Raw genomic sequence first — 144,179 nt, 5'->3', positions numbered from 1 at the left:
TAGGATTGTTGCACACTAATAGGATCCAGTGAGTTGCATTCTTTTAGAAACTTTTATTCAGGTTCATGGAGTATCCAGACATGAAAAATGGCATACTATTGTCCATCATGTGCAGAGGAAATTTGGGATAACTTTGAGTCGACTGAATGCATGGACAAATGGGATATATGGATTTTGGACCCAATTGACACCTACATCCCCCATAAGTAGTAGAAATGGTACAGATGAATTCGTCTATTGACTTTGACCGCTTGTTTGATCTAGTGTAACTTAGTAATATATATCTATATACATACATACACACACACACACACACACACACACATATATATACATACACATATACATATATATACACATATACATATAATATACATATGTATATATATATATGTATATATATATGTATATGTATATGTATATATATACATACAATATATATATACATACATATATATATATATGTATATATGTATATATATGTACATATATATACATGTATATATATATATACATATACATATATATATACATATATATATATATATATATACATATATATATATATACATATATATATATATACACACATATATATATATACATATATATATATACATATATATATATATATATATATATATATATATATATATATATATATATATATATCTTTGTAATTTCAATATGTAACTTTATAACTTTTACCTAAGTATTTTTTGAATTAATGACTGCATTTTGTACATTTTTCAGTGTAGGCCATGTTTTCTTTTTTGGACCTGAAGACAATGAAGAAGGGATAGATTATTATTTGAGTCGTTGTGTCCAAGACAAACAAAAATTGGATCACTTGGTTATAGATGGTGAAGGTTTAGAGTACCGTGTTGGTGCGGTGGTTGTAACCAACACATGGCTTAGGTGATATTCTATGAAGAACCCTAACTTGTGGTAATTCGAGGATTGGAAAACATAGAGGAAGATTCTTCATTATTCAAACCTTGTTGTAACATCAAATGTCCACTTGATAAAATATGGTGGAAAACCACATAATAAGATTCTTTGGAAAGTTAACAAGTTAGACCACAAGGTAATACTTGAGACATTAAAATGTAGAGTAGATCCAATTGGCTCATTAGATTGAATAGGGAGAGAGGGAGAGAGAGAAATGGTGATTAGTTGGATCCAAATACAATGTTGCAACCTCCCCCCTCAGACTATCCACATGACAAGGTGGATCGTATTGTTATGATGTGTAAGTGATGAGACAAGTTTAAATCATAGATTTTATGTTTTGATTTGTTTAGAATCTAGATACATTATTTGAATTTATATTAGATTCTTTAATAGGACCCATTTTTAGATTAGTCATTTGAATAAGTGAAAGTTTATAATTTTTTGTTTAGATCAAAATGTAATGAAAGAACACGAAAATTTTTAGAATGTGAATGCTTCTTGATGTAAAGTCATGGTTGTGTGCATGTAACTAGAAACTTCAATCTAGCAAAAGCAAGGATACAATGGGAGAAGTTTCCAAGACTCATCAAGCCATGTTCACTAAGCCACTTGATCATTGCTAGAAGCTCAAACAAATAATTATTTGAATTTGGAGCATTGTTACCGATAATGATATTATGATTAACATGCTTTTATCTTTTAATAAAAATCAAGAGGAATCTAGTGGTTCAAATGCTAAAAGTGAGTCTGCTAAGAGAGGGACATTTAGGGATAGAAGATCCAATGGCAGAGGAAGGTCTAGTGGAAGGGGGACTAGTGTGTTCACTGGTAAGTGCTTTACTTGTAACCAAGTAGGACATCAGTCCTTTTGATGCCTTAAAAAGAACAAAAAAGGATATTACATTTATTTGGTTCTATTCCTTCTTAAAATATTTATTGCCTTATGTGTTTTGGGTTCAAATTTGAAAACAAGACACTCTCATGTGTCCTTTCTTAAATTATTGATGCAGTGTTGCAGAAAATGATTCTTTTCAAATTAGTTTCTTTCTAGAGTTGGTCAATATGAAATATAGTTAGTATATTCTAAAACAAGTAAGAGAACCTAGAAATGATGCCTCTTTTTCTCTAAGTTATCTTCATTCCTCTAACTCAGATCTCAATGTTAGCACTAAAGATAATGCATAGTACAAATCTACTCATGCCAACTATTATTATTTCTAAGAAAGAGATGGAAAAATAAAATTAATCCAACATGAAGTAAAATAAAAATAGTTGAAACAATCAAGGGAAGTTATTCGTATGGGACCTTTATATACTTCACCACAACATTATAAATATATATATTACTATCTGATAAGTACCCTCTTTTAAGCACCTCTTCACCTTCTATGTGACCGTAGTTTGATCCTTTACTTCTATCACACTCCAAACGTGTGCTCTTTTAACACCCTTGCATTAATTAAATAATTCATTTTTATTATTATTAGGTACTTAATGTTTCTTTAAATTGCCCATGATCACTTACAAAAAGAGTAAACACATCTATAAATGGAAGTGGAAGAAAATCTAAGGGAGCTAAGGAAGTAAAAACTATAACATATTAGGAACAAATAGGGATATCATTAGATACAAATGGATCAACATTAATCCATAAACTTGACACCTAGCAAATTGATTCAACACCCAAAAAATGGTGGATCTTCACAAATTAAGACTCTAAGCATGTAAAGTGGGTTCCATATATCAACAAAACCAAAAAAACAAGTCCATACAACAACTTGAACATGAGTTCCATAGTTCTGTCCAAATAATGCAGCAGTTAGCATTAATCCATGCAACTTCAAACTTGACTCAATGCTCCAAAAATGGTGGATTCTTACAAACAAAGTTGAACAGCATAATAAGGGATTCAATATGTTAGCAAGACCCAAGAATCTATTAGATTGTGGTGACTAATCGAGAAAGTACTGTACATACTTCATAAATTCTTTGGGGTTTAGGGCATCACCCTAAAAAAAATTTTGGGCCCTATTTTATTAGAATTTTTGGCCGACATGTAATTATTAATTATAACCCTAAAGTGGTTAAAATACTTGTATAAAAGGGCTTAGGGTTAGGGATTGTTTCATAAGGGTGTGATGTAAAATTGGTTCTTGTGGCAATATTAAGCTGTAAGGGATTATGGATTGTAATCAGGTTGTAATCACTGGATCATAAAAATATTGGACTTGCTGTTTGGTGGATATAGCACAGGGATTGGGTTAACCACATTAAAACTTGGTACCTTGTGTTATTTTCTATGTGATCTATTATTTTTCTATTATTGGTTATATTTGCATGTAATTCATTATTTTTGTCTGTGGTTTAATCCTAACAAGTGGTATCAGAGCTAGGTTGTTTTTCAGTTATCCTCTATAGGAAAGTTTCATTGTTGAGTGGGAGCAATGGTAGATGATGGTTGATAGGTTTAATGGGTAGAACTTCCAATTATGGAAGATGCAAATGGAAGACTATCAGTATCAGAAGAATTTATGGAAGTTGTTGGAAGGCAAAGCCAAGAATCAAAGATCTACGTCAAATGATGAATGAGATCTTTTGGATAGAAAGGCACATGGAAGCATTTGATTATACTTGGCACCATCAATGGAATTTAATATTAAAAAAGAAAAGACAACAGAAGAATTGATGAAAACCCTAGTGACATTGTATGAAAAGCCCTTCGCTTCAAATAAGGTATTTCTCATGAAGCATTTATTTAATATGAAAATGGAAGAAGGTGGATCTGTTACAGATCATTTAAATGAGTTTAATACTATTACTAGTCAATTATCTTCTGTGGGTATCAATTTTGAAGAAGAAATTAGGGCTCTCTTGATTTTTTGTTATTTGCTTGAAAGTTGGAATGGCTTGGTAATGGCTGTGAGTAATTCTGTTCCTAGGTCTAGTACCCTAAAATATGATGATGTGATCGATGTTATTTTGAGTGATAAAAATCATAGGAAAACCTCAGGTGGATCTACATTAGGAAGTGCTTGAATGCACAAAGAAAGGGTAGAATGACTAAGAGAAGAAGTAATTCTAGAAATCATGGGAAGTCAAGAGAAAGTCAAAGGGGAGGAGGTCTCAATCAAGAGGACCAAGTGATTGTTGGTACTGTGGGAAACCAGGGAAAAAAGAAAGATTGTTGGAATTAAAAGAAAAATGAAGGAGATAAATTAGATAGAGACAAGAAGGAAAATGTGGTAAGTAACGAAACCGAAGAGGATGCTTTGCTTTTGTCTTTAGAAAGTGTTGATGATTCATGGGTTTTAGATTTTGGTGCTTCATTTCATGCTACACCTCATAGAGTTTATTTCATTGATTATGTCCAAGGGGATTTTGGGCTTGTTTATTTGGGGGACAATGAACCCTATCAAACTATTGGAAAGGGAAAAATTAAGATTAAGTTGCAAAATGGAAATCATTGGCTACTACATGAGGTAAGACATGTTCCAAGGCTGACTAGGAATTTAATTTCAGTAGGGCAACTCAGTGATGAGGGTTGTGTAGTTACTTTTAATGATAAAAATTGGAAGGTTTCAAAAGGTTCCTTGTCATAGAAAAAGGTGTGAAAGTAGGCACCTTATATCTTTGTACAAGTCATTTTGTTCCTTCTACTTTAATTGTTTCAGAGAAAAATGAATGTTTAGGAATAATTGCTACAGTTGAGTAGGGAGAACAAATAGCTGCTATAGATTCTAATATAGTATTATGGCACAATAGACTTGGGCACATGAGTGAGAAAGGTATGAAAGTACTTCATTCAAAAAAAGTTTTACTAGGTCTGAAATGTGTTAATATAGATTTCTGTAAAAGTTGTGTGTATGGAAAACAAAAGAGAGTGAGTTTTGCAAAGACTAGGAAGGAAAATAAAAGGGAGAAATTAGAGCTTGTGCATACTGATGTATGGGGACTAGCTCAAGTATCTTCCTTTGGTGGATCTCATTAATATGTTACATTTATTGATGATGCAACTAGAAAAGTATAGATTTATTTCCTTAGATAGAAATCTAATGTATTTCAAACTTTTAAGAAATGGAAATGCTTGGTTGAAAATGAGACTAGTAAAAAATTAAAATGTCTCATATCTGATAATGGTGGTGAGTATTGTAGTCATGAATTTGAATATTATTGCTCCAATAATGGTATTCATAGACAAAAAATTGTTCCAAGGACTCCACAGGAAAATGGAGTGGCTGAACGCATGAACAAGACTATAATGGAATGCGCAAAGAGCATGAGGTTGCATGTTGGGTTGCCCTTACACATGTGGGCAGAGGCTATCAATACTGCTATATATTTGATTAATAGAGGTCCCTATACTCCTTTGGGTTGTGGTATTCCAGAGGAGGCATGGACTTGTAAGAAGGTGAGCTATTCTTTTTTCAGAACCTTCAGTTGTGGAGCATTTTCTCACATAGATTTTGAAAATAGAACAAGCTAGAAGCTAAGTCAAAGAAATGTGTATTTTTTGGATATGGCATTAATGAATTTGGTTATAGGATTTGGGATTTTGAAAATCATAAAATTTTAAGAATCAGGGATGTCATATTCAATGAGAAAGTGTTGTACAAAGATCTGTTGTGGAAACATGAGAAGAAAGAAGATGATTATGTAGTTCTGGATGATACTCCAAAAGCTGATGTTCTAGCCATTCCTCATGATGTGAAAAAATTGCAACAAAAAATACCACACACCAGTGAATGTTAGATGGTCAACAATGCAAATTAGACCTCCACAAAGATTTTCTCCATCTTTGTATTCTATTTTACTTACTAATACTGGTGAACCTGAAAGTTATGATAATGCTATGTGGGTGGATACTAAGATTCAGTGGGAGTCTGCAATGAAAGATGTTATGGACTCTTTGTTGAAGAATAAGACATGAGATTTGTGCAAGTTGCCTGTTGGTAAAAAGGCTTTACAGAATAAGTGGGTTTATAGGTTAAAAGAAGAGGATGGAGGTAAGAAAAGATTTAAAGCCAGGTTAGTTGTAAAAGGATTTGCATAGAAAAAGGGAATTGATTTTGATGAGAGATTTTATCCTGTTGTTGAAATGACTTCTATTTGTACTATTTTAAGTCTAGTGGCTATTGAAGATTTGCATTTAGAGTAGCTAGACATTAAAATAGCATTCCTTCATAATGATTTGGATGAAGAGATATATATGGCTCAGCCACAAGGATTTGCAGTCAAAGGTAAGGAGAATCTAGTGTACAAATTGAAGAAAAGTTTATATGGCTTGAAGCAAGCACCTCGGCAATGGTATCTGGAATTTGATAGTTTTATGCATGAGTAGGATTATAGTTGGTGTCATTTAGATCATTGTGTCTACTTTAAGAGGTTGGATGATGATAGCTACATTATTTTATGTTTATATGTTGATGATATGCTTGTATCTAGGTCTAACATGGATCACATTAAGAGGCTAAAAAGCCAATTAGCACATGCATTTTCTATGAAGGATTTAGGGGTAGCAAAACAAATCCTTGGTATGAAGATTTGCAAAGATAGGAAAAATAGAACATTGACACTATATCAAGCTGATTATGTTGAGAAGGCGTTGCAACGTTTCTCTATGGAGAATGCTAAAGCTGTCAGCACACCTTTACCTGGTCATTTGAAGTTGACTAAGGAGATGTGTCCTAAGACACAAGAAGAGGAGGATAAGATGTCCATGGTACCCTATGCTTCAACTATAGGAAGCTTGATGTATGTTATGGTATGTACTAGGCCAGATATTGCACATGCAGTGGGAGTCGTTAGCAGGTATATGAGTCATCTAGGAATTGAGCATTGGAATGTAGTTAAATGGATTCTTAGATATTTGAGAGGAACATCCAATAAGTGCTTACACTTTGAGGACTCTACTACTAATTTACAGGGCTATGTTGACTCAGATTTGGTAAGGGATATTGATACCAAGCAGAGTACTATAGGTTACATCTTTACTGTTGGTGGGGTAGTCATGAGCTATGTTTCTAGGTTACAAAAGGTTAATGCTTTATCCACTATAGAGGCAAAGTATGTAGCTACTATAGAGGTAGCTAAGGAGATGATATGGCTTCAGTTCTTCTTGCAAGAATTGGGACATCCTTAGAAGGATGATTATTTGTTCACAGATAGTTAGAGTGCCATTCATCTTACAAATAATTCAGCTCTGCATTCAAAGACCAAACACATACAGTTGTGGTACTATTTTATTCAGTCCATTTTGTAGGATGGACAGTTAAAGTTGGAGAAGCTACATACCAATGACAATACAACAGATATGTTGACAAAGGTAGTCACAAGGGAGAAGCTGAACTCCTCTTCAGCTTCGGTTGGTCTTCTGGACTTTATATGAATAAAAGAATAGGAGAGTCCAGGTGGTTTGATCTAGTGGGAGTCCCATGTGGTAGCAATATTGCTACAAGATTAATCTCCAAGTGGGACATTTTTGTTTAGTGTAGAGCCTGATTAGTCCCCAAGTGGGAGATTGTTAGATTGTGGTGACTAATCAAGAAAGTACTTTACATACTTCATAAATTCTTTGGGGTTTCCTAAAAAAAAATTTTGGGTCCTATTTTATCAAGATTTTGGGCTGACATGTAATTATTAATTATAACCCTAAAGTAGTTAAAATACTTGTATAAAAGGGCTTAGGGTTAGGGATTGTTTCATAAGGGTGTGATGCAAAATTAGTTCTTGTGGTGGTATTGAGTTGTAAGGGATTATGGATTGTAATCACGTTGTAATCACTGGATCATAAAAATATTGGACTTGCTATTTGGTGGACATAGCCCAGGGATTGTGTGAACAATGTTAAATCTTGGTGCCTTGTGTTTTTTTCTGTGTGATCTATTATATTTTTTTTATTGGTTATATTTGCATGTAATTTTTATTTCTATCCATGGTTTAATCCTAACAGAATCAAGACAAAACAACATGTTCAACATAGGTTTCATGGCACTGTTTGAGAATGGAGCAATTAAGACTACTAGCCCATCCAAGACAAAATGTGCAATAATTATAAAAAAATCCGAAGGACCTCCCTAACTAGTTGGCATTCTAGATACCCTTTATGGAGTTTTTTAAACCTTCAAAAGGAAAAGTGCTGGAACCAAATATAAGTCCTCCAAAACTGAACTGTCATATGGGCCTTCCAAACTCCAATCAACACCTAAACTTGCTTTCAACCTCCAAATAGTGGTGTAGAACACCTAATAAAAATCTTTTTTTTGTTCAATGTAATAAGGCCTTAGGATTGATTAAGAAAATCTCCTCAAGGCCATCCACCCATGTAATGGATACAAGACCCCAAGGTGTTAATATGAACCTAGGCATCATTTGGTCCAAAAGGTGGAATTTTGGTTTATTTTATGTTTTTTAGGATAGTTTAGGTGTTTTGAGTCTTAGAATAAAATTTAGGAATGGTTAGAATTGAATTAGGAAGAAGGTTTGTCAATAATTTGACAACTTTTTCAAAAAACCACTCCCAATGGTTAAAATTGCCATGGGTTGGTTCTAGCCATTTGTAATGGCCTATAAAGGCTCTAGACACTTGAGGGGAGACATAACATGAAAAAATATATGTACTTGCTCTTTAGAATCAATAAAATTTGTTGTTTCTAGACTATTTAGACTAGTTTTTTCATACAAAAAGACCTGCAGTGATTGGGAAGTCAAAACTTTCATACTGATTTGATAGCCCTACTTATTTATGATGTTTTGGTTCTGATTTCAAGTGTTCACTAGTCAAAATAATCAAGTTATTGGCTTTTCTTAGTCACTACCCTGTGAAACCCTCAAAACAAGGGTTTGGCCAAAGAAATGGCGCTAACTTGAAACTCCACCATTGCAAATTGTTCCAAATTTGTATGGAGCAAGTTAGGGCAATGCATTATCATATTTTAAAGGTTTTGAGATAGGAGGATGTAATAGAGATTTATGGGAGCAAGCCCTGGGTCTAATTTTACCCATGTATTAGACCTTGTTTGTGAAATTTGGTTGAGTAATGTGAAGAAATGGAGTTGAGGACTTGGTGAATTAGCAAAACACTTTTATTTGGGCTAGGAGATCATTCTGCATGGTTGGGGTTAAGGCATGCTCGAGTGGAGTGAAGTTTTCAAACTTTGTAGTCTTTTAATCCTTGGAAAAGGGTATCTAAAACTATACTTTTTTGGCCAGGTCCTTTGGAAGCTTTGTGAGTTATTGCTGAAAAACTAAAGTAGGAGGCCTAATTACCTAGTAGGTCAAATGCTACATTCTATTTTGTGGGTTGTTTGCAATAGGTCTAATTAGTGATTTGCCTTATTTTGGTAATGTTAAGGTTGCCTCAAGCCATCATTGGTGTTAGAAATCTTGGGAACACCATAAACCCACTTTTTCCAAGTTGAGGGGTAGTAGGCCATTGTTGATCCAAGTAGTAAGAAGTTGGATTCTTGTCTTCTTTGGAGAGTTGGGCTTGTAAACCTATTGGAAAGTTGTAATATCAGAGTAGTATCCATTTGGAAGTGAGTCATAGCCTTTGCTTTACCCTTGTGGAGTTTGGAGGTTTGGGGGGTGGAAGGTTGATTGTTTGGTGCTTCCTTGTGCTTACTCTACATCAAACAACAACTAGGGCTTCTTCCAAGGTTAATGAATGATCTAGTGGACCTCTAACATAGGTAGAATCTACCTTTAAGTAGACTCCACTTCACAAGTCCAACCCTCAAACCTATGGTACTCAAACAACTTGGACCAACCACAACACTTAGGGACTCCCTATCACCAGTAGGCTTAAAATGAAAAATAATTCTTAAATGGTTCTAGCACTCAACTTTTCTAATTGAAATGGTTTTTTATAGACTCAAACCAATAAGAAAACCCCAACTTTGAAGCTTCTCACACTTAACAATCAAATTGCAAAAATTGTTACCAACACTTCTTATTAGGACAATTCCTAGTTTCAATGGTCAAACTCCCAAACCATACAAAGGACCATCCAATGTTTTTACATCACTAAACACCCTTCAACCAATTCTATGAGATTCCAAAAGATCAATCAATCAATCACAAACTCTACTCCAACATCAAGTTATGCCCACTTTGTGTCACACTCCTAAATGGCCAGTTTAGGCTGGGTTACAAGGAAAACATAAAAAAATGGGTTCATAGACTTGGTCCAACCCCTTGGATCTCTTCTAAACCTTTAATTTTTCCTTTTTCACCCTTTACTTGGGTCAAATCAATCAACTTGGGAGTCTGATCCTTCTTTTTCCTTCAAAACTAGACTAGACATAAGACTATGTTCAGTCTAGGGCTTGCTAGTAAAAATAGGTGCCCTAATCCTAAAACCTTGAAACTCTACCATCTTAAAGAACCCTCTCCTAAATTTCATTCCACAAAGTGGCATTGAAATTCCATAATGGGTTTGCAAGTTAGGAGGCCATCTTGCTGAAACCCTCAGTTTAGGTTAAATCTAGGTAACCTTCACAAAATCTATTATAACTTTTGTTCTAGATAAGATAAACACTTAAAAAAAAATGCAATAGAATCCTGACTCAACCCTCTATCCAACCATATGTGAATTGTGGCACTCCCAATCCGTATAAGCTATACAAAATTGAAAAAATAGTAAAAAAGGCAGAAATTTTGAGTTTTATTCACCAAATGTTGTCCACCTATCTATACAATGACCTTCCCCACATTTGGAGACCTTAAATAAGTGCCTTAAAATGGTTAAAACTTCCATTTGGGTGGTTGGAAGACTGTACAACTTCCTTTTTTAAGTTTGACAAAAAAAAATGCAAAAATTGCTCTTTAGCAACTTTTTGCATTTTGCAACTTTGTTGCACTTTTGCACTTTTTTACAAAATTTTAATCCAAAGGTTTCTTAATGACTCAAATACACCTAAAAAATCCTAAAAACCTCAAAATACTCAAAATCACACCTATTATGATTCCTTGGTTATAAATGGTCACTTGGCTTATAACTACACCAATGTGTCATTGTACCTTACAATTGAGTCTTTTATTACAAGTATGGATCAAACTTCTTTCCTAATGATTATAACCTACTAAACACCTTGAATTCATGCCTAATAGCCTTAGGTTCCCTACATCACTAGGGTTCTCAACTAACTTAGATCAGTCACAATTTCTTAGGGACTCCCCTTCTCCAATAGGCCTAAAAAGGAAAACTCTCCCTAGATGGGTTTAGAACTCAACTTTCCTGAAAGAAAAGGTTTCTATGGACCTAATCTCTCAAAAATACCCAACTTTAAAGTTCTCTAGCCCCCAAGAACTAATTTTCATAATTGATACCAACATTTCTAATAGGGCTAATCCTAGCTTTCTTGGTCGAACTCATGAAAAAAATTAGCTTATTGGTCAAGTCGATCACATATAAGTATTAATATCTAGTATGGTTGGATAGATTTGTGAATCTTCTTTCTATTGCACATGGAATGAGGTTTTAATTCACTCTACAACTCAAGATATTCCCATTTTAGTAACTATTATCTCCATTTTGTGCCATTACCTAGGGTTTCATCTATTTTCCCTCATATCTTGAGATTCCACCATGGGAAATTAACAAAACTTGGTGGAATTTGAGTTAGTAAAATGTGTTTTATGTTCCTTTTGGTTTTAGGTCAAAAGCATGAGGTTGGAGAGAAAAAATTGATGCCCTAGACATGCAAGATCCATGTGCATGCTAGAAATTTGTAGCAACATCTTCCATAACTCACTACAGAAAAGGTTTCAAGGCTTGAAAATTGATATGTGATAATTTGAAATGATTACCCTCATGTTCCAATTTCTAGATTGAAGTTTTTCTCAAGAGGTAGGGTATTTCCTTTGTTAATGGATGCCTAATTGCCTACATTCCTAAGTGAGCCTTAAAAAACTCAATTGCTGCATACTTCTCTTGATATCCCAAAGCTTTAGTATGTTGTATAAAACTGAAAAGGGTAGCAAAATTAGTGATTCTTTTCTTTGGGTTGTGAGGAGATGTTTGTGATTTTCCATGTTCAAGGCTACAAGCCTAGTCTTGAGTTTGTGAAGCAACTAGCCAATAAAAGTTGCATAGTTTGAATCTAATGTTGGATTAATGTTAGTTTGGACCTAAATAGAGACTTTCCATGCTTGGAAGTCACCCCTAGTTGTAATTTGTAATTGTGGGGTTTTCTATCAAATAAACCTTGTGATGACCTTAAGAGCAACTAGTGATTAGTTGTCTTTATGATAGATTTTCCTTGTGATTGGGGATTCCTAGGAGTTTTTGGGTTTCTTAGAAGGTTATAAAGGTCCTTAGGGTCATTAGGTTAGGTTTTAGGCATCTAGGAGTTAAGATGTCAAAAATTGCAAAAAATTGCAAAAGTTGTCGAAGAAAAATTGCAAAAATGTTGACAACTTTGTAGGATTTTGGGAATTGGTGAAGGGATGAGCATTTTGAAATAAGTTATTTTACTATTTCTGAAATTTTTCCAAGTCATAGAATTGGAATGAGGTGAAAAATGTAAAAATTGCACTTTTTGTGCAAAGTTGCATTGTTGAAAGTTGTAAAAGTTGCTAAAATTTGCAACTTATTGGAAAAAGGGTCATGGGATCGAACTGTCTATTCGATTAGCTCTGGGTGGCTGGGTAAACCCTATCCCTAGCCTCATACTATCTTATTGAGCACTTGAACATTCTTGGGCATGCTAAACCAAAATGTCCCTAAGGGTCACTAATTGCCTAGGGCTATGATCTTTGACAGGGTATACCTCTAAGCTCGTGTGAGGTATGGATGTGATTCTAGTTCTTATATGATAATGTTTTGGAGACCTAAAATAACCTCTCTCACTTTTTGGAGATCATACTCTGTTTTGATTTTGCACTTCCATCTCAGGTGATGCTAAAACTTGTAGTGTTGGCCAATACAAAGTTGCCAACTGTCAAATCTCTCTCACCATTCATCATGGGATCAAACTATCTACTCTATTAGCTTAGGATGGCTGGGTGAACCCTATTCCCAACCTCATCTCATCCTGTTCAGTGCTCAAACATTCTCGAGCATGCCAAACTAGAATGTCCCTAAGTGTCACTAAATGCCATAGAGCTATGATCTTTGATGGGGCATATCTCGGAGCTCATGTGAGGTATGAATGCGATTCTAGTTCCTATAGGACCATGTTGTAGAGACCTAAAATAACCTCTCTCACTTTTTAGATTTCATAATCCATTTTGATTTTGTGATGCCATCTCGAGTGATGCTAAAACTTGTAGTGTTGGCCAATACAAAGTTGCCAACTGCCAAATTTCTCTCACTTTTCATCATGGGATCAAACTGTCTACTCTGTTAGCTCTGGGTGGCCAAGTAAACCCTATTCCCAAATTTGTCCCATTTTGTTGAATGATTTAACATTCTTGGGAATGCTGAATTGAAACATCCCTAAGGGTCACTAAATACCATAGGGTTGTGATCTTTGATGGGGTATATCTTGGAGCTCATACGAGATGTGGATGCAATTATAGTTCCTATAGGACTGTGTTGTAGAGACCTACAATAACCTCTCTCATTTTTTGGAGATCATACTTTATTTTGATTTTGTGACGCCATCTCGGGTGATGTTGAAACTTGTAGTGTTGGCTAATACAAAGTTGCCAACTTCCAAATCTCTCTCACCTTTCATCATGGGATCAAACTATCTACTCCATTATCTTTGGATGGCTAGATAAACTCTATCCCCAACTTTGTCTCATCCCATTTAGTGCTCAAACATTCTCGAGCACACCGAACCAAAACGTCCCTAAGGGTCACTAAATGCCATAGAGCTATGATCTTTGATAGGGCATATCTTGGAGCTTGTGCAAGGTATGGATGCAATTCTAGTTCCTATAGGACCATGTTGTAGAGACCTACAATAACCTCTCTCACTTTTTAGAGATCATACTCTATTTTGATTTTGTGACACCATCTCGGGTGATGCTGAAACTTATAGTGTTGGCTAGTACAAAGTTGCCAATTGCCAAATCTCTCTCACCTTTCATCGTGGGATCAAACTATCTACTCTGTTAGCTTTGAGTGGCTAGGTAAACCCTATCCCCAACCTCATCCTATCCCTTTGAGTCCTCAAACATTCTTTAGCATGCTAAACTAGAATGTCCCTAAGGGTCACTAAATGCCATAGGGTTGCGATCTTTGATGAGGCATATCTCAGAGCTCGTGTGAGGTATGGATGCAATTCCAATTCCTATAGGACTGCATTGTGGAGACCTACGATAACCTCTCTCACTTTTTAGAGATCATACTCCATTTTGATTTTGCGACACCATCTCAAGTGATGTTGAAACTTGTAGTGTTGGCCAATACAAAGTTTCCAACTACCAAATCTCTCTCACCTTTTTTCGTGGGATTGAACTGTATATTCTGTTAGCTCCAAGTGGCTGGGTAAACCATTTGCCCAACCTTGTATCATCCCATTTAGTGCTTGAACAATTCTCAAGCATGCCAAACTGAAGTATCCCTAAGGGTCACTAAATGCAATAGAGTTTTGATCTTTGATGGGGCATATCGCGGAGATTGTTTGAGGTATGGATGTGATTCTAGTTCCTATAGGACTATGTTATAGAGACCTACACTAACCTCTCTCACTTTCTGGAGATCATAATCTATTTTGATTTTTCAATGCCATCTTGGGTGATGCTGAAACTTGTAGTGTTGGCCAATACAAAGCTGCCAACTACCAAATCTCTCTCACCTTTCGTTGTGGGATCAAACTATCTACTCTGTTACCTTTGAGTGGCCAAGTAAACCTTATCAAAATGAATAGTTTTAAGGTCAATGATTAGAAAAATACAAATAGTGTACAACATTCATGGATATATGAGCTTGGATATGTGTTGCAAGATGAGTATAGACCTTATGTCTACAATTGCAATACTTTATGTAATGATTTGAGTAAGTTATAGATGTTTTAGTAAAGACTAGTTGTAGGCTAGTGATAGAGAAATATGTTAGGTATTGTTACTATATTTTGGTTATAACTTGTTGGTGACCTAGAATTAAGGTTTAGGAGCATAAAACATGGTTGAAGACTTGGAATAGTGCATGATTTGGGATTTGCAATTCATTTGGTTTGTGTTGTGATGATCACTAGCATGTGGCATACAAATTACTGCTTCTAGAAGCTGAGGGGATGGTGTAGTGTATTGTTTGGATTGACAAGTGTTAATTGATAAGTAGGAATCCAATGAGTCCTAAGTGTTCTATTCATTCTCATGAGAGATGGGCTCATGAAAACCACTACTCATGCAACATGGGTCAATGAATTTGACTCAGAAACAACATAATTGAATCTTGATAGAAATATCACAATTTGACATGTTGTGGAATATATATGTTACTTATCAATTAACAAGCTTAAAGGGATTACTAATGAATGGTTCATAAGGCACAACACTTCATCAAGCTTTTACAAATGGAGTTGCACAAAGAGTGGTTTTAACCATGGGGGAAACTTTTTAGTTAAGTGCACTTGAGTTGGAGTAGTACTAGGATGGGTGACCTCCTAAGAAGTATTTGTACTTCACCTCTCTAAGCATAAATTAGATTCAATGAGTGCTAATTTTTCTATTCATTATCATGAGAGATCAGTTCATGTAAACCACTACTCATGAAATATGGGTCAATGAATTTGTCTCAAATACTACACAGTTGAATTTTGATAGCAATATCACAATTTGACTTATTGTAGAAATTTCTCGTACTTATCAATAAATGAGCTTAAGGGGAATTCTAATGAATGGTTCATAAGGTGCAACGCTTGGTGAAGGTTTTGAAAATTGTGTTGCATGAAGGGTCGGTTTAACCATGGAGGAAACTTTATAGTTAAGTGTGCTCAAGTGAGAGTAGTACTAGGGTGGGTGACATCTTAGAAAGTCCATGTACGCCAACTCTATGAGAATCACCTAGATCCAACGAGTGCTAAGTTTTCTATTTCTAATATATATATATATATATGTAGAGTGGCACAGTGGAATGATACAATTCCTTTACCCTTTAGGCAACTAGGTTTAAATCACCAACAATCTCCATAAGGATGAAGGATACAAGGTCCCTACTAGGACCCAAGCAGGTGACATATGCATACAAAGGAGGAATGAAGACCTAATAAGGATCCATGAAGGAATTTAGTGTTTTATCATGGCCTTTTAGCCATTGAAATGTACTTGGAATACTAAAAAGTACAAATAATGTAATAAATTGCCATAAAGAGGCCTAAATGGCTAAAAAGTTAAAATATGGGATAAGGAAGTCATTTCATGTAATGCAATAGTCCATGAGGTGTATTTGGGTCCTAAGAAGTTTTTATGAGGTCATTAAGTCATAAGTTGCATAGTGCATGCAAGAAAGTCATTGTAATTGCCAAAATATGTGAAGTTGTCATAATTTTACTAATAAGCCAAACATGACAATCTAGTGGAGTCTAAGAGGTTAAGTTGAGGTCTATAATTATTTGAGACATTATTAAGTCAATTAGTGGTGATATTAAAGGTATTAAAAATCCTAATTCATAAAAGGTCAAAATGAGAAACAAATTAGTAAAGCTTTGTTAATAAAAAGTTATTAAAATTGTCTAAAATTGTCACTGAATAGTTAGATTGTTTTAGTCGATCCAAGGGAAGTTGTAGTAGTTTTGGGGAAGAGAAAAGTTGATAAAAGGAAGATATTTTGATTGTTTTGGGAGGTGGTCAAATATATCAAGAGAATTTTGAAGAATCAATAACATTTCATATGCTTTTTTTGTCATTTCTGACTGTCACATAACAGTGACTATTGCATTTTTTGTGGTTTTAAAGTTTAAACAAGTTACTTTACCTCTTAAGATTTTTTATTGAAATATTAATGATTTAAAAGGTCTTTTTTATGTTCTAATAAGATCTCTTTTTCATTATAGACAAGTCATCTTGTAGAGTTCTTTGTAATAGTGCAGAATACATCACTGTCTATCTCTGTCACATGACAGTCCTTCACTGTTTTGAGGCTAGATTAATGGATTTACCCCTCCCACTATATATGATGTAGATGTAACTTGTGGGAGAGGGTGTTATAATTTTAATGAATTTATATATGATAATTTTGTGTGTAGGGTAAGAGTTTTGATAGAGAGAAAGAATCAAAGACTGGCTGGGCAATGAAGAGCATGAGCATGGGTGACTGCCCCAAGTAGAGAAGTAAGAGTTTTCTCCAAAGAAGGATAATTTTTATGTTTGATATCATCTATTGAGATTATTTTAAGTATGTTTGATCCATTTACAAGATCTAGAAAGATTGGAAGATGAGTTTTCAGGAAAGCCCTAGGGTAAAGGGCCTAGAAGTGAGGGTTTGATGAAAGGGGATGCAGAAATGCTAGAGTGACCAATTTTTTTTTGAAATCCTTTCATTTGAGTCACATCACAAGAATATTTGAGGTTGTGAAGGTTCCAAAAAATAAGGGTATATGAGTTGCTTTGTAAATGGCCACTAATTAGGCCTAGTTGTGTAACTGAGATACTGAGATTTGAGAGATACTTTCCAAAAAAACTATAGTTAAAATTTTGTTATGTTTTATAAGGGGATAAAGGTTATTTGTAACAATAAAGGGTTTGGTAAGGTCAATGGAAAAGTTTGGGGAAAAATGAGAATTACTGTCTGGCAAGGGCTAGTTGAGTCAAGCCTAGAATAGGCAAAATTGGGAAAGTGTAAGAGATGAGTTGCTGAGAGATTGCAAGGAGTAGGAAAATGTTAGATGGGATGTGTTGAGATGAGCCAAGGTTTTGGGGTCATGGTGTGAAGCCTAGGATTGGTTTTGGTATGTTGGAGGCACTAGGGTACATTAGGTGCATGGGTTGCAATGTGGGTGTTTTGAAGACAAATTGAAGAACTAAGTTATAACCTCTTAGATATGGTTGTGGAAATGTATTACCAAGTTAGAGAACTCCTTTTGAACCCTAGTAGAGTTATATTCCTTGGGTAGATTCCAAGAGCACAAAGGAATCCCAGAGTTGAGTTGTGATTCCTAGGGGAATAATGGGAGGCTCTGCATTAGATGCAAGGCTTATGATCTCTTCTAGGGAAAATTTAAACACAAAATCCACCTTTACTTAGTTTATTTCATTTTCCTACAACTCTAACAACTCAAATTCCTACAACTTAGGACCAAATACATGCAAATATTTGACCTAGGGCTTGCAAGTAAAACCTTCCCTTGGTTTTTCAACTCCAACTTTTTGAATCTATAAGAATACTCCTAGGGATTTAATTTCCATTGGGTTTTGTGCCATTTGAACAGTATAGTTTAAGGCTATGGCTCCATTTGCACAAAACCCTCCTGAACCTAGGGTTTTTGGACTGATTTTAGAAAAAATGCTCTAACTTTTCTTAGAAATCACCAATAAACCTCAAATCAAGTGCATAGGATAGAGGAATCAATAAATTTTCTGCTTTGACCATTCAACCTCCTATCCAAATCTGTACAACATGTGTGGAAGTGAGAATGTAGCAATTTTGAACTAAAAACCAATAAATTTTATTAAAACTTGCAAAAATCCATACATTAGACCAACCTATTCTTTTGGGAAAGTTGGGTGTTACATTTATATTCTTGCTTGATTTATTAACTTGCATAGAAATAGTTGGAATTGGTTCAAACTTCTTCCTCCCTATTTAGCAACTTTTGACAAAAAATTGCTTAGCAACTTTTGTTGCATTTTTGTAATTTTCAAACCAAGAAGTCCTAAGACTTTCAAACCTACCTAAGACTTTACTAAACCTATTCTAATGTCTTCTCAACCTTTTTTGGAGTATATTACTTATTCTAAACCTATTTTTTCCCTTGTAGGTCTCTAAGGATTCATGGTTTATATGAACACCAAATGAACTTTGAGCCTTTACAAATGGGCTTGTTATGAAATGATCTTATTCCTAATACCTAAAAACCTTATCAACTTGTTGAAGAGACACCTAGAAAGGTGGTATGATTTAGAGTCCTTGAAAATGCTTCATGAAGACTTTGAGTGCCTTGAGTACCCTGCACCACACACACAGACACACACACAAGTTATTTAAAAAGTAAAATAGAATAGTAGTAAATTTAACTTGCTTGTAAGTTTTGTGGCCTATCTACACCTAAAGAATCAAAGGAATCACAATTCTCAATTTCAATAACCACAATATTACAAGAAATCCATCCAGTAATCTATGAAATCTAGAGAGTAATTCTTCCTTATATCCACCTGACAGGGAACCTAAGAGATCACATAACTAATAAGGGTAAAAGTGGAGTGAGTTTTATTCTATTTTTTACACAAAATTGAAGCACATACATTTCATTTTCAATTCTTCTAACATTAAATATTTTGACATATTTCATTGATTAAATATATGAATATTCTATATTGACTCAACAACCAAGTTCTTATAGGTTCTCAAAAATCACTACTAGAAACACATACATAAGTTTCCATAAGTAAAAACCATCATAAATATATGAACAAGATTTGATTATAAATAATTGAATCCATTATTACAATTAGATAGCATAAAAATCACATAAGCATACCAAGGACAATCATCTTGACATACCCATTCTTCTTTATTGCAACTAAGCATGTGTACATATGCATATTACAAGGAGCAAGTAATCATTATATATCATGTTTTCATATACTTCTAACATTTTTCTTCTCCAACATGATCTCTATACAAAATGGATACATAAGTATTATATCATAGTCATAATACAAAAATATGATGTTGCAACATCTAGTCACACAAAAAAAGATGCAAAATTGGAATGTGTGAAGAAAGATCATCCAAGGCTCTTGAGAAACTCTGGAAAAATACTCAATCATGTATAAAAGAATTTCTACCCAACCATGGAACCTTATTGCCCCACTCCCCTAAGCTAGGAGATAACACAAGGCCCCACACCAAGTTCAAACATAAGCAAGGGGATAAAATAGCTATTTTAACATTGATAAAGTTTATTACTGATCAATATTGTATCAAAAATTTAAACTTATTAAGTATTGAATTAAACTTGATAAACAAATGACAGAGAAGGAAAACTTTAAACATGAACAAGATCATAAATCATATGAAGATGACATATTGGAAATGATAAACTTATGCTTAGATAGTGATAAAGTTTATTGTTAATCACTATTCTATCAAAGTTTTGAATTGATTAGGTATTGAATTTGATGTCATACATGAACATATCTAATTTAATGTCATACACAAATATATCTAATTTAATTTCATACATGAACAAACATATAATATAAAATGATAACCAATATGCCATGTACATTAACAAACACATAATATATTATGATAACCAATAATGTCGTACATGGACAAACATATCATATATTAACTAATAATGTCATGCATCAAATAAATGTCATACATCAAATATAAAATGTCATATACACATCAAATGTATATTGAATATGTCCACTGACATAAAATTCAACATATATGTCCACTAATGCCTATACATGTACATGTTTATCAACTATATCTTCTCCTTCCCATGAGGGGAAGGAAAAAAATCTCTAGAGGCCTTCATTCATTGTGTGGAGGGAGATGATGGTGATGATGGGGTCCTCCTCACACACTTGCTTGTCCTCTTGTTGAGGCTATTCTCTAACTCAAGCTAATACAAAAAAGTAGAAATGAATGAATAATTATTACACATTGAAATCAAATATATGTACACACAAAATTAATTATTTTCTTACCGCTATCATATAGGCACTCTGCAAGTCCAGCTCGAATGCTCGTGGATGATCAGGTGTGACAAGACCCTAGAACAATTGAATCAATATAATCACTTATAAATAACATTAAAATTTTTGATACTAACTATTATAAACAACAATTAAAACCAAGAAAATTATTTCATACCTCAATCAATGGCTATAAACTAGCCATAGCTGCAACCACTCCATGATTAACAGATTGTCGGAGATGAGGAGTGTCCAATGTCATGAGCTACATGTCATACAATAAATGTTACATGTAACATGAAAGATGAAACAAATATAATCAAATGAATTAAATTAACATGAAACAAATGCACCTCTACGAAGCTTGTATGATGTTTATGCTCCGAGTTTGTAGTAAATGTCGAAGATCCTATAGAGAACTAATGCACATGCATAATTTTTTTTTTCAATTCTTAATATGATTACTTAATAAATATATGTAGTAATTTAAATGATTAAATTGATACATGCCTTTGGACTTGTGGATGAGGAAAAAAATGGGGCCAGGGGATCGCTACTAGGCTCGCCAACACTCTGACCTCGAATTTTGAACAATGTCAATAGATGCTAATTAATTAATCATTCACTATACATATGAAATGTGATCAAATTAGTAAATTATAATTGTAATTTACCTATGTGTCAATGCCAAATGTGTCATTTAGGAACTGATCAATGATGAGCCCATCATCTACACCATCTCCAATATGAGTGCCAAATGTACATAAGGATCAGGATGATGTGAACATGTGACCATGGTGCACTAAAGGATCCCCCTCAACTAATGGACTCGTGTAATGGATGAGGGTCTATGTCAAAGTATTAATGATCCCTAGAGCATTGGCCTCTACATGTTCCTTCACAACTAAAGGAATAGTCACATGCTCACCCTATTGCTTGACCATAGGTGTGCTAATTACATTAGGGTCACGGCATGCCCCTGACCTCTAAAATGATGTCCCCCCACCTCTACCTTGGGATTATAATATACCAAAATAATTGGGGATCTCCCCAAGGACAAACTCACAATACAATTTCTTTAAAAAATACATGTGGACCTCGTGATTGTTACAAGGAGGGGCATAAAAAACCATCCACCATCTATCCCAAAAGCTATTTCTAATAGCATCGTGTATGTACCAATGGATGAGGAACCGTTTAGTACCCTCTCTAATACTATTTTGTTCACCAAGTTTTCTAAATAATGCACATATTCTACCTTTTGGTATGTATATATATATATATATATTTTAACATCTTGATATGACAATTTATTTGCATAAAATCTTTTTTGTTGATCCCTCCTAACTTACCAAACATCTAACTGACCGCTAACTGAAGCTATCTGGTTCTTAATGGATTTGAGTGACGATGCCAATTGAGACCTCATTAGATTGATTTTTCCATATTCTTTCAACTGACCAATGAGTCCTTCTAATTCTATTTTTCCTCTTTCTATTTCATTTATTATATTTTCTTGTGTTCCAAGCAAAGGTCTTGCAATTGCTTCAGTTGATTATTGACATTTCTTGATAAAAAATCAATTGAAATCTAAATAAATAAACAAATCTAAAGAAAAATTGTAAAAACCCTACAAAAAAATATAAAAGACCTATGAAACAATATAAAAAACATATCAAACAATGCAAAATGAAATTTAGATCACATATGGCATGCTCATGATCACGTATTTTTCTGCCAAGGAAGCATATTGGCAAGATGGGTGGTGAAAACTTTGATTTTCTCCAATTTGCATATGTGTTGTTGAGAGGAGAGGGTAAAAAAATAGAGTTAAAATGAATGCGTTGCGGTTATGTAGCCCATTTATAACATTTTTCTCTTTTAAAAGCATGTATGCACAATAGTGTGTACACAAAAAAAAAAAAAAACCACAACTTAGTGCACATATCCTGCTTGGAAACAATTTTTTTTTTAGCCAAACCCACTCTAGGGCGCGACTGATCCCAAGTTGATGAAGTAATTTATGAGTTTGAAGATGTTAGGAGGATGTTGCATTGGTTCCAATTATTACAATGATTCACTACACACAATATCATTACAAAACCAATAGAGATCTTAAAAGAATGTTGAAGCACTATTGATACTTTTCAAGTGCAGAGACATGAATGGCTCAATCCAGTTCATCCATAGGCATCTAGCATGCTTTAGATGATAATTGGGTCTATTCAATAAGTGAGAAAAGTGTGCTTTCCCAAAAAGCTTACATGCTATTCTATATACGAGGTAAGGAAACTAGCATTCAAATAGCAGGTGGGTTGGAATCTTAGTATAATGGCTCTAAACTAAAGAAGATGGTGCCATTGAACATTGGATATCCCAGGTGTTAACAAGAGACCCCAATAGGTAAAAAATCTATTAAACATCAATTTTGTTTTAGAAATTCTAGAAAAGAACACAAGTTCTGGCCAATCATGCAGTAAATCTAGATCATCAGCAAATCATGATGCTACATTATAGACAGTTCCTCCAAGAACCAATGGTATTCAAACAAATGATGTCTTTTCAAGTCATATCATAAGTAATGGACACACATCAAATGGTTTTAGTAATAATGTTAAGAAACAATAATCTGAAATGAAGGGAGTTGATTCTGTGGGTAATTTTAATGATATGGTTGTAAGATATTCTCAAAACTGTCATGTGAGCAATGACAATGGGAACTATATTGGTAGAAATTCTGAAGTTTATTAAAAAATTAATGGTAATATTCATGAAAATGTCAAAAATTCTACAAATGGTTTGATAGGTAATATTATTTAGCATCATGCTACTAAACTTCCAAAAAAAAAATAATAAAATACAAGAGGCAAAGAGGCAACCTACACAGTCAAAGGGTTGACATTTGCAATAGTGAGAGGAGTAGGCCATCAAGTTCCCACCTTTCAGCTTGCTAGAGCATTGAGAATGTTCATGTTTTATTTGCAAGGGAATTGTTTGATGGAGCCCATGTTTTGAAGTAAATATGGCTCACGAGGGCATGAAATGGAGCAGCCACATCTCCAACAATTAGCACACCTAGCGATGGAAAGAGCCAACATTAAAGGGGGGATGACTTTAGCAAGAAAAGCTCACTCTATAAAAGGAAGCACATAAAACCAAGTAGCATGAAGGGGTCCACACATAAATGGAATCGGTGCTAGTCAAAGAGAGCCCACGTCAAAAGGAAGAGCTCCACATACGACAGGGGAAGGCATATGTAGTATACACAAGAATGGAAGGTACCTGTAGCCCCACTCCATAATTCTACTAAACCAGTTCCAAACCAATCATGGGCATACAATTCATCTACTTCTAAAGATATATATACTATGAAAAAGGCATTCCAACTACGATCACTTCGAGCTATGGTGGCAATGATGTTGCTATTGAAGGATCATGGGATAATTGGACCTCAAGAAAGGCTTTGCATAGAGCAAGAAAAGACTTCACTATGATGTTAGTTCTGTTAGAATTCTTTAGAATAACTGGGGGGGGGGGGGGGTTGAATCAGTTATTCAAGGTCCAAATGCCCTATTGATACCTTTTTACTACTTTTAATGAATCCATACACTTTTCATCCATCCAGACTTAAATCAATCATATAAGAAAGTTATAGTAAATCAATATGCAAAGATAAAACATCCAAGATCAACACATGACACAATGATTTACGTGGAAACCCAATTTGGGAAAAACCACCAGTAACATGTTACTTGATTCTCACTCTTCTGAAGTGATGCCCTATTAAAAGCCTGCCTTGTTAAAGGCTTACAACACACTGTTAAATGTGACCCTATTAGAGGATTTCACCAAACTGTTAGGAATGGGCCTGGTTAAAGGTCTTTAGAACATTCACTTGGAATGTCACCCTGTTAAAGGATTTATCTTATGGCTATTAAATCAACCTAAGTCCATAGGATTTAAACTTACTGTTACAATTGCTAGAAAGTAACGATAATGGTCTTTTGATCTGATATAACTTACAACATACTTTGCAGATTTTAGATCACACTTTCAGTTCAATCCTTATATTTGGCTTCAATCACTCCAGCTCTGACTGCTTGTCTTCCTCTCAAGCTTTGTCTCCTTGAGTCTTCTTACTCATTCTGCCAATGCAATCATCCTTGTGGTCGTCTATCCAAATAGAGTTCCTGTGCTTTCTTCTCCTTAGCACCTTCTTCAGTACTTCATGCTTTTTATGCTTGACCACCTCTCTCTTCTTTTTTTTTTTTATTAACTTCTGTCTTCTTAAATAAAAATCTAATTTTCCTTTGCCGCTCAATTCTCCCTCTCCAATTTTAGGGTTTCAAAATAGATTAGGTAGGATACAATGTATCTACCCCATATCTTGCTCTCTTCTAGAAACTTTGCCAGTTGTATCCTTAAAAATGTTCTACATGGTGTTCTGTGCCACCAACTCATCATTCTTATCTTCCTAGATAACAACCTTGTCGGCTTAGATCTGGTGAATCTTTGATTTCCAAAATAATGCAACAACTCGGCATTATTGAGTTACTAGTGCTCGGCACCTCTATGTTACTCGGCACCTATACCTACTCGACACTTGGTTCATCTCGACACTTGATAAACTCTGTGTCACTCGACATCTGAACTTGCTCGGCATCTGAAGTTTACTCGGCATCTGAAGTTTACTCGGCATTAACTAGGAATTTGCTTAGCTCTTACTGTAGACACCTAAAAAACCTTTGGAAAATAAAGTATTTTTATTTTCTAAAAAATTCTTGATGACATCATCATTAATTAATTAATTAATTTTTATGCCGTTAAATCCCTTTATCTTAATTAAAAATATTTAATTAATAAATCCCTCCCAAAAATGTTTAAATCTTATTTAAACATTATTTCCTTATTTATTAATTATTTAATTAATAAATTGACCAAAAATCCCAAAATAAATAATTTATTTTTTTTTTCCCCAAAACTTGGCCAATTTCCTTAAGACCACTAACCTCTTCCAAAATCTTCTAATCCTTCTTTAATTTTGATTAAAGGCTAATCCCATCATTTCCTACCCCTAATCCCAACTCAAAATATTTAATTAAGATTAAATATTAATCCTCATGTTTATTAAAAAAGTTTTAATAAATATCTCCTCAACCCAAACCCTTGAAATAAATAAAATTTTATTTATTTCCTAAAAATCTAATTTATCCTCATCCTAAGAAGTTCTAGACTCTTCTAGAAAGTCTTCATCCTCATCCTAGGAAATTCAATGACAAAACAATGATTGAGGACATTCTTTACCAGTTCCATATATTATTCCAACAACTTTTCTTATGATCATTTTAATCATTTCCAACAAGTTCTCCCATCAAGAGTATACCAATACAAATTTATAATTGATGGGTGCTGGTAGATATGTTTGAGAAGAGGCACCCAATAGCAAGGCAGAGGCATCAGCTAGCAATAGCAGAGGAGGAGGCACTCAAGTTTCTTGCGGAGAATTGTAGCATTGCAACATAGTGGCTGGAGGATGTGGTGGAACATATGGATAAGAATTGTATTGGGAGGATGAATTATTTACTACATTTGAAGAGAAGCTTGGAGAATTTGAGGGCTTTTTAGGGGGATTAGCATGAGAGAGCTAAGGTCAATAGTGGCGTTGGATAAGCTAAAGGGTGAATTTAAGCTACTGCTTGTCATGCATATAGTTTTATTGAAGGCTAGGGATATTTCACCCTTTGATAGACCTTGCATTATATCTTTTCCGTTGCCCACAATGGTGGTTAATATGTTGTAGGGGATTCTTGAGAGATTGATTGTGAATAATTGGCTAGAGCAATGTATTGATATTTATGTTGATATAAGAGGCTGGCAAAGATACTATATTCCCAATGAATGCAATTACTTTCCATTGAATATATGGAACTTCTACAACTAGAGGATGTGATGGTTATGTAAATAAATGGGATGGAAACAACAAGAAGTGATTATACTAGTACTCAAAATATCCATCAAGCAGAGCAGAGACTCAGGAAAAGGGATAAGATGCGAGGTAATTTCCCACATTGGCTATGGGTGATGTTTTTTAAATGTTTAAATAGAACAACACATAACATGAGTGTTTTCTTTAAGACAAGCACTCTTGAAGCACAAGCCTTGCTATGGGACCTGTTCGGCTAGACTAGTGGTATGCGAAGTCAACAAATTTTGACTCTTAAGAGAAGAAAGAAAAAATGAAGGCTCTATAGGGTTATGACCACCGTATGGCCAGGAGGAAGATTTCAACGATTTATGCTCTTAAGGGGAGGTCCAAAGCATATGGACATAAACAAAATTTTAAAGACCTTCGATGTTACATTTCAAAGGCTAGCATATGAGTGTAAATGGTGATGAAAAGGGGTCCTGACCCTATGGGAATATGAGAGATATGAGAAATATGGGAAATATTAATAAAATATTAATATTCTCATAGCAAGGCATATAAGCGTAAAGAAAAAATTGAACACCTTTGGTGCTATGGGAGATGGAGGTGAAGGAATTAAGAAAATTAATTAATATTAAAATATTAATTAATTAAAAATATCTCAAATGTTGCACAACCAATCAGATTCTGACAAGTGGCAAGGGGAGTATTAAAAATGAAAAATAAAATGAAATCAAAGTCCAAATATTCAATGATAAGTCATTAAAATGAAGGATTTGAATAAATTAAATTTTTTTATATAGTTTTGACTATATAATTTTTTAAAATTTTGAATTTTAACACTCTAATTCAGTTCAGGAGCTTGAATCTCAAATGACCATAACAGGGGCATTTTTTAATACAAAATAGGCACTTCAATATACCCTTAGAATTGGGAGAAGATGAATTTTCCAAATATGGGGTCACATTGTGAGCATGTCTTCACCAGTTTGAGTTATAAGCAGTTTTGTGTTTTTCGAGGCATTCTTAGTGGAATAGGAAAAATTCATCATGGAGCATTAGAATCAGTTGGGGAACAAATATCAATGTTTGTTGACGCTTAAAATGAATTCTGAAAATGTTTTCACCCTTATTGAGTTCATTTTGTTCCAAATCAAGCATCAAATTAGTTACTTGTTCAATCATATATTTTTAGATATTTTATGCTTTTGGAGGCAAAACTAATTGAAGATTTGATATGCAAGTTAAGGGAAAAGATTAGAAATATGTTTTTGACTTGTTGAGAAGGTTTTTGAAGTCAACACATGTCATAGGTAGATCAGATTTGGGAATTCACTCTTCTCCTATATCTTTCTTTCTCTCATCTTTTGTAAGGGTTGGGTTCTAGTTTTCACTGAGAAACCAGTTGGTTCCAAATTTTTAGAGAAAAACCACTCACTGCTGTGATACCAAGTTTTGGTTCTAGTCTTAATGTGTTCCCATTACTGAGACACCATTCTTTCAACATAATTCTCTTGTATGAACTGTAGTAGGAAATATAATACAGCTAGTTCTGATATGTTAGGTGTTTTCATGTTTTGATTTCATGCATTTGATTGTATTGTTTCTAGGAAATGAATACAAATGAGCAAGAATTTTGTTAGTTTCATTTTGATTCTCGTCTCCCATCTCAGTGAGTTTTCAATGTTTTATGATCTTTGAACAAAGAGCCTAGGTCATAGTTGCAGTCCCTTAAGGCTATATGTTGTTTTATTGTTGCTTGTAACTCAAGGGGTTATGTAAATGCTTCAGAGAAATCACCAGGGTTGCAAGTTTATTGAGAAGGATATCATGTAAGAACGAGATTTAGATTGAACATGGATGTCTATTTACAAGGTGAATGGATAGATTATATATCTAAAGATATGAATATGTCTCAGGTATCCATATGTATGTGTTTGATTCATGGAATTTCCTAATAGATAAGGCACTGATCAGTTATAGGATCACTTGTTCATGCTACTGCATGTTAGGGTTTTATTGAATTCAACATTATTAATCAAATTTTTTTCCCCCATTCATGTTGAAGAGCTGAAAAGTCTAACCCTCACTCAGCTTATGAAGTTCATGGATTTTCATTTAGCTACTATATATTTGTGTTATTGAATGAGTTATTAGGAGAATAGGGGTTTTCATTTGCAGTAAATAGGTTCATATTTATGTTTAAATTGTACTAGTACCATACATTAGAACCTCAAGGTTAACTTACCTAGGTCTTACAGAGCCTAAATTGAAGAAGGGTCATGCCTTATAGTTGGCTTGGTGTCTGAAATGATGTGTTAAAGATGGGAGTTAGCTGCCCCTAGACATGTCATATTCTCATTAGGGTAATTAGAAACCAATAACATTTTCAAACACCAACATGATACACTAGTATTGAGGAAGGAGAATCATCTAAAAGTGGTGAACAAAGAAGAAACAAAGCTAAGAACCACAAACCCACTTGAGATAATTGTGGAAAGGTAGGTCATATAGAAAATGTTTGCAAGAGAGCAAAAATGAAAATTAGAACCCTAAGAAGAAATTCATGGGTAACTATCATAAGTGTAACAAGCAAAGACATCAAGAATGTGAATTCAAGACCAAGACTACAAGCACACAAAGATTTAAAGGGTACTGCTATAACTATAAGAAGTATGGACATAGAGCATATGAGTGTAGATCTAAGCCTAACTAGTAATCAAACAAGAAAGAAAAGGTAAACCATACTAACAACTCTTATATTTGGGATTACAATACAAGGTATAGTTTTCACTATTGTCAAGAGTATGGACATGTTGCTAAGAATTGCATTATAACACATTTCCTTCATTTGGAAAAGTTGCTTGGAAGACTAAGAAGTCTATTGTAGTTCAAACTGGAGAATTCATAGAGCAACTTGTGGACAAATTTGAGTCAGTCATGACAAGTTACTTTGAAGACTTTAAGAAGTCTATGAAATAGAGACTAAGGATACCAGTATCACTAGTAGAGAAATATTATGATGATGTTTGTTTTCTAGTTGATGCTGATCATACTTATGTTCAAGCAATTGTTCATATGGTTAGATGACCTAGTCCATTTCCCTATGAAATTAATGTGGACGAGGCATCAACAACCATCAAGATGTTAGAAATAGGAATTATTCAGAGGGGGAGTGAATTAGTAATTAAAAAACTTTAGTCGTCAACTAGATATTATTTGTTACTTTAAAACATACATAACAAAGTAATAAATTAATGCTAAACAATAATAGTAACCATGAACAAATATAACTCATAAAACCATATTTTTTTAACTACGAAAACCCTGGCCAAGGGAAAACCCTGGTGGGGATGATACCCACTAGATAATATACGGATATATAAGTTCCTTGTAAGAAGATGGACCCTTTTAGGAGTCAATGAGAAAAATTAGTATAGAGAGTCCCTGTTGGGAGACTTTGAATCCCTGTTAGGAGATTCCAACCCTTTTAGGAGTTGTACCAACCCTGTTAGGAGTTGTAGTACACTAGATGCAAGATGAGCCCACTGCCCAAACATGTACTTCCAATTACAAGAAGAGCTCACTACCCAAACAAGTAATCAAACTTCTTCCTCGATTTATCTCTAATCTTCATCTCAATCTTAGCTCAAAAAATATCTTTTACAAAAATTTTCATATATTTCTTTCAAAAAAGTTCACATACAATTGCTCAACACAATAATTACATAATTGCTTCATAATTACACTTCTAATTGCAAGATGTCCTTTGCATAGATACCATGCCTTTACAAAAAAAAATTCTAGGTCAGCTAAGACCATAATAATCTTTTCTAACTTAGAGAAAACATCTAGGATGTTGGCCCTAATTGGACAAGTAATTATTTTGTAAACAAAAGAATTCCTTTCCTTTAATTCTGCTGTCCTATTTCACTAGTAAAACATTAATATCTCTTTTTTATACAGTCTGTACTAACTTCTAAGTTTATACACATCATCATCAACATGTATACAATATACATCTACCTTTGTTAGTCATAATATGATGTCAATAACAAGCTATAAATAAAACAATACACTGTTGTATACCAAATTCCATACTTAGACAATTTCTGAATACCAAAAGCTAAGTATCTTTATTTTTGAGGTTTCCTATAAGCATGTACATCATGTGTTTCCATAAATGAAAACAATTACATATCTTCATTAGCTAGTTGTCAACAATCTCCCCCTTTGGCATCAATGGTAATTAAATAGGGAAAATTGGCTAAGTATCAAAAACTTAAAATAAATAACACATTCACATTACATCTATTGTAATTTGTCCATCTTACATATACTCCCCCTTAAAATATACTTTACAATATTATTTTCTCTTCTTTACCTAATTTACAATTTTCTTATGTACTTCTCCCCCTTTAACATCAATGACAAAGTTTAAGATGTCAAAAATTGTCCAAAAATCGTCCAACTACTATCAAAATATCTGTAAAACATCTACCTTAAGCTGATAGTATCTTCATGCAATCATCAAAATTTACCTTAAGACTACTCATACCATTAGTCCATGTATCTTTGGCTAATCTAGCAGAGGTGAGAATTGCACATAGGGCATATGATGCAATCTCAACTGCAATTAGGTCAGAGTATAGAAAGTTAGAATAAGTGTCCTTGGCCTTGACACATTCCTCCAACTATTTCTCAATTATAGATATTTTTAGAGCAATAGACTCTTTAAAATCTGATACTCTCTTTGAAAAAAAATTCCTTAATTTCCAATTTTTTGATATCATTATGAATACTGGGGACTTGTCCTTCAAAATGATCAATCTTACTAGCAAGATACTATAAGTGGCTAGATATAGCTTCAAGATCACTCATTTTTTGTTCAATCTGATTGTCAATGTCCTTAGGAAACTTATAAGATAAGGTACACTTAATATACAATATCTTTCCATCCTGTTAACACTTATGAAGTTCCTTGATACAAGTATCAAGACTTATCAAATCATTCTTAATATTTTGACAAATGGTGCTAAAAAAGTTAGCATCATGTGAGATTTGTGCCTTTGTTTCTACAACATTCAAAAAATTTGTGAATTCTTCATCAAAAGACTTTAGCACTACTTGTGCCCTCTATTCTAGATCCACTTTTGTGTGTTGCACTGCCAGAGTACTATGTAGTCTATCAGTAACCTCCATCAATGTTCTTTGTAGGATCTTTACTATCTTGTTCTTCTAAATAAGCTTTGATAAAGATGAGATCAAGTCATTTTGATCATCATCATCAGTTTTTGGGATAGCAAGTGAAAGTAGAGTAGATGAACTAGAAGGTTTAATGTCATCCTCCCTTTGCTTCTTTTCAGTTGCCTCTTTGACTCTTCTTTCGTCTTCCTCTTTCTTTTGTCTTTCCTTCCTATCTTTTTCTCTCTTCTCTTCCTCTTCTAGTCTTTTCTTCTTATCTCCCTTTTTTTTCCTTCTTATTTCTTCTTCATCTACTCTTTTCTTTTCTTACTCTTTTTTTCTTTTCATTTCATCTTCAAGCAATTTCTACTTGGCCTCTTCTATTTTCCCCATAGTAGCCTTTTATCCTTTTCAATTTGTCTCAATTTTTATCTTCAATATCCTTGATATGAGGTTCATTCTATTTGGAAATCTCAAATGGGTTTGTATCATTGATGTTAATGGTATCATTGGTTTGATCTATCTGCCTTGTATCTCTACTCGCTGACACTTTTGAGGTTATGGGTGCTAGTGAAGATGTTGCTTTGGACTCTATTATCATCTGGCTTATGGCTACTGCAGTTTCACTTTTAATCTTGTTCTTCTCACCCATCATAAATGAAAATGGTCTTACTTTGTTTCTCATGTAAGGTGCAATATTGTTCAATAATCTCTTAATTTCTTTGTTGTCATTAGTCTTGCATATTGTTCTTAACATAGACTTCCAAAGTTCTATGTTTTCTTCTCTAGCTGGTGCCTTCTTTTCTATGAGTCTATGATAGACCTTTTGGTTTACTGTGCCTTCAAGATCCTTTAGTTTTAGATTGTTAGCTATAATGTATCTCATAGTAGAGATATCAATTTGATCTTTCTCAAAGTTATTATACAAATCATAGAATTTTTTCATCTGAACAAAGTTTCCTTCATTTACAATATCTATATTTATCTTCTCTATCTTTAGCTTACAGGGTTTCCAAGATTTTCCTACTGACTGCTCATAAGTTGTTACTTTCTTTATTTATTTGACTTCTTGTACTTGTTCTTGTTCTTCTTGTTGGAAATATTCAAGACTAGCTAGGTTATTAAGAGGGGAGGGGTGAATCAATAACCTCAAAAACTTTTTAACAAATTTAGAACTTTATAGCATAATCCAATTACCATTAATAGATCTAATCTATTGTATGCATGAGAAACTGAAAGCATAAAATACTTTAAACACAATATTTGGTGACCCATAAACCTTCCAAATAGAAAGTAAAAATGGGGTGGGGACGATACCCACAAAACTTCAATACTACAGCATAAAGTTGGCATGTTAAGGCTTACAATGATCACTTCTAATGGTTTTCCCTCTTAGGAGAAATTAGGACTGCTAGGACCACCTTGTTAGAGGTTTTACAAACATACAATTAAGTATGCACTCAGTAAAGAGATTTAAAGAAAGGACTATTAAGTCTGCTTTGTTAAACGATTTGAAGCTAATTCACCTATTAGGATGAAATAGTAGATTTGATTCACAGCTAAATTGATTGAGATCCTTGAAGTACTGATCACTTCTATGTGATAGATGTAACTCTACTACTCTTGATATGGCCTTACAATACACTTTGTTCTGTTGCTAATTCACATTTACATGCTTGCATTTCATTCCCATTATCTCATATCAAACCATTACACACTTGGATATGATACAATGCATAACATATATATCAATCCAATTCACATAATTACAAGGTCGACCATTACACAAGTTAACACAAATATTACAAAGTCAACCCAAATGTAGATACTTGGGTTCTAAAAAATGACTTGGTGAATTTCTAATACATGACATCCACTATCATTACTTGACATTGTTATGCACTCGGTATAAGTAGAGGTTTAGTTCATACTAATCACTTCAACATAGTTTCAAACTTGGTATACACTGGTGACTTGATAGATACAATGTCACTCGGTAGAAACTAAATTCCACATTTACCATACCTACACTTGGTAAACACTAATCATCTCATCACTTAGTTAACACTAACTTTTCTTCATAGGAACTAATGACTCAGTAGACACTACATAGCTTCATAAGAACTAAACTACTTGGTAAGAAATTTTGGTCTTCATACTCCCTGAATTCACTTGGTAACCACTGGAATGCTCGATAGGAACTGTGAAGCTTGGTAACCATTGAATTACATGGAAAACACTGGAGACTAATCAGAGAGGTCAGTAACCATATAGAATGTAAATAAGTGTTGTCATTAATAACAAACTTGACTTAATGCGAACAATCTCCCTCTTTGGAATTAGTGACAAAAACACTTATCAGCCAAAACTTACATCTAGTGGGATACTGGCTCAATACTTGAAATACTATTTTTTTTTGGTGATTTTTCAAAATTGGTCTTTGTAACTCTGTTATATATACTTTTTACATATATCTCCCCCATACAATATACATATCATGTTATACTAAGTGTATCTCCTAGAATGGTATCTTTTTCTCATGATATTTGCATATATCTCTCCTGCTTAATTATCTTTCCTCATTAATTATGAGCATGTCTCTCCCCCTTTTTGACAATAATGCAAAAGATTTATACAAAATATACTTATATGGAGACACCAAAATGTGAGATAAATTCTAAATGTACCTTAACAATAAGAGTTAAGGTCTTGTCCCAGTTATCTTGCAAAACTTTGCAGGTTTGAAGAGTAACTTGTACATCTATAGAGAGCTTGATCATGTGATTTGCAATTGAGAAATTATTGTCATGGATCAATGTTTTGGAATAGGAAATATGCTTTTGAATTGTATGCATGATGGGAAGGATCATATTCTGAATGTCTATGAGTGTAGACCAGATCCTTACTTCCTGTCTCAATAATTTTGCCTGCATATCTAATAAGAATTCTGATCTTCATATGATGTGCAGAGCTTGAACTCGGGTCAAGTTGCAACTGCTTTGCACTAGCCATCATATCTTCATCAATTTTATTCAATTTTCTCTTTATTTCCTTAGTATATTTGGTAGTATCACATAACTTTTCAAAAAGAGATGTTACATTTGTGTAAGAAGTTTCAAGATTTTTCAAAATTGAAGAAAGCTCTACTTGCTGGGTAGCTATTTGCTGAGCAATGTGCTCAAGCACTTTGTTATCAAAATTATTTTTTTCTTTCTCAATTAACTTAACTCGACCTTTGGAATCTTCATTGGATTTTTTTATTGCCTCTTCTAATTGTAACAAAATGTGTTGAGAAGAATCCACTTCAACATCTATAGCTTTAGTCAAAATATTCTTTGCATCCTCAATAATCCTGTATTGTCTATCTCTCTCTTCTCTTATTTTCTTTTATATTGCTTTCTTATGGAGTAGTTGACTGGCTAGTTGCATTTGATTTGTAATGGCTTTATCAAGTGCCACTTGGGAATTTCAATTTTCTTATCCAAATCTATATCTTCATCTATTTCCTTTCCACTAATCAAAAGTCTTGGTTCAGTCTTTGGCTCAACTATCTTTGAAGATAATGCTTTAGGATTCAAAATAGAAGCATTAGTGGAAATAGTAGGACTAGTGGTGAAAACTTGTACAGTGCCTACTAGTGGAATATTGACTGGAATACTTACAAAATCCAAAATTGATGTATTTATCACACTTCCCAGGACTTAAATATTAACAAGTGAAGTACTGACAGAAGTATTTGTAATTGAAGTACTTATAGGAATATGCACAACTAAAGTTTCCAAAATTGAAGAATCTAAAATTGTACTTACTGCCAAGGAGTTTAAAATTGTGGAACATTCTATGTCCATTACTAAGGTTGGCTCAATAACTGAAGGATGCTACAACTCAGTGGATGAAGTGGTAGACACTTCTATCATTGATGTGCTAAGCTGTGAGGTAGCAGGGAGTGATTGGACATTTGACATATCAATGATTGTCATAATAATTCTGTTGAAGCCATCTCCAAGCTTGATGATGTAGCAAGTTTTGTTGGAGAATGAGGAAGTGAAGCTATGACAACCATAGCTATCTTGACTAGATCAATATCTTCTTCTTCTTTCCTAGCTTCCTCTTCAACTTCTTCCTCTTTTTCTTCTTCATCATCCTTCATTAATTCCTAATATTCTTTAGCATCAATTGTAACACATGGAGTGGAGTCTTCTTCATTTTCTTCATCCTTGTTATTGTCATCATCCTTGACTTCTACTGGAAAGTCACTTTGTTTATGCAAGTGATAAATATTCTTCCACATACCTATTACATCCTTGACTACATGCTCTACGTCATTTAACAAAATTAAACAAGCATGAAATCTAATAGTAATCTTATCTTCATTTTTCTTGATAGATTCTTTTACCTCAGCATTGGTAATGCTCGGTAACAACTGCCTCAAATTTTGTTCATAGATGTCTTTTGCTATCTGCATGGCTAAGTCCCATCTTGGCTTCAATCTTTCTAATAGATCATTAGATATTTGAAATGATATCTGATCAGGGGAATACATCCATTAGCCTATCTTGGTTAGTACCAAATCTTCAATATGCTTCTTCTTAGCCTCTATCCTGGTCTCATACTTTGATAATTTGAATTTGGTTATACTTGCACCTTCTTCCATTTGTTTTAGTCTTTCTTGGAAGGTGAGAGGAGGCTTACTAAACACAACTTCACTACCATACTTTCCTACTTTCTTCTTGGATCTCCTTGTAAATATTGTCATGGATGGCTTTGGTGACTTGGTGATGATCACCTTGCCTTTCTTCCTTGCTAGTTCTTCTTCCTTTTTTGATTCCTCTTCATTTTTAGATTCTTCCACATCTTCTCCTTTTTCTTTGGTAATAATAAGAGGGGTGATTTTTGTTTTCAACTTTGATATCCTCCTCTTTCCTTTTTTTACAAACTGTGGAAGCTTGATCTCAAGTTCAATTCTTGCTTTAGCCTCATGATAGGTTCCAAAGAGAGGTGCCTTTGGATCTACAGGCTCATTTTCCAAGGCTTCACTGATTTCCTTTGCCTCATCAATGTTAATTTCATATGGAAGAGGTTTTACCCACACAACTCTAGGCCTTACTGCCTAGATGTATACTCCATCACTATCTACCATAAAGAAAACATCATCCTTATAATCTTCAACCAACTTCTTTGGTATCCTAAATCTATTATTCATCTTTTCTTTGAAATTTTCAAAATAATTTTCCATGATACTATCAAAGTTTTCACCCATTTCAGCTATATACTCATCGATCTAATATTAAAGTGGTGTATCTTTTCTCCATACAATTGTTCCTTTAGAGGGGAAAAACTTTTGAACATAGAAAAAAAAACATGTCAACAATGAGCCAAATTTGCATGGTTTATTCTTTGATGTTCTAATGCTTTCCATATTTTTGTTCAATTACTTCAACAAAAAATCTACTAGGTCATATGAAAAATTCTTCTTTACAACCTTATATGCTAAGTCAACTACTTCACATGACACACTATTGAGTCAACTTGAACTATAGATCTTGTGCGCTATCATATGGATGCCAAAATTTGGTTCTACATCAGTTACATTGCTGATTTTCATTCCTTTTCCATCCCACTTAGCTAGGGTTTTCTTTTGTAGCTCATCCCAACCTAGGGTTTTAGTGATTTTAGCTTTGGAAAGCATGGGGAGACTAGTAATGCAATGTATCATTTTCTTGGTAATTAAAATTGGTTTCTCTAACCACAGTTGACCATTATGAACTTGACTTAGGATATACCTAATCCATTTGATTTGAAAGTTTCAAGGCAGGTGAGGAATATGGCTAAACCTTTCTCTTCCAAATGCTTATGCTTAGGTTTGAGAATTCCATTCACACATAGATCACTTAGGGCATTATCAATCTCAAGAGTTCTTATCTCCTGAATTGCACATTTAAAATGAGTTTGAATGTCATTTATGAGAAGTACCTTAGGTGGTATCTATGACTAAGCTCCATTTGGGTCAAGGGTTTTAGCAATCACTAGGATCAGTTTGAAGTTAGGAGCTTTCCATTCAACACCTCACACCAACATTTCAGATCCTTTCTTTGCCTTATTGCTGCTACTAGATGCCATGATAACTCGATAAGTTGAGAAAATTCTTCAAAAAAAAATTGTTGCAAATTCTACTTAAGGTCACTAAGATGCTCTACAAGTCACTCTATTCTCAATATATTGAATTCACAGTGAAAATAAAGTTGATTTCTTGCCTTTTTGATAAAAACTTCCCATTAATGCTTAGTATGATGAGAGCCATAATGACATTGTGCATGACAACCTATCATCCACTATTTGTAAGGATTTCTTGGTGAAAGCTTGTAACTTGGCAACCAAACATAACCAAGTTACTCTTGACTTTGCTCGGTAGAGTCCATGACCCAACCTTGCTCAGTAGAGAAGTTAATTTGGTTATAACTATTACTAATCTTACTGATGATTCTTCGGTATCTTGAATACCAATATGAATCTTTACTTCCTTTCAATTTGGAACTATTTAAGATGTGACCTTGTAAACACAGTTCTAGTTCTTCCTTAAGAACTTAATTGGAAATGGTGGAGTCATCTACTTCTTAAATGATATGACTATCATCGCTTGAACTAGCTTGCTTTGTAGATTTAGGAATCCACTATTGTCTCATCTGCTTCCTGATGCTATCTACTTTTTCTTTCTTTTCATCTTCAACTCTACCTATATTCATACAATTCTTAGCTATATCACCAAGTTCAATACATGTGTAACATCTTATGGTGGTATCCTTTCTTCTCATGTGATGTCTAACACAATTCATATCAATGTGTTCATATTCTCCATAGTAATGAAATTTACACCAAGTGTTTTAGTCCCAACTGAATATTGGCTTTACAAATTGTTTAGCTAGATTGAATAACTTAGATATGCATTTAGATGCCTTGTGACCTTTTTTCTTGCATTTGTAATACTTGCCCTCAAACTTTGGTTTCTCATTGCATTCATTTGCTTTATGACCATGCTAATTGCAATTGTAGCATTTTCCATTGAATTTTGCCTTTCCATTACTCCAATATTTATTTAATGTATGACCTATCTTACCACATTAATTACAAGTAGGTCTTTGATTCCTTTGAGCACCTTGTTTGGAGGATTCACCTTCCTCTTTGTATCTAAGTCCTACCTTACCTTTTTGCCTATAAAGGTTCTGCTCACTTTCTTGATTCAATTGATCCATGTCTACTTGGGATTTCATTATTCTTTCATTGAGTTGCTTTTCAGAATTTAGATCAACTTTCATCCTTTCATTGATTTTCCTTTCAGAGTTTAAGTCATTCCTTAACCTTTAATTTTTAGATCTCAGACTCATGATTTCTTCATTTGCATTGGAGAGCTGATTAATAAGATTTTCTTGCTGAAGGGATTGATTTTTAATTTCATTGTTCCTTGCCTCCAAGTCTTCATTTTCCTTATTTATCTATTCTAAGATTCCACACAATCTTATTGACTAAATTTCTTGTTCTCTTTTTAATTTTCTTCTTCTTGCAGGGAGCCATTCTTTTCTAGGAGTTCTTTGATTGCATCATTTTCTTCATTTGAATTGCTTGAGGGGAAATAATCTTCAATCTTTTCTTCAACATATTAGTGGTCATTCATCTGATTTGCAAGTTCCTTCCTTCTTTTTAGAGATTGGGAAAGATGCTCTTTTTCTTTTGTGAGTTGAGCTATGTCCATCTCTAGATCTAACTTTTCATTATCAATAGCATTGTAAAGTCTCAATATCTCCATTGTCCTTAATCTTTGCTCAAGCTATGAAAATTTATCCTGAAAACCATAGAGCTCTAATACCAATTGTTGGAAATATTCAAGACTAGCTAGGTTACTAAGAGGGTAGGAGTGAATCCATAACCTCAATTTTTTCTTAACAAATTCATAACTTTATAGCATAATCCAATTACCATTAATAGATCTAATCTATTGCATTCATGAGAAATTGAAAGCATAAAACACTTTGAACACAATATTTGGTGACCCAAAGACCTTCCAAATAGAAAGTAAAATTGGGGTGGGGATGATACCTACAAAACTTCAATACTACAACATAAAGTTGGCCTATTAAGGCTTACAATGATTACTTTTTATGATATTCCGTATTAGGAGCAATTAGGACTACTGGGTCCACCTTGTTAGAGGTTTTACAAACATAAAATGAAGTATGCATTCAGTAAAGAAATTTAAAGAAAGAACTATTAAGTTTAACTTGTTAAAGGATTTGAAGTTGATTCACCTATTAGGATGAAGTAGTAGATTTGATTCACAACTAAATTGATTGAGATCCTTGAAGTACTAATCACCTCTATGTGATAGATGTAACTTTGCTGCTCCTAATATGGCCTTATAATACACTTTGTTCTGCTACCAATTCACATTCACATGCTTGCATTTCATTCACATTGTCTCATATCAAATTGTTACACACTTGGATATGATAAAATACATAACATATATATCAATCTAATTCACATAATTACAAGGTCGACCATTACACAAGTTAACACCAATATTAAAAAGTTGGCCTAAATGTAGATGCTCGGGATCTAAAAACTAACTTGGTGAATTTCTAATAGATGACATCCACTTTCATTACTTGGAATCATCATACACTCAGTAGAAGTAGAGGCTCAATTCATACTAATCACTTCAACATAGTTTCAAACTTGGTATATACTGGTGACTTGGTAGATACAATGTCACTCAGTAGAAACTGAATTCCACATTTATCATACCTACACTTGGTTAATACTAATCATCTCATCACTCGATTAACACTAACTTTGCTTCATAGGAACTAATGAATTGGTAGACACTATGAAGCTTGGTAAGCACTGAATTGCTTGATAATAACTACTAGTCTTCACACTACTTGAATTTACTTGGTAACCATTGGAATGCTCAGCAGGAATTGTAAACCTTGGTAACCACTAAATTACATGGAAAACACTAGAGACTGATCAAAGAGCTCAGTAACCATACAAAATCTGAATAATTGTTGTCACTAATAAAAAACTTGACTTAATGCCAACACTTCTTCACTAGACTCAACAATTGTCAACAATATATTTTGTCTCTTTCCTAGTCTGGTGGCTTGTTGCTTGACTCTTTTAGTCTTTGTGATCATAGCTTCCACTAATCTCTTAGATTTTCTCTTCAATTCACTTGGCTAAACATCTAACATTGTTGCATAAGGAATTCTCTGTTCTGAAGATGTCTTTGCAATAGACATAGAAAAAGGTTGTACATTTAGTATACCTTGCTTCATAGTTTGCCTGACTACTTGTGACTCACTCTTAGTCATACTGGCCTCTGATAAAGCTTTCTTCATTATAGTCTCAATCTTCTTGTGAGATGCCTTCTCCAAGGATACCTGATGAGCTGATTGGGTAATCTCATCATAAGTTCCAAATTTGTATTCAACTTGGTCCTTCTCTAATTTAAACAGTAAATCAAAGTATCCAACTACTATTTCATCACTCAATTCATAACCTAAGGGATCAAGAAATGTTTCTAGAGGTTCTTTTCCTTGAATGTAAGTATAATCTGTATCAACCATGACATAAATTTGTTTCTTAAATCTCTCTACAGTTTCAAGTGCAATTCTAAATCTCTGTCTCATTTCATTCTGAAATGTCTTCATTATCAAGTTCCCACTATCCAATATCTTATCTACTAGATGTCTTCTACACAATTCTATGATCTTCTTCATTATACACCTATCACTACTCATAATCTCTATGAGTGAAAAATATGGAAATATTTTAAGCACATGGAAAAATAAATGATTGATTAGTGATTGAAATCTAAACATACCATTCTTAGTCCTCTTGATCTTTTCTAGGTTTTCAAGAAGTTTCATTCTTAGAATTTCACTAAGATTAACTTATTCCTTCTCAATATATATCTTGTAGGCTACATAAATGAATTTGACTGACAATTCATCAATATTTGAACTTGCACATAAAGAGTAGGCAATGGTTCTACTCAAGAATCTCACATCATCTTTATTAATGTTTCTTATCACCATGGCCTTTCCTTTATACACTACTTTGGTACATTTCTCAACCTTCTTCTTAACCAATTTCTCACCTATAGGTATATTGCCTTGTTTGCTAAGACCAGTTGCCTCATGAATAAGGTTAACTAAAATATCAACTACACTATCTTGCATCCATAGTTTTCCATCATGTAGTCTACTTAGTATGATCTATGTCCAATTTGTAGTAGAAATGATATTTGAATAGGTCTAGTTCCTTCAAGTGTTCAAATTTAGGTTTCAGAGTCATATCATTATTGAAGACTAATTCCATATCCTTGTTCATATATTCACTTCCAATAGATTCAAACTTACTAGTAAGATAACTTCTTATATCTCCCAAATATACTACATTATTTAGAGTAATGGATAATGTTGAGTTAGGGTTTCCTTTTATGGGTTTGATGGAAACAACCTTCAATTTTGGTCTCTCGTTATTCTCAACATTCTGAACTACTAACATATCCATGATTCTCTCAAATATGAACTTTTATTGAATAAATTCTATGATAATAAAATAAAATACCTTTTTCAAAAATAGGGTTTGCTTCAAAATTTCCTTGATAAGTCACTTCTGAGTGCTCTCTACTTTAGATGTGATTATAATGAAGTGAAAATCAAGTCTGTACTCTATTTATTCCATCAACTTGAACGTTCATTAATTGTGTACTTTTCAAACATGAAAAAACTATCAATTGCATTTTGAAATCAAATAACTACTCAAGATCTTCTATCCAATCTTTAGATGCTACCTAAGTTTTCCATAGCTTCCTTTCATCATGACAAAGATCCACAAAACTTTTCTCCATGAAAATCTTAGCAAAAACATAGTTTTCATTTTTTGCTATAGATTTAACTTTCTCAGTGATAACAATAACTCTTAATTCCTTTGTAACTAGTTTAGATAAGCTCCAAATTACAAGCATGCTTAGATACAGTCTAAAATTATCTCTATACATCTTTTCTCAACTTTGCTACCCATACCTTGATCTTTGAGTTGAGTTACAAATTTTGGTACTACAAACAAGCTTAATTCAACTTAGTTGAATTAACCTTGATAACTGACTTTGATCTTCCCATCTCATCATCTTCTAGCTTTTCTTTAGAGATGTATAATCCTTTTACAAATGTCCCATTGAGTTCTTCTTGAAGTTCAATTACTACATTTCTTTGTTCCTCATTGTCTTTCTTAGTTCTAAAGTTCCTTTCATGGTTTCTGCTATCATTTCTAATGTTTCTTCCATCATTCCTTCTATTTTTGAAGTTTCTTCTATTTTTCCTTCTATCTCTGAAGTTTCTATCCATTCTACAACACTTTGCTATATGTTTGAAGTTGTTGCATAATTGACATACTAGTGTTCTACTTATAGGATTTTTTTGATCATCAAGTGCATAAAAATTCTGAGCAATGTGTCCAAAGTTTTTACACTTATAATACATGATCTATCTTCTATCTTCATAAGGTTTCCCTTCTCTCAATGTCCTTTCATTAGATCTTCTTCTATCTATAGGGTTAGTATTTCTAGACATTCTACTATTCCTTCTATCATTATCATATTTAGGTTTCCTACAATCAATTTCCTTATGACCCATACCATGACAATTATGAAAATAAAAGTTATTAACATGATTAAATGACTTATTTGTACAATCTCTTTTCATATGACCTATCTCATTACATGAAAAATAGTTACCTCTAAATTCATACATGGTTTCCTTAGGAGATTCCACTTGCTTTGGTTCACCCAATATCTCAACTTCCTTTTCTTTTCCAACTTCTTTAGGTTTATTAGAACATTGATTAGATTCAATCTTATCATCAGATTTGTCTTTTGGATCTAATCTAATACCAAGTTTCTTTGTAGACATGTTAAATAGATAACCAAGACCAATCTTATCATAAGTAGGTCTCTATATTGACATTGACTCATCAATTTTTTCTCTTCCAATATAAATCTTCTTAAGTTGTTTCTTGCACTAAGTTAATTCACCTTCCATAATAATATTGTACTTATGAAATTCTTCATGATCTTTTTTCAATGTTTTAAATTCAGATGTCTTCTTTGCTAAACTTGCTCTAAGATTTACATTCTTAGTCTTCAAATAAGTTTCAATTTTGCTAGGATTATTCCTCAAAGTTAACTTCAAATTTGTAATCTTCAATTCATGCTTCAAGATCTTGTACTCTGTCTTTAGCTTTTAATAATTATCATCACTAGTTTTAGATTCAATAGATTTAGGCTTGGATTTGAGATTTTCAATCTTTTCTTTCAATTGTCCAATGTATACTTTGGAGTCTTCATATATGTCCTTCATCTTATCTATTTCTTTATTAAGGAGATCAATCTGTTCAAGTGTCTCTTCAAGGTTCTTCATCAGTTGTTCCATATCTATAGGGATATTACTCAAATTGTTAAGCCTTTGCTGAGTAACTAGGCTCTAATACTAATTTTTAAAAATAGGAATTACTGAGAGGGGGGCTGAATTAGTAATTTACAAACTTTAGTCACCAACTGGATATTATTTGTTACTTTAAACAATACATAAAAAAGTAATAAAGTAATGCTAAATAGCAACAGTAACCATGAACAAAGATAACTGATAACACAATATTTTTTAAACTAAGGAAACCCTGACCAATGGAAAACCCTAGTGGGGATGATACCCACTAGATAATATACTGATATATAAGTTCCTTGTTAGAGGATGGACCCTATTTGGAGTCAATGAGCAAATTTAGTATAGACAGTCGTCGATAGGAGACTTTGAATCCCTATTATGAGATTCCAACCCTATTAGGAGTTGTGCAAACCCTATTAGGAGTTGTGCCAACCCTATTTTTGGAGTTCATTCTAGTAAGGAACATATCAAGTGGGTTTAAGCCTAATACCAGGAAACAAAAAGATAGGGACACGCCTAAAGATGAGCTAAATTCTATGTTTAGTAAGGCTAAATCTTAGTTCTGGGCCAAAATTAATAGAGTCATCAGGACCCACTTCACTTTAGGCTCTGCAAGAACAAGACAAGAAAACCTAAGGGATTAATCTTGTTAACTTGATACTCTTTTCTTCAAAGATTGTTCCCTACAACAAAAGTGGTCCAAATTCTTCTATGATTTGCTGATAAATTTTCTGAGCATAGTAGCTAACTACAACCAAAAAGTAGATGCAAATAACTAATGACCAACACTTTTAGTTCTTAATACATGAAATGGTAAATTGATTTGTTGTTATGAATATTCTACAATTAGGTGAATCATTAGTATATCCTTGAACTTTTAAATGGACCAGTGTTGTATCCAATGGGATATAGAGTCAAAGATTTGTAGATTTGGACCTTTTTAATCGACTTGTGATTAAAATTCTTAATATTAAACTGTAAGTTCCATTCTCATCATATCTCTTTCACAAACCCTAAACCTTATCCATTACAGAAAGAAATTACCTAATTCTTTAGATTAGTAGTAGTCAATAAGAGATATATAATTTGTGTAAATTGCATTAAACTAAATGAAGCTTGTTCATATTAGTCCCAAGATTATGAATACATGAGAAAGGAGACAAAACTCAAAGACAATGATAATTAAGAAAAATTCCTTCTTATTAAGATCTTTATAATGCTAATAGAAACTCATTATATAACTCAAAAACAAGCCATGGGTACCAAATGTTCACGTTTTGTATTCAAGTATGCAATAATTGAACTCGTTCACATAATCAAAGAACAAATGGACATACTACAAAATAATGTATGATCATGAGAAAATTCTACAGATAACTAACCCTTACTCTTCATCTTGGAAATCCATATATAGGATTGCAACAAGCTACAAATGAGAGGAGGATACATGTCAAAATAGGAATGGACACAACACCTTGGAAGATGGGAACAAAAAGGTAAGTAGAAAATTCTTCCAAAATATCGATCAGAAAAAGAAAAGTAGTTGCAATAATAAGTGAACATTTATATCATGCTTTTGATTTTTCTCTTCTTTTTCCTTCACTTTCCTTCATGAGAAATATCTCAACTACTTCCTACTAGTAGAGTTTTAATCTCTCCTACTGCCTCCCAAACATAAATTTCCCTTTTTTTGGGCCACTCTATAGTTTTGAGCTCTTGTATATCCTGAGTGGCCTTGGTCCACTTGGCATCCATAACAACTTTTCATTCAACAATAAATTTATTCAGATCTATTTATGCCTTTAAAAGGGAATCAGTTAATTTATTGTATGGGATATCAGAAGTATCTTCAAAAATTGATACTATAGCCTTTTGAGTCAAAATGGAATCAAAGGAATTAGACCATTCTTTCCAATCTATTACTATACTAGAAACATCCAAAATTGATGGTATATAGGGAAAAACCTTTAACTTTCCTTGTATAATTTGTAACTTTCCAGTAAAGAAACCAATTAATTCTTTGACTATATCCAAGCCTTCCTTCACTGTGATTATTTTTAAAGGAAAATTTAGCTTTTTAGCCATTAGTACAATTAACCTATCTAAGAATTGAGTATATGGTCCCCAAAAATTAAATGTGGGTGATAGCCATGAAAGTGCCTCATTGCAAAATTGCTCAGCACTTTGTAAAGTAATGAAAAAACTATGAGCCTATTGTGACATATTCTTCAAAATTTCAATTCTATGGCTCATCATATGATTAAGGACAACTGCCCTTATCTCACCTCCCTATTGAGTAGATTGAGCATCAATGCTCATCCTTCTAAGTTTTGATGATTCCTCTTCTCTCAAATCCTTTGTTTGTGTTAGGGCCTTAGCTATGTGCGTAGCTAGCTGCTATTGATCTTCATGTTCTTCTTCCTATTTTTTAGCAACCACCTATTGGGCTTGTACGAGTTGCTCCCTAAGTGGTGCAACTTCATTTTCTAGTGCTTGGACCTTGGTCTCAAGCTCCACAATCTTCTCCTTGTACGCATGGATACTTATGACCTCATCTTCATAAAAGCTTTCTCACATCTATGTAATCATGTATGGATTTTGAAAGTCTAGTCTCCATCTCCTCTACTTTGGCTTCATTCATAAATGAAAAGTTCTTCATGGATTTAGAAATATTCGTGCTAGAGGTGCCTTGTAGAGTCCACACAATCATGTTACCCTACTTAGTTATCTATGCATCCATTAATTTTGGCTTGTTGGATGAAGGAGCCATACTCCAAATTGCCAAAGATTTGTTATCAATGTTAAAACCAATTCCTCTCTACAATCCATCTGCACCAAATGCCTTATATGAAATGGAATTTTCTTGCCTTCTTATTTGATCAAGCATGAAGGCTTGTTCCAAATCCTATCCAGGCACCAATAACATACCACTCCTTTATACAAGATCTCTGGGCTCCTCTAGAGTCATAACTTTTCTCTTAGGATCATAGGCCTACAACTTTTCCACCAGTTCTAGCTTTTTTTCATCTGATTCTCCTAGTTTCATCTTTAGTACCAACTCACTCTATTTTATCTTATATAAAAAGCTCTTGAATTCAACAGATTTGATGAATTCATCATCTTCCAAAAACTATTAGGCTTGGATGATCCTATCATCCAGCCTTTCTACTACTAATTCCATGTTAGTGAGTGTGTTCTTAGCTACATTTATTCTATCTTGGAGGTAATTTTGTCTTAAGTTAGAAAAATACTAACTATTCCCACGTAAGATCTACAACGTCCTCTGTTTCACCTTTGGAGGGATATGGAAAATCTTCTATCTCTTATTTCCCTTTCTAACCCATGATGCTTTAGGGACATCATTTTCTTATATTTCCAAGGTCACATTAGGTTTAGGGTTGTAAGGGAAAACTCTATGTTCCTCCCTCATCGAGCCTTTTTGCATCTTAGCCATAATATCAACATGGTCAGTGACCATCTTCCTAATCCTCTGAAGATAGGGAATATCTGTATAGAATCCAATAAATTGGGAATCTATTCTCTTGAATTCTCTCTCTACCCTTAAAACATCTTCTAGCTTTGCTAGCCTATTAGCTGCCTCACCCTCTACAACTATATTTGGAATAGTATCCTCATGGGGCAATTCCTTGGTGCTAGTTTGTACATAATTTCTTATCTCCTTAAGAGTAATCTTCATCCAATTGCTAGGGTCATACATTGTATAAGGACCAGTTGACAAATTATAATGATGGAGAAAATTATGGATCTGATCTAGGGCTTCTTTTCTAATTATAAAATCCCAATCCTAAAACATCTACATAAGAAAGTGCCCTTATGCACTTTGGATTCTAGATACTCCCTATTGATGGTAAATAATTGCCAAATGAATTCAATTATACCCAATCTAGGAAGGATAAACTTTGGTAATATATGGGGTGGCTGAGGGCAACCATAAACTCTCATTTAAAGGAAAAGTTTGGAATAAAAAGATGTCCCCCTAGTTATGGTCAAGTCTTTTTCCTTCATGAAGTAGGGCTTGTCTCAAGAGACCCTTTAAAATATTAGGTGCCCTAAAGTAACATGGATCTAACATTCTCATTATTACATCACTAAAATTATTAAAGAATGAAACAAAATTATAAAAATGATAATTGTTGTCCCATACCTATGTCCATAGCTGAACTAGTAGGTCTCCATTTGCATCAAAAGTATGGTCAATGAAATCATAGCTTACATATCCTACATTCTTGTAGAGGATTAGGTGCATCAGCAATGAATAATGATGGAACATGAAATCCTTTAGTTCCCCACTCTGAGCCCTAGCAATATTTTCTTTCATCACCTCCAGAATGTAATTCACATAATCATACTCCCCACTATGGTAAGAGTCCTACACATGTCTAGCAATTATGAATTCAGCTCCATATACCACATCAGTTCCATCCTTTCCAACCACCTTATGGAAACCATACCATCTTTACAAAATAAATTTTAAATTTGTCTAGTGGCATCATTCTTTCTATGTTTTTAGGGTAATCACCCACATTCTTCAAATCCATGGGAATATGCTATAGTATAGATTTCCCAATATAAGCCTTGGTATTCACCTCAAATTTCCTCTACAAATCATTTAAATCTACAAGCTAGCCCATAGCTCCATCTAGTCCAAAATCCTCAATGAAATATTCACAATCAAGTGTGTAGAGAATGGTTCCATCTTTCTTATAAAAGAATTTAGTGGCCAGATTGTAGCAATAAAACAAGGCCTTCATCAAGTCTACATCTACAAAAACTTCCAAAAATATCAACTTGGCCATATTCTTCTTCCATGGGTTACTCATACAAATCTTCTTCTCCCTATTATAATAGAAGTACTTAAAAAGTTTAGAACCAATAACACCAAGGCACACAACATCTCTGCAAAGAGCATATGGATTGATAAAAGCATGATCATCTACAATGTTGGCATTAGAAGAACTAGGGAAAAGCTTTATCCATTCTTCTACAAACCTATTTGGTTTCTTCTGTCTTATTTTCCCACCCTTAGAAGTTGAAGTTTCTATAACTCCCATATTTGATGCTTGAATTTATTCCACCTCTTTATCAGACATCTTAACAATATGCTAGCAAAAAGGGTATGGAATCTACTCTCAAAGCTCTAAAACAACTATCTCTATACACCGAAAGCTCTGAAACTACTCAAATTCTTTTTCTTTTCAAATGGAAAACTATAATTGTCAAGTAGGAAAATCCTTACAAATTAATGTATACAAATCAACATTCACTTTGCATTGATTTTCAACATTCTTGAAACATAATGTCAACTTATTTCATCAACTTAGGGGAGCATCGACTTTACTATCCAACAATGCACTTTTTGTACTATACTCAAATCTTATTGGTTGAGAAGTTCATTATCATTTCTAGCATAGAAAAGTGACTAGCACATTTCATGTCAAAATAGGGCCTATGATCTTATGATTATTACTAATGAAAAGACTCCTCGTATCATCTTACAACTAGAGAAATAGTTTCCTAATGTTATGAAACCCTTTGAAAAACCCTTGTCGAATAGTCAAAAACCATGGCAAAACCCTTTTACAATCTTATGACTCCTTATTTGTCATGGCATCAGCACTAACTTTTTCTTTCTCTATGATCTTATGGAAAATAGCTTTGTTGAAATGGCATAGCATCTTATCTTAACCTCTTTCACCATACGATCTTACAATCATGATCATTTTTGTTACTTTGTAATATCTCTGGTTATATTTGAAACTTCTACAATACTACGATAAACTGTTAACCTTCTCTTCCATAGCATTGTGGGCTTTGCCTTTTCCATTTGTGATTTTATGATCGCAACTTATTCATAAGATCAAATCATATTATATATTACCCTGAGATATTAGGATGAGCTATATATCGTAAGATCAAAGATCTTAAATGCCATTCAAACTGAATATATAAAAATCATTTCTGGTCCCACTAATCTAGCTAAGCATATGTCTAATATTTGTATCACAATCTGACCAATCAAAATAGGGTACCTATCTAATAGTGTAGCATCATGTTTTCTTGTCTTCAATCTCCTTACAATCTTATGATGATAAAAATCTTGCAACATCGTAGCAACCAAACATTTCCTTTATGATCTTAAGATGCTTGCTACTTTGTAATATTGTAACATCTTATTTCATTGTCCCTAATACCACAATGACCTTCTTTGTTGTAACTTCATGGAGGGAAAAAAGAAAACCATTTAAACTATCATATGATCATACAATACATAGGAAATTGTAAGATCGAGAATACTAACTTTCTCATCCATGATACTATGATACAACACTTATCTTAAGATCAAGACAATGAAAATACCACATCACAATCATCTTCTAACCATTTAGTCATAACATCATGGAAGATGATGCAAAAGAAAAAATGAAAACCCGCTGAACTATAAAACCTAGGATTAGGACGTAAACTCTAATTTTATGAAGATTTTTACGATGTAGGATAAAATTAAAACCCTAGGGCACTAAATTTCACCCTTGGGACAACAATGAAAAATAACTATATTAGGGAAAAAGATTCTAGGGTTTCATCTATAGATGACAACAAAAATATACAACCCTTACAATCACAACACCAATTCAGTATTTTCACCTTAAATTTGTAAAATAAAGCTTAGTAAAATAGGAGCTATCACCTATTAGGAGTTGTAGTACAATAGATGCAAGATGAGCCTGTTAGCTCCTGATTTAATAGTTTTGAAAATGACCAAGAAACTAGATGAATGCATCTAAGGCTAGCCAATTCCTATGATAAATGCACCTAACTATAGTCCTGGGCCAACTTTAAGGCATAAATCCCTTCTTCTACTTCAGGCTCTACAAGACCTAGGTGGGTAGACCTCAAATTCAATTGATATCATACTAGTGCAAAACATATCCTTGAATCTATTTACTGTAGATGAAAACCCCTTATATCTCCTAATAACTCATGAAATGACATAGATCTATAGTAGCTAAATGCAAATTTATGAATCTCATAAGCTGAGTGAGGGTTAAACTATTCTAGCTCTTCAACATAAAATTGTAAAGATGATTTGAATTTGATTTGATTTTATGTGGGTGGGGAAAGTGGATGAAAACTAGGTATGAACAACAAACTTATGACCCTATAATAGATCAGTGCCTCATCCATTGGGCAATTCATGAATCTTCCTCATGCATTTTGGATATCTAGAACACAATTCCTATGCCAAGACTCTAGATCTATCCATTTACCTTCTAAATTGGATATCAATGTTCAATTTAAAACTCATTCTTACCTGATATCCTCCTCAATAAACCTACAACCCTTTTGAATCTCTGAAGCATTTACATAATTCCTTGAATTACAAGCAATAATGAAGCAACATACAACCTTAAGGGACTGCACTTATGATCTAGGCTCTTTGTTCAAAGATAATAAAACATCACAACTCAACTAAGAAAGGAGACAAGATTTAGACTGAAACTAAACACTTGTTGTTCCTTGTATTTATTTCCTTGAAATAATACATAAAAATGCATGAAATTAACTCACACATCACCTAATAAACCAAACTATACAATAACATATGTTATCATACAAGAGAGAAAATGGCTGGAATGAGAAACTGATGGGATGGGAAGGGGGTATCACAGATAAAGAAAAGCTTCATGGTCTAGAACCAACACATCCCAGATATTCCATTCAAACTTCATCAGTTCTAGGGCCAGTTTTACTAAATGCCTTCATTCCAGAGAAAACTTTCCTAATTTTCCAACCCTTACAATGAATGAAAAAAAGAAAGATATAGCAAGAAGTGAATTCCCAGATCTGATCTTTTCCTAACATGTGTCCACTTAGAATTCCTTTGTAACTGATTTATAAATATCTATTTCTGAATGATGAAAATGTCTTGCTTGCCAAAATATCTGATTTACCTTAAGAATGCTGATAAAACCTTGATTCAACTAACTTGAAAGTAATCAAATTTTCCCCAAACTACATTATCATGGTCTTTTACCTATATTTAGGTCATTACCTTACCAGAAATTAGTTTTGAATTTTGATACCTGAATTTGGTTACAAGTTAGGAATCTTGGAGAAAAACTTGTATAGCTCGAACAAACTACTTCCTATGCAGAAACTAACTACATAATCAAAAAATTCAGATTCTCCCAATTTTGGCAATATATAATACTACTATGTTCACCTCTCAGAAACCTCCTAAATCTCAGTTTGAAAATGTCCCTCTTTGATATTAAGTTCAGGTTTGCATCCTTGATTTTAAATTTTCAAAAATTTAAAATTGCCTAAAATTGAAACTTTTAAAAAATGAACCTTTTAAATTTAAAAAATATTTGATGTGCATACCCACTTTTGAAAAAACAAGTTTAAAATAACATTTTAAAACTATTTGTTTTTTCCTCATCCCCTTCAAATTTGGGGCCAAACTGGGTTTGACCAAGCACCACGTGGCACTTTGTGATTGGCTCATCTTTGCATATGTGCCACTGAACTGCCACATCACCATGCTTGGACCTATGGACACCTATCAACCACCCGCAAGCTTGCACTTTTTAACTAGCATGCATCTTTGTCAAGTGGGATAGTGCCATTTGTCAAATCGTGACACGTGTCACAATCCCGTGTGTCATCTCAAACTGCTCTTGTGGTGCCATCTCATTGCATGTGAGACCCACTGCCACGTGTTGAAATCTTGCATTCCCACAATATTTATCTCCCGAGCATCTTTGTCTTGCAAGCTTGCACCTGCTGCTCATTTTTCCATGTGGCACAATCTTATGCACCAGCTTGCAAACACACCACATCATCCTCTTTGCCTTTTTGTTTAAAATTTGGATGTCATCACCCAGTTGGCTTCCATGTCTAATGTACAGGGTCCACCTTGTTGCATGTGCCCTTGCTTTTTGAAAAAGGCTCTATGTTTAGACATTGACCATTGGGTAAGGATTTGTATTTAAAATATTGAAATCTACTTCCCCTAACCCATGTGGGATATTACCTTTACACTATTATATCTCTTATGACTACAGTTTTTTATTGTGGGAGGCTTATTTCAACCAGTGTGAGTTTTGCTCTTTCTAAAGTGCAGGTTCTCCTTAACTGGTTGTAGCTACTTGGTCCTTGGCATTAGCTATGTCTTCATTGATCTTTGTTGGCCCTTCAAGTGGGCTACCCTACTATGAGAAAGGCATTCTCTATTTGTTGAGGGGCCTGAGCTTTTATGCATATGTAGGTTTCCTTTGTGTTTTTATACCATAGGTTTCCCATTATCTTTGACAAGCGTTGGGTGCTCCATGCTAGCTAGCAATTTTATCTATTGCGTGGGCCTTTCAAGTCTTTGTTTTAATCTACTAAATGCTCCCCTTATCAAAGCATGAGACTCCTCTTAATTCAAAAAAGCCATAAGCTTCATTTGAAACTGTCCCCTGTGGCTTGCATATGGATCACTGCTAGTTTTATTAGCCAACCTCCTTCTCTGTGGCTATTCTTATCATATATGCATGGGCTGCTACTGCTAACATGTTGTGATTTGCTATGGGTTTATTCTCCATTTAAACATAATGGCATGAGATTTTATACATTGAAGCTCCCTTTGATTGGCTATCCTCAAAACACTTAAACTTACCCTCTTTATTTTTATTGCATGGTCTGCACCAAATAATGGTCTTTTTCTTAGTTGGTGGCTTCCCCTATCTTAATCTCCCTGCCTGCATTTTTTTTATTGTTTGGCATGGAGCTGCTCATTTTAACTACCGTAGGTTCACCTTTTCTTGAAGCTCCCTTGTTTTTGATTGCATGGGGCCTTTTTTTTAACCATGCTAGCTTTAGTGTTGATTGCTCTTTCTTCCTTTATGTGCTGCATTATGTTGGATGCTCTCTACCTTCTTGGCATTAGTTTATTGAGGCTCCTTGTCTTATGCCATGGACGGCTTAGCCTATTGTGTCCTTTTAAATGCTGTGTGTTGGAAGGATTTGTGTAATCATTGCATGAGGTAGCTTTTTCAGAGGTGTGAGCTTTCCTCACTGCTAGATGACTCTTCTTTACTGTGTTATGGCTCTTTTGAAACCGTTGCATCTAATGTGGGCTTCCTCAATGCTTTTGGCATCTCAACCTTTAAAAGAGCTTCCTTAAAATTGCATGGGTGCTTGTCTTTATGCCCCTCAAGTTCTTTTACCTACTGCGACTTCTTTAAACAATGGGCATGGCCTTCCCAATTTGGCGTGAAGTGTCTCATGTTGTTTTTATCCTATGGGACTCCCTCTATGCTCTACCCATTTATTTGGCATCCCCTACTCTTAATTAGCTAGCTTCCATTTAAGTTTGGCTTCTTCTCTTTGCATTGCATGGGCGTTCTTTCAAACTTCCCTTAATGTGCCTGCATGAGCTTCTATTAATAAAATTCAAGTTCTTTGCCCATTCCACAGAGAGACAACACCCTTGCCGACCAAATTCTCTTTGGTCAAGCCCTTAGATAGCAATATCTTCATCACTCTATTCTGGTGGCTGAGAAATCCACTTTGCATCAACTTGAACCATCCGAATGAGTTATGATAGTCTTGATCATCCAAGTGGGATCCAATAGCATTTTTGAAGTGTATCCACATTTCTCTTCATTCTTTTACTTTTGACATGGTATAGCTTAATGTATGAAAGTGATAGTTGACAATTGTAACATTTATTGGATCATTCAATGGTCTATCAACTTGATGCAAAGTTTTCAAACACTTGAACCATAAAATTGATCCATTAGTCACCTCATACTAAATCAAAACACATTCAACCTTCTGAACAATCATTAAAAACTAATTTTACCATTATTTTACAAACTGTGAATTTCATGTCAGGAGGTTCGTTGACTGGCCTTAAAAACTTATCCAAACACTTGACCAGGCTCCGAAACCTGACCCATTGATTCTTTTCTTTTCAATCTTGAACCTTGTTGAATCTCATCTCATGATGATTTCAGGGTCAAATGATATTGACCATCAAAATTGCCTCCTCAAAATTGCTTTCAAGAAAACATGTCAAAAAGCAATAAACTAGGTTCAGATTTGGCTTTGAAAATTGGGTAAACTAACACTTGGGGAAATGAAACTTGGGGTATTGATTCTCTATCATGAGGACAATATGAATCTGCAATTTGGGCTGATGAAAAATAACAAGACACAAATGGTGAGTATTCAAAGTAGGCTACTTGGATTTTGCAGATTGAAACAAATAATAGAAAAGTGGTTTTGGCAAACATAATTGACCTAGAAAATTGTGCCTATGGATTCTTCAAGAGCTAAGAACTGACACACTTGGAGTGTTTTTAGTGGACAACATGGTGGTACAATCCATTTGATCTCACCAGTCATGGATCTCAAGATATAACATCATGAATAGGGGTACCAATCAATCTGCAAATGTTGACACTAGTAAAACTTTAGAAATTCCATTTGGTATGACATTTAAAAATTGATCAAATGGACTTGTCATGAACTAAAACTTGAAACATAACAAGTCTCTAACATTTGTAATATAATGAAAAAGGAATTTCAACATTTTGGTCAACTGGACCAAAATTACAACTCATCAAATAGGGCTTCCCAAAATTTTGAATTAATTGAAAAAGCATGAAAATAGTAAATGACCAACTTTGAGGGATTCAAAACCTAGTCAAACAGATTCAAAATGACTCAAAATATGAAACATAGGCTCTTTTGTATGGACATAAGATATTCCCAAAGTGGAGGGTCATGACACATTACTAGGTGCAAGATATTCAATCACAAACACAATCTCCTGTTGTTGTTTGACACTTAGGGTAAAATGCAGATTTGAAATTTTCTCAAAATGAGACCTCACAAAATGGCTCAGAGTCTCATTTTAACTTCATGGAACACTTAGACATGCTAAATGAAAAGTGTTAGAAGTATTAAACACTTCACAAGGCTCAAAATTATAGTTGGGTACATATGCATTTATAGGCATTCATAGGGCTTGATTTGACTCAAAATTTGAAAAAGATGATCAAAATGGGAACACAATTTTAAGCGCCAAAAGAGCCCACTACCCAAACATGCACATCCAATTACAAGAAGAGATCACTACCCAAACAAGTAATCATATTTCTTCCTTGATTGATCTCTCATCTTCAGCTTGATCTAAGATCACAAAATAGATTTTACAAAACTTCACACATATCACTTTCATAAAAGTTCACATATAATTTCTCAACACAACAATTACAAAATTGCTTCACGATTGCACTTCTCATCGCAAGATGTCCTTTACATAAATACCATTCCTTTACACAAACTTCTGCTAGCTTGGCTAAGACCATAATACACTTTTCCAACTTGGAGTAAACATCTAGGATGTCGACCCTGATTAGACAAGTAATTATTTTGTAAACAAAATAATTCCTTTCCTTTAATTATGTTATCCTGATTCATTGGTAAAACATGAATATCTATTTTCCATGTTTTCTATACTAACTTCTAAGATTATATATGTCATCATCAACATGTATACAGTCTCCATCTAACTTCACTAGTCATAATATGATGTCAATAATAAGTTACAAACAAAACAATAGACTGTTGTGTACCAAATTCCATACTTAGACAATTTATGAGTACCAAAAGCTAAGTATCTTTATTTTTGGGGTTTCCTATAAGCATGTACATTATGTGTTGCCATAAATGAAAATAATTCAATATCTTCATTAGCCAATTGTCAACAATAGAACTATTAGCAAAGGAAGTTGACAAAAGTGTAACCTCATTTGGAAATTATGAGGAAGCCAAATCAAGAATTATAATAGATTTGAAGACAACTTCTATAGTGAGAAAGAAAAAAATAATTGTAAAGAAGCTAAAGGAAAGATTTTGTGAAGGGGGAGAAGAGGAAGAAGAAGAAGATGATGAGGATGATGATGAAGATGAGAAACCTTCGCAAGCCCCTCTTTCATTAACACAAGGTCAAGGAGAGGACCAAGAAGAAGAAGAAGTGGAACATGGTGAAAGTGTCAAGGGAGAAGAAGCTAGTGAAGCACCTAAGACTATAGAGAAGAAGAAAAGAAAAGGCAAGGAGCCTATAGTGAGGAAATCAAAGAAGGTTGTGAAGCCAAAACAATAGAAGCTGGTAGTACCTATTACTTGGGAAAGCACAAGGGCTACTCCAAAGAAGACATAAGAAGATGACAAACTCTAAGATGAGGGGAGGACTGAGTCAAATGAAAACAATCAATTTCAAGTGGCAAGCCACTATCCCTCTTCTAATTTAGACAACTTGTGTAATAATATGAAGAATAATGTAGATTTGTTAGGGTTCACACATGTTGAGTTTGAAAAAATTGGAAAGGTATAAATGAATAAGGCTGAGGAATCTATATATAAGATGATGGCCATATTTAAGACCACACCTGTTGAGCTTGTCAACTCATTACCCAAAACTCTATATGAAAGAGTTGAGAAAAGGTGGCAATACAATTTAACTATTGAAAGGATTATAAGGGAGACTACTCTAGCAACAATAATGCCTGACTTGGTAAAGTCATCTATGATGAAGGCCATTAAAAAATACAATGGGAAATTCACTCCCAAATATAGAGCCTTTAACATTCTATGAAACAATATTGAGGAGGTTGTCAAATAGAGCACTTTGATATGGAAGGTTATCTATGGGTTGACAAAGGAAAAGACAATTGAGAAAGCACCTGAGGAGGTACGCGAGGACAAAGATGAACAAGAAGTAATGGAGATTATCAAGGATGGATATGTCCAAGATGCAAGTGAGGGAGGCATAAAGAAGGAAGAAAATACATAGGCTACAACTAAAGAAGAGCAACAACAAGATCATAATGTACCTAAGGTACATAAGCCTAGTATTAGTCCCCCTTACATGGACCAAGAAAGTGAACAAGAAACTATCAAGATAAAGGATGTTTCTAATAACACTATGTAGAACACCAATCCTTTGACAAAGGATGATTTGAAAAGGATACTAGAGGATTCTAATTGAGATGCTAAACTATGCACTAATCCTATCCTAATCAATATAGATGAAATTGACAGGGTATTAGTAGGGGAGAAACAAAATACTACCACATCTAGTGTACCCCTTTCATCTATAGAGACAAGAGGTCCAAAAGCACTACTAGATGTCATCACTGATACTCATGTTTCAATTCCAATTGTGGTATACCAAAGAAAGGACATAGTGGCATCAAAAGTCAGTAAATTAGTGCCAAATGCTTCAATACAAGTAGTTTTAACAATTGAATAGGATGAGACACAAGTCCTTATAGGTCAGGAAGGAAGTCCCACACCTAACTCACAAATATAAGGTGAAGAAGAAAAAATAGAGAAGGAGAAGGATAGGACTGAAGAGTCAGTTTTGACTATGAAACTAGAGGAACAAATAAAAATTTAGACATTGGTTACCCCACCAATCTCTGTATCTTCTATTCCTAGTCAAACTCTTCATAGGTCAAGTGCAGATGCTACACTAATACAATCATCAAGGTCTAGTCCTAATACATCTAAGGTTGGAGAAGCCACATCTTATGGAGATGTCAACTAAGATGAGGTGATTGAAATTTTAAAGTTTGATCTAGCAACAATCACCATAGAATAGATGAGAATATTGCAAGAAGCTCTAGCAAGGAAGAAGAATCAAGAGTTAATTAGAAGGTATTGGTGTAAAGAAGTAGTTACTTATTACACTTACTGAAAGTAGGTTAATGCATTATTTAATTATTTTTGCATTATTTTATTATTTATTTAGGTGAGACACTTAGGAGTTTGTGTACTCTCATTGAGTTACGCAACTATAATTATGCACATGGTGTCTACAACATAGGAGTTTGCATCATTCACTAAGTTGTCATGTTGACAACACAATTATCTACACTCCTCATTTAGAACATGTTGTCTACACCACTGATTTGTATGCTACACCATTGTAGGCTTATCCTCACATCATCACACTTAATCTTGTGCTTAATGGAGGATAATCCATATCTGGTGGACATGTGCCTAGTTATATTTATCATGTTGCTGACTTCTATGCATTCTAGAAGCTCTCTTGAGGCCTTTATATATAGGCACTCCTAGTGTACTCTTAAGATGGCATATTGAATGAATATCATCATTCTGATCATACTCTATCTATTTTGGTCTATTGTGTGTTTGCATTGAGTATTTTAGTTCTTGGGTGAATTCTGGCCTAAGCCAAATTCTTACATGGTATTAGAGCTCTAAGGGAGATTCTCTACATAGCCATTCAAGATTGTTCATGCTTCAACACCTTGACACAAATCTAGAGGATCCATAGAAATTAGGAGTGTTTAGAGCTAGATCTAACCTCATCATTGCATCTGGAGCATCAATTCAGTGAAGATTGACTATAAATTTTCCTATAGTGGGTAATTTTTTTTTGCAAATCAAAACTTGAAGGCCCTGATTTGCAATTCTGGTATGATCATTGTATTGATATGATTATTTGTATTTTAGATCTACAATTAATTTATTCTCTGCAAATTATTTTTCCATTTGGGTATTTTTAGAAAAAAAAATTTCCAGTCAGTTAGGCAGAGAAATTTTTTTAGCAGAACTGGGCAGTAACATGTCGGCTTAGCTCTGTAATTTTAGAGGATATTATTTATTATTACAGGGTTCATTTATTAATTTATGGGCTACATATACCCATGGCGCATACATCTCAGAAATTTGGCCTCAACAGGGCTATACTACACAATTTCGGCCACTGGCACATAGAGAAATTCTAGCCTTAGACAACATCTCCTGGCACCAGGCTCGACCCTGCATGTCAATATCAAGTGAGCATTTGTTGTAAGTGTTATGCACTAAGTGTTTTAAACACTGCATTCTTCCAAGACACAAATGAATGTGGGACTATTAGTCCCATCACTAGATTTTAAAACCCAACCTCACTACTACATCCTCCGTGCCATGAAAGTGGAATCCAGCCATTGCAGCAAAACATGGCAATGGAAAAATCCAATTTCAGCATCTGTAAATCATGACATCACTAAATAGGATATTCTAGTGTCTACTATTTTTGGCATTCAAAATAGTATTCGGTGAATATTTTGGCACGACTGGGAATCTTCTATCCACTACTACAAGTCTCCCCACAACCACATGTTGAGAATATAGGGGACATGCAACAAGATTTCATTAGCTTGGCTACTTATAGCAAGTTTAAGCCATGTGCCATCTTTTAATTCGCTCTGTGCCACGATCATGACACAGTTAGCACCAGCACATTGCTAGGTCAACATCCATGCTAGCATTCATACAGTGACATAGGAAGACATGTGTTCAGACCATATGCCCTATCAGCATCTCACATCTACATTTTCTATACAATTTTGTACAATAATGAAATTCCACGTCAGCTACCACGTCATCATGGGGATCTAATTTTGCTGACATCATCCTATCAACAAGCTCAAAATTGATGGCCATCTAAGTGTCAAAATAGTGAAAATTACAATTGCTACAATAGTCATATGATTTTCAAATTTAACCCCATCCTTTACTGATGCAACCCCTCTCCAGATTGATTTTGGTTTTTGTAGTCCAACTTCGGGAGGCCATAACTCAGACATTCAGACTCCAAATTAGGTGCAATTTTTTTTGAAATTGGGTAGAATTTTCTAAATTTTTTAGTGGTGTAGCTCTTTTCTAGTTTTGGTGCACAAATTATTTAGAATTTGCATTTTTTGGTGACTGTACCTGCATAATCCTCCATTTTGCAACTTCAAATGCTCCATACAAGAACATCTAGAGTAAAAAATAGGTTCTATGTTTTTTGAAAGTGCATTATTTTTTCTCTTCTTTCCAGATCTAGTATCAGATTGTAGGGTTGTGTAGACAAAAGTGTCACTTTCATCAATAGGGCCTTTGTTTGCTTTGTAATGCTTTAGAATTGTAGCACATTGTAAAGTTTTAGATTTATACTCCATTAAGAGGTTAAAGCAAGCAAAATCAGAAGTCCACAAAGGCCAAATTTGGCAAGTGGCCCATTGTAATCACACTATTGATAAAGTGCCCAAAGCATCTATTTGGGGGGGGGGGGGGGGGGGATCTTGATTTAGTGAAAAGGGAGGGGCGGGTGTTCTTAGTGTTGCGTTCTCTCTTTTTTGCACTTTTCTTTCATTTTTTGCATTATGGGCAACTTTAAGTTTCCTAAATTAACTCCTCATAACTATGTTGCATGGTTAATCAAAATGTGGTATCACTTAATGCATAATGGAGTTTCACAATTTGTAGATGGTACTCTTCCTAAACTAGTAGCTAATAATGTATCAACAAGTGCTATTTCAGCTTGGGTAGCAATGGATAGGAAAGCCCTAGGTGATATATGTTTGGGGGTTGATGATAATATCATGTATCAAATCAATAAGTGTTCTACATCTAAGGAAGCTTGGGATACCCTTGAAAACCTTTATGATAAAGTGTCTGAAGAGGATGTGTTCAAAATTGAAGATGAGCTTGTCTCCTTAGATCCTAAGTTATATGACTTCATATAGGATTTCATCATCAAGGTTAATGAACTAGGGACAAAACTTACTGATTATGGGAGTTCTATCAAAGATGACAAACTGATCTATCTTATACATAACAATCTACCATCAGAGTATTCCATATTTGTATCTTCTTTTAACACCTCAAAGACTACCTTAGGGTCTACCTACAAGAAAGTTACTTTTGATGAATATGCTAAACTATTGGATGATGAAGAAAAGAAGTTGAATTCAATGGAGATTCTCAAATCACCTCAGTCTAAAGAAATGGTGGCAAACAATGAGGGTTCTCAAAATTCAGCTAGATAGTCTTCAATTAAAGGAAAGTGTAGGAAGAAATGGAAGAGAAAATTTGAGGATGCAGAAAAGACAACACCACAATCCAATCAACAAGGCAAGTCCTTGAATTTGAACAAGAAGGGGGACAACAATAAGGAGAAGAAGAAGTGTGCTTATTGCAAGAAATTAGGTCATGAAGAGCATGAGTGTTATCTTAAGAAGATTTATGAGTTGACCAGCATCATGAAGAAACATAATGTTCCATTGCCTAATGCTTATAAGGATAAAGGGTCATCTTTAGATTCAAAGGGAAAAGGGCAAGCACTCATGGCAAATTTGAACTCGTCAAAGGAATGGATATTTGAATCAGGTGCCTCTTATCATATGGGTTCTTCAAAAGAGGTTTTTTCTTCAATGAATCAATCAAAAGTACCACACATCTTTATGGTAAATGATAGAAAAATGCAAGTTGAAGGAAAAAAAAAACATGGAGAGTTTCAGGAAGTTCTCTATGTTCGAAACCTAAGTTCAAATCTCCTATCAATCTACCAAATCACTCACCTTGGAGATGGACATAGAGTTCAATTCCTTCCAGACTCAGTAAAGGTGCATAGTCTTAGAGACAATTCCTTGGTTGCAGTGGAGAAAGTGAATCATTACAAAAGATTGTACTCTTTCTCTCATTTTGTACCCAAGTCTCCTTTAAAGGCCTTGTTATTACAATCAAATTCAAACATGCAATTATGGCATGAGTGGTATGGTCATCTTGACTACTGCTATCTTTAGCAACTTTGTACATATAGAATGGTCAAAGGTCTACCTCAAATCAACTTTTCTAAGGGTGAATGTCCAATAGATTCAGTGGATATGCATCCAGAAGGGAAGTATTCAAGAGTAATAGGTGTTCTACAAATGGTTCACATGGTATTAGTAGGTCTTTTTGCATTTAGCCAGGGTTGCTATATACTTACCTTTGTTGATGACTTTTCCAGGTTCACTTAAGTCTATTTTCTTCATAGTGAGAGTCAAGTTTTTGATACATTTCTAGACTTCAAGACTTATGTAGAATGGAAATCTAGGAAAGCCATCAAAGTAATCTGAATGGACAATGGAAGCATGCATGTGAATATAAGACTTATGGACTTTTGTAGACATGAGGGCATAGATCTTCAGACTCCACCAACGTTTAGTCCACATAAGATAGATGTTGTAGCTTTGAGGATCCAAACTCTTAAGTCTATGGTAAGTTGCATGATAAAAGCCAAGTCTCTAGATCCATCATTAGAAGTCAAAACAATATCTTGTGCCACTTAATCATTCTCCTCATCTAGCCTTATATGAGAAAACTCCTTTTGAGGCATAGTGCAGTAGAAAACCTATTGTGACACACTTCAGAGTCTTCTGTTGTCCTAAATGGGAAAATAGATCTTCCAAGGGTTGCAAGGCACAATCACCTTAGCCTTGTAGTTTCATTCATTATGAAGATTGTGTGAAGTCATATAGACTTCTAGATCTAGAGACACATCAGATATATATGGAGAAGGATGTATACTTTGAGGAAAGTTTTCCCAGCTTGTCCTCTACTCCTCATCACACATCATATAGTGTGGAAATTGATAATGACACCAGCGATAGTGCTTCAATAGATTCAAACATGTGGGGTTTGATAAATAGTTACAATGAGAGGTCACTTCATTTGTTCATTCCACATGCATACATAGGCATAGTAATAGGTTTAGCACAACAGGGTACATTCAGTCTTCTAGGTATAGGATCAATGACAGATTTGGGAGATAGTATTGATGATCTACCTCTTCTTCTTGATGCAGAAGTACCTTCTTTAGTTATCACAAGGGCTCCATCCAACTCTCTTATTCATTCTCTAAATGATCAATTATCACATGTTGAAGTGATTATGGATACTTATGATCAACAATTGCAACAGGGTTCTTCATCAGTTGTAGAGACAAACAACTCTTTAAAACAAGTTCTTTAGCCAGTTGAGTAGATTTTAGAGACATCACTTATCCATGGGATTATTCCACACATAGTGGAAGCCTCTCATTTTTACCCTTGGCATTATTTCTTCCTAAGTGGAGGAATACCATTCTGCAGTCTTGGATCAGCTTCTTCATCGGAGCAATCATTGTTTGACATTCTTCTTTTAGTGGGGGAGCCTATCTTCTCTCTCTTCCTTTTCTCATCATTTTATTATGTATATACTAAATGTATGTTGTAATGGGGGGGAGGGGGTCTTGATTAATCCATCTATCCATGCATCATTTCATCTCTCTTTTTGGGGGAGGGTTTTTCCCATGAGGTTTTCCCTCTTTCTCCACTTTATGAGAGATTGCATATCATTGTGTACATGGGTACCTAACATGGCCTAGTAGCTGGGATCCATCTTGCATATCATCCTAGTTTTTGTAAGCTTAAGGGCATTCCCCTAAGTTGCACTTAAGGGGGGGTGTTGGTGTAAATAAGTAGTTACTTATTACACTTACTTAAGTTTACTTAGGTTAATGCATTATTTAATTATTTATTTAAGTGAGAAACTTAGGAGTTTGTGTACTCTCATTGAGTTACACAACTCTAATTATACATATGGTGTCTACAACACAAGATTTCACATCATTCAATGAGTTGTCATGTTGACAACATAGTTATTTGCACTCCTCATTTAGCACATGTTGTCTACACCACTGATTTGCATGCTACACCATTTTTGGCTTATCCTCACATCATCGCACTCAATCTCATGCTTAATGGAGGATAACCCATATCTAGTGGACATGTGCCTGGTTGTATGACTTATCATGTTGTTAACTTCTATGCATTCTAAAAGCTCTCCTGGGGCCTTTATATACATGCACTCCTAGTGTAATCTCAAGCTGGCATATTGAATGAATATCATCATTCTGGTCATACTCTGTCTATTTTGGTCTATTGTGTTCTTGTGTTGAGTTCTTTAGTTCTTGGGTGAATTTTGGCCTAAGAAAAATTCTTACAGAAGGGAGCACAAGCAAAGAAAAGTGTTATATGACATCAAAGAAATATTTCTTGATGCATTTAAATTTTGAACACCTAATGAAGAAAAACCTATTATTGAGCAACTAGTGAACATAGTTGATAAGATCACTAATGCAGACCTAGATACAAACACCAAAATTTTAGAATGGTCTGAGAAGATATTTCTAACAAAGGTTGATGAAAAGATTTCTAGTGTCATTACACCAAGATAGGTTGACTTAGCAACCAAGATGGAAGATGTAAAGAAGCTGTTAGTGAATATATTCTCTCCATACACAAATCTTTGTGATGTGAATTTGTTCACACAAGAAGCACAAAGGGCTATTGACTAGCTATAGGGAGATTTAAAGACAACAGGTAATATTCTTAAGTTGTTTCCTAGTCATAGTCAGACACATTTTCAAATATTGTTATCTACTCAATGTGATTTAGCTACATTACATGCACAAGATGCAAATACTAGGGCTACCTTGATAAATATTCAAGCCATGTTGAACCCATACATTGAGGTGTTTCACAAGGAACTAGCCTTTGCAAAATAAATGATGAAGAAAGATCCTCATATTTCTACTCATGAAGGCCTAGTAGACCTTGCTACCAAGCTAGATGTTCAAATTCAATCTCTAGAGGTGGCATACAACAATTGGGTTGCAACACTTAAGATTATACTAGATGTCAATCAAGCATTTTTGGACAAACAGACTATTCATTTACTATCCATGACATAAGTGTCAAAAAAGGGGGATAGTGAAGAACACGGGGATATTGAAGAAAAGGGGATTTGAGATAGAGGGTAGTAAATGTAGAAACAAAGAAAGCCAATAGTTGAAGAAAATTTACTCAGCAGGATTATTAGATTAAGATACAACATAGAACAATCAACTTGGGGGGGTTATGAAGTGTTGAGGTATGACTGATAAGTCATAAGTTTTGAAAAACTTTGAAATTTTGTATGGCAGCCAAGTAAAGATTATAGATTATTTGAGTTATGCTCATAAGTTAAGGTTATATATGCCTAAAAAAGTGTTTTTACCACTCACACAAAGGGGGAGGTTGTTAATCTTAGATTGGTTTTGACATATGAGTGACTACACACTTAGTCATATTCATAAAGTGCATGCTGATAAAGTAGTGTATGCTAAGCATAAAATGTTAGGTAATGCATATAGAGAAATATGTATAATATGTGCTAAGCAGATAGTTAGTGCTGAGTCACTCTAGTGACAAGCAAGTTAATAGATGCCAAGTGAATAGTGGATGTCAATTCATTCAGAGGCTAAGTTACAACATTGAAGATACAGTGGATGCCGAGCATCAATGGTTTCAAGTGTTGAGTAAAAAATTTGGACATATTTCTTTGTAATGGCACAAACTCCAATGTAAATCATTTTTGATCCAACTTAAGTATTATTTTGCAATTATAGATGATAAGAAAAAAATATATATTGAGAATCCCTATGTAGTACATGAAACCAATAAAATTAAGAGATGTTCTAAGTGGAAAAATGGGTGAATCACAATCATTGATTCCTACCTAACCCTAAGTCACCTAGGTCTTCTTAAGGAAGGAAAACCCTAAAACATTATATGAATGATGAGAGAAGTTTGCATGCATAGACATAGCATTCATGGTGACTAAGGGGTTGTGATTGAGATATGAATTGTAGAAATAGTTAGAGAGAATAGAGTAAAGTAGAGGTAGGACATAAGTGATACATCTAATAAGAGAGGATTAAGTATGTTGGCTCCCAGTTTAACAGAATTTGAACAACCAAGTATGCAAGGCAAGAATGTGTCTATGGGCAGCTATCTCCAATAATAGACACAATTTACCAAGAGCCCAGGCCAACTATAAGGCTACAATCCTTCTTCACTTCAGGCTCTAAAAAACCTAGGCAGGTGAGCCTCTTAGGATCCAATTATGTGACCAGTGAAATGAGCATAATCAGAATCCAGAATAACAGATGAAACCCCTAAATCTTCTATACTTAACAAAGAAATCACAAGCATGAAACAACTAATAACATGACTCATGAAAATGGCAAGCTAAGTGTGGGTTAAACATTGAATAACTTTCAACATAAAAGGGAAAATTGATTTAATATGTTGGTAACAATAAGACCCAAGTATGAGCAACAAAACCTAATGATCCTATCTCTGATCAGTGCCTTATCTACTGGGAAATTAAATGAATTACAACCATACATCTTCTAGAAATCTGCGACATATTTCTACATCAAGCTCCCTGATCTATCTTTCACCTTGTGAATAGACATCTGCATCAATATGAGTCCCATATTAAGACCATCCTTTCATGAAATCTGAAAACCTTATGATAAACATCAAGAAATTACATGGCTCTTTGATCCACAAGCAAGACATCTTAACCACATGAAATTCTAAACGAAATGCAACCTAGTTTATGCTCTTTGTTCACAAACTAGAAGAAATTACAGATCCACAAACATGAGACATGATTCAAAGTGAACTAAAATCCCTTTTCTATTTTTTATTTTTTTTCCTTAAAACCAAATACCTGAAAGATGTACAAAAATGACTTAGAAATCACCTGACAAATATGAACTATCTACATAAAACTTAAATGCTGCTCAATAAAAGAGAAATGTTGGGTGTGTAGTTTTCACAGCCTGAGCAAAGCTCCTAGAACTGAAAATTGAAAACCAACCACCAACCTATTTTAGAGGAAAATAAAGAATATATATGAAGGGAGAAATTCCCAGATTGAATTTGCAATTGACATCTATCCACATGAAATTCTCTCTCTATGCCATGAAAAGACTCTCTCTAATCTCTCTCCTCAACTACCAGAATCAAATCCTCAATATTTGATTTCAAAAAGCAAGAAATATCTGAGACATCCGATTCAACATCATAACTAATTTTGGTGCCAAATTTTAATCAAATTGAAGCCAAAACATCATAGAATCACAATATATTACATACAAGACCTTCTGAACATGTTTTGTCATTGAATTCTAGAACTAGATAATCAAAACACCCCTTAGAACACACAAATCAACCTTTGAGAGAAAACATTTTGTAACATGAACCAATGGCATTTTGTACAAAAACCAACTCCATATCTAGATAGTTCATCTCTTCTTGGTTCCGATGATATATAACATCACACATTTTGCCTCTCAGAAACCCCTAGAATATCAGTTTGAAAAATATACCTGCTTTGCATGGCTTCTGGTCTGCAACTTTTAATTTCAAAAATTTAAAATATTCTAATGTTTATACTTTAGAAAATGACCACTTTTTCAATTTAAAAGATTGAGCATGCAATTCATTTTGAGAAAATAATTAAAAGTTATTTTTCATATTCTTCAAATTTTCCCCATCCTTTGAATTTGGTGTCAAACCTCTGTTCACCAGATGCCATGTGTCACTATTTAATTGGCTACTCGAACATGCATCTACCACATCAATGCCACTGGATCCCATCATGACATGGCACACACTCACAATCTTGCAATCCTTAAATCCTAAGCACTAAAATCTTACGGGGATGTGCACGTCGTTCAAACTGCATTTGAACTGTATGTCTTTGCCATGTCACTACCAACTGGGACCCACCACCACATGTCACTTAGGCACATTCCTGCATTATTTAACTCATGAGCATCTTCACCTTGTGGGTATGCACCATTCATCCAATCTAGACACATGTCTGAATCTTGTGCAATCTCAATTTCCACATCATCTCGCATGATCTTCGCGTAAAATTATTGCATTGCCATCCAGCTGATGTCATCCATGGGATCCCTGCACAAGCTTGGCTTCCAAAAGCCTTCTTTGTTTGAGACATAATACATTGGTGTAAGATAGTATTTAAAGACTTTAAAATCTCGTTCCCTTGCCAATGTGGGATAAAGGCAGTAGGCATGTTTCGCTCTCTCACTACGAATTCCTCCTTTAAGCTTGGCATGGATTTCATTTTAACTCTACTTGTGGCTTTTCCTTTCCATTTCATTGCTTGTATTATCATAATGGGGCCTTGGCTTCATCTTAGTGACGGTGGTCTTTCCTTGTGACTTGCATAGGTTACATGTAGTCAAAAGATGTCTCTTTTCCTGACTCTCTCCTTGCTCTTCCTTATGGATTTAGATTAGCTTTTTGTTTATACGTGGGGCTTCTGCTTTTATCTGCAAGTTTGCATTGAACTTGTTCATAGATGTTTCTTGAACTCATGTTTCCCCTGCTTATAGATGGCTTGTTGTCATTGAATTCAAATTTAACCACTAGTGATGTGAATCATTTTGGCGCATTGGGCCTTCCAGTGTGCTCTCCAAACTTCTTAGAGAGAACATCCATTTTTTCTTAGTCTTTGAGTTGGCACATACCATCACTCCTTGGAACAACTTCCTCTTTTAACCTTCTAGTGTTTTTTTTGCAAGCAGTGGCTCTGCTATTTCTTTTTATTGCAGGCCATGGTCTCTCTTTTTCAATATGTCACCTCCTCTATTTGCTCTTGCGGCTTCCTTGTTTAATACTATGCCTTCCTTTGTATGTAGTGACCCTTTGCAAATGCCCTTCATGTCTCTACAACAAAACCATGGTCCCACTACTTGTAAGACATGTGGACCTCTTAGCTAGCTTCCATTTTTTTTTATTCTTACATGAGCTTCTCTGCTACCATTTTTCCTTTGCTCAGCAACTATGGTGCTTGGTGCATCTTAAGGCAGCATGTGTCTTTTAACAGGCTCCCCTGTTCACCCTTATTCTTATGGCTTCTTGGCATGGACTACTGCCTTTCTTATTAAAATTTTCCATGTTTTGACTATGACTTTGACCATCTAGATGCTACTATCTAATCTTGGTGAGGAATATCTAAGCCACCATGCCGAGCTTGTGTATCTCCATAATCTGCCCATATATTGACTACTTTGTTCATAGGTGAAACAATATCATTATCTAAAACACCCTGTAGTATAGACATAATGTCTCCATGTTGATTGACTTGAGATATGTTATGAGAAATATCTAATGTCATAAAAGTGTATTGAGGTAGTGGTTTTCCAATATCATTGATAGTCTTACTGTTAGCCACCAAAGACGATAAATCTCTTGGCGACCAGGCATAAGGAAAGAGGTTTGGGAGAGACCTTTTTAAAAAAAATGTTTGAGAAAGAAGAGGAACATTTGCATTTGAAAAACTATTTGACCCTACCATTGTAAGAGGATACACACATGTGGTCCTGGGTGATTGTGTGTGACCAACAAGCTCAACTGTTAATTTCTGCAATCGATGAAATGCTTAATCCTATCATCTTTTCCAAGAGACCACAGACACTTAAAATATGCTAATCTGACTCGGGGTGGGATAGATAGCATAGACCTTTTAGGATTTAATTCTAATCTTCTCAAATGTGGCTATTAGTTTCTAGAATATCACCTCCATAATATACCTTATCAATCTATTATCATTTAGTCTACCCCAATGTAGGTCTGACTAATTTTTTCTTCTTCTTTTTTGAACAATTGAAATGCCAAAGTGATCCATTAACCTTTTAATATTCATTGGAATTGATTTCAAGCATTAATTGATCATTAGAATCTCACTTTATCATTTTTTGCAAACTATCAAATTGGTGCCAGGAGGTCCTTTGACTAGCTTTGAAAACTGACCAAAACACCTAACCAGGCTCTGAAATCAAACACATTGATTCTCTGTTCTACATAATTTTATCTCGTCAAATCTCATCTCATGAAAAATTCTTAGTCAAGATACTGGCTATCAAAATTTCCCTTTTAGAACTACCTGCAAGAAAACATGTCAGAAAACACTAAATTGCATTCGGATTTGGCTTTGAAAAATGGCCAAACTGACACTTGGGAAAATGAAACTTGGGATGTTGGTTCTCTGTCATGAGGAAATTATGGATCTACAATTTGGGCTCATGATGAATAACTGGGTGCATTTGGCAAACAGTCAAAGTAGGCTACTTGGAAATGCTGATTGGAAGCAATGACATAAAAGCAATTTTCACAAATGGAATTGACTAGGAAAAGTATGCAAATAGATTCATCATAACTTGAATCTTGAAACATAACAAGTCTCTGATGTCTACAATGCAACGCAAAAGGAATTTCAACATTTTGGTCAACTAGGTCCAAATTATAGTATGTCAAACAGGGCTTTTCAAAAATGTGAATAACTTCACAAATGCACAGAACAATAAATGACCAACTTTGAGGGACTTGAAACCTAGTCAAAAAAATTTGAAATGAATCAAAATCTGAAACATAGGCTCTCAAGTATAGACACTAGATACTCTCAAAGTGGTGATTCATAAAACATTTTTGGATTAAAGATATTCAAATGCAAATATAGCCTCCTGTCGCTATTTGACACTAAGGTGAAAATGCAGATTTGGAATTTGCTCAAAAAGAGACTTCACATAATGGCTCAAAATCTCAATTTATCATCATGGAACAAGTGGACAGGCTGAATGGAAGGTGTTAGAAATATTAAACACCTTAGGGGCCTCAAAGTTATAGCCAGATACAATCACATCAAAAGCATTTATAGGGCTCAATTTCTTCAATAGTGCTCAAAATTTGGGTTATAATTTTGAGTGCCAATAGTGGCTCTGTCTGGGGATGTGGGCATGGCAAGATTTTATATCTCTAGGAGAAGCAGACCATTCCCAAAACTTCAAAACTTTCTCTCGAATAGCTTTATTGAAAGCATGGAAAAAACTACTCCTACTATTTACAAACGATGACCCCAGGCCACCAAACTTCAACAAAAGCCTTTACCTCTATCAAAAACCTGATTCTCATCTAAACTTGTATGAGGTAAAGTGGAAATATTTCTTCTATCAATTTCACCAATTAGATTAGCATCATGAATCAACTCTCTTGGTAAAATTGAATCTACAACTTCACTTTCATAATGCATATAACAATTACCTTTAGTTTCTACAACTTGCTCATGATGAAAGTTCTGATCAACATGCTCAAACATATCAGACTGAAACTAAAAACTCTATTTAATGAATCATGCATGCTATCAATCTCAAATATGAATGCATCATATTCAACATGGGGAAAAGGATCACTCATACCTTCAAATTATGTATCCTTATGCATAACCGGATGATATTCAAATGAGCAATCAGATTTATACTCACACATGTCATCAATGTTAGAATCTAAAACTAATCTGGGATCTTCAAATGATTCTCTGAAATCAGCAAGTGGGTTAGTCATCACATTAGAATATTCATCATAAAAGTCATTACAAGGTGCATGTTGATTTTCAATAACACCTTCATCAAACACCTTGTCATCCATCTGATAAGATGCAACATCATAATTATTTTCACTATCATACTTAGAGGAAGAAAAATCTGACCTCTTACAATAATAAGACAAAGTATCAGCATTAAACTCATTCTCAACTAAATCTAAAAATTCCATGTGCTCTTAAAATAGTGGATTGATAACTCCATGTAGTGATCCGTTTTGAACATTTTGACAAAAATTGGGTTGATCATTATCACAATCTTCCTCATATAAAGAATTAGTGTATATTTTAAAACCATTACCCATTTCATCTTCATGGAGACTTTCAGCATGTGAAGAAAAAATAGAATCATCACCTGAAGACAAACCATTGACTTCATCAAAAAAGCATGTAAAATATGAATCAATATTACTTACATTGTCTCCATTAATGTGATTCAAATTTCTTGCAAACAAATCATCATTTATCTTACCAATAGGTGTAGATGCATTAGCCTTAGAACCATCTGTCTACTGACTATCACTGCACTCATCCTCAAGACACTCTTCTACATAATTAGGTAATCCGTCCTTATGGATAATCTCTTTGTCTTCATATTGTGTAGAAAAATCTTCTTCATAACTTTCAATGTCAAATTGATTTGCACAATTCTGAACTGAAAATTCACTTTCAGATTTAAGAAAAGAACTCATACTTCTACTAGTACAAGAGTTACAACTTCTGTCATTGCTTTCTTCCTCCCAATTTGCATTTGATTCACATGAAGATGAATATGCACTAACATTTTCCTCTTATTGAATCAAGCAAAAACCCTTTCCATTGTCTTCACATGATGCTTCTTCACAATACATTGGATCAAAAAATTCACTATTGTCACTTGACACATCAGTTCTAGCTTCTTCATCCTCATACTGAGATGAATACTTTTCCTCTTCCTAATTCATTATGTTTTCAACATAAAGAAAAGCACCAATGGGAGAATGAATGACTAAATTTAAATCTAGCATATATAACTCATCAAGTGAACTAACTTTGTCTTCTACTATTGTAATATTACCAACATATGCACTATTTTCAACAATAAAAGGATTGAATTCTCTTTGCAATAGAGAGTCTTCATCTGTACATGTCCTTACTTCTAAACTTTCAACAAGATTACTTACAATAGCAGGGGTACTTATTTGCTGATCTGGAATCAAACACTCCTTATGACATTGAATTGTGCTTTGTACCTCATCTTGTCAGCAAACATTCCTAGAGATGTGACTCCTAGTTAAGCCATATTTCATATTGTTTTCAATCTCTATTGTTGTCATGAATGCCTAATGCAAAGTCTTTGGTTCCTTATCTCTTAAGAGGTAACGGATCTTTTTATCAAATGCATCAAGATAAACAACTAGACACACTTGATCACCCAACTTATAACTTTCAGGAATCTCATTCAAAACTTTTGCAAATATGATATTAAATTCAGGAACTAACTCACCATTCTTGATTTGAATTTTCAAAAATCTATCAAAATAATCAGAGATGCTTACTCTTTCCTTGAATTTCTTCATGAAGGCTGAAAGTAATTCATCCCAAGATGAAATTGAGTGTCTTAGCAGAAAGGAAAACCAATCCCTAGCATCACCTTCTAAAGTTTGAACAAACAACTTCATATGAACATCTTCATGAGAAATTTCATAATCACCAACCAAGTCACTAAACAATTGAACATGATGACTGGCTGAATTTTCATAGTTCTCATTAAAATTTGGTAAATACTTTCTAAGGTCATAGGGCATAGTATTTGGGAAACCATGAATGCCATTGAAATTTAACAGCATGTATCTCTTGGTAGAAACATATCCATAATTCTTATCCATGGATTGCATACTAGGTGAAGAAACATTTTCCATTCTTAACAAATTTAAAACTCAATCACCAAGATTACTTTCAGAATTCATTAATTGCAACAAATCTAGGATTCTTTCTACCAATTCAAAACTTCAAAATGTCAAAACACTTTTACTGAATCTACTTTCCACAAATTATGTTGAAATGTACCAAACCAAACTCCTATTTAGTGTTGGAATTACCACTTGACGGAGAAACTTTGTAAAGCTTTCATGGAAACAAAATCACATGAAAGTATAAAACACCTTTCAATACAGATGTCTACAACTACTTCAATGCTTCAAATAACAATAGATTTAGATCTTATCTGGATTTAGTAACACTTGCACTATATCTCATCTAATTCTTTCATCCACTATCAAGAACTTGAAATGAATTCTTCAAATCTACTTTCCCACTATTTTTTCCTTCAAAATACCTTCACATTCATGAAGCACTAGTATAGAGATTTAAATTTGAGTCATCACTCACTTAGTGAGAAAATATTTACCAACTTGTAAGACATAACAAGTTGGTTTAGAAATTACAACAGGTATTTGAAAACTTTATTCAACAACATTTAGGAATTTCATACTCTTGACAACGTGAAAAAACCTTGACAAAAACTCTGAATTCTGATAGCAACATATCAAAACTTCAAGTAACTTTGATATTAAAAATTATTCAATTCAATCAAACTTCTACTATTAATGAATAAGAATACTTGGGGACATGAAACTTTAGCAAGGAAATAAGAAACACCTCTTGCTATAGATTTTCTATATCCAATATATTTCATGCCAGAGATATTGGTTCTTTCTGTATGCACATTCCCAACAGAGTCACCATTTTGTTGGCTCCCAATTTAATAGAATTTGAACAAACAAGTATGCAAGGAAAGAATGCATCTATGGGTAGCTATCTCCAATAATGGACACAATTTACCAAGAACCCAAGCCAACTATAAGGCTACACTCCTTCTTCACTTCAAGCTCTACAAAACCTAGGCGGGTGAACCTCTTAGGATTCAATTATGTGACCAGTGCAATGAGCATAATCAGAATCTAGAATAAAAGATGAAACCCCTAAATCTTCTATACTTAAAAAAGAAATCACAAGCATGAAACAACTAATAACATGACTCATGAAAATGGAAAGCTAAGTGTGGGTTAAACATTGAATAACTTTCAACATAAAAGGGAAAATTGATTTAATATGTTGATAACAACAAGACCCAGGTATGAACAACAAAATGTAATGATCCTATCTCTGATTAGTGCCTGATCTATTGGGAAATTAAATTAATTACAAACATGCATCTTCAAGAAATCTGTGACATATTTCTACATCAAGATCCCTGATCTATCTTTCACCTTGTGAATAGACATCTGCATCAATATGAATCCCATACTTAGACTATCCTTTCATGAAATTTGAAAACCCTATGATAAACATCAAGCAATTACATGACTCTTTGATCCACAAGAAAGACATTTTAACCACATGCAATTCTAAACAAAATGCAACCTAGTTTATGCTCTTTTTCACAAAATAGAAGAAATTACAAATCCACGAATAAGAGACATGATTCAAACTAAAATTAAATCCCTTTGCTGTTCTTTATTTGTTTTCCTTGAAACCAAATACATGAAAGATGTACAGAAATGACTTAGAAATCACCTAAAAAATCTAAACTATCTGCATAAAACTTAAATGTTGCTCAATAGAAGAGAAATGTTGGGTGTGTAGTTTTCACAGCTTGAGTAGAGCTCCTAGAACTGAAAATTCAAAACCAACTAACAACCTGTTTAGAGGAAAAGAAAGAATATATACGAGGAGGGAAATTCCTGGATTGAATTTGCAATTGACATCTATCCACATGAAATTTCCTCTCTTTTCCATGAAAAAACTCTCTCTTATCTCTCTCCTCAATTGCCAGAATCAAATCCTCAATATTTGATTTAAAAAAGTAATAAATATCTGAGACATCTTATTCAAAATCATAACTGATTTTGGTGCCAAATTTTAATCAAATTGAAGCCGAAACAACACAAAATTACAATACTACATATAAGACCTTCTAAACATGTTTTGTCATTGAATTCTATAACTAGATAAATAAAACACCCCTCAGAACACACAAATCAATCTCTGAGAGAAAACCTTCTATAACATGAACCAATGGCATTCTTTGCAAAAAAAAAATCCATATCTGTATAGTTCGTCTCTTCTCAGTTTCGGCGATATATAACATTGCACATTTTTCCTCTTAGAAACCCCTAGAATATCAGTTTGAAAAATATACCCCCTCTGCATGGCCTTTGGTCTGCAACTTTAAATTTTAAAAGTTTAAAATATTCTAATGTTTATACTTTAGAAAATGACCACTTTTTCAATTTAAAAGATTGAACGTGCAATTCATTTTGAGAAAATAATTTAAAATTATTTTTTATATTCTTCAAATTTTCCCTAATCCTTTGAATCTAGGGTCAAACCTCTATTGACCAGATGCCACGTGTCACTATCTGATTGGCTACTCAAACATGCATCCACCACGTCAATTCCATCGGGGCTCATTTCCATGTGGCACATGCTTGCAATCCCACATTCCTTAAATCTTGAGCACTTCAATCTTGTGGGGATGTGCACATTGTTCGATCTGCTACGTGGCAGCATCCTGTCCATTGCATTTGAACTACACGTCTTTACCATGTCACTGCCAACTAGGACCCACCACCACATGTCAGTTAGGGGCATTCTTGCATTATTTAACTCATGAGAATCTTCTTCTTGTAGGTATGTGCCAATCGTCTAATTTGGACATGTGTCTGAATCTCATGCAATATCCATTTTGTGCACCACATCATCTCGCATAGATCTTCACATAAAATTATTGAATTGCTATCCTACTCACATCATCCATGGGACCCCTATAGAAGCTTGGCTTCCAAAAGCCTTCTTTATTTGAGACACAATAAATTGGTGTAAGATAGTATTTAAAGACTTTAAAATCCTGTTCCCCCGCCAATATGGGATAAAGGTAGTAGGCATCTTTTCCTCTCTCACTGCAAATTCCTCCTTTGAGCTTGGTGTTGCTTTCATTTTAACTCTGTTGTAGCTTTTCCTTTCCATGCCACTACTTATCTTATCATAATGGGGCCTTGGCTTCATCTTAGCAATGGTGGTCTTTCCTTGTGACTTGCGTAGGTTACATGCAGTCAAAAGATGCCTCTTTTTTAGAATCTCTCCTTACTCTTCCTTATGGATTTGGATTAGATTTTTGTTTATATGTAGGGCTTTTGCTTCTATTTGCAAGTTTGCATCAAAATTGTTCATGGATATTTCTTGAACTCACACTGCCCCTACTCATACATGGTTTGTTGTCATTGAATTCAATTTTAACCATTAGTGATATGAATCATTGTTTTGTGTTTGGCCTTCTAGTGTGCTCTCCAAACTTCTTAGAGAGAACATCCATTTTTACTAAGTCTTTGAGTTGGCACATACCATCACTCCTTGGAATGGATTTCTCTTTCAACCTTCCAATGTTATGTTTGCAATCAGTGGCTCTACTATTTCTTTTTATTCCTTTCCATGGTCCCTCTTTTTCAATATGTCACCTCCTTTATTTTCTCTTGCGGCTTCCTTGTTTAATACTACACCTTCCTTTGTATGCAACAACCCTTTGCAGATGCCCTTCACATCTCTACAATAAAATTGTGGTCCCATTGCTTGTAAGACACATGGTCCTGCTAGCCAATTTCCACATTTGTTGATTCTTACGTGAGCTTCTCTGCTACCATTTTTCCTTTGCTCAGTGGCTATGGTGCTTGGTGCATCAGAAGGTGGCATGTGTCTTTTAAAAGGCTCCCCTATTCACCCTTATTCTTATGGCTTCTTGGCATGGACTACTGCCTCTTTTCTTAACTTTTGCCATGTTTTTACTATGACTTTGACCATCTAGAAACTGCTATCTAATCTTGGTGAGGAATATCTAAGCCACCATGTCGAGCTTGTGTATCTCCATAATCTTCCCATATATTGACTGCTTTGTTCATAGGTGAAACAATAGCATTATCTAAAACACCCTACAATATAGACATAATGTCTCTATGTTGATTGACTTGAGATATGTTATGAGAAATATCTAATGTCATAAAAGTGTATTGAGGCAGTGATTTTCCAATATCAGTGATAGTCTCACTGTTAGCTGCCAAGGACAATAAATCTCTTGGTGACCAGGCATAAGGAAAGAGGTTTGGGAGAGACCCTTTTTAAAAAAAAAATGTTTGAGCAACAAGAGGAACATTTGCATTTGAATAACTATTTGACCCTACCATTGTTAGAGGATACACACATGTGGATGATTGTGTGTGGCCAACAAGCTCAATTGTTAATTTCTGCAGTCGATGAAATGCTTACTCCTATCATCTTTTCCAAGAGACCACAGACACTTAAAATATGCTAATCTGAGTCGGGGTGGGCTAGATAGCATAAACCTTTTAGGATTTAATTCTAAGCTTCTCAAATGTGGCTAGTAGTTTCTAGCATATCACCTCCATAATATACCTTATCAATCTATTATCATTTAGTCTGGCCCCAAAGCGGGTCTGACTAAAAAAAAAAAATCAGTTTCAAACAACTAAAATGCCAAAGTGATCCATTAACCTTTTAATATTCATTGGAATTGATTTCAAACATTAATTAATCATTACAATCTCATTTTATCATTTTTTGCAAACTGTCAAATCGGTGCCAGGAGGTCCTTTGACTGGCTTTGAAAACTGACCAAAATACCTGACCGGGCTCTGAAATCAGACACACTGATTCTCTGTTCTGCATACTTTTATCCTATTGAATCTCATCTCATGAAAAATTCTCAGTTAAAAGAAACTGGTTGTCAAAATTACCCTTTCAGAATTGTCTGCAAGAAAACGTGTTAGAAAAGACTAAATTGCATTCAGATTTGGCTTTGAAAAATAGGGCAAACTGACACTTGGGAAAATGAAACTTGTGGTGTTGGTTCTTTGTCATGAGGAAATTATGGATATGCAATTTGGGCTCATGATGAATAACTAGGTGCATTTGGCGAATGGTCAAAGTAGGCTACTTGGAAATGTTGATTGGAAGCAATGACATAAAAGTGATTTTCGCAAATGGAATTGACCTAGAAATGTGTGCAAATGGATTTGTCATAACTTGAAACTTGAAACATAACAATTCTTTGATGTCTACAATGCAATGCAAAAGGAATTTCAACATTTTGGTCAACTGGGTCCAAATTATAGCATGTCAAACAAGGCTTTCTAGAAATGTGAACAACTACACAAATGCACAGAATAGTAAATGACCAACTTTGATGGATTTGAAACCTAGTCAAACAAATTCTAAATGACTCAAAATATAAAACATAGGCTCTCAGGTATGGACACTAGATACTCCCAAAGTGGTGATTCTTAAATTTTTTTTGGATTAAAGATATTCAAATGCAAACATAGCCTCTTGTCATTGTTTGACACTAAGGTGAAAATGCAGATTTGGAATTTGCTCAAAACGAGACTTCACATAATTGCTCAAAATGTCAATTTATCATCATGGAACAAGTGGACAGGCTAAATGGAAGGTGTTAGAAACATTAAAAACCTCAAGGGCCTCAAAGGTGTAGCCAAGTACAATCACATCAAAAGCATTTATAGGGCTCAATTTCTTCAACAATGCTGAAAATTTGGGCATGATATCTAATAGAGAGATGCTAATCAAAGGACCAAGACTAACATATTCTAATAGGTGAATTAGTAAAATCTCTTAACTGAGTATTCATAGAAGGATTTTATAAATCGTTTAACTAGATGCTTACTTCATTGTAAGTTGAAGTCCTTTAACCAGACACTTCTAATAGGGTGTTGAAATCCTTTAATAGGGTAAGATCTAACAATATTTGTAAGCCTTTAATAGGGTAGACCTTTCATAGGGTAGATCAAAGTTTATGATCAAACATTGTAACCTTTATTGGATATACTTTACAACTGCAGCAGTGAAGATTTGTGGGTGTCATCCCCACCCTAGTTTTACCTTGTCATTGGAGGGTTTTTGGGTAGCCAAATATCTTGTGCCATATATGTTGAATGTTATATGTTTTCATGCTATGGATGAACATTCTTAGTTTGGTATTTTAATTTATATGAAAATTGTGAGATGGATGTGTCGTGAATATTTTTATGGTTAAAGATTAAAAGGATTGATTCCCCCTCCCCTCTCAGAGTTTACTTTCCCTATTGTATTTCCAACATAAATGCCATATCTATTTGATTGATGAAGATAATGTGAGAAGTTGTACATAACAAAAGCATCTAGAGGAAAAGTTGAGTTATGAAGAGGAAACTAAAAATGGAGATTTCATTAGTTAAACTTTGACAAGACAAAGTGATTGTTTAAATTATGTTGATAAAGAAGAAGATAGGGATTTTCAAGTCTTGACAGTGTAAGCCAATAGAGATCACTTATGTAGACTTGATCAAGCAATAGAGTAATAAGACAAAAAAAAATTGGTGTACATACAGAGTGATGCTAGTCTCAACCAAGCCATACTAAGTGTTGAGAAAATTTAGTGTTGACTAAGCATTAGTATCGACCAAGTGATAGTGTTGATGCCAAGAAAGAAGTTCTATAGTGACCAAGCAATTCAGTGATTGTTGTAACATCTTATTTGAAAGAATGCTTCTGAGGGAGCGGGGGTGAATTAGAGGTACTAGCTTCTGACCTATTTTTAAAAATCCTTAATAACATATCTTTGAAATGAACATGCATGGATAGAAAAATTAAGCAATCATGAGAAACAAATATGCATCACCACATAACACTTGATATTTTGGTAACCCAGAAACCCTCCAGGAATAAGAAGGTAAAACTAGGGTGGGGATGATACCAGCAAAATCACTATAGTAATAATGTTTGACCACTTCTGATGATCTGCCCTATTAAAGGCTTTACACTATATCAATAGTGACCTGGTTAAAGAATTTACAAACACTTTACATGAAGTGTTACCCTGTCAAAGGATTTATTCACCTATTTAAAGGATCTACAAAATAGTTGCTAAGCTAACCTATCATCATAGGATTTCCTTTCAAATACAATGGCTAAAGAGTATTAGGTATAATAAACCTGATAGCTTACAATCCTTAATTGCTAAATACAGGCACTTGATCTGCTTTCTTCTGACCTTGATCCTTTGAGATATGATACTCATTTTTATCCCCTGCTTTGTTCTGATTAACTGGATATTTAACTACTGATGTCTTCTTCTAAGTCTTTTTATTCTTCACTCTAAACTCCACTAGTGTTTTCATTTTCTCCTTCATCCATCTACATGATTTAATGAGATTTCATCTTTCTTATAAAGACATTCAAAGACTTACGGTTAGACATGGATCTATGATCCATATTGAATCTTTGATTCTCACTCATTCCTTGCACTTTTATCATTAGTTGCATGCCTTCTCCATTTTTCTTATTGGCTAGATGTAGATTGCATAGGATATATAGATGATTTGATCTTATCACTTAAATCCTTTGAGATTCATGATATGTTGGCCATGAAAATGGTTTGCATTTGAGTTTGTGAAATTACAAACTCATATGCTGATTTTGAGTTACTCGACACTTACAAATTCCTGATGCTTGACACCTTCTATTAGCTTGGCTCATGTATTGTTCCTATCTTGCTCAAAATTATTTATGACTCGACACCTAAATATTTCTTGGCACTTGGATCATTCTTAGCACCTGTAGTCACTCGACATTTGATCTTTACTTGGCACCTGAAGGCTTCTTGGCACTTGAAGATCACTCGGCACTTGATGGCTTTCCTAACTCAACATACATAGTGTACTCAGATTTACTGTAGAAAGTGGTTAAGTGTGTTGGCACTCAAGTGTCAAAACCATTCTTAGACTAATAGTGATGACCAAGTGTCAGAACTTAGTATTAGTTGAGGAACAAAATTGTAATTGTTTGCAAGAGATTGTAATTTCCAGCCACCTCAGTCAATTTCTTGGGATATGGAAAACCTATTTTAGATAAGGACTGATGAATTAGATCATTTAATTCTAAGAGAGGATTAGGTAAATGATCAAAGAAATAAATTAAAGGATAATTTTCTAGAAAAGAAGAGATAAACATAATGGTAATTAGATAAATTATATGTGATGGATCAAATAAAAAACCCTAAGATCAATGATGTTGATTAAGCAACATAAGATCATAATTATCTATTTAATGAGGTATAGAGGTGAACTTGAAGGATACATATGTTTGAGAGAAGAGTGCAGATCAACTTTGTGCATGTTTGAAAGAGTTCTAGAGAATTGGAGTTGTTGTTGATGTTGTTAACTAACAAATATAAGTAGAAGGCTTAATTGAGTTGAGAATAAGTGTAGGGAGATTTCTTGAAGACTTGCCCAGTGAATCCAAAATTGAGATGACAATGGAGGCTAGATAGCGAATCAATATGAAGAGATGAACAGAGATGTGAACATGGAAAGTGAGTTGTACTAAATAGATCAAACTTGTTGTTACTTTCTGACCATTGCGAACAATATTTGAACTCCTTTAATCAAGGTTGACCTAATAGTCATAAGGACCTAACACTCTATGTATATCCTTTAACTGGGAGACACTTTAATGGAATGTTCTAAGGTCCTCTAATAAGGCCACTCCTAATAGGGTGATTAAATCCTTTAACAAGGTCACATTTAATAGTGTGTATTGTAACCTTTAATGGGGTTGGCTACTAACACGACTCACCTTAGCAGAGTGAAAATTTGTGACATGTTGTTGGTGGTTTTTCCCATATTGGGTTTTTGTGTCAAATCCTAATGTCAAAATTTGTGTGGATTTTATTGTGATTCTTTACTATTTTAAGTTTACATTCTACAAGTCTATTATTTTAAGAACATTGGATAGCTGATTAATGTTGCAAATAGTTTATAACAGAGGTCAAGCAATGTAATGATAAGATCTAAAATAATTTAAGTGTTTGTTTGTTAGATTGGTACATTTGAACCTTGGATAAGTGATTCACCCCCTTCTTAGTTATTCTAAATATTCTAACAATTGGTATTAGAGCATTAGTTCTTGTAGATGAGAGATTGAAGGAACTCAAAGCTAAAGATCATGGCGTACACGAGAGAGGTACCAAAGTTAAACAAAGATAACTTTCCTACAAGGAAGAAGATAATTAGATTACATATAGTTAGTATTAGTGATATTGCATTGGAGTTTCTAGATAATACATATGTGGACATAATGATAGTCCCTCTGACTACCCAATAAATGAAAGAAAATCAAGAGCATAATCAGTCAATGTTGGAGATTTCTTAATTGCTAAGCTATGTTGAGTTTGATTACCTAAAGGAATGCAAGAATTTAAAAGAAATGTGGGATAGATTGAAGAATACCTATGGATGATATGATAATGTCTTGAGAGCCAAATTAGAAAGCCTAAGAGGTAATTTTGATGAGATGAAAGTGGCCAAAGGTGAGAACATAGTACAATATTGTATATGAATCAAAGAAGTTGTCAATGCTATTAGAGAAGCTAATGGAAAGATTGAAGATCAAACAATAATCAACAAGGTATTTAGAAATCTACTTCCTATACTATTAGGATTTCTACAATACAAGAGCTAAGATGTACACTAGGTAATAACCTAACCTTGGAAGGTGTAATTGGTAGACTTGTTGCACTTGGGATGTCAAATTTTGATAATTACACTCCTACTACTATTGAATCTACTTTTAAATCATAAATGGTTCTTAGCAAGAAAGAAAAAGGAAAACATGTGAAAAATGATAGTGATACTTCTAATGATGAAATTGATGAACTTGAGGCAATGATAGCTAAGAGATTTTGAAGAGGAAAAGGAAAATACAAAATTAAACTCCCTATAATCTATTTTTATTGCACCAAGGTTGGTAATATTTTTGCAAGGTGTCCTAAAAGAGAAAACAAGGATGGGAGCAAGTACAAAGGAAGAAGAGATGACTGAGACTCCAAGAAGAGCAAGGACTACAAGGAAAAAGGTAATAAATCTTGTTATATTGATGAAGAAGAAATTGATAATTATTTTGAAAGTAATGATGAAAAGGTAGTCTATGTTGCTATGAAAGAAGATTCTAATGAAGATGAGAAAACTACTTTAATTTCCTATGTGAAAAAAAGTAATAGATGGATAATTGATAGTGGTTGTTCTAGAATCATATGATTTGTGATTGAAGTAAATTTGATTACATTGTACCATACAAAGGTGGTTGTGCAAAATTTGGCACTGATGTTCCATGTCTTGTGAAAGGTAAAGGGACAATTCAACAAACTAATAAAATCAAATGTGACAATGTTTCTTGGGTTGAAGAGCTTAACTATAATATGTTGAGTGTTTCATAGTTAAATAAATCAGGTTGTAGAGTTGAATTACATCGTAGAAAGGCTAAAATATTTGAAGTTGATGGTAAAGTGACTGGAAGTGGTGACCAAACAATAGGTAATTTTTTCTACCTACATTTATCTAATGAGACATATTTTTTTGCACAAAATGAAGATATTTGTTTATGGAACAAAAGGTTTTGTCATGTAAACTTTGAGAATTTGGTTAGCATTAGTAAAATAAAAGAATAAGAGGCTTTCCAAAGCTAAAGAAATTTGACAATGGTGTGTGTAGACAATGCCAATTGGGAAAAATGATAGAGTCTAGTTTCAAGAGTAAAATGTATCCATATGATGATATTTTGGAATTGGCTCATACCAACTTATGTGAAACTATTGGAGTTCAAAGCTACTATGGAGACACATTTCATTTTATTTATAGACGACTACTCTAGAATGATGATTGTGATGTTTATTAAAGAAAAATATGATGCTTCTCAATTGTTTAAGTGGCATTTGACCAGAGTTGAAAAGGAGATAAGGAAGAGTCTGAAGTGTCTAAGATATGATAGAGGTGGTGAATTTATTTCCAATGAGTTCAACATATTCTATAATGAAAGAGGAATCAAAAGGAAGATTTCTACACCTAGGACCCCTCCTCAAAATGGAATAGCTAAAACACAGAATAGATCAATCATGGATTGTGCTAGAACACTAATGATGGAGAAAAATATGTCACAAATATATTGGAGAGAAGTTGTAAGTACATTTTTGCATACTTTGAATAGAGTGAAAGTAAAGAAAGGTAAAAATGCTACACCTTTTGAATTATGGTATGGTTATGCACCTAATGTGAAATATTTCAAATTCTTTGGAAGTAAATCTTACATACTTAAAGACTATAGGAATGAAAAATTTGATGCTAAAAGTGATGAAGGGATATTCCTATGATATTCCACCAAGAGTAAATTTTATTAGTGTTTGAATTCTAACACTAAAAAATTTATGGAAAGTGAAAAAGTGAAAGTTTATGAATTGAAAGAGAAAAATAAAGTTGAATGTAAGATAGAACTTGAAGATTATAGTTCATTAATATATGTGAATGAAAGTTCTATAGGAACTCCACCTAAACAAGAAATCAAATCTATAGATCCTTGGCAGACTGGAATGCCAAGTTGCAATAGCCAGTTGCCAAGCAGTAGACTATGGGTTTCAAGCAATAGATAGATGATGTTGAGTCACAGACAGAGGAATTCAAATAATAGGATGATAATATTGAGCATGAATAACCTAAATTAGAACCTGAACAATGAAGATATGATGAGCTTGAAATTATTTTTCAAGATTAACCTATTGAAGAACAAATAAGGAAGAGCTTGTTAGCAATAGGTAATACTTGGGGGGGTGAATCAGTATTCTATAATCTTTTGTCCACAACTAAATATTGTTAATTACTTTATAACATGCATATGAAGGTAAAATAATAATGTTGAATAGTGAAAAATATACATACAAAGAGAATTTATGAAACCATATTTTGTTAACTAGGGAAACCCTAGCCAAAGAAAAATCTAGGCGAGGATGGTACCCACAAAAATGATCCACTAAAAAAAAGAATCAAGTTAAGGATATTGACCCTATTAGGATTCTATGAAGTACATATAGTTTCTTGATCCTTGTTAGAGGTCTAGGCCCTATTAAAATCCCGAACCTTGTTAGGAGTTTCTTCAAACCTATTAGATTTTCTATTACAAAATGTATGCAAGATGAGCCTGCTACCCAAACATGCAATTACTAGATACAAAATCCTCTTATTGCTATCTATTGTACTTTTTAATCTTCTAATTATACATTATATTCCACATCATATAATTCACATAGCACTTCACATATCATATGTCACACATCTAAACAACTTCACATATCTTGATCTTCTACTTATATCTTTTCTTTTTACAAAACTTGCCCTACCAACCTTCAAGTACTCACACACTTGGCATAATGAAAAAATAAATCTTCCCCTCTTAGGGTTAAAATATAGGATATCATCCCTAATTAGGTAAGTAATTATTTTTAAACCAAAATAATTGCTTAACGTATAATTTTCCATTATTTAGTATGCTTAGTTCTTCTCTGTTCACTGTCTTTACTAGTGTGTATTGCATAACTCCTTCCATACAATCCATACAGTACTGTGCACTTAGCCACATCATCATGACACTTTTTAGTAACTATCCTTAACTAAAAATATGCCAAATATTACCCTATGATCTGCACTCAACAATAATGTTCTGTTGTTGCTAGCAAAACTATTTGATACTTAGATAATTTTTTGCATCTAATTGTGAAACCTTTATTTGTACATTGTGCCTTCTCATCCTGAGATATATGTTTCCATAAATGACAACTCTAACTTTTCCTAATTAGCCTTATTTAGAACAATATCCCCCTTTTGCATTGATGGGAACATATGTTAAAATTGGCCAAGTCCCAAAGTGTTGTACAAAATTTTCTTCATATTTGACCTTCAAAAGTTTACATTTTTTTTTAAATTTCAAGATTTGTGGATCATTACATTTATGACCACATTTCCTTGTAACTCCTAATGTTGTATAATACTACTCTCCTTTAGTATATTACTGTTACTTCCCCTTTCATTATACTGTATACAATTTTCATGTACTTATCCCCCCCTTTGACATCAATGACAAAGGTGTTAAAACTTATATACATGTAATTTTTTTGGTTCATTACCTCTTCTTTAGGTTTTTAATTAAGATATAAAATCTAAAAAACTTACTATCAAACTCTTCAAGTTCTTTTCCCATGTATCTTTCACTCCCTCCAATATGCTAAGGAGGGTGCATTACCCACAAGATGCAATTGCTATTGCATTCAAGTTTGAGTAAATACACTTGTCAAAGGATACCTTCTATTTCAAACACTCCTCCACTTGAAGTTCAAGTGTGCTGATTTTCACTAATAGGTGTTCTCTCAAAAGCGAGAACCTCTTTGCAATCCCTTCTCTACTAAGTTCCATTAGACTTATCTCATCGTAAGTCTTGTTGATATGCCTTTCAATGTCTTAAAATTTAACACTTCGTTGGATGAGCTGGCCTACTAACTCCTTCACTTCATCATGCTTTCTTCTCAACTCCTCATCAATCTCCTTAGTGAAATTAAAAGACATATCACATTTGGAATACAATGACTTACTTTCAAGATCATATCTCCTTAACTCTTTGATGCATGTATCAAGATCTCTTAGGTCATTCCTAATGTTTTGATAGACTATGTCAAACATATGAGCATCATTATTTTCTTGTGCTTGAACTACTACAACATCTAACAAGTTGATGAATTCAACATCAAATGCATGAAACACTACCTTAGCTCTATCCTCTAGGTCAAGGTTTAATAATCTCACTATCAGTGTACCTTATAATATTTCAGTTACATCTATAAGATTTTTCTATAAACTCTCCACTTTTTATTCTTTTTTATTATCTCATTTAAAGATGATATTAACTTTGTTTGATCATCATTGTCTAAGCCTATTAAAGTTGCAAGGGTAAGGGATGTGCTTGGTGCACTTTTCTTCTTATCCTCCTCTTCTTTCTTCTCCTTTTCTTCCTCTTCTTTTCTTTTCTTTTCTTCATCATTTTTCATCTTCTTTTTCTCTTCTTCTTCTTTCTTCTTTTTCTCTTCATCTTCCTTCTTATTCTTTTTCCCTTCTTTTTTGTTCTTATTTTTCTCATCCTCTTCCTTCTTCTTCTTCTTCTCATCCTCCTTTTTCTTTTAATCTTCCTCTTTCTCTTCTCTTCTCTTCTTCCTCTTTGTTTTTATTTTTGTCCTCTTTTTCTTTTTCATCTCTTCCTCCTCTTTCTTTTTCTCCTCTTCTTCTTCTTCTTTATATTTATTCTCTTCTTACCATTTCTTCTCTTCTTCCTTTTTATTTTTCTTTTCTTCTAATTTCTTCTTCCTCTGATCTTCCTTCTTCCTATGTTTTTCTTCTTTCTTTCTCTTCCCTTCTTATTGCTTCCTTCTCCTCTTCCTTATCTACTTCTTCTTTAGAGATGGAATAACTAGAGATATTTCCAACAATTTTTGTCCCAAGATCCTTAAAAGGATTTTCCATAATTTTAAATGCAACCTTAGTACCACCAATTTGCATGGCATTAGTTCCAATTGTGATCTGTCATGTTGTTGGTGCTACTTTATTTAGTTCTCCCATCATATGCACAATTGCCTTTCTAGTTTCTTCATTGACGTCCTAATAATGACCTCCCATTATTAGTATGATCCTTTTCTTATTTGTAAGATAAGGTTCTCAAATTTTCATTAAGTTTTCCATATGTCTCTCACTATCCACTTGGAAATTTTTTCTAATATGGTTTTGCCAAATATTTATGTCTTCTTTTGCAACTAATTTCCTTCTATTTTTTAACCTCTCATAGATGTATTTTGGAATATCATCCTTTACATCCTAATATTTCTTATTAGATAGGATGATGTATCTAATAACAACATTCTCTAACTCTAATTTATCTATTCTAGTATACAAGTGATAAAAATCGTTGAATTGTACAAAGTTGCCTTATTAATAATGACATTGTTTACCTTTTCAATTTTGGGCTTCCAAGTCTTCCTTCCTATTAGTGCAATCTCAAGTTTCTTCTCTGTAGGATTTTGAGGCTCTACTTGACCTCACATATTCTTGCTAAGTAAACTTGGCATGATTTCCTTCTCTCTTACCAAGTCCTATTACCATTTCCTTCATTCTCTTTTTCCTTGGAGAATCAAGTGACTCTTTCTTCACCTTTTGAAGTATGGCTAATTTTCTAAACACCTTAACCACTAAAACTTCCTTTTCTTCTAGTTCCATGGTCAATGGTATGGAATGTGCGATTGGTGCCTACTATTGAGATACTACTACATATGGGGCAATTGGAGTTACAATAGAAGGTGCAACTACTGTCACTCCATCTATTGGTCCTATTGATGTGAAGGGTGGAATGTAGATCATCCCTTGTTGATCAATTCTCTTCATGCCAGTGATAGTTTTTTTCACTACACTAGCTTCCTTTGTTGATATTCTAGCTTGCTTCAAAAATTTATTCATTACTATTTCGACTTTCTTCTTTGAAAATTTCTCTAACTATGATTGACTTGGTGATTGCATTATCTCCTCATAAGTTCTCAAACTCTCAAACTCTTCATCTTCTTCAAGGATATCTTGGGCATATCCTTCTATTTCCTCTTCCTTGATTTCACATCCCAAGGGTTCAACATATGAAATCCTTGGTTGAACTACCTTAATATATGTAAAGTCTATATCCACCATAACACAAATATCATCTTTGTACTTTTTTGTCATGGAGGGTGAGATTTCAAATCTTTCCTTCATCTCTATCTGATAGGTCTTTATGATCAAACATGAACTATCATAACCATCTCTATAAGGTATTTGTTATACACTTTAGAAATCTTCTCCATAGTGCTTCTATCACTGCTTACAAGTGTTGATGTTTGCAGAAAAAGAAATATTTTAATAAGATGAAAGAACATATGTGTGATAAAAGACTAGAAATTGAATTGACTAGTCTTAACCTTCATTATCTTCTCCAAGTTGTCTATCAATTGCACTCTTAGAATGTCACATAAATTGACCTTTTCTTTGTCAACACAAATCTTATATGCTACTTGTATAAATACAGTTTCCATATTATCATCTCTATAGATGTAAGACACTCTTGCTGCTATGATTCTGCTAAAGAATATGATGTCATGTTGCTTGATCTTAATTATGACAATGCCTCTACCTTTGTAAACTAACTTGGTATTTTCACAAACTAAATTTTTGACATTCTTTTCATTGAATCATATACTACCTTCATTGCATAATCCAATGACCTCATGAAAAAGGAAAGCACATATTTCAACAACATTATCTCCTAATCAAAATCTACCTTCATGAATTCTTCTTAGAATTATCTTAGTCCATGCTTCATTATCAAACTCATAATAGAAAAGAAACTTTCCTAAACCTTTCTAATATCCCATGCCCTAATTATAGATGTTATTAAACTCCTTTGATATATGATATTCACCTACATTCTCAAATTTACTTCTCAAATAACTATCGGCATCTTCTATGTGAATAACATTTTTTGGTATTCTTGATAACACAAAACTAGGGTCTGTTGGCAATATGGCCTGTTAGATATATGATGTATTTCCATTTATGTAAACATATATTTAGTATTTCATTTATTCAATTAGAGAGAGAAATTTTTTTAAGTATTAGATATATTGCAATAATATTGAGACATAGACATCATGTATGGATGCCAAAATTTAAGTTAGGATATGTGTGGTTAAGGGTAGATAGATGAAAATGTGGTGATGACATACGTTAGTGCATATACCTATATAGATAGTATGTTGCAAGTTATAGTCAAGATACCAATTCAGGTATTTATCAAAACAAAACATAGCATATCAGAGAATTGGATTATATGACATAAGGAATTATTTTTGTGATAAAATAATTACTAATTCATGATGGGCCAACATCCTAGATGTTTACCTAAATTCATTTATTATTTTTTCAAACATGTGAATACATTAAGGATGATTGGGTAGAGATTTATTACTTTGTGAGATATAAGTAAGGACCATTCTTGCATAGTTAAAGTGAGTAAAGTGATTGATGTAAAGAATGAATGTGATTTAAAATATTGTGAAGAAACATTATCTGATATGTGAGGCTTATGTGATGGGAAATATGATGTATGATCAGAGTATGTGTGAGATATAATAGTAAGATAGTATTGTATGTATACCTACACTTGAAGAAAATTTATTGTATAATTGCATGTTAGGGAAGTAGGCTCTTCTTGCATACATTGTATTTGTTCTACCAACTTCTAATAGGGTTGAAGAAACTCTTGGTACGATTTCAGATCTTAATAGGGCCTAGTCCTCTAATAAGGACTTGAGACACTATATGTATTTCATAGACTCCTATTAGGGTCAGTATCATTAAAAATATTCTTTTTTTTAGTTGATGATGTTGTGGGTACCATTCCCACTAGGGTTTTCCCCTGGCCAGGGTTTACATAGTTAACAAATAATGGTGTTATGATTTCTATTTGTGCATGGTTATATTTACTATTCAACATTGTTGGTTTACTTTTGTATGCAAGTTATAAAGTAATTAACAATATTGAATTGTGAGAAAAAGTTTGTAAAATATTGATTCACCCCCCTCTCAGTATTATCTTTTTCTAAAAATTGCTATCAGAGCACATATACTCTAAATAGGCTTAACAACTTGAGTAAGATCCCTATATATATGGAACAATTGAAGATAAACCTTGAGGAAACCCTTTAACATATTGATCCTCTTATATAAGAGACAACTTGGAAGATAGGTATGAGGATGCAAAAGTCTATATTGGTAATCTGAAAGACAACATTGATGTTTTGAAATCTGGTAAGGAATCAAATGTTCAAACTAGTAACAATGATGAGGTAGGAGTTTTCAAGAAAGAAAATGAGATATTAAAACATGAATTGAAAATTGTTGAACTTAACTTGAATCTTAGGAAAGATGATAGTAGGACTGAATTTGATCTGAAATATGAGAACACAAACCTTAGATCTGAGTTAAGTCAAGTAATATCTAAACTAGATTCTATTAAGATTAAGCATGAAGAATTAGAAAAGTACAATACCCTTGTAAAAGGAGAATTGAAACAAGACACATAACAGTTACAAAAGCTTTATTCTAGTAGTAAGAATATTGATGAAAAAATATTTCACTAAAGATGTTCATATGAAAAGACAGGTCTTGGATATCTTATTGGAGAAAAGTTAGAAAAGAAAGTTGAAATTAAGAAACAACTAGATCCAATTGTTGAGTCCCCTAAAGAATTTGAATTGAATAAGATTGAATCAATCACAACTACTAAAGTATCTAAAGAGATTAAACTAGTTGATTTGTCTATGAAATAGGATAAACCTAAGAAAATAGAGAAAGTTGATAAACCTAAGCAGGCTAAACCATCCGACAAAGTTAGACATGAATTCAAAGGTAGATGTTTCATATGTAATGAAGTTGGTCATATGAAAAGAGATTACACAAGTAAATCTTTCAAACCTATTACTAATTTCTATTGTTATAATTACCATGGTTATGGACATATAGCAATAGATTGTAAGAAACCTAAGTTTGATAGTAATAATGCAAATAGTAGAATGTTTAGGAATACTAACCCTATAGATAGTGGAAGAGGAAGATCGCAAAGAAGATCTGATGGAGAAAGGAAACATGTTGTATGTTACAAGTGTGACAATCTTGGACATATTGCAAGGAATTACAAAGAACCAATAAATTAGAATGGAAATAATTAGAGATGAAATGCACATATATGTTAGTTATGTAATAACTTTTGACACGCAACAAGATTTTGTAGAATGGATAAAAGGAACTTCAATAGGAATTCAAATTATAGAAGGAACAATAATAGGAATGATAGAAGGAATGATAACAAGAATGATAATAGTCAAAGAGAAGTAGTAAAAGATCATGTCAATGAATTTAAATAAATATTTGTAAAAGCTAAGGATTTGAAAAGTTCTTATAAAGCTTTGGAGGAACAATATTTTGATGCACCGGATGAGAAATTGAAGTTAGAAATTGTTTCTTACTCATCCTATTTGAATTAAGCATTTATAGTAGAGCTTGAGAATTAGTTGTTCAAAACTAATGAGAGATTATGAATTAGAAGTTGTGTAGTTAGAAGAAATTAGAGGATATAAAGTGGAAGCTATGGTCATGTGCACAAGCATTTGTGTGATGGAAGTAAGCCATATGGGAGAAAACAAGTTCATTGGTAAGTAGTGATAGCTTTATGAAGTAGAAGTAGATGAATATTAAATGTGGATTAAGATTTGAAGTGATTTAAGGATTTTTGAGAAAAATTATGAGTACCATTTATTTGTGTAAAAATGTTGGAATGCTTTGATAGAAAATTCAATAGAAAAAAAAGGCATTTGAAGTGTGAATTGTAGAAGCCCTAAAATGGAACATTAAAGGTACTTTACAAATTGTTTGTTGGAATTTCTAGTATATTTTATAAGTAGCATGGCAAGTCAGTTAGTGATAGACATAGATATAAGTTGAAGAAACACTCATTTGTTTCTCCCATAGATGATTCATTAGGATTGTTTTCCCCATCAAATTTGCTTCATGCTAAGATGTTCAAAGCTACATTAATTGTAAATTTGAGAGTCTTAGTGATGCAAATATCCATAAGGATTTAGGAGTTATATGTAATGTTGACTTAACCCTAAAGTATGAATACTCATACTTAAATGAGCTAAATTTGATTAAGTATATGTTCAACACAGAATTCAATAATCATGAATGGACCTGAATTATTTTGAGTAGAGTTCATGAAGAGATACTTTAGATAGGTGATGCACTGGTCACAATTGAAAATGACCTAATTCATAAGGTCACAGATCTGAGTAATAAAGGATGTAATCCAATGAATGACATGAATGTAAGAAATATAGCTGAGATAAACCTATATACTAGGTTTGATGGAAGGAACAAGCAGGTGGACATGATTTACGAAAAAGGAGTCAAGGTGTTGAGTAAAATTTTAGGATACAAGTTTAACCACAATTCTAGAGTAAACTTAGTACCAATAGGATTTATTCATGCAACATATGTTATGGTGGTAGAGAGAAGGAAGGAAAACTTATGTGAGATAGTTAGAGCACAACTGTTAGAGAACATTGCAAAGCTAAAGAAGACCAAGAATCCAGTCTTCATATTTGAATATTTGTTAACACATTTATTCTTATATACATCCAAGCACTTCCATAGTGTGAAAAGTTAGAAAAGTCATGAAATTTCTATGAAGTTGGTAACATAATCTTGCAAGGCTATATTGGAGAATGTTAGGGATAGTGACATTGACACAATGATGAAGAAATTTCAATCTAAGATAAAATAGAGATACATAATCCTTCCCTCCATGGTGGAGAAGTATAAAGATGAGATATGTTTCATGGTGGAAATTGATACCATATGTATGAAAGTAGTTTAACCTAGGGTGAAATTCATTGAGCTCATGGGATATGAAATGAGTGAAGAACTCATTGAATGTTATGCACAGATCATATTGTAGCTTGAGAAAGACATTAAATGTCCTAGATTGGACACATATGATGAAAAGGTGAGGTAACTACATTCTAAACTTCACAGTAAGGAAATAAAAAATAATGTGGAAAAGAAGATAGATTCCATTCTCAAGGAATCTGGTATGACTAGACAAGATTTTAATGAGATCAAAGGTATTGCACTAGAGATAAAAGCCAATGGGAAGACTAAGGTGATAAAATAAACACCAATTTCTATTGTAGCTCTATCTAAAGGTGTAACAATTGTAGGACCTACTGCGTAGACAATTTGCACTAGTGCAACTAGTTAGAATACATCATGATCAAAAAAAGAAGCAATCAAAGGTTGACATACCTATTGCAGATAGAAAATATGAAATTGGTAAAGGTTAAACAAGAACCTACATCATACTCAAAGAAAAGGGTCAAATAGACCACTAGTGGGCCAAGAAAAAGGACAAAGATTCCAAATTAATGATTCTGAGAAATCTGATGATGAAATAGAGGAGAAGCCAATTGAGCAAGAAACATAAGAAGGAAGAACACCAACAAGAAAGAAAGAATGGAAACCAAAGGTAGAGAATCTAAACATGTACATTATTAATGATGACAATATTGTATTTTTGAATAAATATTATAGTTTGTATAGTAATATGGATAGAACACAAACAAAGAATTCTATTGTAAGGAATATGATCTTAAGAAATAAGAGATTTGATAGAATACAAGGTAAGATCCTAGAAGATCTTTACAATAAGTTATTGAACATAAGGAAGAGAGTAGTAGTAGAAGGCACCAAGCTAAGAGGGACCATGATTAAAAAATTGTGTGAAGTGAACATAGAGGAATATTTGGATAGAATTTTGAAAGGCATTGAGCCCCTACTAAGGAATAAAAGAAGATAAATTCTTCTGATGGGAGGAAATTATGAAGAAGTTAAGAAGGAAACAAAAGAATCCATAGTAAAATATATGACTTATGTGCCTAAGATCACCAAGGAGAGTGCACAATAGAAATCACCAAGTCTAGTGTGTGTGGAGGCCAATACTCCTACTGATGGTGAAGATGAAGCTAAAGAGACAAAGAAAGCCATGTCACCTCCTTGCATAGTTATTAATACTAAATCCGTGCAAGTGGACTATATGCACATAATTTTTGATGTCAAATAAAATCCATTTATTGGATATGGAACAAACATTGTTGGAAATATAACTTCATACACTATTTTTGACAAAGAGGATGAAGAAGAAGAAAGAAAGAGGAATATAGAAAAGAAAATATTAGAGGAGAACGAAAGAAATAAAGAAGGAAGTATAAAGGAAGAAACAAGAAAAAGAAGAGAAGAGGAAAGAATAGGAAAGGAAGAAACATGATGAGAAGAAGAAGGAAGAGGAAACAAAAAGAAAGCTAAAGAAGAATTAAAGAAAGAAGAGGAGAAAAGAAAAGAAGCCAAGAAAGAAAGAGAAAGGTTAGAAGAAGAGAGGAAGAAGGACGAGGAAAAAGAAGAGTATAGAACTAAAAGTCATTACACTTATTCCTACAACAACAAAAACAATATCTAATGATGATGATGATTAGAAAGGACTGATGAGTTCATTGAGAAAATTACTACAAAAGAAAAAAATAGTTAAGTCTTTGGAGAGAACATTTTCAAAATACTTGGATATGATGTAAAGGAAATTTCACACGACTATTAAAAATCTAGACTTGCAGACCAAGGAAAAAGAATTGGTAAAATCTTTTGATGAAGAATTCACAACCTTATATGAGCTAGATTCAATACAAGCATAAGCCAAGCATGATGTATTAGTGTTTGATATAGGATACACTAATGTGAGAAGAGATACAAAATCATTAGATTTCTACATTAAGGAATTGGGGAAGAACATTGATTAAGGGAAGAAGATGTATTGATAGTGCACACTATCATACAATTACCTATCAGATTTTGATAAAAAGATCAAAGGCCAAATGAGTGAGCTTCAAACACTCACTACCAGATTACAACAACCTAAGGAAAACATTGAATATTTTGGAACTAAAATGGAGAAGACTCACAATTTTATCAAAGGTATTAAAATTGATTAGGAACAGGTAATCATATGGTTCTCTACTCTTAGAGAAATTTTGTCACCAAAAATTAGTATTTTACAGAGGAAATTAGAAGAGTGTCTTGTAGCTAAGGCCTCCTATGAAAATTTTGCCTATACTAACTTGAGCGTGGTAGAAGTTGCATCCTGTGCATTTTTCAAATTCATTCATATCTATGAGACAATCAAGGAGAACTAGAAGAAATGTTTGGAGTGACTAAAACTTAGTTTTGTAGATTGTTTATCTAGAATGACAAGTAGATCAACAAGAGGAAACAAAATTTTGTATATAGTTCTTGACACCTTTTCCATTGATGTTAAAGTGGGAGAAGTAATATAAGGAAAATTGTATATGTTTGTAAAAAAAAGAATGTATGGAATGTAATTATCCATCAAAACATGAATAAAATATTTTCTATTTTGAAGGCAATTTTTATGTAGTTACTTTTTGTTTCAATATTGTATGACATCATTTTGGGACTTAGCCAATTTTTCCAAAAGTTTCCATCAATGTGAAAGGGGGAGATTGTTAGCAATATGGCTAGTTAGATGCCTGATGTATTGTCATTTATGGAAACATGTATATAGTATTTCATTTATGCAATTACAAATAGAAAATTGTCTAAGTGTTAGACAAATTGTAGTAGTACAGAGATAGATACAACATGTACAGATGAATGAGTTTGAGTTAGGACATGTGCAGTTAAGGATAAACAAATGAAAACATAATGATGATGTATATCACTACACAGACCTATATGGATGGTATGTCACAAGTTATAGTCAAGATACTAGTTTAAGTATTTATTAGAACAAAACAAAACATATCAAAGAATTGGATTATATGACTTAAGGAATTATTTTGGTGACAAGATAATTGCTAAGTCATGATGTCTTTAAATCATAGATGTTTAGCTGAAGTTATTTATTATTTGGTCAAGCATGTGAATACATTATGGCCAATTGAGTAGAGATTTATTAGTTTGCAAGATATAAGTAAGGATTATATCTTGTGCAATTAAAGTACAAGTAAAGTGATTGATGTGAAGAAAAAATGTGATGCAAACTATTGTGAAGAAAGATTATATGATATTCAAGCCTTATGTGATGCAAAATCTAATGTATGATTAGAGCAAGTGTAAGATACAAGAGTAAGAAACTCTATTGTATAAATGCATGTTAGGGTAGTGAGGTTTTCTTGCATACATTGTATTTGTTCTACCAACTTCTAATAGGGATGAAGCAACTCCTAATAGGGTTGAGGATTTTAATAGGGCTTAGTCCTCTAACAAGGACTTGAGACATTATATGTATTTTATAGACTCCTAACAGGGTCAATATCCTTAAAAAGATTCTATTGTTTAGTGGATCATCTTGTGGGTACCATCCTCACTAGGGTTTTTCCTTGGCTAGGGTATCCCTAGTTAATAAATAATGGTGTTATGAGTTCTATTTACTATTCAACATTGTTGGTTTACTTTCATTAGCAAGTTATAAAGTAATTATTAGTATTCATTTGTGGAAAAAGTTTGTAGAATATTGATTCACCACCCCTCTTAGTATTATCTATTTCTAATAGGGTTAACAATGATATACTTGATAGGATTAACTTTCAATTTAGGTCTCTCTTCATACTCCACATTATCAATTAAATATTTTTATACCTCTATGATATATTTATTAGAAAAATTATTTTCTTAAGAGTGAAATACTTTGATAAAACATTTAACTAGGGCTTCCTATTCTTCACACTTGAAAGCTATTCAAATCTGCATTAATTCTAATGTCAAATAACTTTTGATGTCTCCTTAGCTCTTTAAAAAATTGAATGATAGTCATGATCATGCTCATATGACTTATATCTTTTCAAAATTATCTCTGCATTAATTGCATAACTACTTAATCCACAAAAAGTTATCTTTATTAAGTAGTAAACTTGTTTCCAACAGTACACCATAATGCAATCTCCAAATGATTTTCACTCTTAACCAAAGCTTCCTTACATATCCTTTTCCTTCTTCCAAATTTACAACTTCCAATTCAATATCTATTTTCTATTTCATCTTTTTGGTGCTATGTCTTCAATGCAAAATTTTTTAATTCAAATAAGATGAATCACACACAATGGTTAACTTTAGTCTCTCACTAGGTGCATCAAAATATTGTTCTTCTTATACCACATGTGAACTTTATGGATCTCTTACCTTCACAAATACTTCCTTGAATTCTTCAACATGTTCTTTGAGTGTATCTTTTTAATGGGTATTGCTACTATTATTCATTTTGTCATTTCTGTTGTTGTTCCTTATGAAGTTTGGGTTCCTATTGATGTTCCCCATACCCATTCCACAAAATATTGTAATGTGACCAAAGTTATTTCATAACTAACATATAGGTTCACTCTTACTCTAATTAGGTCCATTCTGATTGATTGGTTTTATGCAATTCCTTGCAATCTTTCCAAAGTTGTTACATTTCTAACACAGAATCCTTCTCCTTATTCTATTACCTCCCTTTCATGCCTCATATCTACTTTAGGATCTCCTTCTTTTATTACCATCCCTAAAAATTCTACTATTGCCATCATTACTATCAAACTTAAGCTCCCTACAATCAACTACTTTATGACCAAAACCATGACAATTATAACAATAGAGATTAGTAATAAGTTTGAAAGACTTACCTATACAATCTTTCTTCATATGACCAACTTCATTATATATAAAAATCTACCTTTGAATTCATATCTTACTTCATTAGGTGGTTCAAATTGCTTTGTTTATTTGGGTTCATCACATTTCTCAAGTTGACTTACTTGCTCAACATCTTTAGGTACTTCTTCAGACTTACTAAATTTCATTCTAAATTCTTCTTAGGTTTAGGGGTTTCAACAACTAGATATGATTCTTTTCTAGCTTTAGATTTCTTTGTTGATTTTTCTCCAATGAGATATCCAAGACCTATCTTATCATAAGAAGAAATTTGATAGAACAGTTGTTCATCAATTTTCTCACTACCATAATATAGATTCTCTAAATATTTCTTAGCTTGGGTCAGATCTCTTTTCAAAATAATATTGTACTTCTCAAGTTCTGCATGCTCTATTATAATTGAATATAGTCCAACAATCACTTTTGAGAGATGAATTCTTAGATCTATGTTCTCATATTATAGATCTAATTTAGTATTGCTATCATCCTTCTTCAGACTTAGTTTTAGTTTGACAACCTTCAACTCATGTTTCAAAATATCATTTTCTTTGTTTAAGGTCGCTACATCATTACCATCATTTGTCCTCTCTCTAGATTATTTCTACATTTTAGATCTTCAATCTCATCTTTAAGTTTCCCAATGCAATCTTTAGTATCTTCATACCTTTCTTTTAGAATGTCTCTTTCTTTAGTAAGAAGATCAATCTTCTCAAGGGTCTCTTCAAGATTCCTCTTTAATTGTTCCATATTCATAGGGATCATACTCAAGCTATTAAGCATCTTTGGAGTAATTGTGGTCCAATACCAATTGTTAGAAATAGCTAATACTGAGAGGGTGGGGGTGGATGAATTAGTATTCTACTAACTTTTTCTCACAACTGAATATTGTTAATTACTTTATAAGATGCATACAAAAGTAAATTAAAAATGATAAAAAATAAATAAATCCATACACAAAGAGAACTCATAACACCATATTTTGTTAACTAGGGAATCCCTAGCTAGGGGAATGCCCCTATGGGGATGGTACCCAAAAAAAGGATCCACTAAACAAAAGAATTTGGTTAAAGATATTGACCTTGTTAGGACTATAAAGTAGATATAGTGTCTTGGTCCTTGTTAGAGGACTAGGCCCTATTAAAAGCCTCAACCTTGTTAGAGTTTTTTCAACCCTCTTAGGTGTTGGTATTAAAAAATGTATGCAAGATGAGTCCACTGCCCAAAAATGCAATTACATAATTTACTTCTTATATAAAAAAGAGATAGATAAAAAAAACTTTACTATTGTCTGTTGTACTTCACCATCTTTTGATCATAAATCAGATTTCACATCATATAATTAGGATAAAACTTCACATATCAAATGACACACATCTACACAACTTCACATATCTTGATCTTCTTCTTATATCTTTTCTTTTTACAAAACTTTCCCTTTTGGCCTTCAAGCATTCACATGATTGGAATAATACAAAAATAACCCTTTCCCTCTTAGGGTTAACATACAAGATGTCATTCCTAGTTAGTTAAGTAATTATTTTGTAACCAAAATAAGTCCTTAATTTGTAATTCACCTTTTATTGTTATGCTTTTTTTACTTCCTTTACTGGTGTTTATTGTGTAACTCCTTCCATATAGTCTGTATAGACTTGTGCACTTAGCCACATCATAATGACACTTCGTACTACATGTCCTTAAGTATGCACATGCCAAACAAGGTATTTTTTAGTGGATAATATTCACAAATTGGCTAATTCTAGAAATTTTTGGCTAGTAATTTGGCTAATAATTTAAGATTTGATACAATCTAAATTGCAATAGTTTTATAAAATTTAGTTCTCGAATATTTAAAACCACTCAATAATTTATTTTACTAAAATATTTAAACTCAAATATTTTCCACAATATTTATTACATGATTAGATTTGAGTCACCTAAATATAATATATTATTAGAGAAATTAGTTAGAACTAGTCAATAATTATCATAATTATTAGTTACTTTAGAGATATATCACCAATATTTAGTTTTCACTATTGATTTAAAGTATTTTTAACAATCCTCATAATATTTCGCAAGGCTAAAAAAGGTTTAGTTTTGATTTGTAATATTCCATGGTGATCGAGGAACTTCCTAATCTTATTGAGATTTGTTAATATTTTATACAAAAAAATTATGACTCGAAAATATTAGCCAATAGTAATCATATTTAGAATTAAAAATTGAGACATTCATCAATAGAATTTTTTTAATTTATTTTTTAATAATGAAAGATTCTACAGTATTTTATATCTTTTTTTGAAGGTGGCTTTCTAAAAGTTTACCTTGGACTACCAAATATTACTCTCACATTTGTACTCATCAAAACTATTATCATGCTCCTAGTGAATTTGTTTGATACTTAGAAAAAAAAATTCATCTAACCATGAAACCCTTATCTATATATTGTGCCTTCTCATCTTGAGATATATGTTGTGATAAATGACAACTCTAACTTGTCCTACTTAGCCATATTTCCAATAGAGCCAGTGTTAGAAAAATATGTGAGAAGACATCATGCACCTGAAAAAATCATTAGAGATATAGAGTCTAGTGTTATGAAAAGAAAATGACAAAGTGCAAGGTAGGATTATCCCTAAAGGAGATGTTCTAGCCCCCAAAAAATAATGACACAATGAAAACAATAGAAAAATGCAAGATTTTATACCAATTAAGAACAATTTATTCATAAAATAAATGTTTACATGAAATGTGCCTAGCTATAAAGCCTTTTGGGTTTTGGCCAAATACAATAACAATTACAAAAATAGTTCTAAAAGATCCCTCAAGATTCAACCAAAACCCTAGCTAGTCCAAATCCATACTCTGGTAGAAACCTCCAAGGAAGATGTAAACTTGTTCTTGCAATCCCACCAAGAAATATCCTTGTTTCCCAAGCCTTAGCTACTAGCCCTTCTCAAAGTTTTCTCCTCTACTTCATCCTCTTCTCTAAGTTGGATTATTCATTCCTTAAGACTCCATAAGACCCCCTACTTATACCCAACTAAAACATTGGTCAAACTAGTATGTTACAAATTAAATAAACCCTTGCATTAAATGCACATTTAAGGCACAAGTTAGATTACAATAGAAATTAAATACATAAAATCAAATTAAATGCCAAGGTGGGCTCACACTAGAAACCAAACATAAACAACTTGGGAAAAGATAGAACCAAGACATCTTTGAGCATAAGACAACCACCTCTAATTATTAGCAACTATTGAGTTCACTTCGTACATGAAGGAACACTTGGTTAACACTAGAAATCAGTTAACACTGGAACTTAGTTAATATTGTTATTCAATTAACACTGTAGTTTAACACTAACTCAATTAATACCATAATATGTTAACACTACTAGTTAACACTAACTCAGTTTACACTACACTTGGTGAAAACTGCAAGAATGAACAATAAGCAGGATTACAAGGAAACCCAAGATGCTCCTACATCATACTACTGGGATAAATATTAAAAACCTCAAATGCTCTTGCATCAGATTCACCAAGTAAATGGAAAAGTGTGTCCCACATGCCCAAATAAAGTTATGAAACCATCTTCAATTTCACCATAGGCTTGTACTCCATCAGGGAAAATAAAACAAATATGCAAATCACCCACATCTACATCATTTTGCCAAACAATAGATTTTCCTAAATCTCAACCACCCAATCAACATGCACACTCCTAGGAAAAAACTTCACATAACAATTCACATATAAATCTTTATCCATGTCAAACATCAAAAAATCAAGAATATATAGATATATACTACCATGTAGATTCTCAACCACATAAGTAAAATCAAAGTCCACATAAGCAAAAATATGGAGATCTCCATCAATACATGCCAAATGTATAGTAATAGCCAATCCCATTTCTCACAACAAGATGCTTTACAATTGTCATGTCAGACCTAACCAACTAATCATAAAAATAAGTCTTTATCCTAGCATCAACAAGGTTAAGAATATCCTCATCAAAAACCTCAAGTTTCTCTATAGGTTCTATATCAGATTCCTCAAAGTAGTAAAAAAAACCAACTTCCACCTAGACCATTCCATGTCCTTTTCTCTCTCTCAAACAAGTCTTCTACTTGACTAGATAACTCTCTTCTAGATTGGTAGACTCTAGCTCTAGTAGCATACAAATTCATTCTTCTATTTCTCAACTCCATTAGAAAAAGAAGCATCCAAAACAAAATCCACCTGAGTAATCATCTCATTAATCCTTGTCTCCACTATATTATAGATATTTACAATCATCCTAGGGTCTAATATTCTTAGAAGAATCTTCCAAGATCTTCACACACCCTCTACAACAAATCCTTCCCACACTCCTTATGAAAACCTCAATTTTTTTGCAAGTTAGATTGCACCTTATCACCTTACATGAACAACTAGGAACAAATCACAAGTCCAAGAACACAGATTTGTAACACACATCACACAAACCCTCTGCGAGCATGCCCCAAAAAGATCAACCTTCCATGTTTACATCCATTAATCAATCAATAAGTCCTCTATAATTTTAAGTTAGAACTATGATCCACAACCTCAAAACTAATATATCTAGGACTCTAGGAAGAACAATGCACCAAAATATTAACCAAATCAAGATCTTCTCAAATCAACTTCTCCAACCTAAAGTCTTTGTACAAACTACCTTAACTGTGATGATTTCTCTACATTCTTAGGAAAAACTATGGTCTGATACCATCTGACATAGTACAAGGTAGGATAATCCCCAAAGGAGATTTTATAACCCCCAAGAAATAACCACAAGGTAGAAACAATACAACAATACAAGATCTGATACCAATTCACAACACTTTATTCATAAAATAACTATTTACATGCAATGTGCCCCACTGTAAGGCCCTTCATATTTTGTCCAAATACAATAACAGTTACAAAAATAGCTCTACAAGATCCCTCAAGATCTAACCCAAACCTAGCTAGTCTAGATCCACACTTTGGTAGAAACCTCCAAGGAAGATCAAAACTTGTGCTTGCAAGTCTAGCAAGAAATTTCCTTATTTCTCAAGCCTCAGCTACTACCCATTCTCAAAGTTTGATCCTCTACTTCATCCTCTTCTCCAAGATGGATCATTCATTCCTTAAGACTCCATAAGACCCCCTACTTATACCCAAATAAGCCACAGGTCATCCTCGTATGTTACAAATTAAATAAACCCTTGCATTAAATGCATATTCAAGCCACAATCTAACTTACAACAAGAATTAAACACAGACAACTTGTGAAAAGTCAAAACCAAGATATGACTGAGAATCATAAAATCACCTTTGAGTATGATAAATTATCAGGCTCACTTAGCATATGAAGGACCATTTCATTAACACTAGAACTTGGTTAACACTAGAATTTGGTTAACACTAGAACTCGGTTAATGCAAGAACTCATTTAACACCAAACTCGATCAAAATTCATGGTTAACACTAAAACTAGTTAACACTACATGTTAACACTAACTTAGTTAACAATGCACTTAGTTAACACTAAACTTGGTAAAAAGTGCTAGAATAAATAAATAAGTAGGATTACAAGGCAACCTAGGATGCTCCTGTATCAAAATATTGGGGTAAATAGAAAAACCTTAGATGTTCTTGCATAATAAAAAGACTTAGAAATGAGTTTGAGCCTAAATTTTTGAAAGATGCTTTGGATAAAAAAGATTGGATGCAAGCTATGAATGAGGAAATTGAACATATTGAAAAGAAACAAACATAGACTCTAGTATGCAAGCCTAAAGAAAAAAATGTTATTGGAACAAAGTGGGTATTTAGAAATAAGCTAAATGAGAAAGGTGTATTTACAAGGAACAAAGCTAGATTGGAATGCAAAGGATATGCACAAGAGGAAGGTGTTGACTATGGGGAAACATTTTCCCTTGTAGAAAGATTAGAAGGAGTTAGAATTCTTCTTACATATTGTGCTTATAAAGTATTCAAGGTATATCAAATGGATGTCAAATCTATCTTTCTAAATTGAATAATAGAAAAAGAAGTATACATAGAAAAAGTTGAAGGATTTGTGGACCCTAACAAGAACAATATGGTTTGGAAGTTGTACAAAGCTTTATGTGATTTAAAACTAGCCTAAAGAGCATGGTATGAAAGACTATATAATTATTTGATAAAGATTGGTTTTGCAAGGAAAAGTAATAAAAACAATCTATATTTGAAGACTGGAAAGAACAATGAGGTATTGTTATCTGAAATTTTGGTTGATGATATCACATTTGGAGGAAAGGAAGAATTATGCAAAACTTTTATTGATTAAATGAAAAATGAATTTGAAATGTAAATGTTTGGTGATATTAAATTCATTGTTGGTTTACAAGTATATAAAATGAAGCAAGGTATCTTCATTACTCAGTGTCAATATATCAAGGAGATAATAAAAACTTTTGGGATGGAAGATTCCAAACTAGTGGGCACACCTATGGTCATTGGACCCAAACTATCTAAGAATGATAATATGTTGATGTGATCTAGATAAAATATAGATCAGTGATTGACAAAATACAATATGTTTTTCATATCATACCAAATATCATATTAGTTCTTGGGATAGTTGCTAGATTTTCAGCAAGTCTTAAGGACAATCATTTGATGGTAGGAAAGAGAATACTGAGATATCTGAAAAGAACAAAATACTATGATTGTATTATAAGAATAATGATAGGTTTGAACTAAAGGTATTTACTAATTCTAATTAGGTAGGAAATGTTGATGATAGGAAGAGTACTAGTGTTGGTGCATTCTTTTTAGGAAAGAGACTAGTTTCATGGACAAGCAAGAAGAAAAACTAAATTTCCCAATAAACATTTGAAGTGTTGAAACAATAGTAAATTTTTTAAATATTATTTGGATCAAACAATTGTTGAAAGGTATGGAGGAAGAAATTACTAATCTGGTGGTTATCTATTGTGATAACACAATGCTATTAATATATCAAAGAATCTTGTTATGCACACCAAGGAAAAACATATTCCTATCAAGTATCACTACTTCAGAGAGCTAGTTCAAGACAAAGACATGAAATTGGAATAAGTGAACATAAAAGAGAAAACTACTAACATACTTACTGAAGCGTTACCTAAGAATGATCATTAATATCTTAGAGGTAAAGTAGGGGTGATTTCCTTAAGCTACAGAGAAGAATTGTATCAAATGCATTGAACAGTCTATCATAGACATTGATGCAGACAATTCTAATTTAAGAGTTGCCTAAGATAGTGGTAAAAAAGGAGAAAAATCAATCATATGAAGGTGATAGATGAAGAAATTAGACTTAACATGCCATGATCTACATAATCAAGATGTATGACGCATAGAGATAGTGTCTATGGCATTGTTGTCAAAGAGGGAGAATATTCAAGAAAGATAAATTTATTATTTAGAGGGAGTTCAAAATGAAACTAAGGATATCAATAAAAAGATCTAATACATTGAGAGTGCTACTTAGAGTCTATAAAATTTGGATTGTATAGTAACCAAAAGTATTTTTGCAAATATTCTTATTGAGATATTTAGATGTTTTCATCAATGCCAAAGAGGGAGATTGTTGGTAACTACAATTGGAACAATTGTTGTGTTTTCATTGATATCAAATCTATTGATAACACAATTTTCTATTTGATCTAAATTTCATATCTATTTGATTGATGAAGATGATTAGAGAAGTTTTTCATATCAAAAACATTTAGAGATAAGGTTGAGTTATGAATAGGAAACTACAAATGAACATTTGATTAGTTAGAATTCTACACCACAAAATGATTGTTTAAATTATGTTGATAAAGGAGAAGACAATGATGTTCAAGTCTTGATAATGCAAGAAAATATAGATCACTTATGTAGGCTTGACCAAGAAATAGAGTAACAAACCAAGGAATTTTCATGTACATACCGAGTGATTCTAGTGTCAACCGAGTCACAATAAGTGCTAGGAAAATTTAGTGTTGACCAAGCATCAATATTGAAATTGAGTGATAGTAATGATGTCGAATAAGAAGTTCAATAGTGACCAAGTAATTCAGTGATGACCAAGTCTCAAAAGTTAGTGTTGGCTGAGGAATAACATTTTAATTATTTGTGAGAAATAATAATTTTTAGTTGACTCCGTTAATTTTCTTGAGATACAAAAAAAGTGTTGAAGATAATGAGTGATGAGTTGGATCATTTAATTCCAAGAGAGGATTAGGTAAATGATCTAAGAGATAAAATCAAGGAGAAGTTTATGGAAAAGTAGAGATAAAAAAAATGATGATTAGGTGTATTGTATATGATGGATTGAATAACAAACCCTAAGATCTAAAATGTTGATTAAGTGGAAAAAGATTTAAAATTCCTATTTAAGGAGGTACAAAGGTGAACTTCAAGTATTCTTTAATGGGAGAGAAGAGTGTAGAGAAGTTGTGTGCATTTTTGAAAGAGTTTTAGAGAGTTGAAGTTGTTACTAATGTTGTTGACTGAAAAAAATAAGAAGGCTTAATTGAGTTGAGAAGAAGTGTAGGGTGATTTTTCAAAGACTTTCCAAGTGAATATAAATTGAGATGACAATGGAGGCTGGGAAGTGAATCAGTATGAGGAGTTAAACAAAGATCTAAATATGCAAAAGTGAGTTGTACTAAATAGATCAAACCTTATGTTACTTTCTTACTATTATGAACAATATTTTAGATCCTTTAATCAAGGTTGACCTAATAGTCATAAGGACTAACAATCTATGTAAATCCTTTAACCAGGAAATATTCTAATGGAATGTTATAAAGTCCTCTAAAAATGCCACTCCTAATAGGTGATTAAATCCTTTAACAAGGTCATATTTAACAGTGTGTATTGTAGCCTTTAAAAGGGTTGGTTCCTAACATGGCTCAATTCATAATAGTGAAAATTGTTGACATGTTACTAGTGGTTTTCCTAGATTGGGTTTCCTCATAAAATCCTAGTGTTAAAACTTGTGTCAATGTTATTGTGATGCTTTATTGTTTTAAGTTTACATTTTGCAAGTCTATTATTTTAAGAACAGTGGATAGCCAATTAATGTCAATGAATAGTTTATAGAAGTGGCCAAATAATTGAATGATAAGATCTAAAATAGTTGAAGTGTTTGTTTTTTCAATTGGTACATTTTGACATTGGATAACTAATTCCCCCCTCCCCCCACCCCAGTTATGCTAAATATTCTAACACTAGCTCCATAAATCTCTCTTTGAAATTCACAACATGTTACACTAGTAGGTCAACTAAGGAGAATAAGAAACACCAACAAGAAAAAATAAAACCATAAAATCTAGTTACACCAATTTATGTAATAGAGAAACATGAATAGGCCATGATCTAATAATTTAACCACAACAACAATCAAAATAACTCTATCATGAAATTCATCACCATCTCTACACTATTTATTAGAAACACTAAAAATCCATCTCTATTGTTAAATAAATATAGCTACTAGTAAAAAATCATGATCCATTCAAAAGGATAACATTAATTCATATCCAAAACATACTACTATGTTAGTAACCCACAATTTTGCATAACTAGTCCATATTGATCCATAAATTGAAACATTGTCTTTTATTGAATACTCAAAATACTGGTGTATGATCAATAGACCATTGTCAAATAAAATGATCACCCTAACCTTTATATATTGACATGTGTCAAGTGCATACATCCTATAACTCCTTACCACTTTATCTTCATTATAGTAGCCATACTGAACCTCTGTTCTCATTGAATTCATCAAGAACACTAGTAGAAATAAAGAAACATATTTTGATATTGAAAACATGTATCCAAAATAAATGATAGAAATATATGAAATATATATTATCATAGTATTCCAAAAATATCCCCCTTTCCATTTATGAAAAAATATGATGTGAATAACTAACAATACCCAAAGATGAAATCAAAAGAACAAATCAATCAAATAGAAATATTATCTTTTAGAGTTTCTCTAAAAATTCTCTCCACTCAAGGGAAATCTCTAAGCCTTAGATATATATTCATTACATAATATTATCTCTATTATATAGCTCACTTAATACTATTTTTTATAGGAATTCTCTCTCTCTCTCTCTCTCTCTCTCTCTCTCTCTCTCTCTCTCTCTCTCTCTCTCTCTCTCTCTCTCTCTCTCTCTCTCTCTCTCTCTCTCTCTCTCTCTCTCTCTCTCTCTCTCTCTCTAACATCAATGGTGGAGATACATAGTTACAAGGTAGTTATCTCTCCCTAATACTGAGACAACTATAAAATAAACTAATGGATTACAAGATTAACTACCCCTCCTAAGTAGTAGACAACCAAAACATCAATATAGATGAATAATAGTCTTTATAATAATACTAGACTAATACTAGACTAATACATTAAAATGCATCTCTAGATCTGATTAAGAGGGTTATTACCCCAACCTTACCTCAGATAGACTCAAAAGTATCCTTTTGGCAAGGTCTTCATGAATATATTTGCAATCTTCTCTTTGGTAGATACACATTCCATCTAGAATTCTTTCTCACTAACCTCGTCCTTTGACAAATGATATTTAATAGATATTTTTTTTTTATTTGAATGCAATACATAACTCTTTGATAAATTTATTGTACTTGGGTTATCATTGTAAATAACAATAGGTTCATTAATGCTTACTTTGATATATTTCAACATTTGTTTCAGCTATACCACTTCTGTAAAATTACTATTAGTAGAAACATATTCATCTTTAGTAGTGTTTGTTCCCAAATCAATATATTGGATTTCCTATGAACTTTCCTACTCAATGTTTAGAGCTCAACACTTATGGCTCTATAGGACTAAGGAAGGTAAACCTATTTATTAACTTATATATGATTATTTACGACATTTTATAGAAGATAATATTCTTAAATCACTTCGCACTTATTCTTTAAAAGGTGAAAAATTACTTCCTTTGTAAATAAAATAAAATATGAACTTTCTTGTTAATTATGATTGTTTTCTTATTTATGAATGAATTATGTATTTATGACTATGAGAAATTAGTGTAATATTTAAATTGAATGAATTAGTAGATTAAATTAGACATAACAATTCAAGATCAATTAGACTAGTTGCTTTATATATAGTTTTTAGTTACAACCTTCAGATAAATAATTTCATGTATAACTTGATGAGATGGCACTCTTACCATCCACAAAAGGGTTTCTTTATGGTTTGACTCATTAAATAATTCAGAAATAATCTTATTGAATTTAACCTTTACTAAAAGACTAATAAGATAGAATGAAATATGACAACCAAAATTACATTCTAATAATGAATTTGAAAATGTATCAAATTATCTCCTCATAAGACTACATAATGAATATTTATTTCTTAAAATAAAATCATCAAGAATAGTATTTAATCACAAAATTTTAATATAAATTCTTGTAACATAAACGTAATTTATATTTAAAATAAAGACACATTATTCATGGCTAAGTATCAATACCTTCCATGTGGTACTTTTTTAAAAATTAGTTTAAAGAAGAAAATATCTTATGTAACTTTCTTATTCTATTGTAAAAAACTTAATAATATTGTATTATAAGTTGTATTAGAAATCTTATGTTATATTTCTTGTAGACATAAAAATTGATCCTCTATGAATAGACGAGGATTCCACTACTTGATGAAAGGGAAGACCCTTTCACTAAGGGCTACTATAAACTAAAATAATTACAAATAACTAACCAAAATTTCATAAACAAAAAGAAAATACTACCATCAATGCATGTTGTATATTTACCCCAAACTAGGATGATCATCTTGGACCACAATTCCTTTACTAGATAATTATGACATGGGTATCATCTTGACAAGACTTATCACCTCATCCCTTCGTGTTTAATTTCCATTCTTCATTTAACCACCAATTATCTCATGTATTCCTCATCCTCTTCAATTTCTATTTCAAGAAAATACTTCTCTAGCTAGTGTAATAACTTTTGAAGTTCCTAAGTAGTGAGGTACAAGCAATGTGTGATCTCTAGTTGGTCCTCTTATTCATCAATCAAGTTTGGTTGCATTACTAGATCAGTTTTCTCTTTCTAAAAATCAATGTTCACTGACATACCTATGATTGCATTCCTTTCCAAATTATCACCAAGAATATTTCTTTGTATAGAAAGAATAATGCAAGACTCTTACACTATCTTAGATTGTTCCTCTAGATTTTGATTTAGAAAAATATATGAGCTTATAGCATGCAAAAATTATTAAGCATTTAATTTTTCCTATACAACCACTTGAAAACTCATGAACTCTAGGTTGCAAACAATATCATAATCTCTTGTCTAAAAGAAGTTTTCATTTCCATTGATCTCTTTTCTCTAGGTGTATGTAACACATGCACCTCCAAGAAAAAAATCTCCTTAGTACCATATAAAATTCCCAATTTTCATAAACACAATTTATTCTCTTGATATAATAATTAAATTCAAATTTTATTGAAAATAAAATCAAAATGATAATGGATCCTTATCATTTTAAGTTTTCTAATTTAGTATCATCTTTTGGTGCCATCAACATGACTCATGATCTAAAAAATATTCTATCATCATCTCATCGTTGTAGATGATACCGACACTTCTATTATGCTTGAGGCATTCTAATTTATGAAATCCTTGTAGCTCATGTTATACAAATTAGTATTCCATTGGAATATATCCTTTTGATTCTTATCATTCCATTGGAACATATTTGTGTGATATCATCTTCACAAAAATGATAAATTACTTTCATCAATGTAGCATTTTCCAACCACACACCTCATGTACCCATCTATATAGGTTTCTCCATAAATTATATCAAGAATTGGGAAGATTATTTTCATGTCATTTTTATAGTTAAATCCACTCTAATAAAGTATTTATTCGTATGTCTCTGGCTAATGTTATTTCTTTTATCAGGGAAATATCTAATGATAATATCATGTAATTTCATAGGTTTCACTAATTTGACATGACACTAGGAGATGTTTTTCCTTTAGATATTATTAGCATATGTTATACTTCTATTTCCATCTCAGTTCATGGAGACTTATAACATCTTTGCCAATATTATAAGTTATACTAATGGGCTCCACATCACCATAGGATTCTCCAATGATTTTATCAGAGATTGGAATGAATAAATATGATTGTCACCAATAATATAATATTTGTTGATAGACTTCAATAGTGTGATATGTTTAAATGATAAATTCATCCCTTGGTATATGTTTTCTTGAAAATTATGTCATAACATCCTTAGGTAACTTTCATTTTTGTAACCCCTAGTGATAATGTCATTGGGGATCGTGAATTTTTTGTTTGCTTCAATAGTTCAACTCTTGTTGATAGATTTTTTGATGCATGTTTTCACAATATGTGATGACCCTAAATTGTTTAGACATCACTAGTTTAAGTTTCTTTGATATGCTCTACTTTCCGTTGTTCTTTTCCCATTGTATTGGCTAGTGTTTCTCTGTGAAATCTTTTTGTCTCTTCTTTGAGTTGACTTCTCCTAATAAGTTTTAATTTTCTTGATTTGATCTTTTTCATTTGTTATCCAATTTTGAAGTATCCGCTCTATTTGCCTCTATTCAAAGGAACTTTTCTCTTATTCTCAAGACATAAATAGTGATACTTCCCTATCTATAGTGTAGCCAATCTCCGTTTTGGATGCATAAAATTATATTTATTTTTTTCTAGCATTTCCTTTGAGTTACTCATCTTGTTAGTAGGTCATAAGAAACTAGACATACATGAATGATGGATCCATTTATGCTAATCTTCCATCTACATAAGGGAAATTAGTAGTGACTATTCTAATAGTAAAGGCTACATTATGCAAATTTTGGATAAATAATCGAGCTTGGAATAAAATAAGACTTAAAATGGAAAAAGTGCATAAAGAAATAAAGGCCAACAAGTAGTAGATTGATAAATACAAATTTTTCTTATTTCTTGACCATGAAACTAATCTCTTTCCTAATAAAAATGTACCACCTCTTTTACTCTCTCTATCATCTAGATTATCTACCAAATTAGCATTGGTGGAGGTAGTCAATGTGAAATTATCATCTATAGGATACGATTAAACATAGTCAATAGTCTCTTTTAAGTATCTAAATATTCTATTCAATACAATTATATGAGATTCCTTAGGATTTAACTATAATCTAGCAATAATGTAAATTACATTCATGACATCAAGCCTAGTTTGTACCAAGCATTCCATCGATCATTGATTTGTATCTAACTTAATTTTTACTAGGTGAATCATCATCCCCAATCAATTTATAGGTAGTCACCATAGGTGTACCAACTTTTAGGATTCATCCATTCCAAACTTCTTCAAAAATTATTTTACATATTTAGAATAATACATGACAATTCCCTTTTCCTATTGAGTAATTTATAAACCAAGAAATAATTTCATCTCACTGATCTAGACACATCAAACTCATTTTGAATTTCATTAGAAAATTCCTTACACAAATTGTCATTACTTACCACCAAAAAAAATCTTCAGAAAAGACTTGAAGAATCAAGATCTTTTTATAATTAGTTAAAAAATATAGGTTACTTTTAGTAACACATTTGTTCAATCCAAGTTTAATAATTCTTAGAAAGTAAAGTCCACCAAGATAACTTGGGGTTGGGGTGTGGGGGGGGAGCAATTGGGGGGGCGTGGTTGGGTAGACTGATTCAATTATAAAATTAAAACAACTCTCAATATCCTTACTAAAACCAAAGTATGTAAATAGTAGATGCAAAAACCACATAAAGATAATTATACACAATAGCATTAGATTTTTTAACTAGGGAAACCCTTGATCAAAGGAAAAAAATTAGTAAGGATGGTACCCAAAAAGTGATGTACTAATATGTAAGTTCCTTGCAAGAGAATGAAAAGTGTTAGGACTTAGTGTAATACATTCAATACATACTAGTCCATGTTAAGAGAATTTGAATCCCTGTTAGGAGTTGTGGAAGGCAGAAAGCCCACAATCCAAACAACATTAGGGGAAAGACCACCAAAATTATTATCCAACTAGACTTAGTACTATCTAGAATAAATTCTTTGCCAAATAAAGTCTCTCTACTAGCTCAACAAGCCCCAATCACACCAAACACTTCTCTGATCAAAAGATATTCAATATCAGGTTTAATGGATCTCACATACAAGTTTGCATACTTTCATTACATATTCTAGTTGAGAAATTTAGCCTTATTATGAATCAAAGAAAATTTCTTGTGTGTGTGTGTGTGTGTTGGTGGATTTATGTTGATATCCTTAAAATATGCCATTCTAGGAATATCATACTAAGATGATATCTCTTCATATTCTCAAGAACATAACATGTTCTATATTAATCCCCCCAACTAAGAGGGAGTGTTAAGTTTGTAGTTTAGTCAGATTGGTATGATCATGAGATTCATTATTGATGATAAATCATCTTCAGATATATATATATATATATATTACATATATTATATTATATATAACAATGTATATATTATACATATGGTCATTTATAATATTAATATGTTTAATTCTTTAGAATAATTAAGATGGAAGAGGGTGAATCAATTATCTGAGCTCTAGATGTACAAATAAAAATTTTCACATAGTAGTGAACCCATATGCATAAAACATTTTCATGCATGCATCCATTAGATCATACAATACTTAAATTTTTAGGTTACTATCAAATCAACTTTGTGGAAATGTAAGCATAAAACATAACAGATTCAATAAAACATTTGACACAATGATTTTACGTGGAAACTCAATTTGGGAAAAATCACTAGTAACATGAGCTACTAAAGGTTACAATATGCACTGTTAAATGTGACCTAGTTAGAGGATTTCAATCACCTTATTAGGAGTGAGCCTTGTCAGGAGACTTTAGATCATTCACTTGGAATGTCACCTAGTTAAAGGATTTACGAATGATTGTTAGGTCAACCTTAATCCAAAGGATTTACCTTAGATTGATACAGTGATTATAAAGTAACAGTAAGGCTTGATTTGATAACAAATTATAACTCACTTATGGATTAAATATCTCTATTTTAGTCCTCCATTCTTCTTGGCTTTCACATGCTTCAACTTTGATAGCTTGTTCACCATTCAAGCATTCATATTCTTAAGCCTTCTCACCTTACATGCTAATAATAGTCTCTTCTGTTTGTCCACTAAATGAAGAAATACCCTAGACTCCTTTTCTTTGTTAGTTTCTTGCACATAACAACCTTTGTTTCTAACAGACTCTCTCTATAAATAGATATTTTAGATCTTTTGTTGTTCAACCTCAATCGTCCATTTTAGGGTTAGGTAGGATATAATGAATCTACCCACTTTTCCATTTGGTTCCTCTAAAAACTTCTCCTTTGAATCCTCTTTGAATTCACCTCAAAATGGTTTACCTTGAGTTTTGTGCCACCAGCTGATCATAGTTATTTCCACATGCTTCACACAATCCAAGAAAACAAAATTGTTGGCTTAGGTTCATCAAATCTACTATTTAACATGAATAAAAGCACTCAATATCAATATGCTATCAATTGGCTTCTATATTGTTCCTTCACTCATCATCCGCTAGATAACCTAAACAACACTAAAGTTTACTAGTGCTTGACATCAACCAAACTTTACTTGGCTTACACTAAGTTCACTTGGCGTACACTAAAACTTCACTTTACTCAGCTCTAAGTGATTTTCACCTACAGTCCAATCGATCAAAATTGGTAGACTTAATTCTTCTTACTTGTTCTTCTAGACTTAATAAGCTTATCCATCCTTTACAGCCTTAAGTAGATAATTAATACACTATGTCATCACTATCTTAACTAATCTTTATACTCCTTTTCCATATTATAACTCAACCTTTCCTCTAGGTGATCTTGTTATCTTATTTTATCAAAGCCTCCTCATCAATCAAACACATGATAGTACTCAAATCAACTATGCAGTTTTCTTACCAACAAGTAGTAGGTTTGACATCAATGGCAAAAAAAATGATTGAAACATTACAATCACATACTTATATCAATCTATTTTCAATATAATATACTAACTGATGATGATTAACTATAGAGACATGTCTCCTCTCATATTTATGATTCATCAATATGATGGAAATGTTATTACATTTGTAGAGGCAATCCCAATTACATCAACATGGTATCAGATCAAGGCTGAAATGTAAGGATATAATTATTTACATGAGATGCTTATTTATATATACAATTATCAGGTTTATTGAAAATATAGATGGTAAGAGAAGACTCTTTTAAGTATCGATAATGGCTAAAAAATAGCATATACATTAATACACACTAGAAGAGAAGATATTTTAATCATGGTGCATACAATATTAAGAGATGGGGAGAGAAGCATTGAAAGTCAAAATGGTTTAGATATGAAAGGAATTTAATTCTTATCTTGTCTTGAATAAAATGAATCCCTCCAGAACCATGAACTCCCAATCAAAGATAAGGAAATATCTATTAGACTAATGTAAGACACAATATTGTGTACATTATTATTAAGGATTAGATAAAACAATACCAATGATAGAGAATGGTAGCAACTCAAGAGAAGTCGACAATCTAGATCATCAAAAAAAATGTTTCTGCATACTAATTAAAGGGATAGCAATTGCTTTGATGAAAACAAGATAAGAGAGGAACTTGAATCGTATGGGGAAATTTCTTGTGTACTAATATAATTAACTTTTGAAGGTTTATGGCAGGAGGTGTGATGGAAAGAAAATTAGGAGGTCCTCTATTATGTTTGGGAGATTTTATGTTCAATCTCTTTTTTGAACATGATGAGAACTACTACAAACTCTTTCAAAGATGATGTTAACAACTACAAATTATTTTTTTGTGGTTTCACAATGTACATCCTATTTCTCCTAGAAATGGGGACCCCCTAGTAATTTTTTTTGTCTCCTAGGACCATAGTCTAGGGCCTATGTCATTTTGGAGCTCCACCTAGACTCTGGGTCTTGCCTTTGTTCTCTAACTAAGAAAAGCTAGTTGTCAGAATTGGGAAAGTTTAGGAAAAGAGAGTGTTTCTATGCTTAAGAGTACACATGCACACTTAGCGCATATGTACACCTATCTATGGTGTGCAAGTGCATTACATGTTTATGTGCACCCTTATCTCCCTTTGTAGATGTGCACCTGTGCACATGCATAGGTCCACACCCCCAAAGGGTGCACACTTACCTAAAAAACTTAATCTAAAAAACTTCACTTAAGTGAAAGGAGAACATGTGCACACCTATCCAAGGTGTGCACATGTGCACCTTTCAAAGAAAAACATAATCCTTTGCATAGTTAGGGTGTGCACATGCACATCCCACAAGGTGCACAAGTGTACACCTTATTTCAAACACTTAGGAACTCTTTTGTACAATTAGTGTGCACACATGTGCAACCCACAAGGTGTGATATGTGCTCACCCTTAGATCTAAGGATTTCTTTGATGGTTTAGCACACCTAGTGCACCCTCAAGGTGCACCAAAAACTATATTTTAGAGGCATAAAAGTGGTATTTAGGTGTTTTCTGATAGGTTTTGCATTTTGGATTTGATTTTTTTTAGTAATTAGGGTTTTTTTTAGGTTATATTTTAGCTTTATCAACTAATGTTTGCTTCTTTGTATAGATAAAAAGAAATCCTTAACTTGTTGGGGTCATAACTTGTGACCTAGAGCTCAGAATTCAAAACTGTTTACACCGTTGGAAAGAACTAAAAAATTTACTACAGTCCCTAAAATAGGGAGCCTTTAGCTGGCCAATTTTAGGGACTGATGAAAGTCTCAACTTTAAATTTTGAGCAAAAGACCTCCAAAAAAGCCAATTAAAATGCCTACAAAAGCTGGTTAAAAAAGATATGAAAAAGTTTCAAACATTTGATCATTTTTTATCATCTAGATCACTTGGTCTCTGACCAAGGAGGATTAGGTAGTCAAAGAGTAGAAAGAATCAAGTAATTTACATTGAAGATAAAAGATATAGAGGTTGGACACATGAGCCAAAATAGGTTCCTCATCTTATGTAACTATTAATGACAAGATTGAACATGGGTGCCTTGGAATTTTAGATAGAAGAAGTAAGAGTTAAAATTTATGAAAATGTTTGACTATAAAGAGGGTATAAATTATCAAGAAAGGGATAAATACGTACACTATAGTGCTCCCAAACCTCGTATGAGAAAACCTAGAAACCATTTACAAAATTGAGAACTTTGATTTTTTGGTGAATTGAGTACCTTGTACAAATTTCACTAAGGTGTACTTCTCCAAAGATGCACAAGGTGCACTTCTCCCAAGGTGTGTTTCTCCAAAGGTGTGCAAAAAGTTTTTGAAGAAGTCAAAGGTGCACTAATAGTTAACTACCAATTCAAAATTTAGAGCTTTCCATGCATTGGAAACACATTCTAATGATAGTTTAACTCCTACAAACATCCAAAGAAGGTTGAGATTCTATTTGTGACATCTCCAAAGACTCCTGCATTATCTGGTAGTTTTTTTCTTCTTATCTACTATTTCTTTCTTTGTTTTAAGACATGTAAAGGCTCATGCACCCATTACTTTATATAAACAAGGGTGGAGTCCTACTTAGCACCATTTAGAGAATTAGTTTGCACATAATTACATTTTTAAAATTAATTTTAAGCATATATGTACATGAAGAGATCTCTCAATATCAACACAAATTGAGGAGATGATTTCTTATAAATTTAGGAATGTAACATGTATTTCAAGTGGTTATTTTGATGCAATAATATATGCTATTGGTGCTCTCATTTAGAGTGTAGTTATTTTATTGGTGCTATGTGTGTAAATGTGGCCTCTGTTAACACACACACTTCAACATGGTCTTTGTATGTGGATTCATCCTGGAATGAACATGAGATTGTTCACCCAAGAATAGTCCTGCAAGCTGACCTATTGCCTTCTATCTAAAGGGATTTTTCTTATTATATATCCTTAGATTCGAGGTGTAAGCAACTAGACTCTCTAAGAATGAAGGATTTAAAGAAAACTAATCTATATGAGTGTGCAAAGTAATCTAGAATGATTCTGCAACTAATTTAAGAACATATAATGTAAAATTATCTAGATGTATGCATATTAATTCTAGATGAATTTTACATCTAAATGATGGAAAGCTTATGAGAATAATGAGTGCACAATTCAACAGAGATTTGATAGCAATAAGATTCAACCTCCTCATTTTTTGAAATGAGGAATTGAGAGCTTCTTAAATAGAATCCAAGAATTGATCAATGGTCAAGATCAATTTGGATGGATGGTCGAGATGAGATTAAGTTAGAATGGAAAGTTTCCTTATGAAAAGGAAGTTAACTGATTTCTTGTGAGTGGAATAAGGAGTTAATTGATTTAATTCCTTTATGATATTAGTCAATTGAGACTTTACATTTTTGAACTGAAGAGAGAATATTGGAGAAGATATTTGATTTAAGGAAATTAAATATGACCTCATAATTGAGTATTCTAAATTGAATAATTAAATTCAACAATTAGAATAAGAATATTTAATTAAATCAAATATATTTAATTCCTTTTTACATTAGCTAAAGAAGTAATTTAATTAAATTAAAGTATAAACACTTATAACTAAATTTAATTTAATCAATAGGTTTAATGTAGCTAATTTGGGTCAATACTTAGGAATTAAATAAAGAGTGTGATTAATGTAGATTACAATTTTCTACATTTGACAATTAAGTCAAGTAGCAAAAATCAGAACAAGAATTTTCCTAATGAAATAGGACTTTAGCAATTATCAGGATAGACTAGAATTGGTATCATGGCAATGAGCCAATTTTGGGGTATTACATTTTTCCCCTCTTTGAATGAATGTGTGAGACACATGTTCGATTCAAAGAAATTTAGAAAGAATGATGTGAAGATCAAGAGATAAGATTGAGTTGATGATACAGAGACCAATTGATAAGCTTTTAAGGACCATCTCTAGAATAGAGCTTAATCCCAAGGAATCCAAGCAGAATACCTAGATACCCAAAATTGATAAGCATTTTAAAGGTTTCCTTCAGAAAAAATTTTAACCTTTAAGGATCCAAATAGAACATCTAGATACTCGAGATTGATAGCATTTAAAAGATTGTCTCCAGAATGGAGCTTAACCTTTAAGGATCCAGATAGAATGTCTAGATACCTAAGATTGATAGCATTTAAAAGATTATCTCCAAAATGGAGCTTAACCTTTAAGGATCTAGATAGAACACTTAGATACCTAAGAGTGATAAGCATTTAAAAGATTATCTCTAGAACGAAGCTTAATCTTTAAGGATCCATATAGAACACCTAGATACCTAAGAGTGATAAGCATTTAAAAGATTATCTCCAGAATGGAGCTTAATCTTTAAAGATCTAGATAGAACACCTAGATACCTGAGAGTGATAAGCATTTAAAAGATTATCTCCAGAATGGAGCTTAATCTTTAAGGATCCAGATAGAACACCTAGATACCTGAGATTGATAAAAGATAGCAATATCGAATTATAAGTCATAGAATCATCCCTAGAATGAGGCTTGATCCTCAGGAATCAAGGTTTAGATTGTCCCAATACCTTAATCAAATGATGAAAAGATGCTAGAAAGAGGGAAACAAGATGCCCCGAATGATGAGGACATAAGATGGGAATGAGATGCCCCAAGTAATAAGTATTCAATGATTTAATCATCTTGCCCCCTCGGGAGAAAAATTGAAATATGACACACCAGAAATGTGACATAAAGTAGTAGAGGAAATTCAAGATTTAGCAAAATGTAGAAGAAATAAGAAGATTCAGAGTTGATTTGCAATGATTTTGAGGTCTCAAAGACCAAGTTTGACCAAAAGTTGACCAAATTTGACCACATTTGACTTGAGTTGACTTTTTCAAAAATAAATTTTGAAAACATGAAGAATGTTGAGTTGAAAAGATTCCAAGAATCACAAAGTATTAGAAAAATTAGGACTACATTAGTGTGCTTCAGTCCCAAAATTTTAAAATGCATTTTTGAGCAACTTAAGTGTGTCAGATTTTGAATTCGATCCCAAAAATGGGTTCAAAGCAGCCAAAGTAGCCAAGAGAGTGATTAATCAATCATTTGTGCAGTCATGAAGAACATGATGCTTTGAAGAGATCTGTAGTCCTCCATCACAAAGGATGAAACAGAATAGTGTGCTTATGCAAGTGAATTATGTAATGCAAGACTATTAAAAATGCAACCCTAGGTTTGGTTACTAAGCCTTGACAATTTATCATCACTGGACATAAATGAAGCTTATATATCCTACAATTACCACTAACTTTTCAATCATGGAAATATGAATAGGACATACGTCATAGGTGTGTCAGGATTAAATGTAAGCATTCAAGGCACAAGAAGTCAGAATGACCAGAACATTTATCCCTTTTAATATAGCAAGTTAACATAAGCATCAAAGCATAAATGCCAGGATGACCAAAATGTTGCTTGCATGTAGACATGCCAAACACATGAGAGATCCATTTTATGCTAGGTATTCAATAAGTATTCTATCCCCAACGACCCTTGCATTCGTAACCTGAGATAGAAGTGTGTTAGGTATGCTCATAGTAACCCATACGTTCACTTGATAGGATGAGTATTAGTATGTATTGTAGGATGAAGAGTTTTCTCTAATAGGCAAGGAGAAGTACCAACATTATTGATGTACTTGTGTAAAAGGAGTCAAGGTACACCCAACCATCCAATGCGAGATGGAGGCTCTTATAGTGGACACCCCTTTTATAGGAATATGTCAATGAATTGGAAGTAAACCACAAGAAGAAAGCAAAGAAAAGATCATGCCCCTAGTCATTACTTCTCTAATCAGAAATGACATCATTGAGTTTCTCAAGGGGACATGATAAAGAAAAAAACAAAGCAATCAAAGAAAATGCTCAGCATATCCAAACAAGTATGTCATTTTGAGTTCAATATTTTTAGGATTGATGTCAAGTGTCAATGTCTAGAACACAGATGAAAAAAATCTCTTTAGTAGGATGATGATAGTAGGCAGACGTAGTCAGAATGACTAGTGACCAAAGCTAAAAGAGGAATCTTCAAGATGAAGAACCTAGGGAGAACTGAGCGACAGTAAACACAACTAGAACAACTGGTGATTGATGCAAGAGAGATCTTCCATAAGGGAATCTCAAAATGTGACATGAGAAAAATTAGGTAGACATAGCTAAAACAACTGGTGACTATTGCAAAAGAGATTTGATGAGGTGAATCTTGAAAAGAGTGACACTATCGACAGTAGGCAGACACAACCAAAATGACTGGTGACTATCGTAAATGAGATTCTATGAAGGGTATCATGTAAGTAATCCAAGAAAATGACCATGTCAAGAGATTGCTAAGAACTGAGTTTTCTTCTTTATTTCATTGATCAAGACCAAAGGTTTAATTGAATAGGATAGAAAAGTTTGTTGTGGAGGTTATGAGTGAATGACTTGAGGAATGAGGACATCTGAAGGATAAGCAAGATCATGATAGGATTTCATGGATGGAAGAATTATGCATGATGCCTATTTACTAGGTTTCATCATGGCATTTATCCAAGGTGCCACAAGAAGTGGTTTTCACCATAGGAAGGATTTATTTCTCTTTACCAAGGCACTTTTTTTTTTTTTTGGATTTTTAGAGTTTTTGGAAAGAATTCAAGCCTTTCTCAAATTATATAGCATACCTATAAGAAAGATAAGTTATGATAAGCCAAGGCCATAGCAAGGTACACTCAAAGATGTTGATAAGGTAATGGAAGGGAAATGATAGGAAAATGAGAGGTAGATGGCGGATAAGGTTGTTGGTTTTGGAAGATTGAAACAAGAAAGGATGGAAAGCAAGCATAAGATTTAGAGGATCTCATGAGGGTGGATGAGATATTAGGCAACATCAACATTGACACAGACCTTGAAGGGTAGTGGAATGATGGAGGAAATATGGATGAAATAGATTGAGGCTTATATATATCAGGTAGCAAAGCCATTTTGGAGAGGGGTGGAGTAGAAGGTTTTGAAACCATTTTAGGAAGATGTTGGGAAGGAGATGGAGTGGAAACCTTTGGAAACTTGAATGTCAACTTTGATTTGTTTTCAATATTCAAGTCCTTCAAAAGAGACTTGGGAATCCATATAACTTTTTATTTTTCATTAGATGCTTTGGAACACATTTCTTCAATAATAGATTTAAGAACCCACACTTTCCTCGGTTGAGCTCTTTAAATAGTGGACCTTTGTGGTATCTTTTGCATATTTTCCTTCTTGACATTCACATGTCAATTAGATGAGACATAGTGAACTTTTGAGGATGGATTCATGCACTTGTGTTTGAGTTGATCATCCAAATTGCTTCCAAAGGACTTAGGACTTGTGGATGAATGAGGCAAATATGACTAGTTTAGGTGGAAATGTGAATGTGAAGAGTTCAAGTATGTGTATCTTTGTTGATCATGGGGTGGGGTAGGAGGAACATGTAATGAGCTGAGCATGCAAGCAGGAGATATAGGAACATAAGGTCCCGATATGGATGGAAGACTTAAGGGTTTTATCTTAGACGGATAAGGACCAAGAATAGATTTAGAAGATGAAAATGGATAGTGAATAGGAATATTAGCATCCTTAGAGTGAACAACATGACCTAGGCCATTAATAGACTCATGAATAACCTTAATAGGAGCAACATCTTTGATAGGAGAACTTAAAGCTTGAGTATAATTTTGAAGTGGATGTGGAGAAGTAGAACAAGAATGGATACTTTGATCTTGACAAGGATTTTCAAATAGCATAGGAAAAGTATTTTTCTCATGATCTTCAATAATCTCATTAGGGATGGTGGAAGGAATATCATGATCTTGCATAGTAGAGACGCATGGTATGGGAGATGGAGGACTATGTGGCTCTTGACATGGAGGGATCAAATCTTGAGGGATATGTGAGGGTTCTTGATCTTGATCTTTAGATTTTTTTTTAAATCCTCTTGACATGGATCCACTTCTAAGGACAAGGTATAATGTGGAGTTTGCATTAAGGCTCTTAAAGAGATAGTGAAAGGATAGTTGGAGTGGCAATAATAGGAGTAGTAGCACATGAAGGTTTTGGATCTTTAGTTTGACTAGTAGGAAAGAGGTTTGCAGCTAAGTCAAGATTAGCTTGGGTTTCTTTAAGAGGCAGCCCTTGAAGGTACACATAGTCAATAGCAAAAGAATTAGATGCTTTGTTTGGTAGAGGTATGCTGGAAAGCTTAGAATTTTTATAAGGTGATGGCATGTTGGAAGAAGTAGAAGTTGCATTTGAACCATTGCTAGACATGGTTTCATGATGTTGATCCTTCTTGAGAGTAAAATATTTAGTATATGAGAGATTAGATTTTTGAATTATGCCATTATCAAAGAGATCTTGGATCTTATTTTTCAGCTCCTTACAATGTGAAGTTTTATGTAAATTATGTCTGTGATAGGCACAATAGTTACTCATTAAGGAAACTCCCACCAAAGTGACCATAGGTAAAATAATGATTTTTTCTTCAAGAAGTTCTTCCAAGGTTAATTCGTAAGATTTTCCCAAAGGTGTGAAATCACGCTTTGGTTTAAATTCACAAGGTTTGTTTTCAAAGATATTCCTAGATTTCTTGGGTGTTTGTAAAGTGTTCTTAGATATCTTGGATTCAAGATCACAAGAATTTGATTTTTGGTTGTCATAGGAAGAAGGGAAATTTTCTCTCAAGGAGAATTTGTCTAATGATGTTTCATCTTCCTCCTTTAGTCTTTGAAGTTGAGCACTCATTGATTGGATTTTTTGCTTCATGTTTGCAATAAGTAGCTCTTCTTCCTCACTAGGAACATTGGATTTAGTGCATCAGTTATTAGCCATTTTGATGTACTATGTTTCAAGTAGTGACAAGAAAGTTTTAGAACATAAGCCAAGTTTCCATAGTCATGGACAATGACAAAAAGAAAAAGCTTTGACAAGGACCACACTAGAATGTAGTCTCAGAAAAGCAAGATAAGAGTGTAGTATACTAAGGTATGAATAGTCTGATTTGAAGGCTAGAATAGCCAAAGATTATGACTATCATGACATGGAGTACAACAAGCACTAAAGGACAAGAGCAAGATAACTGAGAGACAAGACTAGTTAAAGTATGGATCGCAAGTCATTAGCTAAGTGGGATGCCACTATTTGGGACTATTTTTAGACAGAGAAATAGTAAACTGATGTAGGAAATAGACTTGGTATAGAGCACAGATAGCTCTAACAAACTAACTTGATAGTTTAGACTCAAGATCTTGCATGAAGATCCTCTGAGAGGCCAATGAGAAAGTACACAGGGCCTTGCAAGGACTTAGGACAACATAAGAATTTTGGACAAGGATGTGCTTTAGGCTACACAAAGAAGTGCAAATTTTGACAACAAAATAAGGACACTAAGGCTAGATCTCACACAAAGATGTGCAACTGTTCATGTGAGAACCTAGATAGAGTCACATGAAGAAGTGGTAGGACAACAAGTATTCATGCAAAATTTTGCAAACTGTGTGTGAAAATGGAAACCAAACTAACAACTGAACTAGATTTTGAAAAGACTTTGAAGATTTTAGACAATTTTGGACAGATTGTTGATTCATTTGGAAAATTTTAGACAGATAGCAAGGTTGATTTTCAAGTGTTTAAACAACATTTGGTTTTGAACAAGGCAAGTGTTTTCAACAAGACATGAGAAGTAAGCAATAGTCGAATACAATCCAATTGAGGGCAAAGCAACTTAGAGGGATAGGGGAGACTTGACTTTTAGTTTGTTTGAGAAAGTTTGGACATGTTTAGGACTTGATAATAAACACACTTTATCCCTAGAAAAAAAAAAGGTAGAGAAGGAAAAACCTTTGACCCACATCTTATGTGCATGCGTTTACCTCACACAGCCGTGTCAACCCCTAGAGAGCACCCGTGTTTTTGGTATATTCAAAGGACTCAATAGTATACATTGAATGAGCACCCTTGTGGAAGGGGACAAGTGCGTATACCACCTTCAAATGTCCAGTAGCATGCCTATGGTGAGTTTGATAGGAGAGATTCTTCTCCCTCCTTGCACAAAGATTATGCCTTGTTTCAAAGGTCAACTAGGTAGCTTCTAACTAAAAGGTTTTTACTTGGCTTCCATTCATATTAATTCCTAGTGGCTCCACAAGAAAAGTTGAGACCAGCAGCCCACACCAGCATCTAAAAGTGCACACTACTTGCTTAGCAAGCTAGGGGCTGGTGCCGACCAGTGCATAGATAGAGCTTCCCCTTGATATGCAATATCAAGAATCAATGGGAAGAAATTAATCTGGATTTGGAGTCTTTCACACTACAAAGCATCTTGATTATAGTGAGTTGGAATCTCTGACAAAAGGAGTGTGCTCACTTGGATTGTTCCTAAAGGTTGGATCACTCTGGCAGGCCCTCTAAAGGATTGACTCAGACTAGTGGTTTGATCACAAGGGTCAAAGTTTTTGATTTCCCCCAAGGGGAAAGAGCATACTCCTCTACCTTGCTTTCTTGCCCAAACACACAAAATAGGTTAATTATTGACTTAACTTAATCAATCCAGACTTTCCCTTTCTCAAGATTCTGATTCCCTAAAAGGATATCATCATCTCTTCATAGAAAAAGACCTATACTAGAGAACCACTAAGTTTCTTGCCTTCTTTAGAATGTCATCTTTTAGAAGCGTCTAGGTTTCTGATTCACCTTTGGTCATGACCTCCAAGAGGTGAAGAGCATAATCCCCTATTCTTCTGTCTTGCACCCTAGGAAGTTCACAAGCCCCTAATTAGACTATGTTTAGAATGTAGGAAAGAAAACACATTGTTCAGTGGGTTTTAATGTTGATCTTTGACAAACGTATCTTTGATAGTGTCTTTCAAACACAGTCAGTTCATGTTTGGGAAAGTTTTTGTAAAGGAGTCTTCATCAAATGTCCTGCAAACAACTGTTAGGCTGCAAAAAATTAGAAAAACTGAAATGAAGATGCTTAAGAGAAAATACATTAGTGAAAACAAAATTTTAACTATGGGAAAATAAAATTTAACTTTTTAAAAAAAAATTTATACCCATAAAATAGTTTAGAAAATGTCAAAACTTATGAAAACATCAAAAGTCAAATTTCATTTTATACTCTTTTTAAAATAAGAAAAAATTATCTACAAAATTTCGCGCAAAATCCTGCATAGACCCATGCAAAGAAATAATCTGTACCATGTGAAATCATGCATAGATTTGTGCAAAGAAATGGTCTATTTCACGAGAAATCATGCATAGATCTACACAAAGTCTTGCACTAACCCGCGTGAAATCTTGCATAGACCTGCACAAAATCTTTCACTGTGTCGATGCAAAGAAATAAGGTGTCGTACAAAGACTCGTGCACTAGGGCACTTTCTCATGAGAAATAAAAAGAATCTTCGTGTGAGAATTCAGAATCCTCATGTGAAAATAGATTATCTCATGTGAAGATTCTAGAATCTATACGAAACTGTACAGATAGGGAGCTTGAAAATTAGTAAAAAAATGGATAGAAGGCTTGAGAAATTGATTTTCTCGACCCCACGGTGGGTGCTAGAAATGTATGCGTGTAAATGTAGCCTCTATTAACACACACACTTCAATACAGTCTTTGTATGTGGATTCATCCTGGAATGAACATGAGATTGTTCACCCAAGAATAGTCTTGCAAGCCGACCTGTTTCCTTCTATCTAAAGGGATTTTGCTTATTATATATCCTCAAATTTGAGGTGTAATCAACCAGACCCTCTAAGAATGAAGGATTTAAAGAAAACTAATCTATATGAGTGTGCAAATTAATCTAGAACGATTATGCAACTAATTTAAGAACATATAAAGTAAAATTATCTAGATGTATGCATATTAAATCTAGATGATTTTTAAATCTAAATGATGGAAAGCTTATGAGAATAATGAGTGCACAATTCAGCAGAGATTTAATAGCAATAAGATTCAACCTCCCCCTTTTTCAAAATGAGGAATTGAGAGCTTCTTAAATAGAATCCAAGAATTGATCAATGGTCAAGATCAATTTGGATGGATGGTCGAGATGAGACTAAGTTAGAATGGAAAGTTTCCTTATGAAAAGGAAGTCAACTGATTTCTTATGAGTGGAATAAGGAGTTAATTGATTTAATTCGTTTATGATATTAGTCAATTGAGAGTTTCCATTTTTGAACTGAAGAGAAAATATTGGAGAAGATATTTGATTTAAGGAAATTAAATATGACCTCATAATTGAGTATTCTAAATTGAATAATTAAATTCAATAATTAGAATAAGAATATTTAATTAAATCAAATATATTTAATTCCTTTGTACATTAGCTAAAGAATTAATTTAATTAAATTAAAGTATAAACACTTATAACTAAATTTAATTTAATCAATAGGTTTAATGTAGCTAATTTGTGTCAATACTTAGGAATTAAATAAAGACTGTGTTTAATGCAGATTAGGATTTTCTGCATTTGACAATTAATTCAAGTAGCAAAAATTAGAAGAATTTGCCTAATGAAATAGGACTTTAGCAATTATCAGTATAGACCAGAATTGGTATCATGACAATGAGCCAATTTTGGGGTATTACACATACCAAATTTGAGATATAGATGTGATGTGGATAAATGACATTGGGTCCAACATTACTAGGAGATACATTAGAGCATCAAGTCCTCCAAGGAAGGGTACAATCCCATCTGGCCTACATGGGCAACACACATCACTACTTTGACCATGAAAAATGTTAAGTGCCCAATTAATGCATACACATCAATAACCATTTTTGTGATTAATGCATAGGTCATTCAATTCAAAGTGTATGCCATGTGTCATCACTTGTGACTCTTAATAGATGGATGACATCCAAAATGTATGGAATCCAAACAAATAGTAAAACCAATAATGACTTATGGTGAATGATCACCCTCACAAGGCTATCAATTAACCCAAAAAATATATAATTTGATGCTTGTACTGGATTATGACATTTTGTGATGAAGGATGCTCTCCTTAATACCATAAACTCATAATAGAAACAAGGAAACAATAACAAATGTGAGAATAAAATATAGAATTCTTATTTTTGCTACAAATGTGGTATTACAAAATTCACAAGTGCAATATGCTAACCCACATGGGTGCCTTCATTATAATAATCTGCAAGAAAAGCTACGAACTTTCACCCAGAACTATCCTAGACAATGTTTGGGCCTTTCTTAAATAGGCAATTTTATGCCACCTGAGAAGGTTCTAGATGCTCAAACTTAATACCTAGTGCTGATAGACCCTAGCAATACATATAGAGTCGACTAAATATATTTTTGACATTTATTTTAGGAATTTCGGGCAGCCCAACTTTGAAAGACCATAACTCTCGAATCATTGCTCCAATTGGCTATTATAACCACTTTTCAAAAATGCTAGCTCCTAATCTACAGGCTCAAAATTGCGTAAGTGCCCTTTCATCAAGTTTTTGGACCTCATTTGGGCACTCTAAAGCCTCCAACGGTGAGCCTAAAGATTTTCCTACAAAATTTTCCACCAAAATTTTTCAATAACTTCTTCGACACTTAAGCTTGAGCAATTAGATTTTTATGGTATGCTTATAACTCTATAATGAACCTTCATATAAAAAATTAGAACATTCTGAGCTTGTATGAAAAACTTATTAAAAATAGCAAGTTCCCATTAATAGCAACCACCCTGTCTACTAACCCCTATTAAAATAGAAAAGACTGAAAATAAAATATTTTTAGGTGATGCAAGATTGCTCTTACACCTAGGATGCTCCTACATCAGACACCCAAGGTAATTTGAGAAGTGACCCTATCATAGCTCAAGTGTTTAGAGGAAAACCAAGATGGTTAACCTCCTCCTTTGCTAGGCATGATGAATCCTCAACTGGATTCCCTTTCTGTTTGACCAGATATTCCTCATAAGTTCTATTGTTAGTACTTTTTCCAATAAGACTATCCAATATCTCCTCAATCTCCTTTGTAGCCAAACTAGTTGCTGGAATACTCCACTACACTTTTGCAACTTCATCTCCATCACCTCCTTCATAATACTCTGTCAAATCTGAAATGTTGAATACTAGTGAAATATTCAATTTAGTAGGAAAATCCACTTCGTATGCAATTCCAAAATCATGCCTTTTCACTATCTTGCATGGTCCAAACTTCTTTATCTTCGACTTATTATATTTACCTAGTAGAAAATGCTCCTTTCTCAAATGAACCATAGCTTCATCTCCAATCTAAATTCTTTATACCTCCTTTTCACATCTACCTTAACCTTGTACTATGTATTCATCTTTAGAATGTGCTTCCTTACCTCCTCATGGATGTTCTTTAAATGTTTAGCAAATTCTTTTTCTTCAGCACTACTTATCTCTCCTTTATCCAATTGCCTCAATTTAGAAGCATTTCTAGGACTACTCCCATATAAAATTTGGAATGGTGATTTACTAGTACTCTTGTTCACAAAATTATTATATTCAAATTATGCCTAAGGTAAAATCATATCCCATCCTTTTTGCTTGTCTGGAACCAAACATCTCAGCAAGTTTCCCAAACTGTGATTCATAACTTCTATTTGTCCATTAGTTTGTGGATGATGTGATGAACTAAACTTCAAATCTATCTTCAACTTCTTCCACAATGTACACTAGAAATACCCAAAAAATTTGGTATCTAAATCTAAAACTATACTCTTTGGAAAACCATGTAGTCTCACCACTTCTCTAAAAACCACCTTTGCTACATGAACAACATCACTAGTCTTCTTGGAAGGAATAAAATGTGCCATCTTTGAAAACCTGTCAACTACCACAAAAATAGAATCATACCCATGCTAAGTCCTTAGTAATCCAAGAACAAAATCCATGCTAACATCCTCCCATAGCTTCTTTGGTATAGGTAATGGCCGATACAACCTTGTATTATGCTTTACTCCTTTCACCATCTAACAAACTTTGCATCTCTATAAAAACTTCTTCACATCTTGTTGCAACTATGGCCAGTAATAATTCTCAGCAAACAAAGAAATGGTCTTATCTCTGCCAAAATGTCCAGCTAGTCCTCCACTATGATTGTCCTTGATGATATTCTCTCTCATTGAACTTCTAGGAATGCACAATTGGCTTCCTTTGAACAACATACTATCCTAGATCATGAAATCCAACCACTTTGTCCTATCAAGTATAACAAGTTATGTACATTTCTTCCATGCTTCACTAAAATCAAGATCATCTCGATACAAAGTATAGAGTTCCTTGAACCCAACCACCTCTATCTGCATTTTTATCAACAAAATTTGTCTTCAACTAAGAGCATCTACAACTCTGTTAGACATTCCACTCCTATATTTCAAAACAAATGTATAACTCTGCAAAAACTCAACCCACTTCAAATGCCTTTGGTTCAATTTTCCTTGACTATTCAAATATTGCAAAGATTGATGATTAGTATACATAAAAAACACCTTAGGAAGAAGATAGGGTCTCCACTTATTCAATGCTTGAAATATAGCATACAATTCTTGATCATAAATAGAATATTTTATTTTGGCATCATTCAATTTCTCACTAAATTAAGCAATAGGTCTACTTTCTTGGCTCATAATAGCCTCCTATTGCAGTACCATTAGCATCACAATCTACTTGAAACACCTTGTTAAAATTAGGAAGTGCTAAAATAGGCTACTTATTAACCTTCTGTTTCAATAGATTAAAGCTCTTACCTATTTCTATAATTCACTTAAATTCTTTCCTATCCCCTCTCATTGTTTCAATCAAGGGTCCACAATTACTACTAAAACCTCTTATGAAATTTTTGTAAAAACTAGGTAGTCCATGAAAAGATCTTACCTCTATCACACTCCTTGGAGTAGGGAATTCAAAGGTAACCTTCACTTTCTTTGGGTCCATTTTTAGACCTTCTACTAAGACTATAAATCCCAGATACACCAACTCCTTTACAAAATTGCACTTCTCAAGGTTCATTAACAACTTTTCTTCCCTCAACTTATGAAACACCTTGTGAATATGAATCAAATGCTCCTCCAATGTCTTAATAAAAATCAATATAGAATCTAGATAAACAATGAAAAACTTACCCAAAAACTCCTTCAATACCTCATTCATGAGCCTCATGAAAGTGCTTGGTGCATTGGTTATCCCAAAAGGCATGACTAACCACTCATATAGTCTTTTGGTCTTGAAATTAGTCTTCCACTCATCACCTTCTCTAATGCAAATTTGATAGTATCCATTCTTCAGATCTATCTTAGTGAAATACTTAGTTCCACTCAAATAGTCCATAATATCATCCATCCTTGGCAATGGAAATTTGTACTTGATGGTGATCTTGTTGATAGCACAAGAATATGTGCACATCTTCCATTCTCCATTCTCCTTTGGTGCTAATACAATAGGTATGACACATGGACTCAAAATCTCTCGAGTTAACCCCTTTTGCAACAACTCATGAACTTGCATGTTCAACTCTTCACTTTCTGCTAGTGTCATTTTGTGCGCTACCTTATTTGGAAAACTAGCTCCTGGAGCCAAATCCATCTAGTGATTGATCTTCTTCATTGGGGGCAATCCATTAGGTACATTATCTGATACAATATTAGAAAAATCTCCTAATATATTTGCAACTTTTGTAGGAACCTCCTCTATTTCTTCTTTTCTATCTTTTGGAATTATAGAAAAACACACATGCTTACACTTCATACCTTTGAGAAACTCTTTTCCATCAACAACACATATTCTCATAGCATTACATACCTTTTCTTCTTTATCCTTCAATGAATTCAATTTATGTTGCACCCCATCCTTGGTTAGAGTGTAGGTATTTACTCACCCATCATGTACAACATGCCTGTCAAACTGCCATGTGTTGGAAATGAGAATGAAGTAACTGAGAGGGGGAGGGGGTGAATCAGTTGCTACAAAAATATTTCACAGTCCCTTAGATGTCTAAAAGTTTGATCTATTTTACAGATTACTAAAACTTGATATTGCAGCAAATAATAACAATCATTAAGAACTGATATCAAAACAATTCAACAAACTCAAACACTAGAGACACCAGATTTAATGTGGAAACCCAATATGGGAAAAACCACCAATGTAACTAGTTATTGTTTTTCACTCTTCTGAAGTGAGCCTTGTTAGGAGCCAACCCTGTTAAAGGTTAAAAAAACACACTGTTAGGTGTGACCCTATTAGAGGATTTAAACACTCTGTTAGAAGTGGCCTTGCTAGAGGTCTTTAGAACAATTCAACTGAATTGTCACCTTGTTAGAGGATTTACAAAATGGCTGTTAAACCAACTCTGTTAAGAGATTTGGATTCACTGCTGCAAAGGTTATAAAGCAACAATGAAGTGACTTGAATAATATGCAACTTATCTTTTGCTGATTACAGATCTCTATTCGGCTTGATTGGATCCTTACTGATCAAATACAACTTTACAGCTCCTTTAATCCTTCATCAGGATTCACTCAGTCTCCTCTTATCAAAGTATTTGCTTTCGCATCCTTGCTTCTCTTGTTCTTCACTTGTTTTTACACCTTTTTTTCTCACACACTTTTACAACTTGAATAACTCTCTCTCTCTCTCTCTCTCTCTCTCTCTATATATATATATATATATATATATATATATATATATATATATTTCAGATTATCAAGTCGGCTCAAATAACTTGGAAAACAATTATTCCAATAGTCGGCTAAATTGCAAGATTTAACAAATCCCTTTACTGGCCAACCCAGCATGGTAAACTCTGTTCAAAAATAATTCTTGTGTTAACTGACTGAGCCCGGTTAATACAGAGAATTCCGTGAAATCCTTTAGTCGCCAAGTGAACTCGATAAGCACTGAGTTCCTTGTGATGACCGAGTGAGCTCGATGAAATTGACTCCACTTTGATGATCGAGTGAGCTCGGTGAAAACTGACTTCTCCATCTTTTCTTCGATGACCGAGTGAGCTCGGTGAAAACTGACTTCTCCATCTTTCCTTCGATGACCGAGTGAGCTCAGTGAAAACTGACTTCTCCATCTTTCCTTCGATGATCGAGTGAGCTCGGTTAAAACTAACTTTTCCATCTTTCCTTTGATGACCGAGTGAGCTCGGTTATTACTGTCTGTTTTATTTTCTTCGATGACTCGGTTATCACTATCTATTTTATTTTCTTCGATGATCGAGTGAGCTTGGTTATCATTGTCTGAACTTGGTTAACTAAGATTAAAGACTAATATGACATTTTGTGTGACATCAAGGACAACACTATACAAAAATCTCCCTCTTTGGCATTAATGGCAACACAACATGTCATAACAGAATGAAATTTTGAAAACAAGATAACAGACTTCTCCCTCTTTCACTAGTCTCCTTCTTTTAAGGATCTTCATAGTAGATGTTTAAGTCTCATAAATTTTAGAAGGATATGATAGTAAATCTCTCCCTCTTTGACAACACATGCCAAAGACAACAGAAGTAAAGTGAATTGCAATGTACCTATAGTACTGATTCATATGCAATCATTTCTTATTAAATTGCATCAATAGATAGATCTTCAATCTGGTATGCATTGATGCATCACTAAAGCTTCCTTTAGTGAACTTCAGATAGGGGAATGACCTCTAACTTACCTCTAAGATATAAAAATGCATCCTTAGACAAGGGCTTTGTGAATATATCAGAAATTTTTTCCTTTGTGTGGACATATTCCAATCTGATCTCCTTGTCTTGTACCAATTCTCTGACAAAATGATATTTGATTGCAATATGCTTGGTCTTGGAATGCATCACTGGATTCTTGGATATATTGATTGCACTTGTATTATCACAGAACATAACAACTAGTCCTTTGATTTCCATCTTCATTCCTTGCAATAGTTTCTTAAACCAAACAATATTAGAATAATTTAGTGCTACAACAACATACTCTGCCTCTACTGTAGATTGGGATGTACAATTTTGCTTTTTGCTTGTCCAAGAAACCAATCTCTTTCCAAGAAAGAATGCTCCTCCAATTGTGCTTTTTCTGTCATCAAGGTTCCCTATCCAATCAGCATTAGTAAAAACTTTCAAATCCAAATTATAGCCCATAATCTTCAGTTTCTTCCAAATATCTCATTATTCTCTTGATTACCATCAGGTGAGTTTCTCTTGGTTTTGTTGAAAATCTTGCAACAATACCAACTGTGAGAACAATATCTGGCCTGGTATGAATTACATACTACAATTTTCCAATCATAGATCTATACAATGTTTGATTTACCTCTTTGGATTCATCATCTTTTGTAAGTTTCAATCCAGTACACATAGGAGTTCCAACATGTTTACAGTCCTCCATACCAAACTTTTTCAATATCTCCTTGATGTATTTTGACTGAGTGATGAAGATGCCATTCTTATTTTGTTGGATTTGAAGACCAACAAATAATTTTATCTCACCAAACATAGACATTTCAAACTCCTTGTTCATATGTTCTAAAAATTCTTTGCAAAGATCATCATGCCCTATTAAAATAGTATCATCTACAAATATTTCTGCCAAGACAATCTTATTATCTGGACCTTCCTTTATATACAAGCTACTATTATCATTAGCTCTTTGAAAACCAATCTGAATAAGATAATTATGCAATCTTTCATACCATGCTTTAGGAGCTTGTTTCAGACCATACAGTGCCTTGTGTAATTTGCAGACCATGTTCCTTTTATCTGGATCAACAAAACCTTCAGGTTGTTCAATGTAAACTTCATCATCCAGTATTCCATTGAGGAATGCTGACTTGACATCCATCTGATAAACTTTGAATCCTTTGTGAGAAGCATATGCAAGTAAGGTTCTGACTCCTTCCAATCTTGCAATAGGAGCAAAAGTTTCTCCATAATCTATACCTTCTTCTTGTGAGTATCCTTTGCATACCAATCTAGCTTTGTTTCTAAATACCTTACCATCTTCAGTCAACTTGTTTCTGAATACCCACTTGGTTCCAATTATATTCTTGTCTTTAGGCCTGGGTACAAGAGTCCATGTCTTGTTTTTCTCTATCTGTTCTATTTCCTCATTCATTGCCTCAATCCAACTATCATTTGCCAGTGCATCCTTAATACTTCTATGTTCAAAATCAGCAAGTAAACAAGTATTTTTCAACTTACTTCTTGTCAGGGTTCCTTAGGTTTGTCTCCAATGATCTGATCTGGTGCATGGTGTCTTCTGACATATTTTGCTAATACAGGTTCCTTGTCTCTTGAATGAATTTCATTGTTATCCTTCTATACTTCAGATTCTTGCTGTTCTGGCTTGGTAGATATTGGCTCGGTTGATTCAGACTCGGTAGACACTTGCTCGGTAGTGTCTAAAAGTTGCTGAGGCTCGATTTGAACTATTTGCAACTCGGTTACTGAAGACTTAGGAGTTGAGGATTCTTGAGTGAACGATATACTTGGTATAGTATCTGGTTCAATGTAAACAAATCTCTTGTAGTCTTCAGGTACCTTTTTGCTTTCTTCTTCTGATTTGTCTACAAACTCATCAATTTTTACATGTGCACTTTCTATGACCTTTTGAGTGGATAGATTTAAACATCTATATGCTTTGCTTTTGCAAGAATATCCCAAAAATATTCCTTCATCACCTTTTACATCAAATTTTCCTTTTCTAGATTCTTTCAAGATATATCATTTTCTTCCAAATACTTTCAGATAACTTACATTGCGTTTGTGGTCATACCATAATTCATAGGGAGTCTTGAATGAGTCCTTTTTCAGCTGTACTCGATTTAATGTATGAACTGTAGAGCTGATGGCTTCCTTCCAGTATTTGATAGCAATGTTATTTTCTATCATCAAGGTTCTTGCACAATCCATAATGGATCTATTTCTTCTTTCAGCTATTCCATTTTGTTCTGGAGTTCCTGGTGCTGAAACCTGTCTTTTAATACCTCTTTCAATGCAGAAGTTATTGAATTCATGTGAAATGAATTCACCACCTCTGTCTGACCTTAAACATTTCAGTCTTTTCCTTGTTTCTTTTTCTACTCTTGCCAAATACCATTTGAATTTCTCAAATGCTTCTGATTTATTTTTTAGATACATGACAGTCATCATTCTTGAGTAATCATCAACAAAGAGAATGAAAAATTTCTCTCCAGTATAGCTTTCTATTCCAATAGGTCCACATAAATCAGTATGCAAAATTTCTAATATAACTTCAAATTGATAGATTTTACCTTTAAAACTAGTCCTTCCCATTTTACCAATCTGACAATTCTTGCATAGACCAACCTCAGGTTTCTTAATGTTAGGAATGCCTCTTACTTTCTTGAATTTGCTTATTTTTATCAAATTATCAAAATTGACATGACACAACCTTTTATGCCATAACCAACTCTCTTCAATTTGAGCAATAAAACATGAGCATTCACCAAGTTCTAGATAGAATAAGTTACCTTTAGTTTGGGTGCCAGATCCTATCAGCTTTCCTTGCTCATTCAACAGTCTTGCCTTTCTATGCATGAATTCCACCTTGAATCTAGTATTGAGTAACTGTGCCACACTTAGCAAATTATGTTTAAGACCTTCAACCCAATAGGCATTATTACAAACAAGTTCTTTGGTTAGACAGATTCTTCCTCTTCCTTTTATGAAATGAGGTTCATTATTACCAAACCTTACACTGCCACCATCATAATTTTCAAACTGATCAAACTTAGTTTTATCACCAGTCATATGATGTGAGCAACCACTATCTATAATCCATGTATCATTCTTACTTATATGAGAGATAAGAGCAATTTTATCTTCCTCATCATTGTCAAAATCATCTTTAACAGCAATATAAACAATTTCATCCTCACTATTATCAGAATCTTTAGAATTTTCAGCCATGAAACATGATTTCTTACCTTTGTTCTTGAATGATTTGAAATCTTTCTTGCCATTCCATTTATGATCCTTCTTTTCATCATTGTTCTGCTTGTTCGGGCACCTAGCTGCAATATGACCAATTTCTTCACATGAAAAACATATTAGAGGAACTTTACCTTTATATTTTCCTCTGCCTCTAGAGTATTTTCTTGCTAGAAGAGCTTCAATTACTTCAAGATCACTTTCTGAGCTTAGATCTGATTCATCTTCACTTTTTAACTGAAGTTTCTTTTTGCTTTTCTCCTTGAGTGAAAGTTTGGCCTCAAATGTTGATTCCATGTTCATGGAAGCTGGAACATAGTTGTCAAAGTTATCTAGTTCAAATGCAGTTAATCTCCCAACTATGGCCTCAAGATTTATCTGATGATTTGCTTCACATCTTCTTTCCTGAATTGCAGACACTCTGATTGCATAAATGGGAAGCAAGGTTCTAAGAACTTTGCTTACAACTATTTCTCCTTTGATGTCACCACCAGCTGCCCTGATTGCACTTACACATGCTTTAACTCTTTCAAAATACTTTGCAATGTTTTCATCCTCTCTCATCCTCATTTGATCAAATTGTCCTCTTAGACTTTCTACTTTTTCTCTTCTCACATTGTCATCCCCTCCATAGATTTCTTTTAGCTTGTTCCACATGTCAAAGGCGGTTTTACAGTCCTTAATGTCATCAAATTCTTCATAGCTAAGAGTAGATGCTATGTCTATCATCATTTTGTTGTGAGTTTTCTTTTCAGCAATATCATTGACTGACAGTGTGCCAAAAGGTTCTTCATATTTTTCTTCAAGGTATTTTATTCCAGTATCACCAACAGTAGCCAGATGAAGTTTCATCAGTTCTTGCAATGCTGAGAAGTTATCTCTATTAAGTTTTGGAATTTCTCTTTTGTAAGACATCCTGATCTTTTGCTTAGATCCTTGAAATCTTCTCTTGAAAGTACCAAATGCTCTGATACCAATTGTTGGAAATGAGAATGAAGTAACTGAGAGGGGGAGGGGGTGAATCAGTTGCTACAAAAATATTTCACAGTCCCTTAGATGTCTAAAAGTTTGATCTATTTTACAGATTACTGAAACTTGATATTGCAGCAAATAATAACAATCATTAAGAACTGATATCAAAACAATTCAGCAAACTCAAACACTAGAGACACCAGATTTAATGTGGAAACCCAATATGGGAAAAACCACCAATGTAACTAGTTACTATTTTTCACTCTTCTGAAGTGAGCCCTGTTAGGAGCCAACCTTGTTAAAGGTTACAAAAACACACTGTTAGGTGTGACCCTGTTAGAGGATTTAAACACTGTGTTAGAAGTGGCCTTGCTAGAGGTCTTTAGAATAATTCAACTGAATTGTCACCTTGTTAGAGGATTTACAAAATGGCCGTTAAACCAACTCTATTAAGAGATTTGGATTCACTACTGCAAAGGTTATAAAGCAACAATGAAGTGACTTGAATAATATGCAACTTATCTTTTGTTGATTACAGATCTCTGTTCAGCTTGATTGGATCCTTACTGATCAAATACAACTTTACAGCTCCTTTAATCCTTCATCAAGATTCGCTCAGTCTCCTCTTATCCAAGTATTTTCTTTCACATCCTTGCTTCTCTTGTTCTTCACTTGTTTTTACACCTTTTTTTCTCACACACTTTTACAACTTGAATAACTCTATATATATATTTCAGATTATCAAGTCGGCTCAAATAACTTGGAAAACAATTATTCCAACAGTTGGCTGAATTGCAAGATTTAACAAATCCCTTTACTGGCCGACCCAGCACGGTAAACTCTATTCAAAAATAATTCCTGTGTTAACCGACTGAGCCCAGTTAATATAGAAAATTTCGTGAAATCCTTCAGTCGCCGAGTGAACTTGGTAAGCATTGAGTTCCCTGTGATAACCAAGCGAGCTCGGTGAAATTGACTCCACTTTGATGACTGAGTGAGCTCAGTGAAAATTGACTTCTCCATATTTTCTTCGATGACCGAGTGAGCTCGGTGAAAACTGACTTCTCCATATTTCCTTCAATGACCGAGTGAGCTCGATGAAAACTGACTTCTCCATCTTTCCTTCGATGACTGAGTGAGCTCAGTGAAAACTAACTTCTCCATCTTTCTTTCGATGACTGAGTGAGCTCGGTGAAAAATGAATTTTCCATCTTTCCTTCGATGACCGAGTGAGCTCGGTTATTACTGTCTATTTTATTTTCTTCGATGACTCGGTTATCACTATTTGTTTTATTTTCTTCGATGACCGAGTGAGCTCGGTTATCATTGTCTGAACTTGGTTAACTGAGATTAAAGACTGATATGACATTTTGTGTGACATCAAGGACAACACTATCCAACACCATGGCCTACCCAATAACATATGACATATGTCCATAGATATGATATCAAAAAGTACTTCATCCTGGTAGCTTCCAATCTTGAACTTCACAAAGCACTGCCCATCAAGCAATATAGTATGGACACAGATGTTTCTGCCTCTTCAACTTTAGCTTGGTGACCATCATTTTTGATACTAGATTGTTAGTACTTCTAGCATCAATGATCACATCACAACACTTGTCTCCACATTTACACCTTGTGTGAAACAAGCTCCTTCTTTGATCAAGTTCATTCTCACCACTCAAAAGGACTCTTCTATTAACTAGGACTTCTCCTCTCTTAGTATCTTTAGAATGTGAGGTTCTAGCATCTTCATCAACATGTGCAACTCTAGCTTGGCCTTCAGTTATTCAATCTATCCTTCCTTGGCACTTGACACATTCAAATGCTCTATGCCTTTTTTCTCTACAGTGAAAACATTTCCCATGGAAGCCTCCCCTTCTAGATCATTGTCCTCTACCTCTTCCTCTCTTCTCTCTATTTTTTTGATCATGGAAATGATTGGAATTTTTTCCCCTTTGGTTTTGATTACTGCTTCTAGCCTCATCCTTTTTCTTTTGATAATCATTATGGCCTCCATAAGATCATCAGCTAGATCTTCCACCATGACCTCTTTCTCTATTCTTATTGTCAAACTTCTTGCTCAATTTCTCCTCAACTCTTAGGGAAAGCTAGTATGCCTCCTCAATACTATTTATTTGAACCAAACTCAACTTTTTCTAAATGCTTAGCCTTAACCCATTAAGATAATGGGAAACTTTCTCCTTATTAGCTTCTGCATTGCTAGTTCTAATGAGAAATCAGTAGAACTCTTTGGTATACTCTTGAACATATATTCCCACTTGCTTCATTTCTTGCATCTTCTTCAATAGATCAAGCTCATAATCCATAGGAATGAATTGTCACTTCATTTTAGCTATTATCCAATCCCATCTAATGATTTTTTCCTTTCCCTTTCTATTTCACTCCAACTAAACCTCTCACCACCAGATCTTTGCATGTCCATTCAGTTTTGCATCCACAAACTTGACCCTATTAGGATCCTCAATATCTTCATACTTAAAGTACTCCTCTAGTTCATTGATCTAATTGATTAGCTCCTCTGGGTTAAGATTTTTTGAAAATGTGGGAACTTCAAACTTAGTTCTTTTTCCAATCTTGGAGATGGCCTTAAAAAACCTTTCTTCCTCTATGTTTAGAAATCCCTCTACTTTAGCATTTTCTTCTACTTCATCCTCATCCTCACTTTCATCTCTTATAGGAAGATTTATTCCTTTGTACATTTGTTCTTCCAATGCTTATATTTGTCTTTGGAGGGCTCAAAAACCCTTAGGTGTAAAACTTGCTGCTCTTCCACCACACTCTCTTTATGGAGGCATTTTTACACTTCTACTAAAACCCTAGTGCAAACTACCTCACAATGGGTGATCTATTTACACAATCTACCCAAACCACAATCCTGGTGTGAATTACCTCATAGTCAGCAATCTATCCACACACTCAAGAACTCTAATTCTAATACCACTTGATGAAGGGTGCTCCCCTTAATACGATTAACTCATAAAAAAGAAAAAAAACAATAGCAAATGTGAGAATAAAATATGGACTTCTTATTTGCACTACAAATGTGGTATTATACAATTTACAAGTATAATATGGTAATGCACATGGGCACCTTCATTACAATAATTTGTAAGACAAGTTGCAAACTTTCACCCAGAGTTGTCCTAGACAATGTTTGGGCCTTTCTTAAATAGGCAATTTTATGCTGCTTGGGAAGGTTCTAGATGCTCAAACTTAATACCTAGGGCCAATAGACCTAACAGTACATATAGAGTAGGCCAAATACATTTTTGACATTTATTTTAGGAATTTTGGGTAGCCCAAATTTGAAAGGCCATAACTCTCGAACCGTTGCTTCGATTAGCTATTACAACAACTTTTCAAAAACACTAGCTCCTAATTTATAGGCTTGAAACTATGCAAGTGCCCTTTCATCAAATTTTTAGACCTCATCTAGGCACTCTAAGGCCTCCAATGGTGAGCCTAAAGATTTTTCTACAAATGTTTCCACTAAAAATCTGCGATAACTTCTTCGACACTTCAGCTTAAGCAATGAAATTTTTATGGTAGGCTTATAACTCTATAATGAACCTTCGTATAAAAAATCAGAACATTCTAATCTCATATGGAAAACTTACTAAAAATAGCAAGTTCCCATAAATAGTAACCATCCTGTCTACTAGCCCTTATTAAAATAGAAAAGACTGAAAATAAAATATTTTTGGGTGACGCAAGATTGCTCTTACAACCAAGATGCTCCTGCATCATTTTGACACATTGGAGCAATGACTTGGGGTTTAACATCTATGGTACTCATCATGAAGGTATCAACAATTTTATTGTGAAGGTATCTTCCTAAAACAAGTTTGGAAGTTCAAGGCAATGAACACCTATGTGATATGGCATGACTAATGATATGATTAATATTTGGAATCCAACATTAAATTATTAATCACGAGGGAATTTAAGTTACCCCAATGAAACATGAAAATACACTTAATGAATATTTATGATGAGATCAAATTGAGACTCAACATAAAGAGTCCCTTGAGAAATGATGAGAGAAATGATATTATGAAATTGAGTAAACTCATCAAATATCATTATGTTGATATATTAAGTGGAGAATACACTATTATGAAGATGTAGATCAAGAAAGAGGCTAAGTGATTTTTTTTAATAATATACATTGGAAGAAATTCATCATAACACATATCAAAGTGTCAAATTGAAGGATTTAA

The sequence above is a fragment of the Cupressus sempervirens genome, chromosome 4 (assembly GCF_028749045.1).
Source record: "Cupressus sempervirens isolate cs-2001-9-10 chromosome 4, ASM2874904v1, whole genome shotgun sequence".
Taxonomy (NCBI): Eukaryota; Viridiplantae; Streptophyta; class Pinopsida; order Cupressales; family Cupressaceae; genus Cupressus; species Cupressus sempervirens.
The sequence above is the reverse complement of the archived record's forward strand: the minus strand, read 5'-3'. Positions refer to the sequence as shown.